Source organism: Thamnophis elegans, chromosome 5 (genome assembly GCF_009769535.1).
Source record: "Thamnophis elegans isolate rThaEle1 chromosome 5, rThaEle1.pri, whole genome shotgun sequence".
Lineage (NCBI taxonomy): Eukaryota > Metazoa > Chordata > Lepidosauria > Squamata > Colubridae > Thamnophis > Thamnophis elegans.
This window is the reverse complement of record NC_045545.1, coordinates 89691811-89835989: the sequence shown is the minus strand read 5'-3', so window position 1 is coordinate 89835989 and position 144179 is coordinate 89691811. Positions and strand designations below refer to the sequence as shown.

The window sequence follows — 144179 nt, the reverse complement described above, 5'->3', positions numbered from 1 at the left end:
TCAATAAACCATGGAGCTGTTAACCATGAATCAATGTGTTATTCAAACACAAGCTGGAGTATTTTCAAAACATTAGTTTGGTTATCTAATGCAAATGTGTTGACTATGTTATTCCTTCACACATTTGATTCCTTAACCATAATAAAGTAGCTATTCCGTGATTAAGCACAGAAGGCTGGTAAGTACAGTAATTTGCAATCCTGACTTTCTACTTCATTCTAAGTAAAAATGGTGGCCACCAAGTTCAGATAACACAGCCATGGAAAAACCACTTATCCTGGTTCAACATCCATGTAGGGTAGTAAGAGCAGAGTGATTCAATGTCATTCTCAGGATGCGAAAGAATCTCAGAATAGTGGTTATTCTCCTTTTCTCTCAGATGATCAGTTTGTTCATCCTTGACTGCTATCTATAGTAGTAGAAAGTTTGCCATTTCATATCCCAAATTTTGGAAAAGACAAGCCAATTTTGGAAAAGACAAGCCAAGAGATTTTACTGCCTGATAACAAGAAATCAAAACAACTCCCATGTGGTAGCAAATTACCATGCAAACAAATTTATTTGTTCTTTAATTACACTTCCAAATACAGTATGCTATGATACTATGAGTGGTAGAACAAGCTCTGTGTTCTGATCCTTTACTATTATAGGTAACAGTAGTGGAATGGCTTAAGTTGATGATGTGCAATTGGAAATGGATGATTAAAGTTATAATCTAATTATTTGATTAGTCCTTTCTAGGATCTAAGGCTTTATTGGGTTCAACATGGAAATGGAAACATATTTGCTTTTCAAATATATTCAAAATCTAAGGAAAAACATTGTTATAGAGAAGCAGATCCCAACACCTATCCCCTTTATGTTTATAATTGCTATAACTGATACAAAAGGCTGATTCCCTGCTATCAAATTGGTAGCAATTGTTAGCAACCACATGGATGAAAATTCTCCAGCACAATTTATCTCCAACCTGGTCCTTCATATGTTCCACCAGTGCATCCTGCACTGCTGCAATGAAGCCCATTCAATTTGTTGTTCATCATTTACTTATAGTTTTCTCTGCTCGAGCAAGGGGTTGCAGTAGAAGACCTCCAAAGCCCAACTCATTTTGTTACATAGGTCTGCAAAAAAAAAAAAAAAAAATGAGAGCTGTTTTGGTTATTCCATGTAATCTTTATGTTTTTTGGTGTGCTGAATCCGAAAATGACCTCCATTTTGTCGTAGGACATCACGTTTCCTGACAATTTAGGTAACTATGCTAAATAAGGCAATACCTCAAAATAAATGGAAATAGAGTTTTATTACAATATTTGCATGGAAATCCTTTTTTGAACTGAAATGAGCTCACCTACACACACTAAACTCGATTCTTCCTTGTGAGGCTCCTCTTGGTGCATTTACGCTTGTGAGTAGCATCTGGAATGTCTCTCTGAAGCATCCAACAGTAGTTTGCCATCATTGCAATGCTCCATCATTTTCCCTGGTATCTCCTTTCCATCTCTTTAATGTCTTGGTGGAATCGTTCACCTTGTTCCTCACTCACAGCTCCCAAATTTTCAGGAAAGTAGTCAAGGTGGGACTGGAAGAAATGCACTTTCAAACTCATCAGGCAACCTAAAACTTGAAATGCTTTCAGCATTCTTCCAACGATCTTTTTGTAGTGAGGATCTTTGTTATTGCCTAAAAATTTCTGTACGACTTCTTTAAATGCAATCCACCCTTCTTTTTGAAGATCCATCATGGTGACAAACTCTTGATCAACTATAAGCCTTCTAATGTCTGTCTGACAAACACACCTTCCTTCAATTTTGTCTCCGACAGGCATGGAAACTTGATGACCAAGTATTTGAAGCATTCTCCATCTCTTGGAAGTGATTTTACGAATTGCTTCATCAATCCCAATTTTATGTGGAGAGGTGGTAGAAGAACTTTATGGGAAGGTACCAAAAAGGACATTTTTTTCACCTTGGCTGCCAACTCTTCTTGGTCCAGTGATTTTGTCAGTCTCGACTGTCCCATAGACACAGAAAACAAGGGTATTTGGTATACCCAGCTTGTTGCCCGAGCAGCATGCACAAGACCTTCAAGTCCCCACACACTTGCCAACCATGGTCTTCATATTTAAGTTTACGAAGAACCAATTCCAAGTTCTCGTAGGTTTCCTTTAAGTGTACAGAATGACCAACAGGTATAGAAGCGTAAAAAATGTTGTGGAGTAAAATTGCTTTGAGACTTCTTTTTGAAGAATCTATAAGAAGATGCCATTGCTCTGAATCATATTGGATTTTAAATTGACCCATTAGACCTTCGACATCAATGCAATAAACCAACTTGTCTTCCTGGGCGAAGTAAGGAACGAACTCCTTTTCACGATGTCTGAACCATGAAGATGACACTCCTGGCAACAATAAATTCCTGCTTTTCAGCCTTGATCCGAGTAACTCAGCGGCATCTTTGGGAAGATTCAAGTCTCTTACCAAATCATTCATCTCTTCCTGAGAAAACAATTTTGGTCTTGTATCATCTTCAAAGTCAGAACTTGATTCATCATCTGGTTCAGGTATGACTTCACCTTCATCGGAACTAGATATCTCTTCCAAGGTAGCAGGGGGCTTGGGTACTGGTATATCTGTGCCATGGGGGATGGGACGAATTGCTGAGTGAAGATTGGGGTATGAAATGGAATGCTTCCATTTGGAATTATACCCTTTCACATCGCATGAACAAAAGTAACAGTCATCACTATGGTTCTTTTGCTCTCGCCATACCATAGGAATCCCATAACAGAAATATTTTTTTTACCCTTGAACCAGTTTCGGAGGTCCTCAACACACCGTTTGCACACTTTATGAGGCACCCAAACTTTATCTTGATCTCCAATTTTTAGTCCAAAGTATGCAAAGTATACTTTTTTCACAAAGTAATATTCTGCTGTTGCTTCAACACTGTATATTCACCACAGATGAAACAAACTGTCTGGTGAATTAATACACTTTCGCGGAGCCATAACATAACGGTTGAAGAATGACGAGCTAACATGAATTGCGTTGAAAAAGTGAACAGCCTAGAACCAAGAACCTGATGATGATTCGTGCACAAGTCTGGCATGCAGGAGAGAGCAGCTCTGTGTCTGTACACGAGACGTCACAGTGCTGGCCACGTCCCCTGCACTGACTGGAGATGCTGCTATCTGCCCTGTGTCTCCCTCCCATTGGATTCTTCAGAAAAGATTAACCCCTTCTACCATTAGAAGCACAGACTTAAAACTTGCTTAGCTTATGTATATATTGCTGACCATCAGATTTACAGTGCTATATTTTTTTTACATAACTCGGACAAACCCTTTAAGGTTTTTTTGGCATTTTATATCTTAAATGCACTTATGTGAATTAAATAATAGTAATTTGGACTTTAAATTTGGTTAAAAACCCATAATATAAAAAAATACCAAAAAATAAAAAAAATTGATAAATTTGAAGACAATTTTGTATGTTGTGGCAAATCATAACGTCTAGGAGTTTTTTTTCAATATTTTATTTGTTTTCAGCACACCAAAATACATGGAAATTAGATGAAAATAATCAAACAGCTTTTTAGTCGCAGACCTGTGTTATGCTTCCTTTCTTTAATTCCACTTTCCCCAGCATTTTAAACTCATCAGATATGGGCAGACGTCTCAACTTTTCCCATCACAGATTTCCTGGGAAAGTCTTTGCATAAAGTGTTCATGATATAATAATTTGCACATTTTGGCCCATATTGAGACCTCTCAATTAATTTATTCTATAAATCATTTATTCGTTTTCTTGGTTATCTATGGTGTCCTCAGGAAAATACAATACAAATATTCCAAACATCAATTATTTTTCTATTCTGCTTTTTCAAAGTCAACTTTTATTTCCATAGGACACCAGAGGGAAAGCCATTATCACTTGGAAGCTGTTGTATCTTCCAATGGTCACTAAACGAACTGTTGTAAGTCGAGGACTGCCTATAATGTCTAAAGTGGTGGTCTAACTTTGTCTTCTAGTGTAGAAGAAATTAGAAATATTCTTTCACACATTGTTTCTTAACCCCAGCAACTTTTAAGATGCGTGGACTTCAACTCCCAGGATTCCCCAGGAAGCCATCATGAGAAATATGGCAGCTGGTTTATATTTATTCTGACTGCCTGGGGAATTCTGGGAGTAAAAATCCACCCATCTTAAAGTTGCTCAGGTTGAAAAACGCTGCTCTAAGATATCTTCGGTGACAAATTTCAGCATACTCCTTCCATCTTTGGATAAAATACTTAGAACTTAGAATAACATTTGCAAGGGACATTGGAAGTCTTCTAGTCCATGGGTCTCCAACCCTGGAAATTTTAAGACTTGTGGACTTCAACTCCCAAAATTCCTCAGCCAGCTTTGCTGGGGAATTCTTGGAGTTAAAGTCCACAAGTCTTAAAGTTGCCAAGGTTGGAGATCCCTGTTCTAGTCCAACCCCCTGCTTAGGCAGGAAACCCTACACTGCTTCAGACAAATAGTTGTCCAATCTCTTCTTAAAAACTTCTAGTATTGAAACATTTACAACTTCTGGAGATAAGTTGTTCCACTGATTGTTTAAGGAAATTTATCCTCAGTTATAGGTTGCTTCTCTTCTTGATTAATTTCCACCCATCGCTTCTTGTCTTGCCCTCAGGTGCTTTGGAGAATAGTTTGACCCCTCTCTTCTTTGTGGCAGCCCCTGAGATATTGGAACACTACTATCATGTCACCCCCACTCCGTCTTTTGTCAGCTGTGACCAGGGGGGCATTTGCCCAGGTTCGCCTGGTGCACCAGTTGCGCCCCTACCTGAGCCGGGAGGCTCTCACAACAGTCACTCGAGCCCTTGTGACGTCTAGGCTGGAGTACTGCAATGTGCTCTACATGGGGCTGCCCTTGAAGAGCATTCGGCGACTTCAGCTAGTCCAGAATGCAGCCGCGCGAGCGATTGTGGGTGCACCTCGCTTCACCCACGTAACACCTATCCTCCGCGAGCTGCGCTGGCTATCTGTCGATCTCCGGATACGCTTCAAGGTGCTACTTGCCACCTATAAAGCCCTTCATGGTAGTGGATCTGGGTACTTGAGAGACCGCCTACTGCCGATCACCTCCACATGACCCATTAGATCTCATCGTTTAGGCCTCCTCCGAGTTCCATCCGCTGGCCAATGCCGACTGGCCACCACGCGGAGGAGAGCCTTCTCGGTGGTAGCCCCGACCCAATGGAACGATCTCCCCGTGGAGCTTCGTACCCTCACCACCCTCCAGACCTTCCGCACAGCCCTTAGAATCTGGCTATCCCGTCAGGCCTGGGGCTAAAGATTGTAACCCGCCCGAATGGTATGAATGTTGCGTTTTAATCATGTACTGTCTTATATGTAAAAGTCTGTCCTCCCCTTCCTTTTGATTGTGAGCCGCCCTGAGTCCCCCCAGGGAAAAGGGCGGCATATAAATAAACAATAAACAATCCAATCCAATCAAACTAGACACACCCAATTCCAGCAGCACTTCCTTATATATTTTAACCTCCAGTCACCTAATCATTTCTGTTGCTTTTCTCTGCACTCTTTCTAGAGTCTCAACATCTTTTTTTTACATCGTGGCGACCAAAACTGAATGCAATATTCCATGTGTGGCCTTACCAAGGCATAATAAAGTGGTATTAACATCTCATGTGATCTTGATGCCTGTGTCCTTTCATATTCTTCCATTTTCCCCACCTATGCTTTGCTGTCGAAGTGCATGTTCACTTTTCATAGGTTGCTTTGAGGGATGGAAGGGTAGGAAAGTTGCTATGGAGACATAGGTCTATGTCACCCTGTGTCATCATTGCTATTGGGTCATTTCCCTTCATTTCCCAGAGGATGTTATTGGGTACCTTTTCGTAGACACTCCTGGTAGATCTGTGGAAACCAGAGAGGGAGCTTCCCTTCCAATTTAATTAATAAGAACCGAAGAGACAGCTTAATATCTATCCTGTTGCTTCTCATACATGGGATTTTTCCTTCCCCACCCTACTGTGTGATTTGAATATGCCAATAAAAAGAACGTTGTATCCACTGACAGCTCTGTGCATTTTGCTACTCCTAATAAAATGTTAGGAACATTATTAATCATTAATCAAATATTAAGACTTTTAAAAAAAAAAAACAGTGTATTTTGGGGGGGGGTTATCTTTACAATTATTTGTAGTAATGAAAAAAAAATCAACCTGCTTAATTCATAAGGGTTGTTTTTGTTTATCCCACATTCATTCAACTTTTAGGCATTATATTATTAAAATTGCAGTTATTAACAAATGGTACAAGAAATAAACACAGATCATGTTATTTATGCTATATATTACCCATAGCAGCCTATATCACTACATTGTTCTCCCTTTCTGCCCATTATTAAAAAAAAAATTAAATCTCCCTTATACAGAGCTTCAACTGTAATTGCTGACCATTGGAAGTATTGGGATAAATAACAGAATTGAAAAAGAACCAAGAAAAGAGAATATTTGTATCTCAGGGTTGAAATCAAGGATGGGATTAATCCGGTTTGGGTGAACTGGGTATTAACTTTAATTTGGTTCGCCAAACCGATAGTTGGAAGGACTGGCTGACCCCAGCCACTCCTCCCCTCCCAGGAATCTCCATGCGGCCTGTTTTGGATAAGGCCACATGGAGGCTCTGGGAGGGCGGAAAAAGGCCTCCCAGAAGTTCAGAAATGGGCCCTTTTCTGGTCTCTGGAGCCCAGGGGAGGCCGTTTTTGCCCTCCCGGAGACTCAAAGAAAACCTCCGAAGCCTGGAGTTCATTTCCAGCCTCCGGAACCCTGGGGGAGGTCGTTTTCGCCCTCCCGGAGGCTCAAAGAAAGCCTCCAGGGCCTGGCGAAGGCAAAAATGCCCTCCCACCATGGTGCAGGAAGCCAACTAGGCCATGCCCCCATGGCCACGCACACCCAGCAACTGGGCAGAGAACCGGTTGCTAAAATTTTTCAATCCCACCCCTGGTTGAAATGAAAGATCCTTGGTGCTGAATTTGTTTGTTTTCTTGCAGACTTTCATTACCTAAACCAGGTAACATCATCAACGCTGACTGTCTCACTGAAAAAGAACATAAAAGAGATTTAAGTTAGGCCACCCATGTTAGAAGCGAGATCTGTTAGTGCTAGTAAGTATAACAAGGTACCATAAAATAAATACATTTGTATTTCAATGTCAGCTTATTTTGGTGAGCTATGACATAACAGTTCGATCAGTTTCTCATCTTTGCAATTGTTGGCTTGATTGGTGAAAGTAATAGTATATAATTTACATTTTAATATTTTGCTTTTAGATTTTTACGTGGATTGAAATAATATAAAAATTTACATGGATAATAATTTCAATAATTTACATGGATTAATCAAGCCATTTTTAAAAGGCAAGGAAGGTATAAAAAGTAAAGTACCAATCATACTTAACAAAATCTTAGGCTTACCTATTGTACAAGAGATGTCACAGTGTTGGAAGAAATGTCCTTCTGGGTTCAGTTCCAAAGACACGGGAAACATGGTGGCTGTTTGGAAAGATGGTTTTAATGGTGGACAGGATCACATGCCTTGAAGATGTTGGGTGAAGATAAAAAAGGGAAGAGAAGCTGAGAGTGCCTGAATTTTATACCTTCTCTGGGCTTTTGAATTTGAGCTTGTATTCTGATTGGTTGTCAGACTCCCATGGGGCCATGTGGGGGCGACTCTATAGGCTGTCCTGTGTCCCAGGCTTGGTTGAGCTTTGCTGGGTGATGTAATCTTCCCAAGTGCCATGTAGTGAGATGCGTAGAGGGCTAATCCTACCTTTGTTGGATCTTGCCTATGAATAGACCTAGATATCTCTTTATCTCTTAAGTGCTGACATCTGCTGTGGGCTATTGAGGGTGGTGGGAATCTGTTTCCTGCCTAAAAACACGTTTCTCCATTTCTCATCCAGGGAAATATAATATTCTTCCCTTTTTCCTAGAATATTTCATTTTTCCAGGAGAGGGGTAGGTGCTAACTTCCTCCAATAGCCACCGACCTTTGCAAGGGGATAAGGAGTAAACCTCCATTATTTTGCCTTAATAAAAAACAGCTCAGGAATAGCTTTGTCATATTTGACTCCACAACTAGATTATTGAAAACTGGTGTCTGATTGCCAGTGTAAATGATCATTAAAGGAGAAGGGCCAAACTGGAAGATTGAAATTGCTTATCTCTGGGAGCAGGTATATCCTCATTGTCCTTGCTTCGAGAAAATAGGAAGCAGCAGGGGATTTTATCCCCCCCGCTTGGGAAAATTGCTTGTAGATGTTCCAAAGTTGAAATATCTCCCGATAAGGTCTGGGAAGTTCCATCGAGAGTTAAGATCCAGAATGAGTTCACATATCCCACCAAACCAGCAGTCACCAAGAAAATTTTCGTGGTCCGCAGAAAAAGTATTTTTATTTTTTATATTGCACTAAATCGGGGGTCTGCAAACTACGGCCCCTGGGCCGGATACGTGCAATGAACATTTGCATTGCTACAGAGAGCCTCCTCCTTCGGGGTCTTTTTGTGCAGGTTGAAGGGGCCAGAAATTCCAACTTGGGATCTCCTTTGTCCTCCTGGTGTGGGGCTTTGGGCAAAGGCTGGAGGGAAGTGACGCTGGGGACGAAGAGCCGGAGGGCCTTGTTCCAGGGGGACTGCATCATGGTCTGGAATTGTCTGACCATCTCAGCCCGCCGAGCCTCCAGGCGCCGGTACCTGGCCTTGCACTCCTGCAGGTCTTCCCTCTACTTTGAACCAGTAGTAAAAAAAATTGAATCTCACCCATGGAATGTGTGGCTTTCCTCAGTACCAACATGGTGTGTCCCATAAAGTTTTACTTTGGCTAATTCAATTCTCCTGAATGTGTTTCCTTGTTTTGGGTTCACTACAGGGATGGGCTGCTGGGGGTTCGGGAGAACCGAGCCGAGGTGGCGCAGTGGTTAGGGTGCAGTACTGCAGGCCACTTCAGCTGACTGTTAACTGCAGTTCAGCAGTTCTAATCTCACCGGCTCAAGGTTGACTCAGCCTTCCATCCTTCTGAGGTGGGTAAAATGAGGACCCAGACTGTGGGGGCGATATGCTGACTCTGTAAACCGCTTAGAGAGGGCTGAAAGCCCTATGAAGCGGTATATAAGTCTAACTGCTATTGCTATGGTGTGGCTTGGTGGGAGTGGCTTGGTGGGCATGGCAGGGGAAAGATAATATAAAATCTCCATTCCCTCCCCACTCTAGGGGAAAGTTACTGTAAAATCCCCATTTCCTCCCGATCAGCTGGGACTCGGGAGGCAGAGAATAGATGGGGGTGTGGCCAGCCAGAGGTGGTATTTACTGGTTCTCCAAACTACTCAAAATTTCCGCTACGGGTTCTCCTGAACTGGTCAGAACCTGCTGAATACCACCTCTGCTATGCTCATAGTTTTCAGTGAGGTGCTTGTGCTGAGCTTCCTTCTCAGTCAGATCCACTTTTAAATGAGCCAGCTGTTTTGCCAACTTTCTTGTGCTGGCTTCTTAGCTCCAACAGGAGCCCGGGCAGGCAGGCAGGCAAGTAGTGGCGAGTAGAGGCTGGCAAGGCGCCCCTCGATGAGAGTAACATCGAGTTGGCCACACCCGCCCAGTCACATGACCACCTTGCCACGCCCGCCCACCCAGCCAGTTATTAAGCAGCTCATATTAGTGGTCCACGGGATTTAAAATTATGAATTTAGTGGTCCCTGAGATCTGAAAGGTTGGTGACCCCTGGACTAAACCAATATTATTTCATTAGTTGGTTTTGCAGGCTGTGTTAGCTGATTCCATTATATTTTGTAAATGATCGTTTATGACCTACAGTATTGTATAACAACCAGCTGTGACTTGTTCCATAATTCATGCAGAAAACTTAGTGGGATGAGAGCATAAATTATTTTATTTTTGTCACCTTGTCTTAGGACATGTAGCTTGATTGTTTGACCAGGGAAGTCACCAAAATCCTCACAAGGGTGGAATGAGGGACTTGTGACCATTATTCTGCTAGGAAATACAGGTAGTCCTCAACCATTTCTAATTGGTCCAATTTCGACTGTCGTAGCATCTGTTAAGACACATGATCACAATTTGTGTGGTTGGCAACCAGCATCCTGGTGTCATGTGATCACAGTTGCAACCGTCCCATCCAGCTTCTGACAAGCAAAATCCATGTGAGAAGCTGGATTTGTTTAATGATGGCATGATTCACTTAATGACCTCAACAAAAAAGTTGTAAAGTTGGGCACAAATCATTTATCTTTGACTTACGACCACAATTGAGCCCAAAATTTATGTTGCTGTGAGAAATGTGTTAAGTGAGTTTTGCCCCAGTTGTTAAGTGGATCACTACAGTGACAAGTGCTAAGTGAATCTGGCTTCCCCATTGACTGTGTGTTAGAAAGTCTTAAAAGAGGATCACGGGAGCTCAGGACACTGCAATCGTCATAAATATGAGTGAGTTGCAAGAGTTTTCTTGCCACAGTTGTTAAATGAATCATTGTGGTTGTTAAATTAGAATCCCAGTTGTTAAGTGAATCTGGCTTCCCCAATGACTCTGCTTGTCAGAAGGTTGCAAAAGTGGATCACATAACCCTAGAACTCCACAACGGTCATAAGTATGAAACAATTACCAAACATCTGAATTTTGATCACATGATCACGGGGATGCTGCAAAGATTGTAAACTCTGAAAAACAGTCGTAAGTCACTTTTTTCAGTGCTGTTGTAACTTGGAACATTAAATGAATTGTTATAAGTCGAGGACTACCTGTACTTAGCGATGGACGTTCCAGTCTCAACTGTGATTGTTTGGTTGTTGATTACCTGTAGGAGATGGTTACCTGCCTGGTGTAATTGTGAGAACATGCCATCCTATTCGTCTTTTCTACACGTTTCATGGTTCTACCCTGTTTTCCCCAAAATAAGACCTCCCCAAATAATAAGCCCAATTGGGCTTTTGAGTGCATGCGCTAAATTAAGCCCTCCCCAAAAATATTGCAACACAGCAGCAACCATGAGGTGTCCATGCTCACCGCCTGCTGAACCTCAAAAATAATAAGACCTCCCCAAAAATAAGGCCAAGTGCTTATTTTGGGGGGCAAAAGAAAATAATACCCTGTCTTATTTTGGGGAAAACATGGATATGTACACATTTAGATTATGCACAAATAAAAGGGATGCTATAGGCATAAGTAGTGTTTTGCAGCTGTAACAAGCAGTGGCTAAGGAAGTGAGAGAGACTTCGTACAATTCCACTTGAAAGAAATAAAAGAATCACTGGCTTAGTAAGCACTAATATTTGCTCTTGACTTTACAGGTTGACTTAATGCTTTAAATAGGAAAAGATTTTAAACTTAGCCGATTGTGACCTATTCCTCAATGTTTTAACTGTGCAGGTAGTCCTTGATTTACAATCTACATGCAACACGCTCTACACAGGGGTGGGTTCCGGCTTCTACTGCTGGTTCGCTCAGGTATGCGCACATGCACAGTAGGTAAAAAAAGAAAAAACCCAAGTGGCGGTGCTTTAGGTGCCACCGATAGAACCGATTTGGAGAACCAATTTGGGGCGTGGCCAGCCAAGTTACTACCTACTCGGTTGAACCGATCTGAATTGGCAGGAACCCACCTCTGGCTCTACATGAGACCCCCCTTGAAGAGCATCCGGAAGTTCTAGTGGGTGCAAAATGCAGCAGCCCGCATGGTTCTGTGCAAACCCCTGTGTGCACATATATCATCTCTCCTGCGGGAACTGCATTGGCTGCTGATTTGCTTTTGGGTCTAATTGAAGGTGCTGGTTCTCACCTTTAAAGACCTTCATGTTTTGGGACCAGGTTATCTGAGAGACTGTCTCTTACTGGTCACATCTACCTGACCCATCAGAGTGGGAAAGCAGGGAATAATGCGGATCCCACCCCCTAGGATCGTGATAGCAAACCTATGGCATGCGGGCACGTGAACCGTCACCCCAGGTCAGCTCCACCACGCATACGTGTGTGCCTTAAAGTTATAGGACATGAAATTAATTTTGAAGGAAACAGGTTAATCTCCAAAACTGAACACTTCAAGAGAATAATTATGGAAGCTATCGAAATAGAGAAACACCCCCACAACATGAATAAACGTGACGATACCTCCCGCCTACCAGACATCTGGAAACCAGCCCTGGTAAACAAACGAGCGCCACCCACCACCCAGGCCATTACAACACAAAACAACAACGGACCCACAGCCAGCACCAATCGTTTCTTGCCATGGTCGTGAAGCGAATCACTGCAGTTGTTAAGTTGGTAACACTGTCGTTAAGGGAACCTGGCTTCCCCATTGCTTTTGCTTGTCAAAGGTGATCAAGTGATTCCCCCAGGACACTGCAACCATCATAAATATGAGTCTGTTGCCAAGCATTTGAATTTTGATCACATGACCACTGGGTTGCTCCCACGGCCGTAAGGGTGAATAACTTGTGTTAGTGCTGTTATAACTTTGAACGGTCACTAAATAAACTATTGCGCAGAAAGATGATTATACACACACAAAAATGGAAGGACACTTTGATTCCTACCATGGACAAATGGCTGCAGAAGCTGATGGAGTTGGTTGAAATGGCAAAATAGACCACTTTTGATTAAAGAAAAAAAAATATGAGTGCTTTTGTTTCCACATGGAGACCTTCAGAACTTTGCTCTTGAAGTGGAAAAGAATAAAACTTTGATTTTGGGTTTTACCGATTAGATTTATAGATCCTTGTAGAAATGGCTAGGTTATATTATTATGAATAAGGAAAAAGTTGTGGTTTGATGTTAATGCCTTACTTTACTGCAACAGAGAGAATTGGAAGTTAAACAGTAACAGAGTTGGAAGGGACCTTGGCGGTCATCTGGTCCAACCCCCTGCTCACACAGGAGACCTGTACCAGGGATTCAAACCACCAAACTTTTTGTTTGACAAGCTCAGTGTCTTAGCTACTGAGCCACCTAGTCAGTGGTTCCACCACAAATCCACGAAGCCCTTATCCACGGAGACATAAGCGCGAAGACTAATTCGCGCCGTTCGAAGCGCTAAGGAAAAACGCGACCCTACCGCGATGACATAATCGCGGAGGGCAAATCCGCGCATTCCCAAGCACTCAGTACCCTAAACCTAAACCTAATCCTAACCCTAACCCTAACCCTAAACCTAACCCTAAAACAAACCCCTAAACCCAATCCTAACCCTTACCTTAATTGAAATCGGCTTTCTGCCGCGGCGCCGTTTTAAAGCGCCCTTCTGTTGCTGCGCTGTTGTCGCGGCGGTGATGACGCACGGTGATGACATCGTGGCTTTAGCGACGCGATTTTATCACTGCTATTTTGACGAGCGCGGTTTTGTCGTGCCACGCTAGTCAGTCAATGCTTCTTTTTCCTAACCCTTCTTTTCTCCCCCTCCCTTCTTCCCTACTGCTTTCCTATTCACTTTCGTATTTTGTATCTTATTTTATCTTATAACTCAATAAAAATGTTAAATTGAAAACTAAATGAACTGCTGTAAGCCAAAGACTTACTTATTGTACTGACTGAATGTAGGACAGGGTTTTCAAACTCAAGGCCTGCGGGCCGGATCCAGCCTAAGCGGAGTGCTTAGATTTGGCCTAGAGGGCCACCCTGAAAACAGTGAAGGACCGGCCCGTGGTCCCTCTGCCAGTGAAACAGAAGCCGGAGAGCTGTGTGCAGCCCTCCCGAGCTCCATTTTAGCTGGCGGAGGGTTGCAGGAGGCTGTCGCAGCCAAAAGCGGAGTTCGGGAGCCCGTTTTCATTGGCAGAGCACTCAGGCCACCAGAGGCACCCCTGACCCGAGTGACATTGAGCTGGCCATGCCCACCCCAGCCATGCCTACCCTAGCTCCTCCGAGGTCAAAGCCAACCCTGATGCAGCCCTCAATGACACCCTTGATCTATGCCAGTGATGGCTAACCTTTTTGCCAGCATGTGCCAAAAGCAAGGGGAGTGCGGGTGGTGGTGGTCGTGTGCGTGCATGCCCTTTCCCCCGCACATGCGCACACGACCCCCTACCCTCCCCCCGCTTTTGGCATGTGATGCACATGCCCTCCCCAGGCTCCAGAGGCTTTCTAGGAGCCTGGGGAGGGCGAAAACGGCATTCCCCGACCCCCTGCAGGCCCTCCAGAGGCCGGAATCAGCCCGTTTTCAGAATTCTGGGTTTCCTGTAGGGAAGCCTCCGGAGGGTGAAAAACAGCCCAACGCGCAAACCGGAAGTTTGGGAACTGACTTCCAGGTTGCCAGTAAGGCTGTTTTTCGCCCTCTGGAGGCTTCAGGAAAAAATGGCCAAAAATGAAGGCTGAAATTAGCGGAGCTGACAGGGAAACGCTTTGCGTGCCCTAAAAAATGGCTCTGTGTGCCCACTGTGGCACATGTGCCATAGTTTCACCATCACGGATCTAGGCTCCTCATACCTGAGGCAGATGACCATTCGGAAGTACAAAAAAAGGTGGCCTTTGCTGTCTCCTAGTGGTCATCTGGAGTTTTGCAAGCCAAATAATTTGTTGTCTTAGGAACTTGGTTGTTGGCTGCCTTACTTTTCATCGGCTGGTACATAAGTTGCTTATAAGCTGAATTCACACTAGACTAGTAGCTAGCTGGCTAGTTTGTATGTCCATGATACGTCCAGGTAGTCCTCAACTTACAACAGTTCATTTAGTGACAGTCCAAAGTTACAAAGGCACTGAAAAAAGTGACTTACACCCGTATTCCACACCTACAACCATTGCAGTGTCTCCATGCTAACGTGATCAAAATTCAGACACTTGGCAACTGATTCATATTTATGACCGTTGCAGTGCCCTGGGGTCGTGTGATCCCCTTTTGCGACCTTCTGACAAGAAAAGACAATGGGAAAGCCTGATTTACTTAACAATTTTAACAATTGCAGTGATTCACTTAACAACTGAGACAAGAAAGGTCACAAAATGGATCAAAATTCACTTAACAAATGTTTCACTTAACATCAGAAATTTTGGGCTCAGTTGTGGTCTTAAGTTGAGGACTGCCTGTATGCTTTGTAAACCCATGCAATTGCATCAATTAATAAACTCGTTTAGTTTTTATTTATTTATTTTCTTCCTTTATCATTTTAATAAATAAGGTAGTTTAAGGCGGCGGTGGTGAAGCCCCTCCTGAAGAAACCGTCTTGGATCCAGCAGTTCTTAATAACTACCGTCCAGTCTCCAACCTCCCCTTTGTGGGGAAGGTTGTTGAGAAGGTGGTGGCCTTCCAGCTTCAGCGTACCTTGGAGGAAGCTAACTATCTTGACCCCTTCCAGTCCGGCTTCAGGCCCGGTTACAGCACAGAAACCGCTTTGGTCGCATTGACCGATGATCTCTGGAGAGCCAGAGATGGAGGCCGTGCGTCCATCCTGGTTCTCCTTGACCTCTCAGCGGCTTTCGATACCATCGACCATGGTATCCTTCTGCGACGACTGCGGGAGGTGGGGGTGGGCGGCACTGTTTTGCAGTGGTTCTCCTCCTACCTCTCGGACAGGTCGCAGTCGGTGTTGGTTGGGGGGCAGAGATAGTCCCCGAGGCCCCTATCTTATGGGGTGCCGCAGGGCTCGGTCTTATCCCCCCTACTATTTAACATATACATGAAACCGCTGGGCGAGATCATTCGGAGGCACGGGATAAAATACCATCAATACGCGGACGATACACAGTTGTATCTGTCCGCCCCGTGCCAACTCAATGAAGCGGTGGACATGATGAACCGGGGCCTTGAGGCTGTTAAAGACTGGATGAGAGCTAACAAACTGGTACTCAACCCGGAAAAGACCGAGTGGCTGTTGTGTTTTCCTCCCAACAATTTGGCTAATGTTCCATCAATCAGGCTGGGGGGGCAAAATTTATACCCCTCAGACAGGGTCCGCAACTTGGGAGTCCTCCTGGACCCACAGCTGAATTTTGACCATCAGTTGTCAGCTGTGACCAGGGGGGCATTTGCCCAGGTTCGCCTGGTGCGCCAGTTGCGGCCCTACCTGAACCGGGAGGCCCTCACAACAGTCACTCAAGCCCTTGTGCTCTCTAGGCTGGAATACTGCAATGTGCTCTACATGGGGCTGCCCTTGAAGAGCATCCGGCGACTTCAGCTAGTCCAGAATGCAGCCGCGCGAGTGATCGTGGGCGCACCGCGGTTCGCCAACATAACACCGATCCTCCGTGAGCTGCGCTGGCTACCTGTTGATCTCCGGGTGCACTTCAAGGTCCTACTTACCATCCACAAAGCGCTCCATGGTAGTGGGTCTGACTATTTGAGAGACCGCCTTCTGCCAATTACCTCCCTGCATCCCATCAGGTCGCACAGGGTAGGCCTCCTCCGAATTCCATCCGCCAGTCAGTGCCGACTGGCGACTACGCGGAGGAGAGCCTTCTCAGTTGCAGCTCCGACGCTATGGAACAATCTCCCCGTGGAGATCCGCACCCTCACCACCGTCCAGGCCTTCCGCACGGCCCTTAAGATCTGGCTATCCCGTCAGGCCTGGGGATAGGACTTTACTCTCTCCCTGCCCGAATGCCGAGTGAATGTTGTGCTTTTATTGTTAATTATTTTTATTCACATTTTCTTTTGTGTCTTGTCTTGCACTCCCCTCCCTCATTATTGTAAGCCGCCCTGAGTCCCCTCAGGGAAAAGGGCGGCCTATAAGTGTTTAATAAAACCTAAAACCAAAAACCAAACATATCCAACGCATCACCCTCCTTTGATTTTCCCCACAACAACAACAATCCTGTGAGGTGGGTTAAGCTGAGAGAGAGAGAGAGAGTGACTGGCTCAAGATCATCCAGCAACTTTCATGGCTAAGGTGGGACTTGAACTCACAGTCTCTTGCTTTCTAGTCTGGTGCCTTAACCATTAAGCCAAACTGCTTTTACCCTCGTTACCCTGGGTGGTAAGTTGTGGAATTACAGCTCTGATCTTAATCATGGGATTGCATTGCATGGTAAATATGTATAATTAGACCTGTATGTTTATATAACTGTGCTCATTTTCTTGAATGAATTCCATGTGTCCATTATTTTCGTTCTTCCTGATTAAAACACAGTGACAAGGATTATTGCAGTTAGTTTTTTTTAACATGTTTTCTGTGCAATGTTGCCTTTAGTTGAGATTTAAGAAAATACATATATGAGGTGTCTAAGTGTAGATGGCTATCCTTCATCCCAGAGGTGCTTTCAGCCAGTTTGGACTGGTTCGGGCGAACCGGTAGCAGAAATTTTGAGTAATTCGGGGAACCGGCAAATACCACCTCTGTCCTACCCCTGTCCTATATTTCCTTGTTTTTTTAGCTCAGCTGATTTGCGCAGCAGAGCAGATTGCTTCGCCTCAGCTGAGCTAAAAAACAGCTCAGCTCCCCAGTGCTGACACTGAGGGCGGTCTTTAAAGTGCTGCACACCTGCGTGAAGCGCGCTCTCATAGAATCGGTGCGAAAATATTTGGAATCCCACCACTGCTTCACCCTCACCCTATACCCGAGCTATAGATATTCACCACTATTGTAAACATTTTGTGACTGGGGATTGTGAGTTTGTGTACAATGACTGCATCCAGGGTTTATGGGTGTAATGTCCTCGACTTGCGACTGGGTGTTAAGTACTCGACTTATGACCGGCCGCAAGTCCTCAACATACGACTGGCAGGCCTCCTGAAGGTGCCTGAAGGCTCCGGAGGACTAAAAACGGCCCTATGAGCAAACCAAAAGTGACTTCCGGTTTGTTCCTTGGGTCGTTTTTCATCCTCAGGAGCCTTCAGGGAAGCCTCCTGAAGGTCCCTGAAGGCTCTGGAGGGCTTAAACTGGCCCAATGAGCAAAACAGAAGTCTGTTCTCAAACTTCTGGTTTCCTGTAGGGCCTGTTTTTTGTGCTCCGGAGGCTTCAGGGAAGCTCCTGAAGCCTCCGGAGGGCCTCCGGAGGGTCGGGAAAGACGGTTTTTGCCCTCCCCAGGCTCCTATAAAGCCTCTGGAGCCTGGAGAGGGTGAAAAAAACATGCAAAAAATAGGGGGAGTGCCTGTCATGCGTGCATGCGCACTGGGGAGGGTCGCACATTGCATTATGGGTGCGGCACACCCACGCATGACCCCCTGCGCTCCCCCCCTCTTATGGCATGTGAGCCAAAAAAGATTCGCCATCACTGCAGTATTCAGTTCCTGTAGTGGAGCACTTGCTCCACTCTTTGGGGCTAGGCTGCAATTTCACGAAACTGGATATGACTCAGGCCCATCAGCAGCTACCCATGGATGACGAGGCCACCGCTGCCCAGACCGTCGTCACCCATCGAGGGGCTTTCCGCTGCTGCTACTTTCAATTTGGTGTTTCCATGGCCCCGGGGATCTTCAGCAAATGTTTTTATTTTTTTTGTTTGCTGTGTCACAGGTGGAATTCTTGGGCTTCCTTGTGGATGCCCAGGGAATCTACCCCACCCCTTCAAAACTTGAGGCGGTCAGGAACGCTCCAACTCCGACCTCCAAGGCAGAGTTGCAGGCGTTCCTAGGCCTCCTTAACTTCTATGCCCCTTTCATTGCACACAAGGTATCACTTGCCAAGCCTCTCCATCAGTTGCTCGACCTATTGGCGGCCTGGCCCTGGGGCAGCCACAAAGTACATGCGCTCGCGGCTGTCAAAGCCATGCTTACGTCAGCGGCTGTCCTAGTGCAATATAATGACAGGCTGGCGCTGATGTTGGCTTGTGATGCCTCCCCTTTTGGAGTGGGGACGGTCCTGAGCCATGTCCTCCCAAATGGCTCAGAAGCCCCCATCGCCTTTTACTCCCGGACTCTTTCCTCTGCAGAGAGAAACTACAGCCAGGTCAACAGGGAGGCTCTGGCTGCAGTGTCCGGGATTAAAAGGTTCCATGAGTAACTTTACGGACGGCATTTTACCCTGCTCACCAACCACAAGCCTCTCCTTGGGCTTCTGGCTGGTGACCGTCTTACCCCTCCCATCCTGCCCCCTTGCATGTCCAGAAGGACAGAATTCCTCGCAGTGTATCAATATATGCTGCAATACCGTCCTGGGAAGTAGCTGGGGCACGCTGATACCCTCAGCTGCAGTCCCCTTGCCTCCATTCAATCTGACCCCTCCCCGGTCTCAACGGTGTTGTCCATTGAGGCCCTCAACCTCCCCACGTCTACCTCTGATGTGGCTCACCACTCCCTCGCTGACCCCATCCTCTCCCAGGTCCTCCACTGGGTGCGCAGGGGATGGTTCTTGGGTAGGGTGGCCGAGGATTTTAGGCCCTACGATATCCATCAGCTGGAGTTGTCCCTCAAGGAGGGTGTTTGCTCTGGTGAGACAGGGTAGTAATTCCCCCTCCTTGAGGACCCAGGTGCTTGACTGCCTCCATTTGGGCCACCCAGGCATAGCGCGCATGAAGGCCTTAACCCGCAGGTATGGTGGCCCAGAATGGATGAGGCCATTGCCACCTGGGTGGCCAGTTGTCTCCCATGCCAAAAATCCTGGCCAGCACCCTCAGCCACACCGGTCAGGGAGTGGGACTTATCCCGGGGACCCTGATCCAGGGTCCACATAGGCTATGCAGGCCCTTTCCATGGCCAGAACTTCGTAGTGGAGGTGGACCCTTACTCTAAGCTCCTATTAATGGCGTCCACCACTACTGAGGCCACCATCAGAGGTTGCGGCGCCTTTTTGCCACCCACAGCCTACCGGACACTGTGGTCCCTGACAACGGGGCCCAGTTCACAGCTGTAACCTTCCAGAAATTCCTTGCTAGCCTAGGGATCCACCACGCCCTCACCGCACCGTACACCCTTCTTGCAATGGACAAGTGGAATGGGCTGTCTGCTCGGCCAAAGAAGCATTGGGACAGATGGACCGAGGAGGGTGGCCAGAGAAAATAGAAGCCTACCTCACTTAACAAATATATGAATACAATAGAGTAACAGAGTTGGAAGGGAACTTGCAGGTCTTCTAGTCCAACCCCCTGCTTAGGCAAGAAACCCTACACCACTTCAGACAAATGATTATCCAACATCTTCTTAAAAACGTCCAGTGTTGGAGCATTCAAAACTTCTGGAGGCACGTTTTTCCACTGATTAATTGTTCACACTGATTAATTGTCAGGAAACTTCTTAGTTCTAAGTTGCTTTGCCCCTTGATTAGTTTCCACCCATTGCTTCTTGTCCTACCCTCAGGTGCTTTGTAGAATAGTTGACTCCCTTTTTTGTGGCAGCCCCTGAGATATTGGAACATTGCTACCATGTCACCCCTCGTTCTTCTTTTCATCCAGCTAGACATAGCCAGTTCCCGCAGGTGTTCTTTATATGTTTTAGCCTCCAGTCCCCTAATCATTTTTCTTGCTCTTCTCTGCACTCTTTTCTAGTGTCTCAACACCTTTTTTACATCATGGCGACCAAAGGCATTATAAAGTGGTATTAATCCTTCACGTGATCTTGATTCTATCCCTCTTTTATGCAGCCCAGAACTATGTTGGCTTTTTTGGCAGCTGCTGCACACGGCTGGCTCATATTTAAATGGTTGTCCACTAGGATTCCAAGATCCCTCTCACAGTTACTCCTATTGAGCAAGGTACCACCTATACTGTACCTGTGCATTTTGTTTTTGTTGCCTAAATGTAGAATCTTACTCTTTTCACCATTGAATTTCATTTTATTAGATAGTGCCCAATGTTCAAGTTTGTCAAGATCCTTCTGTATCTTTAGCCTATCTTCTGGAGTGTTGGCTATTCCTGCCAGCTTGGTATCATCTGCAAATTTGATGAGTTCCCCATCTATGCCCTTGTCCAAATCATTGATGAAGATGTTGAAGAGCACTGGGCTCAATTGGGCTCAATTGTGGTCATAAGCCGAAGACTACCTGTGATGGTCATGTGACCATGGCCATAAATGTGCCCAAAATGCAGTCATGTGACAACAAGGGTGGGGAGGACTGGATGTCGAAACTTTGAATCTGAGTTTTAAGTCGTTTTTGAGGGATCTATTGTGACATCATATGGTTGCTAAGTGATTCATCGTAAGTCAAGAATTTACCTGTATTCAAAAAATTAGGGTGCCTCTCAAGCTACTGATATTGTTCAACCCATCTAAGTTAGAGGTGCCATGCATTAGAAGATGGATCAATTGCTCAAATAGTGTAAAACACTTAAAGAGGAAATACTGTCTTGAAATTGTTCTTTCCTGCCACCCAGCTGTCCAGACTATCTTGTTAGCAATAGCAATAGCAGTTCGACTTATATACCGCTTCATAGGGCTTTGAGCCCTCTCTAAGCGGTTTACAGAGTCAGCATATCGCCCCCACAGTCTGGGTCCTCATTTCACCCACCTCGGAAGGATGGAAGGCTGAGTCAACCTTGAGCCGGTGAGATTAGAACCGCTGAACTGCAGATAACAGTCAGCTGAAGTGGCCTGCAGTACTGCACCCTAACCACTGCGCCACCTCCGCTGTTCATGGGGTTTAAATGTGTGGCTCTACTCAGAATGGAGCAGATAGCAAATCTGTTAAAGCAAGAGGCCATATATCACATGCTTTGAAAGAAAAATGCCAATGGTCATCAATTTTGCCACTGTCTATCACTGCAGGTTGAAGGCCTCTTCCGCATATTCCCAACCAATGCGGTCTTGTCCTTTCCTTTGCCAATTGGGTAGCACCTTCTGCCTTCAGGCTGGTCTTCCTGCTGCCATGGGTAGTTGCCCTTGTGTCATGGTTCTGATGGATGCCCTAATTAAATCATGAGCCTCGAGCCAAGCTTCAAAAGAAGTCCAGTTATTAATTAGGAGCTTCATGTCGACAGGTTCCTAAGTGAAGCCAGCTCTGACCCCATGTAATTTATGGCCCCAATCATGACCTTGTTTCCTGCCTCCCCCCAGGGGGTGTCATCAATCATATTCGCCAACATGGCAATTTCATGGGTTGTAGAGATCACTCTCCTCTGACAGCTGCAAGTAACCTTGGGATACAGCCTTGAGAAAGATAAGTCTGGAATGTGCATCAGCCTTTTGCTGCCATGCCGTTTCCCATCCCCACCTTTCCTATGGCAACTTGAGAGCAGGCCAGGGATGCTTTGTGAGTTGACATCTTGGGCCACTGGAGAATGGGGGCTGTTCTTGAGGTTGTATTGACATGTTGAAGGAATAGATCTGCCACGCTGGTCCAATGCGGGTTGGCAGATGTGATCAATGTTAGTCTGGGGAATCCATCATGGCCTGGGTGACCTTTCTGGACATATACATGTCTGAGGGTGAAGGTTCATTCTCTGAGCTTGTGGGTTGGTTTCCGAACATTTTGTTATCAAGCTAGGTAACATCTTCAGCGGATGTGTCTGTGTTCTTCTGTTTATAAAGGCTTCAGGTGTGGGTGTTTCAAGTGAAGGTGATGAGTCATCAGTGAGTCTTGTGATGGGTCTTATTGTGATGAGATTAATGAGGTCAGGGTCCTTGGGAGGTCCTTGCTGGTGGTGGTGGTGAATTGCATGGATTGGTTGAGGGTCGGTGCTGTCTCTGGTTGGCTGTTTGGTTGATTTGGATTTTGAGGGATCCATGGGCTGGTTGTAGGGCGATGTGTCTGTTGATGGAATTGCTTGTTCAGAAACAACCCACAAGTTCAGAGAATGAACCTTTATCCTCACCCTACACCCAAGCTACAGATATTCGCCACTAGTGCAAATATACATGTCCGACAACATAGGCCACAATTTCATTTACCTGCACAAGTTCCTTTGCCTCACCCAGGCCCAAATCATACTGTAGAAGTGGGGAAATAGTCATTCTGGATTTGATTGAAGGCTAGCTAATGTCAATATTCCGAGTAACGAAGCCAAGCAAATCAGAACTCTGTGGCTAGAGACTTCCTCAAAGAACTTCTTTATTGGATACATCATATTGGCACGATCAAATGCAAAACCAACTCTAAATGTTTCCCGCGGTTTCAGTATAATTAAAATAAGAAATAACTTCCTTCCCAACAGTCTCAGGTCACGTTGGCCAATTAGGTTAATTGGCGGGCTCTCCAAGCACTCCTTCCCGGCTCTATCCATCGCCTGCAAAGATGACCTTGGTTCCTACAAGAAAGATCTGTGTTGCGTCTAGCAAAGCATTCCATCCTCCTTTCCTCCTCCCCACTCTGTGTCGTAACTAAGGAATAGAAAAATGGCTTCTGCCAGGTTCGATTTGAAGTTGACAACTAAATTTTAGAGCTACTTGTACTGTGGTGTAGTGGTTACAGTTTGGATTGCTACTGAGAATGAATTTCCTCTGCAGAAGCTCATGTCTGACTTGAGATTTTGATCCAATGGCTTCTTTTGCAGTTCTAGTCTACCCTACAGGATTGTTTAAACCTCAGGCTGAAATCATCACTATGAACAGCCATGTTGGCATTTTGAAAGTTGTCTGAATTTGCTACGCCAGATGAAAAAAGAAGCTTATGTTTCTTCTCTCCTTTCAAGCAACTAAAATTGTCTATAAATAGTTCTTGACATACAACCTTAATAGGGACTGGAAAATTTGTCATTAAGTGAGACAGCACATAGCTACTCCCAATTTTATTACCTTTTTTTGCCACAGTTATTAAGTGTGATGTAACTTGCAACCTTTCCTGCTGGCTTCCCCACTGCCTTTGTCAGAAGCTGGCTGGAAAAAAAATCACAAATGGCAATCAAGTGATTGCAGGTTGCTGTGACCGTTGTACCTGTGTGATGGTGGCCAAGCCCTGAATCATGATCACTTGACTGTGGGAATGCTGTGATGGTTTTAAGTTAGACCAGTTATAAGTCCTGTTTTTAAATGTAGATGTAACTTCAAGCGGTTGTTAAAGGTATGGTTGTAAGTGGAGGACTATCTGCGTTAATACATTGCAAATTTCTATGATATGTTATAGGCCAGTAAAGTACATCTATATGTGTAAACAGCTCATCACAATATATATTTATCCAAGTGATACATTATATACAGAAGCGTCACTTTATTTTTATTTTTTGCAGTTTTTTTTTACTATTTTTTCCCTTCTACAACACCTTACAGTCATTATATCAACGTTGTTATGTCATCATACCTGTACATGTATACAGTATAATATTTCGCTTCTATATTTACACACCTTTATACACGGTTCTATATATATTTATATATATTGTTTCTTGGCTTAATTAATTTTATTCTTGTTTTGCAGCCATTTGTACCAATTGTTCCAAATTTCATAATATTCCGACTCTTCTTTATCTTTTAATTTCAGTGTTAATGTGTCCATCTCTGCACAATCCAAAGGTTTTTTTTATCACTAATTCGTGCTAGGGGGTATCATTTTGTTTCCAGCATTGGGCTAATGCCATTCTAGCTGTAGTTAGCAGATGTGTTAATATGTACTTAATTTTCTTTGTATATTTCCCTTTGATTATTCCCAGCAGAAAGATTTCGGGTTTCTATTTTACAGAAGCGTCACTTTAGATTAGGGGTCTCCAATCCCTGGGCCATGGCCAGGGGTGGGTTGCTGGTTCAGTGTCAAAAGTTTTCACTTCATGTGCATGCGCATTTGCACCTAAAATGTCTGCGCATGTGCAGAATTGAAAATCAAGATGGCGCCACTGGCGATAGAACTGGTTTGGGGGCATGGCAGGCTGAGTTACTACCTACTCGGCCGAACCAGGCCAAACCAGTAGCAACCCACCTCTGGCTAAGGCCTACTACTGGGCCACAGCCTGTTAAAAATTAGGCAGCGGGAGAGATAGGCAAATGCACACACGTGAAGCTTCAGTCGCAAGAGTGGCAGAAAAGCACGGGCAAGAGCACGTGAACCTCCACTCATGCAGAGGGTGCTCATGTGCAAAATGCCACTTGTGCAAGCAGTCACTTGCACTCGTGTGCGAAGCTCCGCTCGCGTGAGCAGATGGTACGTGTGCTAGTGCGAGTAAAACGTCACTCGTGACCACAAGTGCCCTCTGTTTGGGCAAGTGGAGCTTCACCCATGAGTCCAAACACCCTCCGCTTGTGTGTACAAAGCTCCATCTGTGCGAGTGCAGGGTGCGTACACCCACCACTCGAACAAATGGAGCTGTGTGTGTGTGCAGGTGCACCTGTCATTTACTCTAGAAAGAGTGCAGAGAAGGGAAACAAAGATGATTAGAGGACTGGAGGCTAAAACATGAAGAACAGTTGCAGGAACTGGGTATGTCTAGTTTAATAGAAAGAAGGACTAGGGGAGACATGATAGCAGTCTTCCAATATCTCAGGGGCTGCCACAAAGAAGAGGGAGTCAAACTATTCTCCAAAGCACCTGAGGGCAGAACAAGAAGCAATGGGTGGAAATTAACCATGGAGAGAAGCTACTTAGAACTGAGGAGAAATTTCCTGACAGTTAGAACAATTAATCAGTGGAACAACTTGCCTCCAGAAGTCGTGGATAGCAATAGCAGTAGACTTATATACCGCTTCATAGGGCTTTCAGCCCTCTCTAAGCGGTTTACAGAGAGTCAGCATATTGCCCCCAACAATCTGGGTCCTCATTTTACCCACCTCGGAAGGATGGAAGGCTGAGTCAACCCTGAGCCGGTGAGATTTGAACCGCTGAACTGCTGATCTAGCAGTAGCCTGCAGTGCTGCATTTAACCACTGCGCCACCTTGGCTCTTACACTGCTCCAACACTGGAAGTTTTTAAGAAGATGTTGGATATCCATTTGTCTGAAGTGGTTTAGGGTTTCCTATCTAAGTAGGGGGTTGGACTAGAAGACCTCCAATGTCCCTCCCAACTCTGTTATTTTAATTACTTTTCTTCTAAAAACCTATGGATTCCAATTTGGGTGGTATATTTCAAACTGAAATTTCACTACACAAAATGTTAGTTTAGGATCTTCTTATGGGTGTTACGTTGTATTTCTGAATCTCTGGGATTTTGCCCATGAAAACAGAGGTCACTCATTGGATCCAATTGCTTCTCAATTAGGGAGAATTTCTTTATTCTACCAGAATGGCGCCTAGAAAAATTAATACCTGATCGAGTTTCAGATTTGTAAAGGAAGGACAAAACCGAGCATTGACGAATAGGAAGATGAATTGTAGTGCTAAGAAAACCTACGATAGGGATCTTGACTAGCAATTCAATTTTTTTAATACAATGGAATTACAAAAATAGATCAAAACATTTCAGAATATTTTTATGGCTTAAGTCTGTAAATTAAGTTAGGCAGATACTGATGACTGCATTAAAATCCACCAGACCTTGAGCTGGCAGAAAAGAATGTCAACAGAAAATTTGTTTGCCAATGGCTGAGCATAATAAATAGATGGAAACTGGTGCAATCCTTATTGTTTTAATGCGAGAGAAATTTTAAAAAGCAATTAAGCAGGTCTCCCATCCTTTGCTTCCTTTCCCATCAATCGTTGCCTGTCAAACAGAAAACCACCACCGATCACTCTCCCTAGCAGGGGTGGGGCAGATTTGGGTGAGTGTTTGGGCAAGAAATGACACACTTGGCCACCTGTCAAATAACTGGATTAACAGATTTTACGGATCAAGTACTCATCAGGTGTTTTGTTTCTGAAGGTGGGTTTAGTGCTCTTTTGAAAGTGCATTGACCCATGTCCTAATATCATTGGGCTGGCAGTCACAGGTGTAGAAGAGGAATAGTGAGAGGAAGCTACGAGTCCTTGGGTAGAGTTGAAAGGAATAGCAATGCTAGCAGGGAGTTTAATTGTTTTCCTCTTGGTAACCCCCTGTAAATGAGCTTGTGGGCATCACGGAGAAAGAATGGAATACAGGTAGCTCTTGACTTACATGTTACATTTGAAATTATCACAGACCACTTTCATGGCTATTTATGACTTGGATTTGAAGTTACAAACTTATGTTCATAAAACTCATACAAACTCCTAACTATAGCAGACCTACTTAAATCTAGAGTTTTTAATTCTGTTACCCTGCAGGTGGGTACTTCCTAGCACTGTGATGGCGAACCTATGGCATGCATGCCAGAGGTGGCATGCAGAGCCTTCTCTGTGGGGGTTCCACCACAAACCCGCGTTCGATGAAACCGCGTAGCTGACGTCATCAACAGGGCGACAACAGCGCGGAGACAGAAGCACGCTGTAAACGCTAAGCCTAAAATTAACACCTAAACCTAACCCCCCCAAACCTAATCCTAAACCTAACTCTTAACCTAACCCTTAACCTAACCCTTAACCTAACCCTAAACCTAATCCTAACCCTTAACCTAACCCTAAACCTAACCCTTAACCTAACCCTAACCCTTAACCTAACCCTAAACCTAACCCTTACCTTAAGTTGAATCGGCTTGCTTTCAAAGCGCTATTTAAAGCGGCCTTCTTTCTCCGCGCTGGCTGTTGTCGCCCTGTTGATGACGTCAGCGACGCGGTTTAATCGGGCGCGGCTTAGTCGAGCGCGGTTTTGACGGGTCACGCTCTGTGGGCACAGGCACCATCGCCAGCTGCTCTTCGCAGGTGCCGGAGTGCCTGAAAACGGCCTGAAAACCAGCCAAAAAGAATGCCATATTCCGGCCATTTTGGGGGCTGTTTTCAGGCCATGTGTGCAATAGGATCACTGAGAACCAGTTCTAAAAGTGATTCATTACTGTAATTACTAATGAGCCCAAGTTAAGATGCTGACATTGACATACTGCTTTAAAGCATATGGGGTCCCGGTACTTATAAGATTACCTCTCCCAATGCCATCCAGTAAGACCAAACGAAGAGGACCTTATGAATGTAAATATGTGTGTCCCAGGATACTGGAATAAGGACATATATTTAATTTCACAGCTACTATGATTGTTGGCCGAGCAGGGTCAAAAATGGCCAGAGAATCTCTTGGTGATTGGATCAAAGTCACCCAGCCAGCTTTCATTATTAAGATGGGACTAGAATTCAGTCTCCTGGTAATTGGTTCAAAGTAATCCAGTTGGCTTCCATACCGAAAGCAGGACTAGAACTCTGTCTCCTGGTTTCTAACCTGGTGTCTTAACCAGTAACCCCAAATGGGTCCCTTGTTCACAACTATAATTGTATGAGCATATTATACTATTGTACTTACACAAACTGCTCTAATGAAAGAAGACATAAAAACAAATAATAAAAAATGACTCCGCCAACCAGAAGCAAGCAGTTTATTTTATTAAACTCCATAGCAACACTATTCAATTTAATAAGACTGAACATGTTTAACTCTGGCTAAGTTCACACAACATGCTAAAATGTATTTGCTAATTTGTGGTTCACCAAGCTAGATGAACCTAACCATCATCTTAGTATGTTGATTGAACCAGTCTGTTGTGTTAAGTCAGGCAGTTCATTTGAACATAGTGCTGGCGAGACTTTGGCCAGTTCTGTTTCTGGAATTGCTTCCTTCATCTTCTCAATAACTTGCACTTTAGGCTTGATTTACAGAATGAAATAGCAGAAATCTTCTTCCTAGTGTTTAATACTGAATTTTATTATTTCAAATGGAGCACCAGTTTTTTTTTTAACCCCCTACCGGAAGTTTCAAATATACAATCTAAAATCTCCTCATCTTGCATCCAGTGTACGTCTTCATGTATGGATCATCTGTCCAGGCTCATTATGTTAAGAACAAGGGATTTACTTCTCTGTCTGGCTTCTCTCTGTAAAACTGAATGATGTTAGAAGTCTTCATGAGTAAGGAATTAGTATTATCACTTCTTCACCCTGGCAATATTGCCATGCTCAGACATGGAGTGAGACAGGGATGTGCAGGCAGGGGAGGCAGAGCCTCACCACTGTCATCATGAAAAGAAAAGAAAAAAGGTAAAAGGAAAAAGGCAAGAGCTGAGGTCAGGTTGAGCTAGTTGCTGCCAGAATCACCATGGATGACTCTGCTTAGTGCTTAACTGTTTAAAAAAGCCTCTAAAAAAGTGCCTTCTACAGGAGGCGGCAGGAGAACGACGTGCTTTATTTAGTCTGGCATTTTATGATCACTCGAACAGAGTTAAGCAAGGGAGAAGAAAAAGAAAGAAGGAAACTTATTTAGCAAAGGAGAAAAACAAATGCTGTCGCTTTAAATTGGAACTGAGCATGCCTGGCTGTGGAATTCTGGGAGTTGAAGTCCACAAGTCTAAAAAAAATTGCTGCCTCACCAGTCATAAATCTCACCGCACGTTACTGGAGTGAGATGGCCAAACTTTTCCTAGGTACTCCATATTATCTTACTGTGGGAATAAACTATACTATATATTCATATAGCTTTGTATGTTCAGCGTAAGGAGTGCCAGAGGCCATGTTGTCCATAACCAACCAAACAATAAAAATGGTTTCATGTTACTACATGATCATTGAGTAAGTACAAAATATTATTAAATTGATTCATTTTAATAGAAGATAATGATCTTATATAATAGAGGCATTTTTTCCATGAAAACTTTTTATTTTCCATTTTCATAACATATAATCACATGTATACTATTACATAGCCAATATCGTGTTGTATTGTTAAATATTTACATCAGTTCATCTTACCATCAGCTCCCCCCCCCCAAAAAAAAAAATTATAGGCTCTTCTGCTCTCCATACACCATATTTGTGCCTTATCCAACACTTTCTTCTCCATTTTAATGTTTACAGCTTCAGGAGAGTATAGTGAAATAAGAGAAAGAATTGAGACACAGAATGTGACTTTAGGACAGGTTTGTCCAACCTGGGGCCCATGGGCTGCATGCGGCACTGGACAGCTAGTAATGTGGCCCCACAAGATTGTAGAACTTGTAACATTGTGTGATATGTATTACATATTTTATATGCAGCCAAGACAATTCCTCTTCACTCAGTGCAACCCAAGCAATCCAAAAGGTTGGACACCCGTGATTTAGAACATGCTTCCTAATCATTCAGGATATTTAGGTGGGATAAATATTCCATCTATTTTTATTCTAAACAATATTTAACAAAGCTAGATTTTGTAGTGTTTTATCTTCTACATCAAATATGCTTTCAATTAAGTATAAGCCACACATTTTTGTGAATATATACATACTAATCAAAACTATAAATAAAACTTCTGTGGCTATTTCATTATGGACTGTTTTTAAACTATGAGGTTAAAATAATTTAAATAATCTATGCTTAGACTGGGAGTAGCCTGAATGCAGTTATCTGGAAGATGTTCTTTTAAGTATAAGTACAATCTTTATTGTCATGGTACTTAAATACAATGAAATTGGTTAAAAAATAAGATTTTCTTTTAAAGTTACAAAGTAAAAATATACATTCAGGAAAACTTTCTTGAAGCAAATCAAATAATCCACTATTCATTACAACTATCCCAATGAGTAGAAAGCCTGATTTTTAAAAAAATGTGTTCTAAATTCCTTTCTCAATTTGCATGATGCAAAGCTGCAACCCAGAACTGAATAATTTTCTTGAAAGCTTCCAAATTCAGACTCCAGAGCCACACAAATAAAATAAAAATGGTGGACAGCTGCAACCTAGTGTTGATTGGCAATGTGCACACTTGCCCACACGAAGGACAAACTACAGATGTTGTGGTCACAGAAAACAAGCAACAGGAAGCAACCTGACCTGTTTGCTTTATAGAAAATAGGTGTTTTATGACTAGCTGTGACTACCATACCGAGCCAGTTTGGTGTAATAGTTAAGGCTTCAGGCTAGGAACTGGTAGCTATTAGTTTGAGTTCCGCTTTGAAGGCAGCTGACTGACTTTGGGCCAATCACTTTCCCTCAGCCCTAGGAAGCAGGCAAGGGTTTTGCATCTTGGAGCGAAGGGAGTGGACGCGACAAGAGGTGTAGCGAAGCAGTAACCTTTATTCAAAGCATAGTAACTACGATTCGACATGGCGTGGTTCGCGCCAAACATTTATACCCCCTAGTTTGAACAATGAGCCAATAGGGCGTCGAGTAGCTCAACCAATCGAAGAGAGGATTAAACCGGCTCCGCCCAAGAACCAATCAGAAAGGGAGACCTTACTTCCCGCGCTAGTATTCAACACCCCTCCCCCCCTAGTCAAGGTACCCTTAAGAAGGGCAAACATAGTCTTGTAGATAGGTGGGGCGGTGGCGCTCTCGTCCCGACCTTCGTAATTCCCCAGTGATTTTCGTCGGGGGGGTAACCGCCGGCGGAGGCATGTCCGTAGCGGGGCGATGCGTCTGCGGTGCGGCCCCAAGAGATGGTGCTGGCCCGGGGCCCCGTGCCCAGTGTCCATTTGTCCTAGGTGGCGTCTCCATGGCAACAAAAGTGTCCGACAGTGGCCCCCTGCAATCTGGTTGGAATGTAGATTCAGAGTCTCGATGAGGGCTTCGCGGGAAGGAATAACCGGATGAGGCACGTCTGTCCGAGAAGTCGGCTTGTCCCCCGTTCCCCGAATGGAGACTGTCCGTTGGGGAAAAGGTCATCAAGGGTAGCTCACGCTGAGAACGAGTGTCCGAGGAGCTCGGGCCGTCTGCTTCCGCGGGGAGGCGTCGCCTTAACTGGTCCAGGTGGCGCCTCCATTGTGTTCCGTCGGCCAGACCGGCCCTAAAGGAGCAGGGGCCAGTCAGAGCTGTGATGGTCGCGGGAACCCACCGTGGATCCCCAGAAAAGGAACGGGCCCATACGGGATCCCCTAACTTAAACGTATGGGAAGGGAGGGCCCCTAGGTTGCTCGGCAGATCCCCTGCATAAAGTGGATGTAGCCTATCTAGGGGGGTTCGCAATCTCCTTCCCATCAAGAGCTCCGCAGGAGTTTTATTAGTCGTTGGGCAGGGCGTAGAGTGCTGACTCAGGAGATACGCCGCCACTCTTTCCTGCCAGTCGCCCTGGTCCATGCGGCCCAAGGCTTCTTTGGCTGAGCGAACTGCACGCTCCGCCCGGCCGTTACTAGCTGGATGATAAGGGGCTGTGGCTGCGTGTCTGATTCCTTGTTCGGCCAGGAATTCTTGGAACGTGGTGGAGGTAAACTGGGGCCCATTATCTGAGACTATCACATCCGGTAGCCCATGTGTGGCGAACATCTTACGAAGGGCCCTCACTGTACTCTCTGCTGTAGTGGAGGTCATGGTTACCAGCTCCACCCACTTTGAGTAAGCATCAACGACTATCATAAAAGTTCGGCCATGGAAAGGGCCAGCGAAGTCAATGTGTAAACGGGACCATGGGCCTCTAGGAATTTCCCACTCCCGGGGGGCGGCTGTGGGAGGATTCGGCCTAGAGTTTTGACATATCCTGCATCGACCTACATAATCTGCAATTTCCGAATCTAGCAAGGGCCACCACACATAGCTGCGGGCTAAAGCTTTCATTCGCGCTATGCCGGGATGGTTTTTATGAAGTGCAGGCAGGATTCGTGCCCGCAGGGCTGTGGGGATCACTACCCTATCCCCCCAGACAAGACAACCCCCATGAAGGGCAAGTTCGGCTTGTCGTGCTTTAAACGGTCGAAATCCTTCCGCTACCTTTTCCGCGGGCCAACCCCTCAAAACCCATGAAGCTACTTGGGATAAGACCGGGTCAGCCTTTGTACAAGCTGCGACATCCGCAGCAGAGACGGGGAGGTCAGATTCAGCAATGGACAAAATAGAGAGAGAAGGCACGTGGGCTGTGTCCGTCTGTGGCAAGGGGCAACGGCTCAGGGCGTCTGCGTGCCCTAGCTGCTTACCCGGACGGTATAACAGCGTATACGAATATGCCGTTAAAAACTCAGTCCAGCGTGTCATGCGGGGAGACAAAATGGGGGGAGTTGGCTTGTCGCCTGCTAGTAGCCCCAGGAGCGGCTTGTGATCCGTGACAAGGGTGAAATTCCTACCATAAAGGTAGTCATGGAATCGCTTAATGCCGGACACTGCAGCCAAGGCTTCTTTATCGATTTGGCTGTAGTTCCGCTCCGTTGAAGAAAGTGTCCGGGAGTAGAACGCTATGGGGGCCTCTGAGCCATTCGGGAGAGCATGGCTCAGAACCGCCCCTATACCATAGGGAGAGGCGTCGCATGTCAAGACTAGGGACATCTTATCGCTGTATTGAATCAGGACTGCCGACGAAGTTAAAATGTCTTTTATAGCCGCGAATGCGTGCGCTTCACGGCTACCCCATTGCCAGGCCGCTGACCGGTCAAGCAGTCGATGTAACGGTTCAGCTAACGAGGCCTTGTGGGGAATAAAAGGGGCATAAAAATTTAACAGCCCCAGGAACGCCTGCAATTCCGACCTAGAGGTGGGTGCAGGTGCGTTTTTAATGGCAGCAACTTTGGAGGGAGTGGGGTGAATGCCTTGTGCATCGATGAGAAATCCCAAAAATTCTACTTGGGGAACAGCAATTTCACATTTGCTGCGCTTTAGTTTCAGTCCTGCCTCCCTAAAACGTGTAAGAACCTCCCGCAGTATTTTCAGGAGTTCCGAGTGGCTGGGGGCTGCGACCAGGACGTCGTCAAAGTAGGGAACGACGCCGGGGAGCCCGTGGAGCAGCCGCTCCATAAGGCTCTGAAAAATCCCTGGGGCAACCGAAACGCCGAATTGGAGACGGCGGCAACGGAAGGCCCCGCGGTGGGTGACGATGGTCTGGGCTGTAGCCGCGTCATCGTCTACGGGGAGCTGCTGGTAGGCCTGTGCCATATCTAGCTTGGCGAAAATACGGCCTTGCCCTAAGGAGTGGAGTAGATGTTGCACTACGGGAACGGGATATGGATTTGCCTGCAGGGCCAAATTGATGGTCGACTTATAGTCGGCACATATCCTCACCGATCCATCAGGTTTGACCGGAAGTACTATGGGAGTTTCCCAACGGGCATGATCTACGGGCTCGATTACCCCCTGCTCTATAAGCTTATCAAGTTCAGCATCTACCTTTGCTCTCAATGCGAGGGGGACCCTGCGTGCCTTCAGCCTAATGGGCGCGACCTGGGGATCGAGGCAAAGGGAAATGGGGGTGCCCTTATAACAGCCCAATCTCCCATCGAACACATCTGCAAACTCGTCTAACACACTATCTACGGTGCGGGGAACTACCCTGTGCACCCCTTCTATAGTGAGACCCAAAGCGGGGAACCAATCCAACCCAAGGAGAGCGGGCAGGTCATTCCTAACAATTAAAACTGGAAGTTTTCCTTTAAAATCTCCGTATTCCACCCGGATGTGGAATATTCCTGCCGTGGGAATCCCATTTCCCTGGTAATCTAGAAGGGAAACCCCAGCGGGGCGCAATTTACTCTGGGGAACCCTGGGGCAAAGGCGGGAAAACAAAGCCCAAGATAGAAGGGAACGGGAAGACCCAGAGTCCACCTCCATTCGGCAAGGCTGACCTTCGAGACGGACGACGGTACTAATTTTACGATGGCCGGCGGGAACGTTAGAAGCCTGATAGACCACGCAGTCGGCGCTAGAGGGCTGATAGGTTGAATGGCAGTCCTCAGCTCGCCTCGCAGAACGTGGTTGTTGGCGGCCTTTCGGTGGCTGGCGCTGGTCGCTGGGCTGCATAAACGAGGGAGCTGGCACAAGAGCCCGGCAGACCCTGGCGAGGTGTCCTTCTCCTCGGCAACGGCGGCAGACGGCAGAACGAAACGGGCAGGATGCGCGGCTATGGCGACCGCCGCATCCGCGGCAAGGAGCGTTTGATGCTGGCTGAGCGGGCGTCGGTGGTTGCTGGTGTGGCCTCCGCTTTAGTTGAGTCCTCATTTGTCCGACGGTTTCCTCCTCCTCATCTTCCGAAGGAGAGGGGTCGTCGACGAGGTTCGTCTGGGTGGAAGGCGCTGCAGCAGTTTGCGCGGGGGTTTTCAGCTGGAGACGTTCGATGTCGGCCGTGGATTGTTCGGAGAGCTCTGCTGCTCGTGCGGTCTCCACGGCTTGCAGCAAGGTAATTTTGTGGTTCCGGAGCATACGGCTGCGCAATTGCACGTCGCGGACCCCGCACACAAACTGCTCCACGAGGTTCTCCTCCAGGTCTGCAAAATCGCACTGAGCGGCCACTGTGCGCAAAGCCTCTAGAAACTGGCTGATGGATTCGTTGGGCTTCTGCACTCGGCGGCGAAAGGTAAAACGACGTGCGATCAGAGAAGGTGAGGGGGCGTAATGATCCCTCAGCCTGGACATCAGCTCGTCCCACCCAAGTTTGTAGGCTGGCCTCGGGGCGGCCAGAGCTCTCGCAGAGGCAAACATGGAAGGCTCACAGCAGGACAAGAAAAAGCTGCATTTCTCCTCGTCAGTCTGTGCCTGGTTCTTCGATGCAATTAGATAACATTCAAACCGCTCCATGAAACCGTCCCATGATTCTCCGGCAGATCCAAAAGGCGCAAAAGGAGGAAGCGATGATGCCATTGTGGTATGAAGCCAGAGAGGGAAAAGACGGCAAGAAAAAAAAAACCCTTACGTTCGCTGCCGGAGTTCTCCACCTAAGGAGCGAATTCGTGTTGCTTCAAACGCGGTGGCAAGCTGGCTTGTTCTCCTCCATGGTCGCGGGGATCTCATCCCACCTTCGTCGCCAGTTTTGCATCTTGGAGCGAAGGGAGTGGACGCGACAAGAGGTGTAGCGAAGCAGTAACCTTTATTCAAAGCATAGTAACTACGATTCGACATGGCGTGGTTCGCGCCAAACATTTATACCCCCTAGTTTGAACAATGAGCCAATAGGGCGTCGAGTAGCTCAACCAATCGAAGAGAGGATTAAACCGGCTCCGCCCAAGAACCAATCAGAAAGGGAGACCTTACTTCCCGCGCTAGTATTCAACAAAGGGCAAATCACTTCTGCCAAGATTACTTGCCAAAAAAACTGCAGGGACTTGTTCGAAAATTCTGCCTGACAATCAGATATGAACAGAAGGGGGAAAAAGTGACTATCACAGTAGTGACACTATAACTGTGATAGTCAAGCTCTCCCTAGCAGCCATATGGCAAGAATGCCACTACATGGTCTTAATATTCCAAATGTATTTTCAGGCTCCAAGCTATTCCTTTTCCTTCATATATGTAATGGACAATGGACCACATGTAGTCATAACTAACTTTCTTCAACAGTGGACTGGACTTCGAGCAGCAATCTTAAGTATGCCTTTGTTGATGCGTAAGCTACAGTTAAGACTACTTCAGAAGTATTTTGTATCATGTAAACGTTCTTTTGGCTTTCCTGTTCTGAGGAACGATTACAAATGTTACTGCTAATTATTCTGCACGCGCAGCAGGTGACAGAAGAGGCAAAATGATTTAGCTTGGAAGCTTAGTAGTAGCTTTGCACCAGATAGGACAAAGGTAAAGGAAAGCATAAATAAGGAAGTACGTGATTATGTAGGAAAGAATGAATGACAACTTGTAACTTGTTCCTAGCCAACCTGGACTTTGGTAATTTGCATACAGTACTACCTATTTACCAGTACTACAGCATTTCTACCATAGATATTTTTATTCAGTTTAAATTAATGGTTCTGAATCAAGACTTCAATTAATGTAAGACCTTAGCAGTTACTGAGCAAAATATGTAATTATCCAAGTGGAAAAATGAGGGCAAATGTAGAATAGTTTGCAAAATAGTCAATTATTATATTTCTGGGACCGCAATGTCTTTCTTTTTTGTTGGAATCTACATGTATCTCTGATGGAGGCTATGAAACACTCTCTATTAGAATATATTTAAGTTTGCAAATAGGTATGCAATATACAGATATTCCTCAACTTACAACCAATTATTTAGTGACTGTTCGAAGTTACAACAGTACTGAAAAAAGTGACTGATTTTTTCCCACTTATGACCACTGCAGCACTCCCACAGACACGTGATCAAAATCCAGATGCTTGTGAATTGGCTCATATTTATGACGGTTGCAGTGTCCTGAGTTCATGTGATCCTTTTGCAACCTTCTGACAAGTAAAACCAGTGGGGAAGCCAGATTCACTTAGACATGTTACTAACTTAACAACTGCAGTGATCCACTTAGCAATTGTAGCAAGAAAGCAGAGTTAGTATTCTGTCAGTTTGGACCACTTCACCAGAACTTGGTAGCGGAAATAGCGGGTGGCCCTGTCCATCCACCCCAGCTCTATGGCGTCCCATTTAGGCACTTTTTAAAGCCAAAGTGCATGTGTGGAAGGCTGAGTGCGCACGCACATCTGTGAACTGGCAGGGAAGGTAAGTGAATACCATGCCTGCAAGAAAGGTAACAAAATGGGGCAAAACTCACTCACTGTCTTGCTTAGAAACAGAAATGTTAGTCTCAATTGTGATCATATGTCGAGGACTACAAGCATATCATTTTCAGCTTTGATATCCCAGTTAGATTATATATACAGTGTAGGCATTACTTTGTATTTTGGTGGTTAAAACTGAGGACCTGGTAATTTTTCTTTCCCTCTGGCTGTTAAAGCAGATTTTGCATTTTTTAAAATTTTATGTGAAGACTTAATTATCCTTGCTGGGAAGGGTTAATATTGTTCATATAAAGAACATTTGCTGGAACTGGGTATGTCTAGTCTGATGAAAAGAAGGACTAGGGATGACATGATAGCAGTGTTCCAATATCTCAGGGGCTGCCACAAACAAGAGATAGTGAAGCTATTCTCCAAAACACCTGAGAAGCAATGGGTGGAAACTAATCAAGGAGAGAAGCAACCTATAACTAAGGAGAAATTTCCTGACAATGAGGACAATTAATCAGTGGAATGACTTGCCTCCAAATGTTGTAAATGGAAGTTTTTAAAAAGAGGTTAGATAACCATTTGTCTGAAGTGGTGTAGGGTTTCCTGCCCAAGCAGGGGTTTGGACTAAAAGACCTCCACGGTCCCTTCCAACTCTGTTATTCTATGTTGTCTATGATTGATTGCGGCTTCAGGAAGTCCAAGCATCTAGCCCATCTTGGCTGTTCTAGGAAGCTAAGCTGAACTAGCCCTGATACTATTTGCATGAGAGACCACCTGAAAATCTTGGCATTGACTAGAATACAAAATTAGATCTTTAAAGATATCAATGGCACTCTCCTCCACTTCATGATGTTCTAAGAAATTACGTTGACACACCTTATAAACTCAAAGGAATCAAGCTTGATTCAGTTTGAGGGTTCTCCTGGAGTTGCAGCTTTGACTCGTGGAACAAATTGCAACTGTGGCTAGAAATGCTTTTGGCCACAGATTCATCTTGTAGGTCAATATTGTCATTTCCTGGATCAGGAGGACCTTCTTATGGCCATTCATACCTTTAGTCATTTGTGTGTAATTAATTACTATAATGTGCTCTGCATGAGTTTCCCTTCAAGAAAACTCAAAAGTTACAGCAAGTCCATAATGCAGCAATGTACAGGTGAAACTCGAAAAATTAGAATATCGTGCAAAAGTTTATCTCAGTAATGCAACTTAAAAGGTGAAACTAATATATGAGATAGACTCATTACATGCAAAGCAAGATAGTTCAAGCCATGATGTGTCATAATTGTGATGATTATGGCTTACAGCTCATGAAAACCCCAAATCCACAATCTCGGAAAATTAGAATATTACATGCAACCAATAAAACAAGGATTGTACATAGAACAATATCGGACCTCTGAAAAGTATAAGCATGCATATGTACTCAGTACTTGGTTTGGGCCCCTTTTACAGCAATTACTGCCTCAATGCGGTGTGGTATGGAAGCTTATCAGCCTGTGGCACTGCTGAGGTGTTATGGAAGACCAGGATGCTTCAATAGCGGCCTTCAACTCTTCTGCATTGTTCGGTCTCATGTCTTTCATCTTTCTCTTGGCAATGCCCTATAGATTCTCTATGGGGTTCAGGTCAGGTGAGTTTGCTGGCCAATCAAGCACAGTAATCCCGCGGTCATTGAACCAGGTTTTGGTGCTTTTGGCAGTGTGGGCAGGTGCCAAGTCCTGCTGGAAAATGAAGTCAGCATCCCCATAAAGCTTGTCTGCGGAAGGAAGCATGAAGTGCTCCAAAACCTCCTGGTAGACGGCTGCGTTGACCCTGGACTTAATGAAGCACAGTGGACCAACACCAGCAGATAACATGGCTCCCCAAAACAAAGACTGGAAACTTCACACTGGACTTGAAGCATCTTGCAGTGTGTGCCTCTCCATTCTTCCTCCATACTCTGGGTCCTTGGTTTCCAAATGAGATGCAAAAGTTGTTCTCATCAGAAAAGAGGACTTTGGACCACTGAGCAACAAACCAGGTCTGTTTTTCTTTAGCCCAGGTAAGACTCTGACATTGTTTGTTGTTCAAGAGCGGCTTGACAAGAGGAATACGACATTTGAAGCCCATGTCCAGGATCCGTCTGTGTGTGGTGGCTCTTGATGCACTGACTCCAGCCTCAGTCCACTCCTTGTGAAAGTCCCTAACACTTTTGAATGGCCTTTTCCTGACAATCCTCTCCAGGCTGCGGTCATCCCTGCTGCTTGGGCACCTTTTTCTTCCACACTTTTCCCTTCCACATAACTTTCTATTAATGTGCTTTGATACAGCACTTTGGGAACATCCAACTTCTTTTGCAATTACCTTTTGAGGCTTCCCCCCCTTATGGAGGGTGTCAATGATGGTTTTCTGCACAACTGTCAGGTCAGCAATCTTTCCCATGATTGTGATTCCTACTGAACTAGACTGAGAGACCATTTACAGGCTCAGAAAACCTTTGCAGGTGTTATGGCTTAATTAGCTGATTAGAGTGGGACACTTTGAGTCTAGAATATTGCACCTTTTCACAATATTCTAATTTTCTGAGATTGTGGATTTGGGGTTTTCATGAGCTGTAAGCCATAATCATCACAATTATGACACATCACGGCTTGAGCTATCTTGCTTTGCATGTAATTAGTCTATCTCATATATTAGATTCACCTTTTAAGTTGCATTACTCAAATAAATGAACTTTTGCACGATATTCTAATTTTTCAAGTTTCACCTGTATGCATTACAGGTAGTCCTTTGACTTACTACAGTTTGTTTAATGACTATTTGAAGTTACAGCAACATTGAAAAAGTGACATGACTGTGTTTCACACTTCTGACGGTTGTAGCAGTCCCATGTTCACATGATCAAAATTCAGATGCTTGGCAACTGACTCATGACAGTTGCAGTGTCCTGGGGTTGTGTGATCACCTTTTGTGATCTTCTGACAAGCAAACTCAATGGGGAAGCCAGATTCATTTAACAACCCTTTTACTAACTGCAGTGATTTACTTAACAACTGTAGCAACAAAGGTCGTAAAATGGGGCAAAACTCACTTAACGAATGTCTCACTTAGCAACAGAAAGTTTGGGCTCAATTGTGGTCATAAATCAAGGATCATCTGTAATTGAGCCTTGATACACTAATTATTAACCCCTCTGTTACTTAAGTCGCACAGATTACTAGTGGGCGTGCAATTCAAGTTGCAGGTAAGTATTTGTAAAGCAGGGGACATTTACAGCACTGTCTTCCTCCAGGGCAGTTTCTGCTGTTCCATTACTTCTGATAGGGTTGGCGTACTTTGCATCCCATATAGTCAACAATGTCATTTCACAACAAGGATGAACAATTTTATAAGATTTGGGACTTGTTTTATCAATGAATACAATTACCATAATCTTGAACTGTAATAATAGAATGTGGCAGGAGATTTTATAAAGACGTATTACTTTTATATAGATTTTATAGATTTATAACAATGTAATGGAATATTGGTGTATATATATGAATTGAATATATACATTCTATAGATTTATAACAAAGTAATGGAACATTGGTATATATATGAATTGAATATTTAGAACATCTTGTTTAAAATGAAGAAATAATAATTGTAGTTGATTATATGAGATACAAGATGTATTTATATACATTTGATAGATATTTTATGATTTTACATATAACTGAAAGTAATGATATACAAATATATGTTGGTGAATCCTTTCTTTATATATATTGCAAGAAATATTAAAATAAGATACATGATACCATTAAGATTTGTTACTATTTAATAGGTTTACAATGATGTGACAGATAATTAGCATATATTTGAATTTAATCCTTAGAATACATGTTCAAAAGGAAGAAATTATAAATTGAATATATGATCTACAATGATAATGTATTAATGTATATTGGGCTGATAATTACTAATTCTATATGTAATTGAAAGCAGTGATGCACAAATATTTGTGACTAAACGACATGCTAAATAGATATGTAACTGATACTTTTTAACGTATATTTTTGTTCATTTTAAAATAAAATAAAAAACTTTTAAAAAACCAATGTCATTTCATGATACCTGGGAGATATATTTTCTCTGTTGCTGTTCTTGCTCTCTGGCTGAAGAATTCTGGGAGTTGAAGTCACACACTTTAAAGTCCCCAAGATAAGAAACATTGTCTGAAATGTATTGTATACCATTGTTAGCTCCCAATATCTGCAAAATTGACAAAAGACAATACAACAATGAGCAGCTCCCTTATATATAATAATGTGCTCATTATTCTTAGCCACTTTTTAATAAAAAAATCAGTTAATGTATCTCCTGCAGAGCACTAACCTCTCCAGTTAGAGACCTTTCATAAACAACAAATCTTAAATCTTATTACTACTTTTTAGAATAAGAAAACTCCCTCCTTTTGTCTTAGCAATGGCTCATTTGAATTCAAGAGCTTAATATTCCCTACATTTTGATCCCCCCTCCCCAGATTTGCACTGATTTTTAAAATAAACTATCAATTTAAATAGATGTTAACTTCCCTTCTAATTTGCACCATTTTAAAAGCCTGACTAGAAGCATAAATTATAAAGTATTGCACCCAATATGACTCCTCAGGATGAGGTGGGTTAAAAGACAGAAATAATTAATAAAGGGCAAAAGAAACATAAGGCATCTCTGCAAGGGAGACGGCGCTCATAAAACCCAAAATGTTTTTCAATTTCATTCTTATAAAACAGAAAAGGAGGGATGGAATACAAAGGGTGTGCTGAACGATGTATTATTCAATTGATCTGACATTGTGAAGTATTGATTTGCATTCTCGCTTGTCTGGAGAAGGGAGGGAGGAGACAGCAAGGACCAGAATAAACAATTTTAGAACGTAACCTAACCTTTTTTTAAAATAAAAATACGCTTTTGCAGATGGTTTTTGTTCCTGAATATATATATATATATATATATATATATATATAAAGAGGCTCCCTCCCTTCCTTGGGCTGATACTTCTCAGGACGTCTATTCTGGCTTCTCCCTAAAATAAAACCTAAAAGCAGCTGTATCTTATCTTTTGCACAACGGAGTCTATTTTTGACTGCCCGTGACAGAGAAGGTAGGAAGACATGGCTGCGTTACGCATTTTCAGCTGCTCGCAACTAGTCCCTAAAGTGTGCAAGTGTGTATTATGCCATAAATAAAAAAAAAAGGCGGTTGGACGCGTCAAGCGGTGGTTGACGGAAAAGAAGGAAGTAGTAGCTGAGCGCTTGAAAAGGAAAGGCGGGAGAGGACGCTGTTTTAACACCCGCAGCTCCCTCGAAACGCCAGCAGCTTTTCTTTTGTGGGAGGGGGGATAGAAAAAGGGGGTTATTTTGTGTGTGGGGTGCGTGTGTGAGGGGCCACATAGCCAAAGTGAAAAGAGGTGGGGGAAACAAGGGGGTTTCGGGGTACGCGGGCCGCTGTCCGGCAGAACCGGCCACCCAAACTTTGGCACAAAGTGTAAATGCGAGGAGGAAAGCCTCGCTTAGTCAAGCCAAGCCGGAGGCGCGCTCAGGCCGGGCTTAAGGGCGCGGCAAGAGCCTTGACCTCCTTCCCGGCCCGCGTCCCGAGGCCGGTCAACGAGGACGTCGCGGTTTTTTTCCGGCCAGGCCCGGCTGGACCACGGACGGGCGGCAGGGAACGCCCGCTAGGACGAGGCGGCGGGACGCGGCTGGCCTGCCCGTGCACCAGGCCCCGAGCTCTGCGCCAGCCTCCCTGGTTCAAGTGACGGGTGGTTTTCATAAGCTGGCACAGGTGCGGGGAGTCCTTCAGACTCGAGCCGGCCGGGGAGCCCCAGGCGCGCTGGCGAGAGGCGACCCAGCCGCCGCCGCGGAGCATGCAGCCATTTTGGGCTTCGTCAGACAAAGGACGACAGCGACCGCCGCGGCCAGCCCCGAGGCGTCGGCGGCCGCGACCCTTAGCACCGCCTCCACTTCCCCTCATCGACCCCTCGGCCGGCAGCCGGCGCGTGCGGCCAGCCCGGCTTTCGGCGGCCGGCCCTCTCTCACTACTACTAGGCCGCAGCCGGGCCCTCGCCGCCCGTTCGCTGTCTGAGCGCTCGCAGCCATTTGCCTCAGTATTTATAGCCGGGCGCCGACCAATCAGGAACCGACGGAATCCCTCTCCGGCCGCTGAGGTGACGCCTCGACGCCCCCTCCCCCCCCCCCCGAAGCTTTCCCAGCCCGCTCGCGCGGTGTTTTTCGCCGCGCATGCTCCGTGGGGGAGGCCGAGGCGGGAGGGGAAGCGCAGCGTATGTGTAAAATGAGTGAGTGAGGTGGGGAGGGGGGGAAGAGAGCAGGAGGGAGGGCGGAGGAGGAGGAGGGCAGGGGGAGGAGTGAAGAGAGGAGGGAGGGGGGGCGGCGGGCGGGAGGGAGCCGCTCGCCAGGAACCCTCCGAAAAAAGATGGCGGCTGGGTCGGATCTGCTGGATGAGGTTTTCCTAAACGCTGAGGTGGATGAGAAGGTGGTGAGCGACCTGGTGGGCTCCCTGGAGTCTCAGCTGGCGGCCTCGGGCCACCACCACCCGCACCACAAGGCGCAGGAGCCCCTCAGGGTGGCCGGGGGGCTGCTGGGGAACCATGTTGTGAGCAGCGGCAGCAGCAGCAGCAACAGCCCTAGCCCTAGCCCGGGAGGAGGAGGAGGAGGAGGAGGAGTAGGAGGCAATGCTAATGTCCAAACAGAGAGCCCCGGCAGCCGCAGCACCACCGGCAGCAGCACCACCACCAGCAGCAGCACCACCGTCGCCGCCAAGATGGGACTCAGTGGCCCCGAGATCACCAAGCCAGGTAACCTGGCGAGGAAAGCCGGGGAGGAGTGGGGGGGGGGAGGGTTGCCTCCTCTTCCTCCTCTTCTTGTCCTTCTCCCTCAGGAATGGAGGGGGGTCTCCCCCCCACCTCTGGCCTCCCTTTCTTTCTCCCCTGCCCCCCCTCTTTCCCTGGTGGGGGGCAGCAACTGGAGGGTGCCAGGGGGTGGGTGGGTGGCATGGAGTTGGGGAGGGGGAGGCGGCGAAGAGAGAGAGAGAGAGAGAGAGGCCTTCCTCACATGCCAACCCCCCCTCCCTGACACCCTATTTTTGGCCAGGACGATCTCCCTCCTGCCTCGGCTTCACCTAGAGCCAGGAGCAGATGTGTGTGTGTGTGTGTGTGTATGGGGGCTGGTGGGGGTGAGTGTTATGGTCAGGGAGTAGTGCCTCTGTGTTTGTGTGTGTGGGGGGGTCCTTTAGGGAAACCAGCTTCCTTTGCTAGGGTGGTCCCCGTCTCCCCCAACCTCCTCACCTTGGTTTTTTTTTAATCTTCGTTCTGTCATCTCTCTCTCTCTCTTGTCTTGCCGAGAGGCTGGAGTGTTTTGGGGGGCTCCTGAGGACGAGGAAGGAAGAGACGTTACCTTTGGACTTCTGTGCCACCTTGCGCCCGCGTTGCTGGAGTCTGGGATCAGAGGAATGGTGCTCCCTTGCCCTTCTTCTTATCCATTTCGATATTCCCTGGCTGTCTTGAATTCTTTGCCCCCTCCCCCCTGCCTGAAGTGCATTGGGGAGGGGGGGGAGAGAAAGAGAAAAAAAAAAGAGAAAGAAGAAATGTTATTAATCAAAGCAGCAGCAGCAGCAGCTTCCCCTGGCAAGAGGAAGTGATGGGGGAACCTGAGGATCAGGAACCCCTTTTAAATAGATCCCTTGGCAAATACGGCACCCTGCTCAACAACTGCTCCTCCTCTGGGGTGGGACCGGTAAGGGGTTATGCCCCCTGAACCTTTTTGCTTTTCTTGAAATAATATGCCCAGGCTGGGGCTAGGCAGAGAGTCACAGCACAACCTCTACCGCCTGTGGGACTGGAAGAATGACAGTCCATCTGTAAATGTTTTCCCCCTTGTAAAAAAGACGGTGCACTCTGAAGGAGTCTCCTAAACTCAGGGTCTTGCTTTAACCGTGCATGCAAAGACGGCCTTTTTTTTTAAGAAAAGGAAGGCAATGCTGGTCCATTTACCCCAGCACAATTCCCATTATATTCCTCCGTATATAATTCCCACCCTCTCCCTTTGCTTTCCAGTTGCTGGAATATTACAAGGACGCTGTTGCTTGTCATGACACCAGGTTAATGAAAGGGGGTGGGGTTTCAGAGAAATAACCTTCCCTTAGTCCTGATTTTGGTGACCCCGTGTTTCTGACTACAGTCCTTCTGTTTTGTTTACTAAATGCAAAGCCCGCGGAGACAGGACTGATTTAAGTGACACTGGCAGATTTTGGTAGGGATATTTGCTTTCTGGGGACAGCAAGGAAGGGGGAAAAAAATCCCTCCCTTTTTGCTTGTATTTGTTTTCCTTTGAAAGCACAGCAATCAAACAGCAGGATTTAATGATTTTAAGAGGGAGGATGACATCCCTTAAAGTACCTTTGCAATCTTTTCACTTATGTCGCTTCTCTACTACTTCAGCCCCACTTTTTTCTGTGTTGTTTCATTAGTCAAGAAATATAATAGCTTTTGAATTTTTTGTTCAAAAGATGATGAAATGAAACGGAATGGGTGAATGACCATGGGGTTTTCCCTTTTTAAAAAAAAACTTTTTCCTGTCCTCCCCACCTCCCATTTTTCACCAACCTGATATTGTTGCATGAGCAGACTTGCAGTCAAATGTCATTTAATGTGGAGTTATAAACCATCCAAAGAGGGGAAAGGGGCAAACTGAAAACTTTTATTTTTTGTAGCATGTCTATGCAATTTTCATTTGTTTGTGGGACTTCTTGGCTGTTAATGGAAGATTATTATATCAATGTAGAGGAAACAGTAGCAGAATATTGTTGTTAGTTGCAAAGTCGTGTCCCACCCATCGTGACCCCATGGACAACTTTCCTCCAGGTGTTCCTGCTGGAGTCCATTTAAGCAAAGTCTTTAACTGCTAAGATGCCCCCCCCTTTCAGATGTTGTTTCAATACTGGGGACATATTGACATATGGGCAATATAGTTTGTGCTGGACCTATCGAGCCCGTTTACTTTCCCACCTTTTATATTATAATTAAACTTTGTTTTATTTGCAGGAGCCGGTGGAGTGCAAGGGAGTGTTATCAATCATAATGCCAGGTCCCAGGGTTCTGCGTTGGATGGGACCACTACAACTAGCAGCACCACCACCACAAATGTCCAAGGTGGCTCTGAAGCTGCTATTACCCCAGGGACCCTTAATCAGGGCAAATCAGTGGTAATCAGTACCATGGCAACAGCTTTATCCACCAGGAATGGTAAAATCGGGACCACCGCAGTGCAGACTTTGAACGGAAGTAACGTGGTGATGAATTCCCACGCATCTTTTTCGGCCACTCCTGTGACAGCGAATCCTACTGTGGTCCCTGCAGTTGCCCCTCTTGTGAACAATGGACCTGGAAATATTGGAAAAGTCAACACCGTGAACGCTGTCTTGCCATCTGCTTCAAATACTGTCATCCAGACTTCTTTCCTTGGCCCTGGAGTGTCCTCTGCCTCTTCACCTTCACCTACAGTGATCTCTTCACAACAGCCCCCCAATATCGGGACCGGGGGCCCAACGGTAGCATTGGTAAGGCCGCCCATCCACGCGGCAGGACCCTTGGCTGCCGCCACGCAAAATGGGAGCAGTACTGTGATCAATTCGACCATCAACGTGGGAGGTTTTCCGACTGCGGCTGTTGCTGCCGCCACGGTTGGTTCAGGGGTGTCTCTCCAGACTTCTCTTGTGAACAGCCAGCCAGGATCTGGGGTATCCGCTGCTGCACCCACTACCCAGATCATCAAAGCGGAGTCTCCTAAAACTATTGTGCAAACAGTCACCCAGCAGCAAACTCTGGCTGCAGCTGGCCAGCCTAGTACTACAGGGGGTAATATGATCATTGGGCAAACTATGCAAGCTGGCCTACCCAACGTAGCTCCTAATCCTGGCGGAGTACCTCCTGGACCTCCAGGTACTCCCACTGGTCTGGCTAAGGGTGCTGCCAATACAGTGGCGCAGAGCCTGCCCAGGACTGCAACCGCAACCACCAGTGGAATCCGAGCAACTTTGACTCCCACTGTTTTAGCACCTCGTCTGCCTCAGCCTTCTCAGAATCCAACGAATATTCAAAACTTTCAGTTGCCACCAGGTAAGAAAAGACCGGAGAGAAATTCCTCTTTTATTCCAGACTTGTGCGTTTGGAGTTTCTTGCTTAAATAAAAGCGTTTGGGATTCTGCTTCTAAGCATGGTTGGATAGCTTGTGTGGTGAGCTGCCTTTGGAACCTCATTTTGTTCTGCAGTGGTTTGTGAAATAAGGTAGTACAGGCAGCCCTCGACTTATGACCGCAATTGAGCCCAGAATTTATGCCACTGAGTGAGAAATTTGTTAAGTGAGCTTTGTCCCCTTTTTACGGCTTTTCTTGCCACATTTGTTAAGTGAATCACTGCAGTTGTTAAATTAGCAATACGCTTGTTAAGTGAATCTGGCTTCCCCATTGAGTCTGCTGGTCAGGGTGTCGCAAAAGAGGATCACATGACCTCAGGACACCCTGCACCCTCATATTCATAAATATGAACCCGTTGTCAAGCATCTAAATGTAAATCACATGGCCATAGAGATGATGCAATGGGCATAAGTGTGAAAAATTGTCTTGCCACTTTTTCGGTGCTGTAGTAACTTTGAACAGTTACTATATAAACTGTTGTAAGTCGAGGACTGCCTGTAGTACAAGAATTAAGGAGAGATCTTGTGTTGACTTCATAGCATTTTTATTGGACGCTGTTCTTAGATTATTTTTGAAGAAAGAGATTAGATTTTGAGCTTTTCTCCAGTACTTTTAGCCTGTTAATTTTCCCTTTAGATGTGTAAGCATGCATGAGGACTAGAAGCACAACTTTGTTAAGAAGTGAAAGCTGAGATTATCCAGGTTCTAACAGTACCTATGAGCCACACAACTGTAAATCATATTGATATTTTTTTTTCAGAGTAGCATGTGACATCTACAGTATTTAGGGTTTCAAGTGCACATTGACTTAAATCTTTCAAGTTAAAGCATGGCATGATAGATTTTTCCATGGGTGATCAAAGTAGCAAACCCTACTATAAAATGAAATGTTATGCTAATATATTCAGGGAGGATGAGCTTGTCCTAGGATATGTCTAGGTCTTCATACTTCTCTGTTTTAGCTTGCCACAGAAGCAGCAAAGAGCAAGTGCAATTTGCTACTCTTGAAAAAATTCTGTCAGTTGAAAATCATCAGAGACTATGTGACATGTCTACAGTAACATTCCAATTACATTCTGTCCTCACCTCACCTCACCTCATTTTGTGTCATGCTGTAGAACATGCAGTCATTAAGATCATGTTTGAGGACCAGGATAACATTAGGTGGGGAGTTTCTGAGTGGAAACCTAATTGGATTGCATGAATTTCATTGCTTCCATGTGATCACAAAGGAAAGATGTCCAAACTTCAGATTTACTAACTAGTTTGAGATTTTTTTAAAAAAAATTAATGGTAAACATGAATTTCTAGGCACATGTTCTTACTGAGTGTTACGTAAGAAACTTTCTCACATTTTGAGAAGTATCTTTTGAATTCCAGAAAGAGGATGGCAAGGATCTGAATGCTTTCCCAGATCCTTAAACCAGCTAGTTTTAATTGGGTTTGAGTGTCTGTGGAGTAGTTGAAAGTAAGTTGTTTTATTTGCAAGGTGAAGTGATCAGTGGAGGGAGGGGGGGGGGCGATGACACATGTTTTAATGTGCTTCTTTGAAGGGTCTTTAAATATCAAAAATAGTATTTGGCTTGATCTATATCCCTGAAAAATGCTTAAACTGATAGGCATATATCATATTAAAAATAAGGATTTTACATTGCTTTTGCTATAGTCTTCTAAAGCAGCAGCATTTTGTTTGCAGTGTCTGTGATAATCTTTACCTTGCAGATTGTAGCAAGTTACCTATCTAGCTTTTTTACACATTCAGAAAGCTTCGGACACTTCCATTGTTAACATCTTCCTACACAGCATGTTGCCTACTGAAACACAAAAATGATGCTCCAGTGAGTTTAGTCTTCTTGAAGAAACACAGGACCAGTAGTACCCTTTTTGTAAAATGAAGGATTTTTTTTTCTTTTAAAAAGTTCCTAGCTTTCCTAGTATTTAAGTTCCTGCCTTAAATACATCCCAGTGGGTGGTTTACTGTCCAGAACAGAGGTCCCCAATCCATGTTAGGAGCTGGACTGCACAGCTGGAGGTGAGGGGCGAGTGAGTAAAACTGCACATGTGTGAGATCTAGGTTGCATGCTCCCTCCCCCCCTCGGGTCCGTGGAAAAATTGTTTCCACAAAACCGGTCCCTGGTGCCAAAAAGATTGGGACCGCTGGTATAGAATTTTTGGACTTGTGATCATGGCAAAATACCAAAAAAGCCTTAAGAAGAAAATTAAGGTCCATACTTTATCGGAAGCTCTGTTGTACTCACATTCGGTAAAGCAGAGAATTGGGTTTTGCATCTCTTGTACCGCCTGCAAAAGGCATAATTTTATACCAGGAATATTTTTGTGCACTTTTTTTGCACATGTAGGCCATCGGCTTCATTGCTTAAATATTATATTTAATCGACACTTTGTGAAAAATGTCCAATGTGACACATAACGTCTTTTAAACACAAGGTTTAAGTTTGTAAAAGAATAATACAAAAAGTGCAAAAGTAGTAGAAAATTGCAATATCAGAGATAAATATCAATGTACCAGTGCTTTTTAATAACTCGCTGGATCAGGATAACCCTCAACTCCTAACAAGAGCCCCCCCCCCCCCCCCACACACACACTCCCAGTTTGGGGAGTGCAATATTAGAGCTCCTGATTCTGTCTTATAGTTGAAAAAACTAGGAATGGTAAAGATGTCAAATTGAGGGTTATTTGGGGTATAATACAGAGGAATATATTTTCGTGTTTTGTCACCTGAAAAGAAATGATATCATTTAAGAAAAATTGAAAAAAATATTTATAGATGTTTCAGCATCAAGAGTCTGTTCTAAATTACACCTGCACCAAAAACTTTTGGTGATGGAGGGTGTATAGCAGTTTAGCAAGCCTAAATTCTTAACGGAGATATTTCTTGTAGGCCTCCTCGCTGAGCTAATATGCATATTATAGTGAAGACATTAATTGCTATCAAGTTTTATAAGGTGGAGTGCCTCCACTATGGAATTAGAAAATCCAGATGAGAAGAGGAGCATGAGCAGATTGGAGAAGGCTCTTCAGCTCTTTTGCGTACAGGTAGTCCTTGACGTATGACCACAATGAAGCCCAACATTTCTGTTGCTAAGCGAGGGATTTGTTAAGTGAGTTTTGCCCCATTTTATGACCTTTCTTGTCACAGGTGTTAAATGAATCACTGCAGTTATTCAGTTAGTAACATGATTGTTAAGCGAATTTGGCTTCCCCATTGACTTTGCTTGTCAGAAGATCACAAAAGGTAATCACATAACCCTGGGACACATCATAAATACGAGTCAGTTGCCAAGCCTCTGAATTTTGATCACATGGCCACAGGGATGCTGCAACAGTCGTAAGTGTGAAAAATGATCCTGTCACTTTTTTTTCAGTGCCATTGTAACTTTGAACGGTCACTAAATGAACTGTTGTAAGTCGAGGACTACCTGTAGTCTCATAGATGGGCTGTACAACTAATCTTACCAAGACAAACTGCATCCTCACTCGTTGAAGGAAAAGCTTGCACGTCCTTGCACCCAAATGGTGCAAGAACTTAAAAACGAAGAGATTAGGAAGGATGTTACTGAGAATTGCCAGTTTTCAAAATAAGATTCAAGATTTACTCAAACCTGGACATTTATTAGGATTTAAGAAAATGTGTGGCTGTGATTGGAGCTTTGTATCTCCCTCCTTCCCAAACTACTGCTATCTAACTACGGTATCTGTAATTAGTGCAGAATGGTGCAGTTAAGTTGCTCGGTAGGGCTCCTTACCATATGTATGATGGGTCTATAGCCAAGCTTTTACCCCAGTGCCATTTTCCCATGTTATTATTGGTTTATAAGACCCTAAACAGTTTATGGCTTGGTTATCTGGACTGTGTGCACTCACTTCATTCAGTCTAATTTTAAATATGTTGTGTGCGTGCAGTCTTGGTGGTTTAATCACCATGGTTTACGTCTGTGGTAAATTGCAGCTTGTTGAACCATAGCTAAACAAACTAGTGTGTGGACTAGGTTACTCTCTAGTTAGAGTTTTAACAATCTGTGCAGATGTTTTGCATATTATGCAGTGATTTACTTGAGTTCATTTATGTGGAGGGAGACAATCTTTTTTGCGATGGATCCGGAATTATCCTTCTTCAGAGAATGAGTAGGTTTCCAGAATAAAACCCCATTGAAAATAAAATAGGTATTTTTCTAAGCCTGAGATATTTGACTATGTCATACCAGATTCCCCCAAGTAATTTATTTAATTCAATTTACAGTAGATGCCACCCAATTTCAAACTGATTTGGGTCTAATCATATGATTTAGTTCTTCATATGATGCAATTATTTTATTGCATTTTAATGTAATGTAACATAGTTATTACGTAACTATCTTGATTTTAATTTATTTATTTATTGAATTTGTTTGTCGCCCATCTTGAAATGATTCTATTGTAATCTAAGATAAAGGATAAATCTAAAAGGCAAATAAAATGCCATTGAAAGTACTTTTAAATTAAAAGTCAGTTTCTGTCTATCCATCAATCCATCCATCCATCCATCCATCCATCCATCCATCCATCCATCCATCCATCCATCCATCCATCTATCTATCTATCTATCTATCTATCCTATCTCTATCTTCTATCTATCTACATAGATAGCTATCTCTTTAATAAAAACAATTTCATTAAAAAGTTCTGGCCACCTTGTCCTACTTTGTCCATGGTTCATCCTCAAATATTTTTGACATGAATATCCTTCACCTTAAAACAAAAACGGTGAAAGAGAATGTGCTGATGGAAGTGGCTGATAATATCTTGGAAATGATTAATGGTGAATTTTGTCTTTGGTGGGATGCAGCTGAATAGACTGCCTGTCTCTGTCTTTTGATATCTTTTTTCATAGCATGTGGGTTAAGTGAGTTGTTTCAGTCAGTTTGCATTTCATTTGTCAGATTTTGGCATTGGTCTGTTTTCCTCTCTTCCTATAGCATCCTTTATTTTGGAGGATGGGAACGAATGTGTTTGGGGGCTGCTGCGTTGCCTTGTGTAAGGCTTATATAATTCTGCTGTTTGTAGGAAATAAGTTGGTGACTCTTTAAGTTTTGGTAAATGCAAAGCTGCAGGATATTTTGAGGGCAGCAAATGAAACCGTAAATCTCAGGATTTGTTGTCTTAATTCCTCAGTTGCAGAGAGCACGTTTGCACATAGCACCATTCCTGTTCCTTTCCCAGAAAAATGCCTTATCCCATTACTTTTGGATATGTGATTAAGTATCCTTGAATAATATTTTCATTCTGTTTTGAGAGTACAATAAGGTTTGGGAACTTAGCTCATTAATTGAACTACAGAAAGTTAGTGTGCTCTTCTCCAAAGGAAAAGCATTTCTTCTTAGACATCCTTAGGGTAAAAATCCTGAAGGATTGGGCTCTGAAGCATTAAAATACAGGTAGTCCTCGATTTACGACTACAGTTGAGCCCAACATTTCTGTTGCTTACTGAGACAGTTACTGTATATACTCGAGTATAAGCCTAGTTTTTCAGCCCACTTTTTGGGCTGAAAAAAGCCGCCTCGGCTTATACTCGAGTCAGTGAAAAATTTGCCCGAAATGGAGGAGAAAAAGGGGCGGGGCCATGCCGCTGGGTGACACTCGTGAATGGCCCAGTGCCCCTGTGAGTTTCCCCTCCCTCTGTGTCAGTTTGCCGCGCAGCGCGCACCGCACCATCCCCCCTCCTCACATTCTAATGTAATGCAGGGCTGTCTTACGATTCCCCTTCCTCCCCCTCCTGCCGCTCTGCAACGATGTCCCACCTCCTCCTTGTTATGGCAAGCAGCCACATAGCGATGTCCCACCTCCTCTGGTACAGTGATCCAATGATAGGAATCACTGTGCCGTGTGTCATAGGAGGCGGGACATCGCTCCCGCGGCTGCACGGGACATCATCATCACAGCGGGACATCAGCATCATGAGGTGAGTGAAGTATTTCATTGAATACACCGCTAGTTTACTGTTTTTCTTTGAAATAAATATTCAAAAACATTATTGGTATCTATTTTTATTTTTGAAATTTACCGGTAGCTGCTGCATTTCCCACCCTAGGCTTATACTCGAGTCAATAACTTTTCCAGTTTTTTGTGGTAAAATTAGGTGCCTCGGCTTATATTCGGGTCGGCCTATACTCGAGTATATACAGTAAGTGATTTTTGCCCCATTTTATGACCTTTCTTGCCCCAGTTGTTAAAGTGAATCACTGCAGTTGTTCAGTTAGTAACATAGTTGTTAAGTAAATCCATCTTCCCCTTTGTTGCTGGTCAGAAGGTCGCAAAAAGTGATCCCATGACCCCCGGGACACCGCAGCTGTTAGAAATACATGCCAGTTGCCAAGCGGCTGGATTTTGTTCACATGACCATAAGGATGCTGCAATGGTCATAAGTGTGAAAAATTGTCATAAGTCACTTTTTGCAATACCATTGTAATTTCAAATGGTCACTAAACAAACTGTTGTTAAGTCGCGATAACCTATACTTTATTCAGGAACAATTATGTTAATGGAATGCTGCATTTCCCTGCTTCACTTTTTGGTTCACCAATGATCTTAGGTAATTTATTCCATTTATTAATATTTTCATGAAAGTAGGGGTTAAAACATTTAATCATTTAGCCTTTATTCCTTAGTCTTCCCTCCTATTTTCCAATGCTGCCATTCTCTGGCCTAATTTATATGTAATGATGCACCTGAAGGAAAAACAGGTGACTGACTTCATATTTATATTAGGTCTTCAGGTGCCTATGCAGTGTTCACCCGTAGGTGGAATTATTAATTCTTATTTGGGCCATAGATTTCTCTTGTATTAAAACTATATGGATGGAAGAAGATCGGCTTAAATGACATGTTGGTGTGGGATGCTGGAGAACATCGGGAGAACATGGCTGTCTAATGTCATTTGTTCAAAAACACATACCTTCCCAAATACTTGAAAGTGGTTTAGTTGGTTGAGGTTTAGTTTGTTATATAAACCTTTATATAACACTTTATAATGTCTTGGTAAGACCACATTTGGATTATTGCATCCAGTTTTGGTCGCCACGATGTAAAAAAGACTCTAGAAAGAGTGTAGAGAAGAACAACAAAGATGATTTGGGGACTGGAGGCTAAAACAGATGAAGAACAGTTGCAGAAATTGGGTATGTCTAGCTTTATGAAAAGAAGGACTAGGGGTATCATGATACCTGCTTTCCTGAAAATAAGACCTTCCCGGATAATAAGCCCAATCGGGCTTTTGAGCATATGTGCTAAAATAAGCCCACCACGAAAATATTGCAACATATCAGCAGCCATGAGGTGACCAGGCTCACCGCCTCCTGCACCTCCAAATTAATAAGACTTCTCCGAAAATAAGGCCAAGTGCTTATTTCGGGGGTCAAAAGAAAATGCTCTACATGGGGCTGCCCTTGAAGAGCATCCGGCGACTTCAGCTAGTCCAGAATGCGGCCGCGCAAGTGATTGTGGGCGCACCGCGGTTCGCCCACATAACACCTATCCTCCGCGAGCTGCGCTGGCTACCTGTTGATCTCCGGGTGCGCTTCAAGGTGCTACTTACCACCCATAAAGCCCTCCATGGTAGTGGATCTGAGTACTTGAGAGACCGCCTCCTGCCAATTACCTCCCTAAGACCTATCAGATCACACAGATTAGGCCTCCTCCGAGTTCCATCCGCCAGTCAGTGTCGACTGGCAACTACGCGGAGGAGAGCCTTTTCAGTAGTAGCTCCGACCCTTTGGAACGATCTCCCTGTGGAGATTCGTACCCTCACCACCGTCCAGACCTTCCGTACAGCCCTCAAGACCTGGCTATCCCGTCAGGCCTGGGGATAAAGATTGTACTCCGTCCCCACCCGAATGATGAATGAATGTTTTGTACTATTTTTACTTATGTATTGTTTTATGTCTTACTGTCTTGTACTCCCCTCCCTATATATTGTAAGCCGCCCTGAGTCCCCTCAGGGAAAAGGGCGGCCTATAAATAATAAATAAATAATAAATAATAAAATAAAACCCTGTCTTATTTTGGGGAAAAAACGGTAGCAGTGTTCTAATATTTGAGTGGCTACCACAAAGAATAGAGCAGCGGTTCTCAACCTGTGGGTTGGGACCCCTTTGGAGGTCGAACGACCCTTTCACAGGGGTTGCCTAAGACCACTGGAAAACACATATTTTTGAAAAAATATGGAAAACATAAAATAATTTTATGAACTGTATTGAAGGGTCGCAGCATTAGGAAGGTTGAGACCCACTGGAATAGAGGGTCAATCTATTTTCCAAACCATCCAAAGGCAGGACAAGAAGCACTAGATGGAAACTATTCAAAGAGAGAAGCAATCTAGAACTAAGGAGAAATTTCCTGAGAGAATAATTAATCAGTGGAACGACTTGCCTCCAGAAGTTGTGGGTGCTGTATCACTGGAGGTTTTTAAGAAGAGATCGGACAGCCATTTGTCTGAAATGGTGTACGATTTACTGCTTGAACAGGAAGTTGGACTAGAAGACCTTCAAGGTCTCTTTCTATTCTGTTAACCCCAACCATTGTGGTTGGCATAGGGGAATTCAACTATATGTGGCTTAATAAAAAATAATGAGTAAGTGATTCCTGTCTTGGTGGAAAGTTTTTTCATTTTTTGACCTTTTCTTCCTTTTGTTCTTTGCTCTTTTTGTTGCTAACATTTCATTCAGGAGCTGCTTGTACAACTGTATTTTTTTTCTTAAAATATTTTTGTAAATCAGGACATTACTTAAATGATCCTAACTATTAGTGCATTTTTAACATACAAGTGAAAAAGTTTCAAATGTTTCCTCTAAACAGAAAAGTTTGTTACTAAACACACACACACACATCCCGATCTTGTTACCTTTTTATTTTTATTTGTTTTTTTGCTATCAAGTAAAGCTCTCCCAATAGGGATGCAGTGGTTCAATGACTAAGATGCTGTCAAATCCCTAGCATCGCGTAACGGAGTGAGTTCCCGTTACTTGTCCCAGCTTCTGCCAACCTAGCAGTTCGAAAGCATGTAAAAAATCCAAGTAGAAAAATAGGGACCACCTTTGGTGGGAAGGTAACAGCGTTCTGTGAGCCTTCGGCATTTAGTCATGTTGGCCACATGACCACGGAGACATCTTCGGACAGTGCTGGCTCTTTGGCTTTGATACTGCGATGTGCAGCACCCTCTAGAGTAGGGAATGACCATCACATACTGTATTTTTGGAGTATAAGATGCACCCTTTTTTCTTTAAAAAGAGGCTGAAAATCTGGCTGCGTCTTATACACTGAATACAGCATTTTTTGCCTCCTGAAGCCCCACCCCTTCACCAAAATTACCATGCATAGCCTTATGGAGGCTTTCAGACAGCTCCTGGGGGCTGGGGAGGGCAGAAATGAGCAAAAAATGGGCCATTTTTTGCCCCTCCCAGCCCCCAGCAGCACTCTATAAGCCTCCATAAGGCTATGCATGCATTTTTTTGATGGAAAAATGGGCCGTTTTTTGCTCTTTTTTGCCCCCACCACTCTCCCAGGAGCACTCTGCAAGCCCCCCCCCCCAAGGCTATTCATATCTTTTATTTGAAAAAAAAAACAAAACGAAAAACGGGCCATTTTGGAGAGGTTTGCAGAGTGCAAAACCTTTTTTTCCCCCTTTCGGAAAGCTGTTTAATTAGCCTGGTTGATGAGTTTTAGGTGCTGCAGATTGTCAGCGATTTCCTTCTCAGCACATGGATAAATACATCTGGAAACATCTACCTACCTACTCCCTCTCTCCCTCCCTACTGTATTTATCTCTCTGTCCCTCTCCCTCTCTCTCTCTCTCCCTCTATCTACTTATATGCCTACCTACCTACTCCCTCTCCCCCCACCTATCTACTGTATTTCTCTCTATTTTTCTCTCTCTATCCCTCTACCTACCAACCTACCTACTCTCTCTCTCCCTACCTATCTACTGTATTTCTCTCTCTATTTCTCTCTCTCTCTCTCTCCCTTTATCTACCTACCAACCTACCTACTCTCTCTCTCCCTACCTATCTAATGTATTTCTCTCTATCTCTCTCTATTTCTCTCTCTATCTCTATGCCTACCTACTTATCTACACTCTATCTCCCTCCCTACCTACCGTATTTCTCTCTCTCTCTCTTTTTCTCTCTCTATCCCTTTATCTACCTACCTAACTACTCTCTCTCTCTCCCTACCTACCTACTATATTTCTCTTTCTCTCCCTCTCTACCTACCTACTTTTTTTAAAAAAATTGCCTCTTCAAAACCTGGGTGCATCTTATACTCCGGTGCATCTAATACTCTGAAAAATACAGTATGTGCGAGGGGAACCTTTACCTTTTACAAGCTCTCCAAAGAGATTAGATGCCTGGTCTCATAAGCTTCTAGAAGTCTAGTGGTTAAATAAGAAAAAGTTTGGTTTCTAAAAACATGAATGAGTCCTACCGGTAGATATTGCAAATATCTCTCAGTTCTAAAGAAAGGATAATTGTGAATCTTCCATCTTTGGAGGAAAACTAAAAGAACTATCCATTATTGTAACTATTTTTAATTTAATTTAATTTCAAAATTTATATGCCACCCAATCCCGAAGGACTCCGGGCGGCTTACAAAAAAGAAGAAAAAAAAGAGAAAGAAAAAAACAAGAAAAAAAAAGGCAGTTTAAAATCACAAAACCACATGCATTCATTCTAATCGGGGCTGGACCTCAACAATGAGGTCAACAGCCCCAGGCCTGCTGGAACAGCCATGTTTTTACAGCTTTCCTGAAGGCCATGAGAGTGGGTATGGTCCGGATCTCTGGGGGTAGCTGATTCCAGAGAGTCGGAGCAGCCACAGAGAAGGCTCTCCTCCGGGGGCCCGCCAGCTGACACTGTCTGGCTGATGGCATCTGAAGGAGGCCCAATCTGTGGGATCTTACTGGCCGCTGGAAGGTATGTGGCAGTAGGCGGTCTCGAAGGTACGCTGGCCCTAAGCCATGTAGGGCTTTAAAGGTAATAATCAACACCTTGAATTGCGTTCGGAGACCAATTGGTAGCCAGTGCAGCTCGCGGAGGACAGGTGTAACAAAGGTACACCCAATATCGTTTGCGCGGCCGCATTCTGGACTAGCTGTAGTCTCCGAACGCTTTTCAAGGGTAGCCCCATGTAGAGCGCGTTGCAATAATCCAGCCTTGAGGTGACAAGGGTGTGAGTAACCGTTTGGAGTGCCTCCTGATCCAAATAGGGCCGCAATTGGTGCACCAGGCGAACCTGGGCAAAGCCCCCCCCCCCCCCGGTCACAGCTGACAGATGATGTTCCAGTGTCAGCTGTGAATCCAGGAGGACCCCCAAATTGCGGGCCCTCTCTGAGGGGTGTAAATTTTCACCCCCCAGGGTTAAGGATGGACTGTCTAGGCTGCCCTTCGGGGGCAGCATCCAAAGCCACTCAGTCTTATCAGGATTGAGCACAAGTTTGTTCACCCCCATCCAGATCCTAACAGCTTCCAGGCATCGACACATCACGTCCGCCACTACACTGAGCTGGCACGGGGCAGAAAGATACAGCTGTGTATCATCTGCATATTGGTGGTACTTTACTCCGTGCTGTTGCATGATCTCACCCAGCGGCTTCATGTAGATGTTAAATAGGAGGGGGGACAAGACCAAACCCTGTGGCACACCACATTTGAAGGGCCTAGGGGCCGACCTTTGCCCCCCTGACCAACACCGACTGCGACCTGTCGGAGAGGTAAGAGGAGAACCACCGCAAAACGGTGCCTCTCATTCCCATCTCCTCCAGGCGTCGCAGAAGGATACCATGGTCGATGGTATCGAAGGTCGCTGAAAGGTCAAGAAGCACCAGGATAGAGGAATGTCCTCTATCCCTGGCCCACCAGAGATCATCGGTCAGGGCGACCAAAGCGGTTTCCGTGCTGTACCCAGGCCTGAAACCGGACTGAAAGGAGTCTAGACATGAGACATGTTATCAAGGTGCAGACTTTTCATTAGATTATGCAGAGATTTCGACAGCATCGCCTTTCTGTCCGTCATTACTAACACAGTTAAATTATCAAATCAGGATGCCAAGATTAAAAAAAGAATTGGCAGATTTTAGAGATGGCAAGGAAAGCGATATCTGAGACAGAGGAACTTGGGTAGATATTCTGTGTTTTGTTACAATCAAGAACTTTTGATAGTTTTATGTAGGTGGTGTTGTGTCATGAACAAGGTTTTAAAGGTCAATCCGTTTTGTGTTTGTGTGTGTTTTTTTTATTTTGCAGTGTAGTTATTTCTACATACTGCAGTTCTGGTATTTTCCTGAGAAATTGAATAAACACTTTCCTATGTTATTGATGACTTATATTGTACTCTCCTTTTTGTCTTAAGCAAAGAAGGCCTAAGAATGTTCAAAAACTGATAGGCAGTTAGACAGTAGATGTATGAAAGCTTGATATTTAAGTCTAGAGAGAATTTAGTGTTACCTATTATTTCTTATTATTCCTTTCTACAAGTCAACACCATCATGTTAATTATTGTCTCACATAACCTCATTTTCTTTTATCATTTTTATTTAAGGTGTTTCAAAAAGATTAAAAACTAATATAAACTAATATAAAGTAAGAAAAAGAAAAGTATCAAAATCAAAGAGGAAAGCTAAAGGTGCAAGATGAGTTAGACTAATTAATCAGTGTGACGACTTCCCTCCAGAGGTTGTGGCTGCTCCATTGCTGGAGGTTTTTAAGAGACTGGACAGTCATTTGTCTTAAATGGTATAGGGTTTCCTGCTTGAGCAGGGGGTTGGACTAGAAGACCTCTAAGTTCCCTTCTGTTATTCCGTTATTCTGATAAATGGGAGGGGGGGGGAGGAAAAATAGAAAAGAAAGAAAAAATATACACATAAATTGCTTCTTACCTTCTTTTCAGCAGTTATATAATTATAAATTTAATTCTTACTCTATGGTTACAACCTAAGCCTCTTTCTATAATCTATCCAGTTTAATCGTTAAATCCATAAATCATAAGTTTATTTTGTCTGTCTCATGGAAAAAGTCTGATAGGGGTTTCCTCTCAGCAGTAACTGTAAATATTTTCTCTGATCAAAGAAGACAATTTGGCTATCTCAGAAAGCTGGATCATCTTCACCAATTGTGTCTCCATTGTGGGTAGGGCTGAATCTTTCCATCTTTGTGCCTATCTCTCTGCAGTTACCATGTAGAAAAGCAAAGTTCCGTAACTTTTTCCATCAACTGTTCATCCATCAATCCAAAAGGAAAACTGCTTGTTGGTTTCAACATTATGTTAATCTTTTAAAATCGTCTGAATCTGTGTTTGTATTTGAATCCTGAATTTTCTTGATTTTTATACACTACCAAACATGATAAAATATCCCTTCTTGTTATTCACATTTGGAACGTAAATTTGAAGTGCCTTTATACATTCTGTATAATTCTCTGATAACACATGCAAATGGTACTTCATTTTATAAATATTCTCATTAAGATTATAAGATAGTGTTAATGTCAATCCTTTCACCCACATATTTTCCCATTGCTCAATTTGTACATTATAACCAAAATGTTTAGCTCACTATCATAATTCTTTCACTTGTTCTTCTATTTCAAATTTCAATAGAAGTTTATAATTTTAGCAATTACACATTCATATTCACAATTCTATTTCAGAGTCAGTCTTACACTGCATAAAACCATAAATTATTTTGCCTACTTTAAATCCTAATAATTGTAAATAAGAGAACTGTTGACAACTACATCCTTGTGCCACTAGTTTTTCCTCTTGTTTTTATTTTACGTTCCCTTGACAAAATTTTAGTATCTCACGATAAGTTAGCCATAAAGGTGTTTTCGGGCACAAGCTGGGTTTATATTATTCCATATTCTCAATAATGGCATGTCTAACATAATGATTATTAAAAATGCACATTAACTTTGATTGTGCCACCCAAATTTCAAGTCATGTCTTTCTAACTCCCAAAGCTTTCTATTTCTCACTAACACCCATTCTTTCATTCAAACTAAAACAGCAAGTTGTGAAATAGAATTTCAAATCAGGGAAACCCAATCCTCCTTTTTTTCCTTTGCATCTTGCAACACCTTATATTTAACTTAAAATACACGTTTCCCCCCTGCCGCACAAATTTAGATATATCCTTCTGCCACTGTTGAAATGGTGCATCAGTTGTCAAAACAGGTATTGTCTGAAAGAAAAACACCGTTCTAGGCAAGTTACTGACATTTTCCCCAGCAACGACACTGGTATTCTCCATAGTGAGGGGAGGAGTATCCAGGATGGGTTGACCTTATCCTCTCGTTGATTGGACTGAGTCTGATAAGCTCTTGGTATATGTCCCTGGTCGACCAAGCTCCGCCCAGTTATCGACTGGACGGATTGCCCTGCTGGATCTCCGATAATTTGGAAAGCATTTTAAAGAAAGAAATAGGATTAATTCATCTCCCTAGGCAGTAGCCGCAAGTGAGCTAGACAGATCCCTGAGCTGCAAGAAAGCCTGCCAAAAGCCCCCTTGGGGGCAGCACGCTGCCCAGGCATCTGAGTGAGACAAGTAAGTATCACTCAGAAAAGGAAATCTGCTGGGCAAGCAGGAAACAAAGGGCACAAACCTTCCAAAGGCAAGCCCTGCTGCGGAGGCTACAGCGGCACCGGAGCGCTCCGCCACTCCCCACAGGGTCGAGTGGCGAGCCGCGGCTTCCTCAAGTGCCACGGGTTGCAAATCGGGCCACTGGCAACCAAGGGCTGCACTGGATCCCCGCCCAGAAGGTGAGCCTCGGTGCAGGAACTCTGCCGGACGCCGGAGCGCTCCGCTGCTCCCCGCTGGGTTGAGCAGCGAACTGCATCTTCCCAAATGCCGCGGAGCACCCGCGCCATTATCCTCATGGCCCACCTCGCTGGAGGGGGTCCACAGGCAGAGCAAAGCCCCCAGCGGTGCCAGAAGGAGGCAGAAGAAGCAAAAACCAGTGGCAGAGGTGCATGGCAGCTCCTCAGAGCACAAGCAGCCAGAACAGGAAATTTAAAAGGGGTGCCCTTTGTCTCCTGGCATGTTGAAGCCATGTATTCCAAGATGGCGGTGCCCAGCGGCAACAAGGAGATCGGCAGGACTCAAGTACCTGCAACAACAGCCAGTAGCCCCACCAGAGGGGCAGAGGATCAACCAAGGTTAGTGACTACCCCAGAGGCTGTCCAGAAGAGCGGGGGAGCAAAGGCTAGAGATAAGAAGAAGCACCTTTCCCCCAGGGCGGAGCTGGAGACAGAGGGTGGTCACAAGCCTTCCAAGCCATCTAAGAATGAAAGGCGAAGGCACAAGAAGCTGGAGCAGCTCTACAAAAAGACAAGTGGCCTTAAGTCCATCCCAGGCCTGGGACAGAAGGGGAAGGCCCCGGGAGTCCCTGCAACAGGCGGGGCTACAGGGGAGGCACCCACATTGCAAGCAAGGATCCCTATTGACACATCAGTTCTTTGGTGTCTTCCTCAAGGGTGGCATTCTCCCCCACATACGGCTTCCCTGGGATCAGCCCTGCCCACAGGGCTGCCACCTCTGGTTCCAACCCCCACCACAGGTAGGCATGGGTTCCAACCAGCAAGCCCGAACAGGGATCCCGATTTTTCAAGACCCTAATGATGCGGGCCTTCCAGCAATGCATGACAGCGGCATTTCAGCAGCCACAAATGCAACCTCAGGTGGCATCCTCTCCTAGGATACCAGAGGGGCTGGAAACCCAGGGGGAAGACAGCTCTAGCTCCCCAGCTTCATCACAAGAGGACAGCGACCTGGATTGTGAGGAGGGGGAAGTTAGGGAGGATAAACTATCTGAAGACTAAGGTATGCCCCCTCCTAAGCCGGCCTTCACCGGGTTGTTCCAGCCTTCATTGTAGAAGTGACTCCTGTTCAAGGCAAAAGCAGTGGCCAAGCTCGGAAACAGAGCAGCAGAAGCACCACCTCAGGACCAGGGGTTTTCTGCAGAAACCATCTTTGATGAGCAGGCCATTGAGACCGACATGGTGCCAACTCCCAAGGCCTTTCTTGAGTTGGTCAAATGCCAATGGGCTGCCCCCACAGCGGGGCTCACGCCAACATCCACAGACAAGACTTTCTTCTGAAGTTGGAGGACAGGAAGGTGGACCTCACCCTCCAAAGGGGGCATCAAGCAGCAGCCTAAGCGGTGAAGGCAGCCACTACCGCCTCCTTCTTCAACAGGTCTTCCCTACTCTGGCCCTTATGCGGGAGGCCAAAAGGCTGGGTCAATGGGCTGAAAGGAATGTTCTGTCCTTAAAGGCGGAACATATAGCGGGGGTGGACAACATCAGAGCCTATTGGCTCAGCCGGGCAGAAGTGGACAACTCGGAGTGGAGACTGCATCCAGCCATTTTCAGAGAGGTGATGGACCACTTCAGTCGCCTGGAAGTTGACCTATTTGCCATCCCCCACAACACTCAGCTCCCAAGGTTCTATTCCAGGTACCAAACCCAAGGGGCAGAGGGGGCGGATGCTCTCTGATGCCCATGGCCCCGCAATGAGCCATTGCAAACAGTGTCACTAAAGTTTTTAACCCTTAAGGTGGTGTTTCTAGTGGCCATCACATCCACCAGATGGATATCAGAGCTGCAGGCCCTGTCTGCTAAGGAGGACCTCTGCATATTTCACCAGGACAGAGTGGTGTTGCGGTTGGATCCCTCCTTCATACCTAAGGTGTGCTCATGCTTCCACAGGTCGCAAGAGCTGATTTTGCCCAATTTTTGTCCAGACCCTTCTCGCCCATTAGAGAGAAAGTGGCACACTCTAGACATAAGGAGGGCTCTGAGGATTTACCTCAGAAGAACCCGGCCGAATAGAAAGTCTGAGGCCCTGTTTGTCTCATTCCAACCGGGGTCTCTGGGCAAGAAGGTGACCTTCACCACCATAGGCAGGTGGTTGAGAACCTGCATTGCTACGGCCTACCAGTCCCAGGGCATACAGTCACTGAGTCCCATCACAGCACACTCCACACGAAGTGCGGCCACCACTGCGGCCTGGGCAACGCAGGCCTCATTGACAGAGATATGTAGGGCAACCACGTGGTCTTCCCCCTCACCCTTCATGAGGAACTACAAGTTGGATACCTTTGCCTTGGCGGAGGCTTCGTTTGGTCGCAGGGTATTACAGGCGGTTCATAGGGTGGGGGACACACCCCACTGGGCGCAGTTTGCCAATGGGCCCTCAGTATGTTACCCTCCCTAGGGACGTGTTAGCTTTGGTACGTCCCATCCTGGATACTCCTCCCCTCACTATGGAGAAAGGGCGTTGGTATTTACTTGATACGCCTCTTCTCATAGTGGTGGAGGAGTATCCAGACCCTCCCTGTCTTGGTAATGTAACGTATTATAATGGATGTTGCACTAATATGTTCAAGTTATAATTCAATAAAAAGTTTGAAACCTTAACAAAGGTCTGGAGTCGGATAGAGTTCTTCGCCGATAACTGGGCGGTGCCTGGTGGACCAGCTTATCTGACAGTCCAATCAACGAGATGATAAGGTCAACCCATCCTGGATACTCCTCCCCCACTATAACAAGAGGCGTAGCAGGTAAGTACCAACGCCCTGTTTCTCCTACCTTAACATATCTTTTTAAACATCATTTTATGTCTTAACATGGTTATTTTGAAGTTCATATTTGTTACAGTGATAGCTAGATACTGCAACCCAATTTAATGAGAAAATCTCTCTGTCTCTGTCTCCATCTCTCTCCCTGAATGGCTGATTACCAAGAAGCAACCTACTTTAATATATTAGGATCTGCTTGGAAAAAAACACCATAATCCATAAAAGGTGCCTAAAAGCCTTCCTGTTCCTGTGTCTTGATTGCAGGAACCCTGTTTCGTATTAGCGACAGAGGGAAATGAGAATTTATAGGTTAAGAGCAGCCTGCTTCTAATTTAATTAGGGTTAGGCAGAAAATATTCTGAGGTCAGATTAATATCAACCAGGTATTGTAGTTAATGCTGGACAAATGATTTTTATATGGAGTCTTTCTGCAGGTAACTCTCTGATAGATTTCCTTTAACGCCAAGGCACGAATAAAATAATAGTAATATGGATAGCAGCAAGATTTGTTTTGGAATACAATTCATTGATATCCAGAATAATTGGATATAGTTCATTTTTAAAGTGTATCATATTGCGTTTCAGATTATTCCTGCAATGCATATTATTGTCTTGGAAGGAGGGCGCAATGAACTGTCAGATCCAATAGAACACTTCCATTCAGATACACAGTGATTTCTTACTGCTGAACACTAAAAAAATACCATGGTCAAGTGATAAGAAGTTAGTAGAACATCGTTGAATCTAACACTAATCTAACATTTAGAGCAGTTTAGCAATGGGATCATTGACTCTAAGGGGGTAGTTCCTTTTTGGTGGATATGGTCAAGTGGAGGCTTCACAGATGTTCATCTGGTGTGCTTTACTTTGCATTCATGTACTAAATGAGAGATTCAATCCCATCGCTGACTTGGTCCCTTCCAACTCTATGATTCTGTGTGACCTTTTTGTAAAAAAATATTCCAACAATGACTGTGCTAATTTGTTTAAGTTAGCTGTAGTTTTTAAACCCAGGTGTTGTGTTTACTGCATAAGTTATGGTTTATTTTATTTATGTGTATCCCGCCTTTGTTATTTTTTTTTTTACAAATAATTCAAGGTGACAAATATATCCAACATACCTTCCTTCTTCTATTTTCTTCACAACAGGAACAGAGGTGGTATTCAGCAGGTTCTGACCAATTCTCAAGAACTGGTTGTGGAACTTTTTGAGTAGTTCGTAGAACTGGTAAATACCACCTCTGAGTGGCCCCACACCCATCTATTCTCTGCTTCCCGAGTCCCAGCTGATCGGGAGGGAATGGGGATTTTGCAGTAACCTTCCCCTGGAGTGGGGAGGAAATGGAGATTTTACAGTATCCTTCCCCTGCCACGCCCACCAAGCCACACCCACAGACCCGGTAGTAAAAGTTTTTTAATCCCACCACTGAACAGCAAACCTGTGAGGTGGGTTGGGCTGAGAGAGAGTGACGGGCCCATAGTCACCCATATGGCTTTCAGGGCTAAGGTGGGCCTTGAACTCACAGTCTCCTGATTTCTAGCCTAGTCCTTTAACCAATAGGTCAGTAGCTGCTGCCTTTATGTGTCACACATAGAACAAGACACTAGGGTTTTCTTAGCAAATTATGATTAGAATAAACTATTAGAATGAACTATGATTAGAATAAACTAGGGTGAGATGACTCAGCCAGTACTGATTCTGCAGTATATGCCTAGGTGCATAGCAGTTAGTATGTCCCATTAATAATAATAAAAATGCATTTCATGTAACATGCACAGATACGGTAACCAGACCAATGGAGTGCTTTTGTAAATGACTTGAGCTTTACTTTCAGAAATATTAGACATAGTTAATCTTAAGATGTTCCATACTACAGATATGTTTGGGCTTCTGCATACTCCAAAGCACCTTTTGGAAATCAAATATGAAGTGTTGTGTAGCAGTGGCCCCCAACCTTTTGGGCATCAGGGACCTGTTCCATGGAGAGAGGTTTTCCCGCAGACCGGAGGGGTGTTTTTCACATGCTACCTGTTCCCATGGATGAGGCTTTACTTTTTTGCGCAGCCCAGTTTCTGCCATGCCACGGCCTGGTGTCAGTCTACAGACTGGGGGTTGGAGATCAGTGCGGTATAGTCTTAATATGAAGTACGGAGCAGACAATCAGTATAATACAGTGTTAAGGTGTTGCACCAGCACCCCAGAGGCTCAGAATCGAGTTTACTTCTGCGATGGTAGCTGACTGAATTAAACAACCATTGCTGACAAAACTGGACAAAACAACACTATATGAATCACTGTGAGCTCTAGGACAAAAAGGCAGGATAAACATTGAAGAAATAAAATAAACTATAACAATAGCCTGAATTGTTTGTTGACATGCATTATTAAAGCTAGCTTTTGCAAAGTTGTATGCATGCACTTAACTGCACGAATCATAAATGATATTCTTTGGAAAACCTTATAAAAAGAAAACTGAGGCCTTAAATTACTGTTTGCAGAGACCAGGACATGTTTAAAGTTATACATCTATTAGCCTACATTACCATGAATAAACAGTTGAAAATTCAGAGAATGTCCTTCATACCCTTTGTACATTAACTATTCCTGTGTTTCTCAACCTTGGCAGTTTGAAGATGTGTGGACTTCAATTCCCAGAATTCTCCAGCCAGTTATCTCTCCCAGTCAGCAAGGCTGACTGGGAAATTCTGGGAATTGAAGTCCACACATTTTCAAACTGCCTAGGTTGAGGAATACTGAACTATTTTATTAAACTTCTAAGACAAGTTTCAATTGTGTTTCCAGAGGAATTGAATTTGGAACGAGTGACCAAATTATTGGTATATCTGTATTGTCATTGTACTTAAATACAACAAAATTGGTATGAGAAGAGCAGAATTGTTTGTCTTGTGCACTTGACCCTTTAGATAATAAATGCAGCAAAGGGATACCAGAACCTTGTTCATTTGCAGTGTGCAATAAAATTTTCCACCACAACTGGCCATGCTTCATAGAATAATTCTCCATGATTTTTACAAACATTTTTTTTAAAGCACTGTGCTTTGAAACATTCTGGAGCTGTGATGGCGAACCTATGGCACACGTGCCACGGATGGCACGTGGAGCCCTCTCTGTGGGCACGCGAGCCGTCGCCCAGCTCAGCTTCACTATGCATGTGCGTGCGCCTCTTGCCGGCAAGCTGATTTTCAGGTCTCTGCTGCACTTGCGGGAGACACACGTGCATGCTCGGGGGGGTGTCACGCACACATGCATGGGAGGGGTCGTGTGCGCATGTGCGGGGGTGAGGGGAGCGTGGGGGCATGTGGCACCCCCCCTACACCCCATTTTTGATTTCAGGAGACTTCAGGGAGGCCTGCTAGGCCCAAAGCTGGGCGTGGGTGTGTGTATCGTGCACATGCGCGTGAGCTGCGCAGTGGGCGTCATGCACAGGGAGCGCAGGGGGGGTCATGCGCACATTGCATTATGTGTGTGGATTTCGGTGCGCGAGGAGAAAAACGTCAGCCATCACTGTGCTGGAGAAATGCATCATTTGGAATAGACCAGAGGAAAAAATAACCCTGGTATATCCCCAAGACATGCTCATGTTGTGAGTGCTTAAATGGAGTGTCTAAACGGAGGGCAGGGAAAAGCCAACAACGTCCCTGAGTTGATATCGTTGGGTTCACTCATTGCCCTTCACTTACATTTTGGGGCACTTGGATGTGGATTAAAGTGTTGGACTGTTGAATGAACCTGGCTGTTTTGAGTTGCTAGCTGTTGTTAGCTTGTTATGCAGACTTAGCCAATTGTAGTTCGTTCAATTAAAATACTTAAATGCAGACAGTGCTTGATTTCTGATCACAATTGTGACCAGAATTTATGTTGCTAAACAAGGTGGTTGTTCAATGAGTCAGGCCTGATTTTATGTCCTTTTTTTTTGATGGTCAGTAAGTGAATCCATTTCCCTCCCTATTGACTTGTTGGAAGTTGGCTGGAAAGGTTACAAATGATGACCAGGATGCTGCAGTTAGTGTAAATACATGCCGGTTGCCAAGTGCCTCCATTTTGATCATGTGACCGTGGGGAGGCTATAATGGCCATAAGTCCGAGGATTATTTGTAAGTCACTTTTTCAGTCCTGTTGTAACTTTGAACGGTCACTAAAAGACTACTGATACAATAAGTTAAACCTGAACCCCTGAGCCACCTTGGAGACTTCCAAAACAATGAAACCAAGTGATAGAAGAAAATTGTTAAATACATGACTACAATGTAATCATAGTATTTCAACTTAATTGTAAATGAAATTATTTAAATTTTTGTCCTGTTCTTCTTATTAAGTCCATTCAGAAGTGTTAAAATGAGGTGTGGCTTAAAAATGAAGTGTGGGCCTAGATCCCTGATGGCAAACCTATGGCATGCGTGCCAGGGGTGGCACACAGAGCCCTCTCTGGGCACGTGCACCATTGCCAGCTGCTCTTCCGCGTTCCGTCGCACACATGAGCGCTGGCCAGCTGCTTTCTTCTGGATTCTGGCGTATGCAGCTGGTCTTCAAAGAAGACCATTTTATGACCTTTCTTGCCAGAGGCTTTAAGTGGATCACTACAGTTGTTAAGTTAGTAACATGGTTGTGAATCGAATCTGTTGTTCCCATTGACTTTGCTTGTCAGAAGATTGCAAAAGCGAGTCAGATGATCCCAGAACACTGCAACCATCATAAATATCAACCAGCTGGCAAGCATCTAAATTTTGATCAGGTGACCATGGGATGCAGCAATGTTCATAAGTGTGAAAAACAGCCTTTGGTCACTCTTTCCAGTGCCGTTATAACTTCGAACGGCCACTAAACCAACTGTTGTAAGTTGTAAAGGTAAAGGTTCCCCTCGCACATATGTGCTAGTCGTTCCTAACTCTAGGGGGGCGGTGCTCATCTCCGTTTCAAAGCCGAAGAGCCAGCGCTGTCCAAAGATGTCTCCGTGGTCATGTGGCCGGCATGACTAAACACCAAAGGCGCACAAAATGCTGTTACCTTCCCACCAAAGGTGGTCCCTATTTTTTTACTTGCATTTTTACATGCTTTCGAACTTTTAGGTTGGCAGAAGCTGGGACAAGTAATGGGAGCTCACTCTGTTATTTGGCGCTAGGGATTCGAACCACCGAACTGCCGATCTTTCCTTGTCTTTCATGGTTGACAAAGCATAATGATACCTGATGGGGGAACTTAGCCACTGAGCCACCCGAGGACTTCCTATATTGTGTGAAGACAGTGGGTTAATCCAGGTTATGTATATTATGTGAGCAAGGCTATGCAATATATATTTTTACTTCTGATCCATAGCTACCCCCATTTCCCCACAGAAGCAAAGCAGATTTAGGCTCCCATCTGGCCTTGAGGGATCAGTGTGGGAGATACAAATTTTGTCATAGTTGAAGCAATGCAGTTGATGCATACAGGGAAGCATTCCATATGTTCCAAGAATGTTAGGATTTGGAGAAACACAACTTATTTTTTGAAAACTATTCCAGGAAGGCAGAAAAATCTGATTATACTCCAGTGACCCTGCAACACTGACCGACATGAGAAATGTGGGAATTGAGTGGGTTGTCCTAGAAGGCCTGGTTAGGTATGTGTCAGAATAGAAGCATTTCTGTACGGCAGAAATTTGTTGTGGTTCCCAGTTGTTCTATCCTTAAATACAAAGATTCAAAAAATACTTTATAGGTTGCACCAAGCTTTTTTGGGGGGGCGGGGTATTTATGCCTTATGGGAGTTGTTGTGGCTCAGTGGCTAAGACGCTGAGCTTGTCAATCAGAAAGGTCGGCATGTTGGTTGTTTGAATCCCTAGCGCCGTGTAACGGAGTGAGCTCCCCTTACTTGTCCCAGCTTCTGCCAACCTAGCAATTTGAAAGCATGTAAAAATGCAAGTAGAAAAATAGGGACCACCTTTGGTGGGAAGGTAACAGCTTTCTGTGCGCCTTCGACGTTCAGTCATGCCGGCCACATGACCACAGAGACGTCTTCGGACAGCGTTGGCTCTTTGGCTTTGAAATGGAGATGATCACTGCCCCTTAGAGTCGGGAACAATTAGCACATATGTGTGAGGGGAACCTTTACCTTAGATAAGGGGTCTCCAAGCTGAGGGAGATCAATATTGGTATATTTACCTTATGGCTTGTTGAATAAAGAATTGGTTGGATTAGTATAAGCAACACCAAACCAGAATTGATGGTTAACCAATCAGAATAGTTGGGATCATATAACACTTTAAAGCAAAATCAAGCAAACCTCTGGTGTGGTTTGTGTGATTTGTGACCCGAGTCACAGAATCAGAGCTGGCCCTCTACTGTTGACTCCGAATTATCTGCTCTCCAAGGTTTCCAGAATGTTGTTTTTTAAGCATTGCCTGGGAGTTTTTGCAAGGAGACTGGTGTGTGTGTGTGTGTGTGTGTGTGTGTGTGTTTACTATTGAGGTACCTCAATTCTTTCCTTCTGCAGATTATTACTACCTTATTTTTCCCTCTTTTAAACCATGGATTAAAATTAATTCAAACACCATGGTCCCAACACTCAGCAATTTGCATGTGGGAGGGTTTTTTTCAGTCAGTGTTCTTTTTCTGTCAAAGAAGCAGCAATTTCTATGATATGATAGGAGATGGTAATATCTGCTTTGTCTGCCAGTCTATAAAGGCCATTGCAGAATGAGGGAAAATATAAGAGAATATTTTTGACTGCAAAGGGGCATCTCTGTTTCCATAAAAGGACCGGCCATAAGTCTTCTTGTTGAGCACTGTTGTAACTTCGAATGGTTCCTGAACAAGAAGTCACTAAGTGAGGACTACCTGTATTGTCAAAAAAGCCCTTCCTTGTCTTTCATGGTTGACAAAGCATAATGATACCTGATGGGGGAAGAAAAAAAAATGGAGTTTTTTCTTGGTCTCTGGTGTCCAAATTTAAGGTTTTCTACAAAATTTCTAGACAGATAAAGAGAGGAATATAGAACTCTGCTAAATTTATTTCTGATTTTTAGAATTGCATTAATATTTACCTGCAGGAATTTTCTCAGCCTAGGTTTCTCTCCACTTTCCCTCTATCAAAATAAACGGTTTTCCTTAGAAATTTTCTTTTTGAGTGCTGTGTATATATAGTGGGTGCCTTTGAGAGGTTAGCCATTGGCCCTAAGTATCTACAAATGTGTCCTTTTGAGATGGAAATAGAATGCAAACACATAAGTGGAAAGCTATATTTGAAAATGCACTAGACTGTACTATTGATGCATTTTGTAAGTTGGTATGTTCATTTCTCTTGAGTGTTTTTTCTCTCCCTTTTCTTCGGCTCTTGCTTCCTGCTACTTGTGCTTCTGATAAATTCAGTTGTACCGGAGGGGTTTTTCTTTTTTAGTTCTGATTAAAAGCAGTTCATTTTCATACCTTTTACTTGACTAGTGTGAAACCAAATTTCATTGTCCCTTCTAACAAGGTGGTGTGTTTAAAAAATAAAATTTGTGAGGTGAATTGAGCTTGAGACAGGATGACTGGCCTGAAGTCACCCAGTCATCTTTAATGTCTAAGGTGGGACTACAACTCATGCTCACTATCTTCTGCTGTCTAGCCTGGTGCCTTACTCGCAAGTTAAGCAAAGCCATAACATGACGTGTAACAGTGACTAAATCCCTGCATTAGATTTATTTATGTATCTATGATCTCTAATGGTACACAGCGAAGTAGAAATAAAGTAGATAGACTGCAATTAGAACCACTTCTACATAATAAATTGTACAAATGCTTAATTACATAAATATACCGATGCAATTCATCAGTTGCCACAGCCACTCAAAAGGAGCTGATGAAATAGCAACATTTTAACAAATTTGCAAAACAGAAGAACTTCTTTGGGTTTCTGGGGGAAGACAACAACCCCCCCCCCCCCTCAAATAATACAAGGCCAGCTAGACAAAATGCTTGCCATTTTATCTTAGAGCCAGGAGCCTAACTAGAGGAAACTCTTGGGTCTTGGATGGGTGAAATTGACTTTGGTAAGGCAATAGTTAATACATCCCAGGACTGTTAGCTTTGAGCTGGCTTAAGTGGTGTGTACATGCTGCTTGTTAATTGCTGTCTTAAATGGAGTTGAAATACACATACTTATTAAGAAAATTTATATGGCCGCCCAACGCACAGTGACTCTGGGGAACTTACAAAAATAAAACCCCAATACAAAACACAATAAACCCTCACCCCGACTACAACAATCGGACCAACCACTTGGTGGGCTCCGTAGTACCCTGGGGTCTCTGGCCTGCTGGCAAAACCAGGTCTTCATGCTTTTTGAAAGAATGTCAAGGGGCGGGGGGGGGGGCAACCTTATTATTTCTACAGGGATGATGTTCCCCATATATCTTCAGTTCCTCCTGTAGAAGTGAAAAAGATAAAATGTTTTAATAATACGAAGACTAAGCAAATAAAAGTAGCAAGTGTCTTGCAAAAATAAGTTTCTTTGCTATGAAATCCACAGACATATATGTTACTTTGGTCATGAAAGAAGAAAACCTGTTAATGCCATACAGGCAGTCCTTGATTTTACCATCACAATTGTGTCTAAAATTTCTCTTGCTAAGTGAGACATCATTTGTTAAATGAGTTTCGATCCATTTTATGACTATTTTTGCTACAGTCGTTAAGTGAATCATTGCGGATGTTAAGTTAGTAACCCAGTTGTTAAATGAATCTGGCTTCCCCATTGACTTTGTTTGTCAGGATCATGTGATTCCAGGATGCTGCAACCATCATAAATATGAGGCCACTTGCCAAGCGTCTAAATTTTGATCACGTGACCATGGGGATGCTGCAATGGTCATAACTGTGAAAAAAGGTCATAAGACACTTTTTTCAGTGCTGTTGTAATTTTGAACGATCACTAAATGAATGGTTGTAAATTGAGGACTACCTGTAAAGGGAAAGTCCCGTACAAGCAAACGATGATTTAAATGGATCTAGTATCTCTACCGTATCTGTTTAAGAGGAAATACAGAATAGATGAGGGTGGCTCAGTGGCTAAGATGCTGAGCTTGTCAATCAGAAAGGTTAGCAGTTCAGCAGTTCAAATCCCTAGTGCCGCATAACTGAGTGAGCTCCCGTTATTTGTCCCAGCTTCTGCCAACCTAGCAGTTCGAAAGCATGTAAAAATGCAAGTAGAAAAATAGGAACCACCTTTGGTAGGAAGGTAACAGCATTCCGTGCGCCTTTGGCGTTTAGTCATGCCGGCCACATGACCACGTAGATGTCTTCGGACAGCGCTGGCTCTTCGGCTTTGAAACAGAGATGAGCACCACCCCCTAGAGTCAGGAACGACTAGCATATATGTGCAAGGAGAATCTTTACCTTTTACAGAATAGATATTTTCTCTTCATGCAGAATAAACATGCTTTTATCTGGTAGCAAGAGAAACATAATATTGGCTCTATACAAACCGTATGCCTCCAGAGAAACTGTTACGTCATAGAAAAAAATCTGTAATTGTTGTCTGCCTACCATTAGAAACCAGGGGTATCTGGACCAGAAATAATCTTAAACAATGAGTTTAAGATTTCATACGGGTGACCCAGTCAAAGTACAAGTCTGAAATGATGGGGCTTAAAGTCCTTATTTCATAAGGTTTTAATTAGATAACTCAGTGCTAAGCATTATGGGAGAAAGGCATTGGGATTACAATTGCTGGACTAATAGCTTGAATATAGATGTGATGCAATTCAGTTGGACAGAGGAAAGGACAAGAAAAAACAGCAACAATTATTCCAAATAACCGAGATTGCTTCATCTTAAACAGATTGTAATAATCTTGAAAAGAGAAACTAAAATGATGAGGTTGTATTGTATGCCTTTTAGCCATGCAAAATAAGGTAAATACAGTACAGTTGAAATTTTTGGGGTGGAGATAGCAGTGAGGCAATCAAGGAATCATGTAGGTTATTAACTATGAAGCGTACAGAAAAGAGACCTGACAAGAAAACGTGCGTAATATTTGCCCAATGAATCACAAGTCAAAGATAGGGAAAAAAGTATATGAATTTCTGTAGAATTTGATTTGCATGACTTCAATAGGCTGTCTATAAAAACCATATTGCTAATGTCAACATCTTTGGGACAGAATTTGTGGGACATACCATAGGAGCCGTTGTGCCCTGTTTATGAGTTTTCTGAAAACTATGTCTGATGTTGGTTTTTAGCAGAATGGATTAAAAAAAAACCAATGATTTTAAAAACGAAAACAAAAAAAAATTGGATTTTTAAATTTTAAATTGGTTTTTTTTTTATTTTTATCCAATTTATTTTAATAAAATGCTTTTTGAGTAAAAATCTATTTAAATATAGTTTTCTATTTAAGATACACTAATAATTTAGTTTATTCAGCATGAAATGGAGCTTAGTTATGTAGCATGAGGCTGTATATTTTGCAATATTGGGACTGTCGGTGAGTCAACAGCAGGTCAGAGGAGGAGCCACTGCGGGACAGAGATGACAGTTGCTCCTTAAAAATTATAATTTGAATTGAGATGATTTAAATCAAACCTTTTTACTAGTAATTTAAATCGACTTGATTTAAGGAGTTTAAGGAGTCTGAAATTGGCCTGACCTAGTTTAGCATTATAGGGACTCCTCAATGTACAACCATTAGTTCAGTTCAAAGTTACAATGGAAAAAGTGAATTATGACTATTTTTCACACTTACAAACATTGCAGCATCAGCTGGGTCATGTGATCAAAATTTAGACACTTGGCAAGCAGCTCATATTTATGACAGTTGTGATCAGCTTTCGTGACCTTCTGACAAGCAAAGTGCAAGATTTTGAATTAATGTGATCCAGGGGAAAATTCGGTTGACATAAGTGGTTAGGTGGGAATGAAGTAAGGTGTGCTGAAAAAGTGACTGTGTAAGAGATGACTATGCTGAGCCTGAGGGAGGAGAATGGAATGGAATGACAGAACAGAACAAAGTTTATTGTCACTTTAAATATACACTAATCAGCATACATTAAAACAAGATTTTGTGGGATTGAGCTTTCAAAAGATAACAATTATGCATAAACCTTGCTTGCTTTCTAGCTACACTTGCTACACAGGGTCATTTTATCTTCAGATCAGAAGCAAAGCATGTATCTAGTGTAAACTAGATTTAGTTTCCTTATCTCATACTCTTAATTTCTTTCGTTTACCATTTTCTAACTCTTCAATTTTGTATTAAATTGTTTATCACTGAAGAGAGAATAGTATGATGGATCTGAATGTTTATGGGCAAAGGAACCAATAACAATGACTTGCATGTTGTTGCAAAGTTGATAATATGGATGTATCTGTATAGCTATAGTTCAAGGTTTCACTCTAGTGTGCTTTTATTTTTATAATAGCCTCAATTGGGATAGAAATAAAATAATAGCAATAGCAATTAGACTTATATACTGCTTCATAGTGCTTTACAGTCTTCTCTAAGTGTTTTACAGAGTCAGCCTATTGCCCCCAACACTCTGGGTCCTCATTTTCACTGACTTTGGAAGAGGGGTGGGTTCCTACTGGCTGGTTCATTTCACGGGTGAAGTTTAGCAAAAATTGAGCTTTCACATTGCAAACAAGGAAAGGAGCAAGGAAAACAGCTGAGGGGCGGCAATTCAATGTGCCGCAACTGATCAGTTGGGCTTCGGAAGCAGAAATAAAGGTCAATATAACCCGGGAGCGGGCGGGTGGGCAGGCCCACTTTCACGGAAACAGGGAACCGGTTCACTCTCAGCTTGCAGTCAGAGCTAACAGTTCAGTTGAACCAGTTCAAACCGGTAGAAACCCACCACTGCCTTGGAAGCATGGAAGGCTGAATCAAGCTTGAGCCTGGTGAGATTTGAACTGCCAAATTACAGTCAGCAGAAATCGCCTGCAGTACTGCACTCTACCCACTGCGCCACCATGGTTCATAAATAAAGAGCAAAATCTGCCACTTCTTATTAATGAAGTTAGTCAATGTGAATGTTACGAGCCCTGATTTCGAGTGTCTCTCAAAAGGATATTTAATCACACATGTACTACGCTGTTATATAGAATAAAAAGAAGCCTAAATCATTATTTGATATCTCATACAGGCTTTTTTCAAGTTAGGCATTAAACCAATTTATATGTCATTAGATCTAAGACCATATTTAAAAAAAGGTTTATGCGTGATTAAAAAAAAAGAAAAAAATGACTTTGATTTTTGGGGTTTTTCTCTGAAAAACCGTTCGGTGCCTATGTTCCTTCCTGCCCAATACTGTTTACTTTTGGTGTGAAGCATTCTGTGCTAGGTATATAGAGCTTCACCTACTCCATATCTCGTGTAACTGTAGACCAGACTGTTGATGGCTAACTTTTTTGTCACAGCGTGCCGAAATCAATAATGCAATGCACCCCCCCTTCCCCCTCACTTATGCACACGCATCACCCGCACCCCATTTTGGGTTTGGAAGGCCTGTACCAACCTGGAAGCCAAAACGGGGTGCGGGGCCCCCGCCCGAGCCCCCAAAATGCAATGCGGGGGCCCCCCATACATGCATGGTAAAGACCCGAAGACCAGCTGGCTGGTGGGGGCGTGCATGTATGCGCAGTGGAGCTGGGCTGGGTCAATGGCTGGCGTGCTCGCAGAGAGGGCTCTGCGTGCCACTCTGTGTGCCACCACAGCTGTAGACTGTCAATGGAGCAGTCCATTTCTTCTTCATCGGATTGCTGCATTTCTGTGCTAAACACATAGAAAACTGCTCCTATATAGAAAATGTAGTTAACTGTCAGCAACTGACGACTTCAGTTATGAATGGAGCAAAAATTCCTTCTTTAGATTCGAAGAAATGCAACAGACTGTCAGCAGATGGTTCAAAAGAATTATGCTGCTTCTGGAAAGCTTAGGCGCTCAAATGAAATTCCAAATGACTTATGGTGACCAGGTGAAAGCCCCAAAAACCTCTGATATAATTGCTTTATTTAGAAAATGAAAACATTTTCTTTACGTTCTTTCAAAAAGAGTGACAAGTATGTAAGTCATCTCATCCTTCTTACAAATTGCCCGCCATCTCTTAATTCTATTTGTTTTCTTCTTCGCGACCATTATATGAACCGGTAAAATACTGACATTGGTATCACTAATAAACAGAGGTTTTAAGCAAGGACCCTGGGTAGTCCAGCTGCACTGAAGTGTAATCATACCAAATGCGTTCAATTCATTATTTTGCCCCACTATAAAACTGAAAGAGACACTCGGTTTTAGGTTATAAATAGTGGAGGAAAAAACAAGAATCTTTGCTACTGTAAACATATGGAACAGAAGAGAAACAACTGCTAAGTCAAAAAGTGAAGGGCTTAAAGTTGAGTCATTTTTCTTTTTCTTTTTTCTCCATGAACCATAACTGGTATGTTTAATTGCTTTTAAAAAATTTGATGGCACAGGAGGAAACGGAGGATTGATCTTGGTATGAAAGCCATAAATTTTGCACAGAGTGTGTACTGAAAACCTGGGGATAACTTGGAACATAGACGCTCACTTGGAGCACAGAAACATATGCATAAGTGTGGTGCATTAGGCAATTTTGCACTAAGGTGGTCGCCTTAACTGGGCCATAATCAGTCAACTGTTCAAATCCTGTTGAGCTATAGAATATTAGGAGTGTTCTACAGACTGTCAGATTGTTGGGTACAATGATTTCTCTGCGATCATTCTCATTTAAAACCATTGCCCTGGATTTTGGTGTTAGAAAGTAGTTGGTTTTAAGTAAAGGCTGGTAAGATGAGAAATTGGTGACAGTTTTCCAGAAAGCATGGAAGCTGAGTTATCATATTGTATGCGCTTATAAGGTTGTTCTGCGTGGATTTTATTGGAATTTTTTGCAGCTAATGATGATCTCGATAAGGCCTGCCTGTGTGATCATTAAAAAATACTGACTTGATGGCAGAAAGTCATAGCTCACATTAATTTAAATGTTATTTATGTTGCTTTTTATGAAAGTTCTAGTCCCACACTGCCTACAATGCATGTTTTATTACATTCTTATCACAGATGTTTTAATTATCTGTGTTAAGTATGCATTATTCCATGGATATTTTTATTGTTTTATAAGGCGAAATGGATTGGCATGTACACATTTGATAGGTAAAGGTTCCCCTCGCACATATGTGCTAGTCGTTCCGACTCTAGGGAACGTTTCAAAGCCGAAGAGCCAGTGCTGTCCGAAGACGTCTCTGTGGTCATGTGGCCGGTATGACTAAACGCCGAAGGCGCATGGAACGTTGTAACCTTCCCACCAAAGGTGGTTACTATTTTTCTACTTTCATTTTTACATGCTTTCAAACTGCTAGGTTGTCAGAAGATAAATTTGATAAATAATAATAAATGGTTTTGAAGGCATCTAGTTGAGACCAGGATTATAGAATACCAGATTTGAATTGAAAAGACTAGTACTGAAATTTGGCTATAAAGAATGTGATAAACCTGAGCCATATGAGGGTAAGAAGAAGAAAATCTGTATTCTAAAACATCGGAGGATGGTGTGATAAACATGTGATTGAGGTTTGAGCCGTGCAGCACTTCAGATTGACTTAAAAACCAAACGAAACAACCACACCACTTTGGAGCACTCAACCTCAGCCACCTTAAGATATGTGGACTTCAATTGTCTCGGGGATTCTGGGAGTTGAAGTCCACGCATGAGGTTGAGAAACCTTGCTTTAAAGCATGAGCACATCACATGTGTGCACCTATTTAAAGCAGCCCTGCAATCCCAAGAAAAAAATGCAGTTTATGAACAGAATAACAGAGTTGGAAGGGACCTTGGAGGTCTTCTAGTCCAACCCCCTGCTTAGGCAGGAAACCCTATATCACTTCAGACAAATGGTTACCTAACCTCCTCTTTAAAACTTCCAGTGTTGGGGCATTCACAACTTCTGGAGGCAAGTTCTTCCACTGGTTAATTGTTCTAACTGTCAGGAAATTTCTCCTCGGTTCTAAGTTGCTTCTCTCCTTGATTAGTTTCCACCCATTATTCTGCCCTCAGGTGCTTTGGAGAAAAGCTTGACTCCCTCTTTTTTCTGGCAACCCCTGAGATATTGGAACACTGCTATTTTTAGTTTAATATTGGAGCACAGCTGGTTTATGGGGTTGTACATAGGGTCTGTGATCACCATCCTGTGCAATACAGCAACTTTTGACCACACTTGAGCCTGAAATTTCTGTTGCCAAGTGAGAAATGTGTTGAGTTTTGCCCCATTTTATGACTTTTCTTGCCACATTGGTTAACTGAATTACTGTAGTTCTTAAATTAGTAACACAGTTGTGAAGTGAATCTAGTTTCCCCATTCATTTTGCCCATCAGAAGGTTGGTCGCAAAAGGGGATCACAGGACTCTGGGACACTGCAAACTGTCATAAACGTGAGCCGGTTGTTAAGTTTCTGAATGTAAATCACATGACCCTGGAGATTCTGCAATGCTCATGAGTATGAAAAATGGCTATAGGTCACTATTTTTCAGTGCTGTTGTAACTTCAAATGGTCACTAAGTGAACCATTGTAAGTCGTGGACCACCTGTTACACTGTTTTGAAATGAACTCCAGAACTCTGCATAATCAGAACAGGTGTACTGAAAAACAACAAAATGCTTCCTCTGAAGCTTTCTCATTTGTCTTCAGATATTTCTGTGGGACTCCATTCAGGGAGGCAGAACATTGATGACTCAAAATATGGAGAGATATAAAGCAAATACGTTTTACATGAGTAAAATGATCAGGATAAAACGATCAGGATACAAAATCAATGGTGTGTGCATTACTGGAGTTATAAAACAGTTTAAAAAAAGAAACCATATTTAGTGTTCGCATATGCTGTCATGCAATATTTCTGCATTAAATGTTTGGATCTTTAGTTTCCTAACAGCTCATTTCTCTCATCATATGAACTATACATTTCAACTGTACGTAATTTAAGTATTTTATCCTGAAGGGATGGTAGAGGACAGGAAGGCCTGGAGGAATGTCCATCGGTCACGATGGGTTGGGCACGACTTCGCAACTAACACCAACAAGGGGTGTAGGTGGTCTTCCTCACATGACTTGCTTGTTCAAGTCTTTCCATAACATTTATGGGACACACAGACACTGAAGTGGAAAGGAAGTGGAAGAATTTATACTCGCACTTATATAACTATAAACCTGTATTCTTTTTTTTTTTTGATATGTCCAAAATCACCCCTTTCCCCAATTACCCACCAGATCACACTATAGTATAATGTCAATTTAATTGACCATTTGAAAGGGGTCTCCATTAAATTTATATTTAATTGCCAATTATGTAAATGGATGCAGTTGACATAAAAACGTCAATTATACAGTGATGCAAATGATGTTAAGTTACACCAGTTTTCCAGACTGCTTCAGCAGGTTCTGTCCCACTTCTTTCAGAGTGAAGTCCCATGTAAAATGTTGTCGATTATCACTGGCCTCTGTTAAATGGATGTTTGACAAATTAATATTTTACTTTAATTCTGAGTGTCGAAGAAGGTTTGGAGCTTGCATTTCCTGACCAGCAGGTGTTTTTCTTCATTTTTCATACCTTGTAAGGGTGGCTCAGTGGCTAAGATACTGAGCTTGTCGATCAGAAGGTTGGCAGTTCAGTGATTCGAATCACTAGCACCGCGAAATGGAGTGAGCTCCCGTTACTTGTCCCAGCTTCTGCCAATCTAGCAGTTCGAAAGCACGTAAAAAAATGCAAGTAGAAAAATAGGAACCACTTTGGTGGGAAGGTAACAGCATTCCGTGCGCCTTTAGCATTTAGTCATGCCCGCCACATGACCACAGAAATGTCTTGGAACAGGGGGGAGGGTGGGAGGGAGTGGAGTTTACTGTTGGAGGAGGAATGTTGGATGATTGTACATGTATACTGTTATTTTTTTCTTTTTTATGTATGTTGAAATGGAATTATAAATACCATTATAATGTACCATTACACAAACGGGATTTTGCTCAGATGCCGAAACACATCAAGTGAATCAGAGGAAGAGGGGGAAGTAGAGGAGAGAAGAAAGATAGGAAGAGAAGGATAGGAGGGAGGGTGAAGGGGGAAGATGAGGTATATAAGGAGGAGTGGTAAAGGGAGAGAGGAGAAGGAGAAAGGAAGGGGAAGTAGAGTAGAAAATGATGGAGGGAAGTCAGGATATAGAAGAGTTGGAAGTAGAGGAGAGAAGAAGATAGGAAGAGAGGGATAGGAGAGAGGGTAAAGGGGGAAGATGAGGTGTATAAGGAGGAGTGGTAAGGGGAGAGAGTAGAAGGAGAAAGGAAGAGGAAATAGAGTACTATGGAAGCGGAAATACACCAACGAAAGGAAGAGTGGGAAGCAGAAGAGAGAAGAAAGGTGGGAAGGGAGGGATAGGAGAGAGGGTAAGGGGGAAGATGAGGATGATGATGATAAGGAGGAGTGGAATGTGTAGAGAGGAGAAGGAGAAAGGAAGGGGAAATAGAGTAGGAAAGGAAGAGGGAGGGAAGATAGGAAATAAGAGAGAGGTAAAAGAAAGAGGTGTATGGAGAGTAGAAGAGCTAATAATGGGTGTCAATCTTTTTGGGGCGTTGAGGACAAGAGGAACTGACGTAATCATTATTTAATACTATATGATATTGGCTATGTGTAGTATACATGTGATTGTATGTTATGAAATGGAAATGAAAATTAAAAAAGAAAAAGAAAAAAGAAATGTCTTGGAACAGCACTGGCTCTTTGGCTTAAAAATGGAGATGAGCACCGCCCCCTAGAGGTGCGAATGACTAGTATGCATGTGCAGGGGAGCCTTTACCTTTAATATTCCAGGTTTGAGGCTGAGAAGAACAAATGTTTATTTACAATAGGTCCCTCAGAGACTCTGCCATTACAGTCTCTGCAATTATGTGGGGTTCATGATTTTGACATTGCAGTGAGTTGTATTCACATGATTACAATTTATGATATTCCCTGTTGCTTTCCATAAGCAAAGTTAGTGGGGAGGTTGTAGTCATATGAGGTCCTCGCTTAACAACCCGTTCACTCCCCAACCACATTATGTTTTATGATTTATGTTGCTTAGCGATGGCAATTCCGGTTCCAATTTTTGTCATTAGTCAGGGATTCCCTATATCACATATAGAAATAATTATCCAGGTTATACATGTGGCTATAGAGTGCGTTGGCTGCCTCTAGTAAGTTTTCTTTCTCAGCTCAATATAATTTTAAATGATTGTTGTGAAAGTAAAATGAGAAAGAAGCTACAATGCAGGTGTGACAAATTTCACAAATGAAATTTTGAACACTGAACCAGACTAGTCTTTGAACAGTTTTTTTCAGGCTTTTAAAATTTATTTATGAAATTTACCATATTTCCCTGAAAATAAAACAGGGTCTTATTTTCTTTTGACCCCCAAAATAAGCACTTGGCCTTATTTTCAGGGAGGTCTTATTATTTTCGAGGTGGAGGAGGCCCCTTAACCTTGGCCCATGGATCAGCTGATCCAGAGAAGGCCGGAGGTTTTGTCTCTGTTTCTGGCACACTCTTGCCAGTCCTACCGTCGCTGGGCCTGCCGTTCTTTTTGTGGCCACCACGAAGAGAAGGAGCACCATAGCTAGGGTTTGTGGTAGCGGCCTCCGTCAGGTCGTTCTGCGTGGATGGCAGGTGCATGTGCAGTGCATGGGGCATGTTCCCCCCTTCTCCCTGAAAATGGCAGGGACTGACTGCGCATGCGTTTAAATATTTTAGGGAAGGGCTTATTTTTGGGGGGAGGGCTTATTTTAGCACATGCGCTCAAAAGCCAGATTGGCATATTATCTGGGGAGGTCTTATTTTCGGGAAAACAGGGTGTATAGTTGTCTAACACACACACACACACACACACATTATATATATATATATATATATATATATATATATATATATATATATATATATATATATATATATATATATATATATATATATATATATATATATATATATAAACAAATCTAAAAACAACAGAAAAGAGCAATACGATTAAAAAAAAACCTGTCTTTAAAATATCCTTAAAAATTCATAGCCGAGGTAGAAACATATAATAATAACTCTCAGTGCAACCAGTATGCCAGTTCTACCATATTCCCTTGTCCTTGTGTCCATTGGCCAAATCATGTTTTTATTCTTTTGAAAGTTGAGCAGAGTCAGTGCTATTGTTTTGCTATTGGACACAAATTCTGCCTTTAATTGGTGAGTGAAAAAAATCAGTACGTTCAGTGCTACGTATTTATTTCACGAAAATATGTATGTATTTCTGCAAGTATTACGTTTTCAGTTTCCAGTGTGCTATGCTGCCTGTAAGACACCAATATGCCTTGAGAGGTCTCTTCTGCTGCCCTGCTTATTTCTGTCCCTTCCATTCTTTGATTAAGATTTGAAATTACGATATTAAAAAAAAAGCAATAAAAATATGAGAGGCTGGTATGCAGTAAATTCCAGGCTCTAGCAGCATCTTTCCTCTGCTAAGAGTACCTTTTTATAGATGGAGATAAATTACAGTGATAGCTTACCCCAGCTCAGCGCTTTGTTCTGAAGTGTGCCCAACCAGCAAACCTCAGAAACAAACAAAACCCAAAACGTAGGCTGGTTGACGCTGGCAGTGTTTTGGTGTGGCGACATGTGTTTTAACTGTTTTGCTTTTTTTTTAAGCTACTTGTTCTGACCTGGGCGTCCTTAAAAAGCCTGAAGCAGAGTCTTGGTCCTGGCAAAACCTCTTTTATTTACACAACTGTGAATTCCTTTCATTCACAGTCAGCAAGGCTTGGCAAACAGTCCTCCAGAGGAATATTTATCAACACGAACCTTATCTCGCTTGGGGAGCTGCCAGATAACTAGTTTCCAAACGCAGGGCAAGGCAACACGTGACACAGAGTCTCTTATAGTCACAAACAGAACTTTCCACTCTTGAAATGACCAAAGGAACAAATTGTTTCCTGCAAAAGCCTCCTCCACATTCGTTCCTCTTTTGTGGGAGGGGACAATCACCTCCAAGGTGTGGCTTTACTCCCAAGTTGATCCTGCTTTCTTAGTTGTTGTCTTCTGGCAGCTCTGTACATGCGCACACTGGGAACAGTCTCCAGCTGTTCCTCTGCCTCACTGCTGTCTAGCTCCCTCTCTGCCTCTGATGCAGAGCCCTCGTCTGAGATTTCCTCAGCCTCCAGGACTGGCCCATGTTACTCCCCAACCTCCTCATTGTCCTGCCAGCTCTGCTGGCTGCTTGTGGGCCACAAGTACCATATTTTTCAGAGTATAAGACGCACCTTTTTTTCTCAAAAGGAGGCTGAAAATCTGTGTGCATCTTATACATTGAATACCGTATTGTTTGCCTCCTGAAGCCCCACCCCTTGACCAAAATGGCTGTTCATAGTCTTATGGAGGTTTCAGAGAGCTTCTGGGGGCAGAGGAAGGCAGAAATGAGCAAAAAATGGGCCGTTATTTGCCGCCCCCAGGAGCACTCTATAAGTCTCCATAAGGTTGTGCATGCAATTTTTTTGACAAAAAGGGCCAGTTTTCGTGAAAAATAGGCCGCTTTTTCCTTATTTTTGCCCCCCTCCCAGAAGCACCCTGCAAGAGCCCCCCCTGGCTATTCATGGCTTTTTTTGGGGGGGAAAAACAGGCCCGTTTTTCTGAAAAACTGGTTGTTTTGGGGAGGTTTGCAGAGTGCAAAAACTTTTTTTCCCTTTTGGAAAGCTCTTTAACTGATTGATGAGAATTAGATTGATCAAGTGCTGGGCCAGCAGAAACAAAGTCTTAGGTGCTGCAGATTGTCAGCGATTTCTTTGTCCAGCACATGGATAAATACACCTGGAAACACCTACTCTCTCTCCCTCCCTACCTATTGTATTCCCCCCTCTCTCTATCCCTCTACCTACCTACCTACCTACCTTCTCTCTCTCTCTCCCTACCTATGTACTATTTTTTTCTCTCCTTACCTATCTACTGTATTTCTCTATCTCTATCCCTCTACCTACCTACCCCCCTCTCCCTGCCTACCTACTATATTTCTCTATTTCTCTCTCTATTTCTCTTTCTATCCCTTTACCTACCTACCTACCTACCTACCTACCTACCTACCTACCTACCTACCTAAGTATTTCTCTATTTCTTTCTCTCTCTTTCTTTCCCTTTCTATCCCTCTATCTACCTACCTACTTTTTTAAAAAAATTGCCTCTTCAAAACCTTGGTGCGTCTTATACTCCAAAAAATACGGTACTTTATTGAGCATCAACAGGTTTCGGGTGATGATATCTTGTTATGCTATGTTGGACACTTACAGCAATAGCATTTTGATGTACAGGTAGTCCTCAACTTACAACAGTTCGCTTAGTGACCGTTCGAAGTTACAACGGCACTGGAAAAAAGTTAGTTATGACCATTTTTCACAGTTATGCCCGTTGCAGCATCCCCGTTGTCACATGATTTACATTTGGATGCTTGACAACTGATTCTCATTTATGACTGTTGCAGTGTCTTGTGTTCGTGTGATCCCCTTTGAAGACCTTCTGACAAGCAAAGTCAACGGGAAAACCAGATTCACTTAACATCCATGTTACTAATTTAACAACAGAAGTGATTCACTTAACAAACATGACACAAAAAGTCGTAAAAGGAGGCAAGACTCAGTTAACAAATTTCTCACTTACCAACATAAATTTTGGGCTGAGTTGTGGTCATAAACTGAGGCTTACCTGTTTATACCGCCTCATAGTGTTATACAGCACTCTCTGGACAGTTTGCAATGTCAGCAGAGGTGGATTCCTACTGGTTCGGACTGGTTCAGCCGAGTAGGTAGTAACCTGGCCGGTCACGTCCCTGATCCGGTTCTATTGGTGGTGCCATAGGTGCTCCATCTTGTTTTTTGCTTCTGTGCATGCTCAGAAGCATTTTTTTTTACTACTGCGCATGCGCACGAAACGCGTCCCTGAAAGAACCAGCAGTAACAGAAGCCGGAACCCAACCCTGAATGTCAGCATATGGTCCCCAGCAATCTGGATCCGCATTTTACTGGCCTTGAAAGGATGGAAGGCTGTCACTTATGTGTGGCTGATACTTGGTACTCGGACTTGACAGCTGCGTGCATTTGGTTTTGATCAAGATATTTGTTTTCCTAAAGTTGGCTCATTGTGAAATGGGTGCTAGAGTTAAAAGATTGTGGGATCAAATGAGTGATTTGGGTTTGTTTTTTTTAGGATTATAGAACATCAGATTTGAACTAAAAAGACTCATATTGAAATTTGGCTATAAAAGAATAAGTGATAAGTTTGGAAGGAAGGGACCTTGGAGGTCAACTAGATCAACCCCCTGATTGAGCAGGAGACTCTCATTTCAGTCAAACGGCTGCTTGGTCTTTCCTTTCCAAACCATCCCACTGTTAATTGCTCTCATTTCCACTTCCTTCTTAATTGTTTCTCTCCTTAATTAGTTTCCATCCATAATTTCTTATCTTGTCTTCTGGTGTTTTGGAATACACATACACACACACACACACACACACAAACACGGCTGATCAAATCCTGGTAGTCCTCAACGCACAATACTTCATTTAGTGACCATTTGAAGTTACAATGGCACTGAAAAAAGTGACTTATGACCATTTTTCACACTTACGACTGTTGCAGCATCCATATGGTCACATGATTTACAGTCAGATGCTTGACAAATGGTTCATATTTATGAAGGTCCCGGGAGCACGTGGTCATATTTTGTGACGTTCTAACAAGGAAAGTCAATGGGGAAGTCAGGTTGACATAACAACTGTGTTACTAGTTTAACAACTGCAGTGATTCACTTAACAAATGTGGTAAGGAAAAGTCATACAGTGAGGCAAATTTCACTTAGCTGATTTCTCACTTAGCAACATAAATTGTGGCCTCAATTGTGGTTGTAAGTTGAGGGACTATCTGTACTTCACAACTAAAAGCATTCACCCAATGAATAATAGTTGATTTTGGAGCAGTAGAGGAATGTTTACAGAATAACAGAGTTGGAAGGGACCTTGGAGGTCTTCTAGTCCAACCCCCTGACTAGGCAGGAAACCCTACACCGCTTCAGACAAATGGTTATCCAGCATCTTCTTAAAGACTTCCAATGTTGGAGCATTCACAACTTCTGGAGGGAAGTTCTACTTTATCAAATGCCTTACTGAAGTTCAAGTAAACTATATCGACGGCATTCCTCTGGTCCACTAATTTTGTCACATTGTCAAAGAATGCAATAAGATTAGTCTGGCATGATCTGTTTTTGACAAACCCATGTTGGCTTTTGGCTATTACTTTGTTTGCTTCTAGGTGTTCGCTGATTCGTTGCTTGGTTATCTTTTCCAGAATCTTCCCTGGTATTGAGGTCAGGCTGATAAGTCTATAGATCCTGGATCTATTCCCCTCCCCCTCCTTTTTTTTGAAGATGGGAACCACATCAGCTCTTTTTCCATCCTCTGCCAGTTCCCCGGTGCTCCAGGATCTCTGAAAGATATAGTTCAGTGGTTCTGAGACCTTGTCTGCCAATTCCTTCAGAATCTTGGGGTGTAATCCATCCGATCCTGGGGATTTGAACTCGTCTAGGGTAGACAGGTGCTCACTTAACAATTTTCTTCCCGATTTTAACTTGTGTTCCTAATCTGTTTTTTGTGGTGCTGTTTTTGATAGGATGGTCTAGTGCCGTGATGGCAAACCTATGGCATGCGTGCCACTGGTGGCACGCAGCACCCTCTTTGTGGATACACAAACTGTCGCCCCAGTTCAGCTTCGCCGTGCATGTGCGCGCGCCTCCCACCCGCGCCTCCCGCTGGTCATTGGGTCTCTGCTATGCATGTGGGGACATGGGGGACGCATGTGCATGCAGATGAGGCACATGTAGGGAGAGCATGGGCATTCAGGGGTGCGGGGGCATGCATGGGGTTGCATGCATGTGCGGGGGGGGGCGCATGCGGAGGCCGCACTTGGGCACTTGGTCCAGAAAAGGTTAGCTATCACTGTACTAGTGTGTAACTGCACACTGTATAAAGCTTCTAGGATAGAAGAAGAGGCAAAACATTGGGGGAGAAGGAGGATTGCATTGAATTGCCTGAGAGGCCAGACAACCTGTATTGTATCTCACGGGAGACATTTATGCCTTCCTTTGGAAAAAATCCTCCTTTCTCTCTCAACCCTCTGCATTGGTGACCAATATTTAAAAGTGGCACTTGATATATTGTTCTTAAGTGCAGGTTTCCCCTTTCTGAGTGTGGTGAATCACTGTTTCACAAAAGAGATGCAACATAAAAAACAGGCAGATAGTACCTTGCAATCTTATATGTATGCTAGAATAAAGACACCAGGTTTTGAAATGAGAAGCTCTTAAATGTTTATAGCAGTGGAAATCAACCTGGTCCCTACCGCCCACTAGTGGGCGTTCCAGCTTTCATGGTGGGCTGTAGGGGTTTGCTGTAACTCTGCTTTATAAATTTTATAAAGTAAAGTTATTTCCCTACTTTATAAATCATTATTACTGTGGAATCGGTGGGCGGTTAGAAAATTTTACTACTAACAGAGATACAAAAGTGGGCGGTAGATATAAAAAGGTTGACTACCCCTGGTTTATAGCAACATTTCACAACCTTAGGAATTCTTCAAGATGTGTGGATTTCAACTCTCAGAATTCCTGTTAACCAAGTTGTCACGGTCAAGAAACATTGGTTTATAGTAACTCTCAACTAGGTTGTGTGTGATAAGTGCAATCTAGCAAAGGGAAGTTACTTCTGCATCAAAATCTGGGATGGGAACATTTAGCCATGAGTGTTTTGCTTCCAGTGCTATTGGTGAGACAGCAAAATCTCAGTTTGCCACACTCTGATGCAATGGAATTGGCACAAAAGCAGGCCAGTTTTCCCTCAGACCTATTAATATCCATTTGTGTAATAATGTTATTTCACGGACGATGGCTTTTGCATAACGTGTGCAGTGATGATGTGACACAGATTGTCCAGCTTGCATCATGCTTGAAATTGTTATTTGTTGTTGTTTATACCGTTACTGAAAGTTGTGATATAGATCAACATCTAATTTAAAAATATGATTCCAAGCTGATTATTTTTTTATCTTTGGTTTTTACTTTTTTTTTTTTAGGTTTTCCAGTAGGCTAATCATAGTGCATAATATTCTGTCAGCCATCGGAAAAAAAAGACAGATAATCCTTAATTTACAGCTACTAATTTAGTGAGTGTTCGAAGTTACAATGGTGCTGAAAAAGGGGACTTGCAACCATTTTTCACACAACCTTTGCAGCATTCCCAGGTGATCAAAATTCAAATGCTTGGCAAGTGGTTTGTACTTATGACGGTTGCAGTGTCCCTGGGTCATGTGATCAGCTTTTGCAGTCTTCAGACAAACAAAGTCAAAAGGGAAGCCAACTCACTTAATAACCATGTTACTAACTTAACAAACGCAACAATTCACTTAACTGTGGCAAGAAAAGTTGTAAAATGGGGCAAAACTCAACATATGTTTCACTTAGCAATATAAAATTTGGGCTCAATTGTGGTCGTAGGTCAAGGACTACCTGTAATCACTGTAGTGAATTTCTCCAGGAAAATTAGCAATTTTTTTCTGGTGGATCGGAACAAACAAATAATCCTTTTAGGGGAGATTACATTTTGTGTGTGTGTGTGTGTGTGTGTGTAAACATTATATCAACTATCACTGAATTCTTTCAGTGGTTTGTATAAAACTAATAGTATAAGCTTTCATATACTGCCAAATGTGTGACCTTTTATCAAGTGTGCATGTATATACATACATATATTTATGAATGGGTAATTGTGGCGGTGACAGTAATTTGTGAAGTCAGAGGAAAATTGGATGTTAGAAGGTACAGATGTTTCTGGAATAAAGCCATATTTTATACGAGATTCGTGCTCCTCTATTCTTTCATGCATAGATTAACCAGTTTGGCTTCTATATAAAAAAAGCAGTGGAATATTGCTATCTTCTTAGAAAGAGAATGGATGTACAAATTACAGGAGGTCCTCATTTAATGGCTGCCTTGTTTGGTGACTGTTCAAAATTATGACAGTGATGAAAGATGATGTTTACGAACTCTTCAGGTCTGTAAAGCTAAGGAAACCTCAATCATAACTTCATAAACACAGTTTCAGGTTTACTTAAGAACAGGTTTGCTTAACAAGTTGCCTGTCCCAATTATGGTTGCTAGAGGAGGACTACCTGTATTGCTGCTATGATGTTTAAATGATGCTGGTGTAATGTTCTGCTGGAGTAAAAGGGCAGGCATCTGCTATCGTGTTTGTTCCACTTTTCTGAATCGCCGGCGTGTTCTTGCTGTTTTAATCTCTGTTTTAAGAAATAATGAGCTGCGGTTTTGAAATGTGGCAAAATAGAAAATTCTGAACGCGGTATGTTTGGATCTTTATATCTTCAGGATATCTTCAGTTTTAAGAGTAGAAGATTTAGATACATATTTTTAAGTATTGGCAAATTATACCTGAGCTTTTTTGTGAGGCAAAATTTAGTTCCAATGGCCAACAAAAGTGCAGACTATATTAAAAGGGCTTTCCATGCCTGCGAGATGCTTTTCCTTTACACTTGAGGGGCGTCAGCTTATTCTGTAATGGAATTAAGGAGCCTGGTTCACTGTATAGACAATATTTCTGGCCCTATGCAGTCCCTTCGTGCAAATTAAATTTTGCCCTGCTGCTGTGGCAGGTCTTAGCTTAGAAAGCAACTGTTTTCAAAACCTAAAATGATAAACATGGTATTTTCCCTTTCCCATAAACAAATCTTCTCTTCTCTTCTCTTCTCTTCTCTTCTCTTCTCTTCTCTTCTCTTCTCTTCTCTTCTCTTCTCTTCTCTCCTCTCCTCTCCTCTCCTCCCCATCCCTCCTCTCTCTTCCCTTTCCTTCCCTCTCCACATCCTCCTTCCTCTCCCCCTCCCTCTCTCCATCAAGCTCCCTTTCACAATTTAGTCTTTTTTAGCTGGCACAGTTTTCAGTTCTGAAATGTGTGGAAGAAAGTTTCTAAAAATGTGCCCACACGCCTATAAAGACAGGAACCTGCTGCATACGCAGGGCTGGTGAATATACACAAAATACAGAGGCAAACGATCAGAGGAATTAATCAGGTATATAAAAATGTTTGATTAAATCAGAGGTCTTCAAAGTTGGCAGCTTTCAACTCCTAGAATTCTCCAGCTGTGAGAATTTTATGCTGGGAGTTGAAGTCCACAAGTCTTAAAGTTGCCAAGTTTGGGGACCCCTGGATTAAATAGACGAGAGAATCGCAGTTAAGCAATTTACAAAGCAAACTTCCTATTCATTCATTACAAAAAAAAATCATTACATTATGTATGTGTATGTATGTGTGTGTGTGTGTGTGTGTATGTATGTGTATGTATATGTATGTGTATGTATGTGTGTATATATATATATATACATACATATACATAGATACATAGATACATAGATAGATAGATAGATAGATAGATAGATAGATAGATAGATAGATAGATACATACATACATACATACATACATACATACATACATACATACATACATACATATGTATCTTCAGGCTGGGTTTTGGGCTTAAAGTGTGATCGCAGCTGCCATCTTTCTATAAATCTTGGTGGGGGGTTGTGGAGTGCAGGCTTTGTTTCAGTAAGTGGAATGATTGGTTGTGTGGTTGCATCATGATTGGTAGATTGGTGCTGATTGGTGCTGGCTGTGTGTCCATTGTTGTTTCGTGTTGTAATGGCTTGGGTGGTGGGTGGGGCTCGTTCGTTGACTAGGACTGGTTTCCAGATGTCTGGTAGATGGGAGATATCGTCACCATTATTCATGTTGTGGGGGTGTTTCTCTATTTCGATAGCTTCCATAATTATTCTCTTGTTGAAGTGTTCTGTTTTAGAGATTAACCTGGTTCCTTCAAAATTACTTTCGTGTCCTGTAGCTTTAAGGTGCTGGAAAAGGGAGGAAGTTTTTTCTTTTTTTCTTACTGCGTTCTTGTATTCTGCGATGTGTGCATTTATTCTCCTGTTCGTTTGTCCTATGTATGTTGCAGGGTAGATTTTGCATGGTATTTCGTAGACTCCTTGGTTTTCTAGATGGATTTTGTCTTTGGGGTTTCTTAAGATGTTGGCTATTTTTTGGTCAGTGTTGAAGGCTGTCTTGATATTGGAGAATATAGGAGAATAAATGCACGCATAGCAGAACACAAGAATACAGTAAGAAAAAAAGAAAAAAACTTCCTCCCTTTTCCAGCACCTTAAAGCTACAGGACATGAAATTAATTTTGAAGGAACCAGGTTAATCTCCAAAACAGAACACAGAATGAACACACACACACACACACACACACACACACACACACACACACACACGAAGTGGCAGGAGTGCACTGTGGGAAAGACTAAACAACGAGTGTGTCCAGAGGAGGAAAAAAAGATGGCTACATGTGAAAAGCAGGTTTACATACGCAAAAATAAATACGGAAATGCAATATTAGGTAAGAATTTGAAAGGCGATTGTGACAGATTTTTTAGAGCTGTTTCAGAAAGCAGGGGAAGAAATAATAACCCATGTTCAACTAGTCAGCCAGAGAAATTGAACCTTATAAATAAATAAATAACTCTCAAGAGGAATTAAACAGTTCTGTGGGACACCAGAGAACAATTCCTAACAATAAAAGTTGTTTAACAATGAACAGCCGGTTAGTGGTGTGTAAATAGAAGAAGCTGGATGGCTGTGATAGTGAATCGAAGCATTAGAAGATCTCCAAAGTTCCTTCCAACCCTTATATTATAGCTAGTCCTTGGTTAACAATGGCAACTGGGACCAGTATTGTCATAAAGTGTGACGCCACATGACCATGCCTCTTAGTGACAGCAATTCCATTAGTCCTGGTTGTTGTGGTTAGGTGTGGACTGCACAGGTTATTAAGTGAAGACCTCATGAGTGCATGAGCTCTGACTTCCTCCTGGCCTTTCCATTGCCTTTGTTGGTGGAGAGCTGGCACATGACACATAATCATGTGAATGTGAGGTTCACATGACACAAAATCATGTGACTGTGGGGTTGCTGCAATGGCCAGAACTCTGAGGACCAGTCATAACCACCTCTTGTTCAGCAAGCATTGCAAGTTTGAATGAGGAATCGTTAAACAAGGAACACCTCTATATGACACTATAAAGCTTAAAACGGACTGTTGTGTTTTCAAACAAGTTGAGGTTTCAGGGAGGCTGTTTTGGTCTTGGAGCATTGTCAGACCAACCCAATTTCAATTCAGAAGACATAAACTCATCAGTTTCTCTAAGAAGTTCTATCAATAAGCACACTTTTAAAAGAAAATTAGCAAAACATTCAGCTATCTCTCTTATTAAACTTTTACATTGTAAAATATTTTGATTTTCCAAATGAAAGCAGGTATTCTTATGGTGCCAATTTTGTTGCCACTGTTATCTGCATGAAATGAATAGTTTCTCCATTGCTTGAAGATTCTAGAATGTTGTTTGTGCATACGCTGATGTACTTTAATTCATTATACGCCACTTATTTCTGTGTAGAACATGTGAAATATACTGTGCTTTGAAGGGATAAAATAATTCAGTCCGTAATAGCCGAATATGCAATTTTAAATTATTTCCATTTAAATGGATTAACTATATTAATTTTGTTGTATTACAGTTTTGCTCCTACGAGTTGGAGACACTGCATGGACTTTTTAAGTTTTTCAATCTTCTCCCTGCCCATAATTGTTGTAGTAAGTTAGCTAAGTCTGTAGATCTATGAAGCTTAGCAGAGAATGGAAGGCTTTAATTTTTCTTTGGGGATATAATTCAGTGCTGCACCGTCTGTTACAGATGCACTGGAGGGCAGTTATGGTTTTTATAACCACTTTTGTGACTAAAACTGTTATGGAAAATTAATTTAGAAGTTAGACCGTTTGTGTTTCTCTTTCTAAAACTTGCACTTAATTGGCTGGTGGCTTTTAAGGCTGGTTGAGTAAAACCATGCTCAGTGTGAGATTTTTCCTCCAGTTGCTCTTTTCAGAAGTGAGTAAAGCATTGGAAAAGTGGGACAGCAATCCAAGACAAACACTGTTACATTTGTGTGAAACCAGCAAAATATACCGAGCTGCATGGTAGATGGAAGATTGGAATTTAAATCTATTAACAAATAAGTTGTCCCCCATTAAGATGGGACGTGATGGCTCAGTGGCTAAGACGCTGAGCTTGTCGGTCAGAAAGGTTGGCAGTTTGACGGTTCGAATCCCTAGCGCCGCATAATGGAGTGAGCTCCCGTTACTTGTCTCAGCTTCTGCCAACCTAGCAGTTCGAAAACATGTAAAAATGCAAGTAGAAAAATAGGAACCACCTTTGGTGGGAAGGTAACAGCGTTCCGTGCGCCTTCAGCATTTGGTCATGCCGACCACATCATGACGGAGACATCTTCAGACAATACTGGTTCTTTGGCTTTGAAATGGAGATGAGCACTGCCCCCTAGAGTTGGGAACGACTAGCACATATGTGCAAGGGGAACCTTTACCTTTTACCCACATTAAGATTTTTCAACCATTCCTCAACTTAATGCTATCTTGTGTAGTCATTATGCAATTAATAGGGGTGATCCACATGTACATTAGGTTGGGCATTTTGAAGGAAGGATCTTATTTAGAGATGCATTTTTCCAAAAAGACCTCTCTAGTAACCATTTGGTTTGCAAAGTTTTATTATTTTTACCTTTTAAATGACTCTAGGACTTATTTTGCTGCAGATAGGAGAGAAGTGATCGAGAGAGTTGTGTCGACCAGTATTGCTGCTCACTGAAACTCAAGAATGCATCAACAGAAGCTTTGTTGAAGGAAATTTCTGTTTTTGTTCTAAGAGCTGTCCAGCAGCTTTTAATCTTTGTTGAAACTGGGTCAAAATAAATTTTGTATGCTGGCTTTCTACATAAATGCCATTTGCTTGCAAATTACGAGGTGAAGTATTACGTTTAAAGGGCAAGTAACCCCTTTTCGCCTCTCGATCAAAACGTTTCTCCGAGCGCCTTCAGTGATGTTTGTTGCATCTTCCTTCCTTCTCAGCTGGGGTTGATTTTCTTTTTCAGACCAACTCTGATGGGTGCTCTCTCTGTTTTCTGTTAGGCATGGTCATTGTACGTAGTGAGAGTGGCCAGCTGCTGATGATCCCTCAACATGCTTTGGCGCAAATGCAAGCCCAAGCCCATGCACAGTCCCAGTCTCAAACGACCATGACTCCTCGCCCTGCCACATCTACCAGTGCTTCTCCGGTCCAGCTCTCGACTGTGCAGGTCAGTTCCGTGAGAAATGTAAGTAAAGTTAACACCTTAAATTCTTTCTTACGTTGAAGGTATCTGTAATGGAATGCGAGAATGACCTTGGAAGATGGGGAGAAGAGGTGTTGCCTAAGGAACGCTCAGATAAAAGGGGGAGGAGCCCACAATTAAATAACGGGCGGAGAAAGAAACTTAGAAAGAGTCTGCCATAACTAATCAGGGGGTAAAAAGAGATGGAGGGAGATTTGTACTTTCAGACTTTATAGATTCTGTTAAGGTAGCCTCTATAATAAAATAGAATTTGCTCATCTTGTCATGTTTCCTATCTGGTCTACTTGGGAGATTGACATTATCAGAGTTGGCTGTTTTCACTCTTGCTCTGCTTAGGAGTCTCTGCCCTATACCCTATTTTCGTCCCCTTGAAAAGTACCATATTTATCTGCCCTCTAGAGTAGGGAATGACTAGCGCATACCACATTTTTTGGAGTTTAAGACGCACCCTTTTCCCTCAAAAAAGAGGCTGAAAATCTGGGTGCGTCTTATACACTAAATACAGCATTTTTTGCCTCCCAAAACTCTGCCTTCTTCACCAAAATGGCCATGCATAGCCTTTAGGAGGATTCCAGGGTACTCCTGGGGGCTGGGGAAGGCAGAAATGAGCCATTGTTTGCTCAATTTTGCTCCTCCCCCCAGCCCCAGGAGCACTCCATAAGACCCATTAGATCACACAGATTAGGCCTCCTCCGGGTTCCGTCTACTGGCCAACGTCATCTGGCCACTACTCGGGGGAGGGCCTTCTCTGTGGCAGCTCCGGCCCTTCGGAACGAGCTCCCCGCAGAGATTCGGACCCTCACCTCTCTCCAGCCCTTCCGAAAAGCGGTTAAAACCTGGCTGTGTCGGCAGGCCTGGGGTCGATGAGTACCCCTCCCCTCTCGAATTGTGTGGCTGTTGGTTGTTTTAAATTCCCTTGTATTTTTGTTGTAGTTCTTTGTGTTTCCCTTCCCTTCCCTTGGGTTTGTGCGCCGCCCTGAGTCCCGTTGGGAATATAAATAAAATGAACCTTGAACCTTGAGCCTCCTAAAAGCTATGCATGCCCTTTTTTTGACAAAAAGCGGGCCTGTTTTTGTGAAAAACGGGCCATTTTTGGGAGGTCTGCAAAGTGCAAAAACTTTTTTTTTCATTTGCCTCTTCAAAATCTTGGTGCGTCTTATACTCTGAAAAATACGGAATTTGCCATGCTAGCCAGATATAGCCCTGCCCTATAATATTCAAGCATTTGTCTTCTTGTCCTTCAGGAATCAAATCTTAGATTTCCAGTGTTTTCATCAATGTGGATTACAAAATGTTATCCTTGAAAGCAAGCAGCTTGATTGCTGGAATCCACCTAGGTTCCTTCTGCAAAATTCTGCCAAAAGTAATTCCCTTCGAAATCTAACCGCCCACACAGTATTAAGAAAGAGCAAAGCCTCCGTCTCAAACAGAAGTGCCCAAATGTGTGGCAAAATAGTGAAGGCAAATTTTGTGTGCGTGTGCAGTATTATTGTCAAACCGAATCTTCCATTTCTCTTATAAGCAAAGGACTACAAAATGTCTAAAAAACTTTTTATGTGTGAGAATAAATGCTGAGATTGATTGTAATTATATGACAAATCCCACCTTTTTAACCCTGTGAAATCTCCAGGAGATTATATTTCTGGCTAGCGCTCTCTATCTGTTTTGATTTTGACACAGGTCGCCCATCTGTTTTTCTTTCCTCCTGTTAGACTTGAGGTCTTTTAAAGTTTTTGTTACTCTAATGAATGCTGATAATTTTTAGAAGGAAATCAAACAAATTCCAAGATGACTATTCTTGTCATCAGTCCTTAAGGATACACTACTTTATATATTGTCAAGTAAAAATAATATATTGATAGTCCCTGGTTTTGATTGTTTTGCTTCTAATTTTAAATAAGTGGGAAGGAGCTCTGGGAAGTTAAAAGGAATAATAAAATACTGTAGTTCCCCTATTTTACTTCACTATCTCTTGCTTCAGAAATGCTCCCCTGATAGTTTCCTATCTCTACATCTCTCTCTACCTCTGTCTCTATGAAAGAGGGAGAGGGAGAGAGGGAGGGAGGGGGGGAAAGGTAGATAGATAGGCAAGTATGCAGGTGTGAAGGGAACTGTATATCTTCTGCTTCTAAACAGATGAAAAACTCAGTTTATGATATATGCATATAGTTCTGAATCAAAGAAATTGTGGCAGGAAAGAGTTACAAATTTCCGTGCTAGGGAAAAGAAAGTGCTATTTGTTTCTGTAGATTGAAGGTTTTATTTTCTAATAACTTTTTAAGATTATTTTGATTTTCTTTTGGTACCTGCTTAGGAAAAACCTGTGATCACTGAATATCAAAGCTTCAATCCCATTTATCTTGTTATTTGCTTTTCAGTGATAATGATAATATTGAATAATAATTGATAGTAATTAATAATAATCAGAAGAGTCCTATTTGTACTTAGTTGGTGCTGAGCATTTTCTAAACCTTGCAAAATTCCTGCAATCAGGAACTTTGAGTGTATATTCCCTGACTTTTTGTGGGTTTTTTTTGACTAATTTTTGATTTGTATGTTTGTCCTTTGCTTTTAACATTCCAAGTTTCTTTAAGTAAATACTATTTCTTTAAATGTCCGCAAAATATAAAAAACTTTGCGTACTTTGTTGAGGTTTTTAAAAATAAATAAATAAATAAATAAATCCATACATTTAAGGTTTTAAAGATACCGGGGTATGTGGCCCTATCATAGGGACACAAGCAGTTGAAAGGATTTGAGATGGGGATGGAAGCTGGGCAGATCACTTTAAGTACCTAGCTGAGAGTTTTGCCTTTAATAATTAATTATATTCTGTTTCCCAGTTGTGCCTGAGCTGGTTGCACTTTGAGTATATATAGCTTTTATATTATTCATATAAAATAATAGCATCCTTACTTAATATTAAGGCCATCACACTTCTTGCAGCCTGGAAAAGTGCTTTATGTCCATCAAACTCAAATTGACAGCTTTAGGGTCTCAGAATAAAGGCAGCATTTCTGAAATGAAATCAGCTTTGGCCTTGCATTTTAAGACAGAGGTTTTGTGATTTGATTTTGCAGAATATAATGTTGAAATATTCCAGCAATCGTTCACATTGCCTCATTCAAATTTTACTCCAATTACGTCTTGATTTTGATTTTACCTTCTTAGGGTCTCTTTGCAACTTGCCATTTCAATTTTGGTGTTAGAATTATTTTTATAAAAAGGCACTCCTCAACTTAAGAACTACTTGTTTAACGTCCGTTCAAAATTATGACAGAGGTTAAAAAAAAGTGACTTATGACCAATCCTTATACTTTTGACTATCACAGCCGTCCCTACAATCATGTGATCAAAATTTGGGCAACCCACATGCATTTACGACAGTTGCAGTATCCCAGGTCACTTGATTGTATTGTATTTGCAACCTTTCTACCAAGTAAACATGATGGGGGAAGCTTAATGACCATAGCAAAGAAGGACATAAAATCAGGTACAACTCACTTAAACGTTCCACTTCAAATTGTGGTTGTAAGTTGAGAACTACCTCTATTTGCTTGTTTGTTTAACATTTTTATAAAGCTGCCAAATGTGACTTCGGGCAGCATACAACTGTAATAGGAGAATTATACTACAGGTCTGCTTCTCTGTTTACTTTTTAATTTGTAGTTTTCCTAGTGGGCTGGAATTCTTCCTGATGGCTTTATTCTTCCAATCCTCTTTTTTTCTAGATCCTATCTAAGAGCCCATTTGTGACATCATCACAACTTAACAAAAACTGTCATAAGCCACTTTGTCCTCATCACCACAATAACACTCAATGCACCTTTGAATGTAGCGGCTCTCTGTTCTCAGTATGCTTATTATTATATTAATTGTATTTAACGAAAAATATTTATTCAGTGACCTCTGGAATCCCAGTAGGGGAAATAAATTAGCTTGCCAAATTGTAATGCTCTGTATGATTGTGGGTTCGCAGGGAGATTTTTATATGCAAGGGTTTGTTTTTAAACATCAGTGAAAAATGTCAAAAACCACGTTTTGGAAATGAGGAATACAAATCAGATAGCAGTTAGCAATGACTGAATCAGACTGTAGACATACTTTGAAGGAGAAGCAGCTGGAGAAAGCGCACAAGTTATTTCACAAAACACCCTTCTCCCCGCCCCTCCTTCTGCTAAATTACTTTGTGACTCCTCCTTTATTTAATTATATTTAACTGCTTTTTGGTGAATGTACCTTTTCCAGGCACCGGGAACTCCTATAATTGCTCGGCAGGTAGCACCAACCACTATAATCAAACAAGTGTCTCAGGCACAGACAACTGTACAACCCACAACAACGTTACAGAGGCCGCCTGTAGTCCAGGTAAGGGGTTTTATTTTTGTTTTTAAAGACAGCTGATATTCCTTCCGATACTATCATAATACTATTATAAATACTCCTACTCCTACTGGTTCCTTATGATTAATCCATTGTTGTTTGTAATTTATGATTAATGATGGTAACTGTGATTATGACCTATGACCTATTATTTGCTGTTTATATGACACTGAGAGCTTATGCACCTGGGACAAATTCCTTGTTTGGCTGATCACATTTGGTCAATAAAGAATCCTATTCTAAATTCTAATTCTAAATTCTATTTCTCATTCCACTCCACTCCACTCCACTCCACTCCACTCCTATTCCTATTCCTATTCCTATTCCTTTCTCTTCTCTTCTCTTCTCATTCCTATTCCTGCCTCTTGTCTTCTCTTCTCTTCTCATTCCTATTCCTATTCCTGCCTCTTGTCTTGTCTTGTCTTGTCTTCTCTTCTCATTCCTATCCCTATTCCTGCCTCTTCTCTTGTCTTCTCTTCTCTTCTCTTATCTTGTCTTCTCTTCTCTTCTCATTCCTATTCCTATTCCTGCCTCTTCTCTTCTCTTGCCTTCTCTTCTCATTCCTATTCCTATCTCTTCTCCCTTCTCTTCCCCTCTCCTCTCATTCCTATTCCTATTCTTATTCCTATTCCGATTGCTATCTCTTCTCTTCTTTTCTCTTCTCATTCCTATTCCTATTCCTGCCTCTTCTCTCGTCTTCTCTTGTCTTCTCATTCCTATCTCTCCTCTCCTCTCCTCTCCTCTCCTTTCCTCTCCCCTCCCCTCCCCTCCCCTCCCCTCCCCTCTCATTCCTATTCCTATTCCTGCTCTGCTCTACTGAAGGGAACAATTAGCCAAGTACTGTGATGCACTTAGGGTAGCGGTCATCTTTCTGAAAACAAAGGAAGATGAGAAAACCAACACATGCTCTTCACCACTTCATTATTATTCATTACTACCTACAAGCAATATGAGCTTCTATATCTCAAAGTTGCTTTTCCAAAAGGCAACTGGCCTATGTTTTCCTAGAGGAGGAGGAAGAAGAAGATGTTTTGCTTCTCATCCAAGAAGCTTCATCAGTTGATACTGGATGGGGGGTGGGGGATGGAAGGATAAGTCATCCCCACAACTGTTGAAGCTTCTTGGATGAGAAGCGAAACTACTACGTCTTCCTCAAGGAGAAAACAAAGTCCAGTTGCCTTTTGAAAAACACCCTTGAGACAATCGTGACCTGGATGACTAAGAATCTCTATAGACAGGATTCTATGTGCGCTGAAGCCTCGGTGAGATTAGGGGTCCTTCTCCCAAATAGGTTGATGAGTCATACTGTACAAAATGGGTTTGCTATTAAGCCATATACAAAGGATTGCAGTTGACTTCTTGAAATAGTAGTGAATCCCCGAACAAGTAGATTCATTGGAAACTTTGTAAGGTTTCTTGATCGATAAAAGTCCCAACCTTCTCTGAAGACATTGCGGACCCTGATCAGGATTGTTGGGCACTTTATTGGAATATAATCTCAGATTTGTAATATTTTCTTACAGCTGGAATTCCATACACATTGCAAGTAATATTCCAGAAACCCCTCTTAGATATTTGCTCTTAAATTACAGCAAATCACCAAATCTTGGGATTTAGCTAGCATAAGTTCGCACATTTGGATATTGTTCACAATAGATAAAGCTCAACAGAAAATATTGCCGATCGATTACAAGCTTGAAAACTTTGGGAGAAATAACAAACTTGGATTTGTCTGTCTGCACCTAGTTAATACAAGGATTATTGTGGATTATTCATGGCTATTGCCTACTTAATATTTATCCATCCTCTGTTGCCATATATCTAAGCAGATACCTCCCTTTTAAAATGTATTTAATGTATCTAATGTTGCAAATGGTTTAGATTAATGCTTGTAAATTAGTTATTTTGTGATATTTGGACTTTCAATAGTTGTCCGGCAGTAAGCCCATTGAAGAGGCAAAGGAAGCTGGAAATACGTTTCAGTTCTTCCCTTAATTAATATATTTTAAACTACCCAATACATTTTTGTGCCTCCCTTTGTAAATTGTGGTTAAAAGTTACCCTTTTAGGCTACTGTTGGGACGTGGCAGCAAACATTCCCACCTACCACCCACCTTCCCCGTCCATGATTAATGTGTCATACGTGCTTGCTTGCCCAGCAGACCCACAATTGGGGACACTTCTTAAGAAGCAAAAGCGAAACAAGTTTAGTGGCTCTAGCAGTGAGCTGTAATCAATGGCTTACACACTTCTATGTGCAAATTCTATCACCACCTCCTTTTTTTTTTAAGCAGCACTTTTTAAAATCCACTTCCAGGGTTTTCAGTTGAATGCATGGGATTTTGTGCCACCTGGCGGCCCTTCTTTTAAACAGCATTTAAACGGTGTCTAAAGAGCAGTATCTGTTTTGGGAGATCGACCACGGAAGACAATCTGATCGTAATGAATTCACTCTTATTTCTCTTCCTTCCTCTTCTCCCTCCCCACCTCCAATCTAATATCTTTGTGTTGCAGCCTCAGATTGTTCTGGGTAGTCCTGCACAAACAACAGCATTAGGAACAGCGACTGCTGTGCAGACTGGAACCCCTCAAAGGACGGTGCAAGGAGCCACAGCAACCTCCACTGCGGCTACAGTAAGACGCTGATTGCTATTTGCTGCAAGGCAAAAAGGCTGTTCTTGTTAGCTCACTAAGAACAGAATCTCCCCTCAAATAAATGGAATATGAGATTATTGGTAGAGTCCTATAGACTCCAAACCCCAGTTTATTGGACCCATACCAGCCTGTGGCATGCCAGAAACCGGGCCACGCAAACAAGCGAAGCCCCATCCGTGGGTTGCAGGCAGCATGTTGAAGCTACACCTCCTCCGGTCCACGGAAAAACCTCTCCACAGAAACCAGTCCCTGGTGCCCAAAGGGTTGTGGGCCACTGCTATAGATTATGACATACTTTCCAAGTATGAAAGTACAGTCTCTAAGTCAGGTAGTCCTTGATTTACAACCACAATTGGGAACCGGAGTTCCGTTACTAAGCAAGGGGCTGCTAAGTGAGTCGCACATGATTCTATGACCTTTATTCCCACAGTTGTTAAGTGAATCACTGCAGTTGTTAAGTGAATTATGTAGACATTAAGTGAATCCTGCTTCCACCATTGACTGTGCTTGTTGGAAATTGACTGGCAAATGACGATCACATGACACTGCCGTTATTGTAAATACATGCTGATTGCTAAGTGCCCAAATTTTGATCCCTGACCCTGGGGACGCTGCAATAATTGTAAGTGTGAGGACCAAGTTATAAATCATTATTCAGCCCCCCACTGCAACTTTGAAAGGACACTAAACGGAACAGTTGTTATTCGAGGACTACCTGAATGTTGTGAGGCTATAAATGCCAATGGGAGCGAATATAAAAGTTACTTGGGTGCTAAATTCTTCACTAAAATGACCTACTATGTGTTCTGACCCCCCCTCGTCCCACACCAACACACTCCAAGTCAAAGATAAGTTACGGCATTTAATTAACAGACAGACAGGTCCTCGGCAGCAAACCGGCACAGACAAGCTTGGGCAGCAATCCAGCACAGATAAACCGTGGCAGCAATCCAGCCTGCCAAGCTCACAATAATGTTCTCCAACATTAGTTCCTATGTTGACTTCTGCAAAAGGGGCATCCAAGCAGTCCTTTTATAGTCTGGAGAGGAGCCTAATTACCACCAGCTGAGTGCAATTACCTCCTGTACTTGCGCAACTGTTCCTGACGCCTATTAGCTCTTTGGTGCCGGGCATCCAGGAACAACTCACTGCTGACATCAGGATCACAGTCCCTTGTCTCCTCCCCACTGATCCAAGGCTCAGGCGCCTCCTGGTGGCCAACCAGCCTCTCTGCGCCCTGCTCGGAGTCGGAACCCTGTCCAGGGTCCTCCATATCCTCCAGAGCCGACTCATAGGCCCCTTGCTGTCGGAGTCTGGTGGCAGCTCCAACGGCTCCTGCTGGGCCACAACACTATGTGTATAAGCAAAATCTACAATTGGTAATTTTGTAAAAGAAATATATTGCCTATTTAAATGCTCGTGGAGGTGGGGTTTTTTTGTTTACTATTAAATTTACTCACTTCAAACCTTTGCAAATGGTTTGAGGATCAAAGAACTGCACACAGGTTTTCTCAATTGATTATTCAGTCACCCTTTTAGATCTCAGAGCCTGGTTTTTTTTCTTCTATCTTGCCTTTAAAAAAAAAAAAGCTGACCTGTTTTATCTTATTTGTTTTAATAGGAAACCATGGAAAATGTGAAGAAATGCAAGAATTTTCTCTCAACGCTAATAAAACTGGCCTCTTCTGGAAAGCAGTCGACGGAAACTGCAGCTAATGTGAAAGAGCTAGTCCAGAACTTGCTGGTAAGAGGATCTGTTCAAATAATTATTGCAACCCTGGTTTAGATCATGTGATTGCAAGCAATGTTGTGGATACAAGAATATTCTTTAAAAGTAAAATTAAATCACAATATTGATTAAAGAATACATTTTTTAAAACCCTAACCCTAAATCTAATCCTAAATCTTAAATAGTTTCTTGGAAGAGCCAAATCTTGAAAGTTTTATGGGTTACATTGTGAGATTTGCTTAGCTCAGTGATGGCTAACCTTTTCCGGACCGCTTGTCCAAAGTGTGCACGAATATGCACATGCTTGAACCCCCAAAATGCAATGCGCATGCACCTCCTGCACATGAGCACACTCCCTGCATGCCCCCTGCTCCCTCCACATGTCTACGCGCCCCCGTGCATGTGCCTCCCGCATTCGTGCACGACCCCCTGTATGCACCCCACCACCCTGCATGTACGGCAGAGACCTGACGACCAACTGGCAGGTGGGAGGTGTGCATGCAAGCGCGGCAGAGCTGAACTGGGGTGACAGCTCACATGCCCACAGAGAGGGTGCTGCGTGCCATCTGTGGCACGTATGCCATAGGTTCGCCATCACGGGTTTAGGTTATGGTACTGATCTGTGGATTAAAAAAGAACTCTGGCGGGTTTCTCCTCCTTCCCAACTTTTGACTTATCCAGCAGTCCCTTTGTCATTTTAGTAAAGTCCATAAGGTGTCACCCTTAAACAAACAGATATTTAAATGAATTAATAAAAAGACTGTTTAATTTAATTAATGAAAAAAGTTCTGTAATGTTGCTGTGAATTACCACATTAGAGTTTCTTTATTTGTGATCTTAAACATATGAAAATTTAGTATTGTGATTTATTCCCTAAATTTGACATGTGTTTCATAGGATGGAAAGATTGAAGCAGAAGACTTCACCAGTAGGTTGTACCGGGAACTTAATTCTTCACCTCAACCTTACCTTGTGCCTTTCTTGAAGGTAATTAATATCTTTTCATTACTTTTGTATTTCCTGCAACAATAAACTTGGACCTTCTTAGGAAAGATACTGCAAATAAAAGAATCGGAAAAGAGTAATAAAAATGGCTGAATGATGACTGGAAGAACAATTGTTCCTTTCTCCCATGACAAGATTATAGAGAACTCATAGGAAGATTTGGTGATACAGAAAATTAATTACTGTATTAATTAACCAATTTTGTTGTATTTAAGTGCAATGACGATAAAGATTATACTTATTACTGAGTTCAGAAATAGTAAGCAGAACATTAAACTAAGATCACATTCATATGCTGACTGTTAGGAAGTGTCGCATACCGGATAAAGTAACAAGCTTGTAATTTTACTGGCATAGTGCTTATTATATATATAATGTGTACATATACTTCATTTAAAAAAAAAATGGTGTGTAGGGCAGAGTATGTAGATGTATCTAAGAGCTAAAGTTCTAGAATTGTATAATGCAGGGATGTCTAACCTTGTCAACTTTATGACTTGTAGACTTCAGCTCCCAGAATTCCACAGCCAAACATGCTGGGAGTTGAAATCCACAAGTCTTAAAATTTCCAAGTTTGGATACCCCTGGTATAATGTATAGTATACAAGTTTGATATTGTAATAGCACTTAGACTTACATACCGCTTCATAGTGCTTTACAGCTCTCTCTAAGCAGTTTACAGTAGAGTCAGCATATCAGGGTCCTCATTTTACCCACCTTGGAAGGATGGAAGGATGTCAACTTTGACCCTGTCGGGATCGAACTGCTGGCAGTCATCAGAATTAGTCTGCAATACTGCATTCTAACCACTGTGCCACCATGGCTCTCTAACTTAGGGCAATATAAACTTAAGACATTGGTAGGACAATTATGTGAATTATTCCTAGGGCAGTGTGGTAAATTCTCAAATTACAATGCAATATAGGTTTCTATTTGAATCCCTCTAATGTAGTAATGAAATTCATAGTATTTCGAAGCTTTCTTTAAGAAGGCCACATTGGAGCACCAGTGCTTATGTCCAGAAGCCGTTCCCTGTGAGAAGTTGGAGAATCTTAACCATTTCTGTCTGTGTATATGATAGAATTCCTCCAATCCAGCTCACCTTTTCAAGGATGGCTTTTCTTTTAGCTTGTGTTTGATTTCCATACACCAGCTTTCACATTGGGAATGCTGAAAAACATGCAAAAAGTTTCAAACAAATTAAAAAAAAACAATTTAAAAACTGTGGACATACTAATTTTATTCTGGTATTTTATTTCTTTATTTTAAAAATTCCCCATAGCATAGACGACCCTAGTGGGTGGAAAATTATGAATATTTTAATAAGTTATGAACAACCTCTTTAATAATATCAATGTATGCTTTCATGGGACTATCGCATTTCCCCGAAAATAAGACAGGCTCTTATTTTCTTTTGATCCCCGAAATAAGCACTTGGCCTTATTTTCAGGGAGGTCTTATCATTTTTGGGGTGCAGGAGGTGGCGAGCATGGTCACCTCATGGCTGCTGCTGCGTTGCAATATTTTCAGGGAGGGCTTATTTTAGCGCATGCGCTCAAAAGCCTGATTGGGCTTATAATCCGGGGAGGTCTTATTTTCAGGGAAACAGATAGTAATTTGTGCAAACGTATAATAAAAAAAAAGAATAAAATATTTTATGGCAGTAAATGCTTTATTTTACAAATAAAAGTTTTCTAATAAGTCAGTGTGTTAATCTATTCTGGTACTTGTTTAAATGTTTGTGCCATTCTGGTTAAAGACTTTAGGAGCGTGGTTGTGATGAGGTTTCAGCTAGTCTAGAACACAGTGGTGTGGATAATCATGATTACTTTATTTCACCTACATAGCCACATTTATTCTGCAATTTTATTGGTTCTTCGTGGATTTCCAGTGCAATTCAGAATGTCTGCTTGTCCCAGGAAATCTGACAGGTTCTTCTCTTGGGCTTTGGGCCTGAGTATTGGGTGAGCTTCTTTAGTTTACTGACAGTTGTGTCTTGCTCCCTGTATGCAATGCTGCTTTTTTTTTTTACTGGTTGTTGTGATTGTTTTATTGATTGTTACTGAGTTTGAGCAGCCACATACAATCAATCTATTTAAATACCTAACTAACACCCGTAACAGGACATGAGAGAAGTGAGCAAGAGTGATTATGATTCTACTTTGTATCATTGAGTGAAAATAGCTGAGCTGTCTCTTAGTCTCGCTGTAGCAGGAGACTAGCAAAAGACTTACTTGTACTGACAATTTTGAACAAATGGATCTTTGAACAGCATAGTTGATGTGCTGGATTTCCGAGTTGCATTTATCCCTTAATTAATCTTTGTACAGTTTCCTGTCTTTGTCTGGATAATTAAGACTTTTGCACTCGGAAACCTATTCGTAATGAAATGCCTGTTGTGATGGTTACGGTGGAATGGGTGCAGGAACCAGTATGTGCTTTTAATTGGTAGGTGGGGGTTAATAAATGTGTGACTCTGCTCTGGATCTTGCCATAGAAGAAAACGTGTGTCTGGGTGCCTGAGATAGAACTCACATGATTGAATTTCTTCCCATTAAAAACAAAATATCACAATATCGGAGATTACTGATGAAATGAGCTTCCTTTTTATTTTGACTTAGTGCGATCTCTGAGTCCATTGTTTTTCAGAGACCATGGCTAAGTCAAAAGCAGAGGAAGCTCATTGTTGTTGTTAGTTGCGAAGTTGTGTCCGACGCATTGCGACCCCATGGACAACGTTCCTCCAAGCCTTCCTGTCCTCTACCATCTTCTCACTCCTACTGCTTCGGTGACTCCATCCAGCCACCTCATTTTCTGCCGTCCCCTTCTTCTTTTGCCCTCCATCATTCCCAGCATGAGGCTCTTCTCCAGTGAGTCCTTCCTTCTCATTAGGTGGCCAAAGTATTTGAGTTTCCTCTTCAGGATCTGGCCTTCTAAAGAGCAGTCAGGGTTGATCTCCTCCAGGACTGACCGCTTTGATCGCCTTGCTGTCCAAGGAGTCTTCTCCAGCACCATAGTTCAAAAGCCTCCATTCTTTTGCATTCAGCCTTTCTTATGGTCCAATTTATGGAGGAGAGGGTTTTTTAAATTGGTTGAATAGAAAAACTATTGAAAATAATTTAGCTGAGGACTGAAGGTGCTTCTGCTAAAAACATGGTTTGAGGGAGGACTTTGTCTGTTGAATGTTGGTAATATGCAGATAGGAAATCAATTACATGTTATGAATGGGATATCTTATTTTCCAGGCAGCTTATGTTAATTAGCAATTATCAGTTCAATCGATAATTGCCTGGTTTATTTTTTATTTTTTAGTACATGGCTTCTGACAGGTGGGTTTCATGACATTTCTTTATAGGGCACTATTGAGTATATGTGTGATTAAAACAAATTGAAAAATAACATGGGCACAAGCAAGGAACAAATTGTAGCCAGGTTGTGGATTCCATTTAAAAAGAGTTTATTTATTCACTCTCTTTATATATTCTCTAGAGAAAAAATTGTAGTCCTCCACTTATGACCTTTGTTAAATGATAGTTCAAAGTTACAATGGCTTTGGCAGTGACTTCCCATTTCTACTAATAATACTTATGGCCAATGTGCCACCCTCGCTGCCACGTCGTTGCAATTTGGGCATTGGCAAGCAGCTTATTTATGACTGATTGCAGCATCCTGCAGTCACGTGGCGATGATTTCAAACTTTTTTGCTGATTTCCAACAAAACAAAACAGCAACAAGAACTTTGTGCATTGGGAAAGTGGATTTGCTTAACGATCTCAGCTATTTGCTTAACACACCGTAAAAATTGTCATAAGAACTTGCTATCACAACGACTTTCGAAAGAAATCCTGGTCTCATTTGCAATCGATTGAGGATTGTCCACCCTGTGAATTACTCAGTTCAAGAAGGATTATGCTATTTGTTCTTTATATATAGCTTTTTTCCCTCTCTCTCCCTTTAAATTAGAGCCTAAAATTAGCTTCAGGTTCCTGATTAGAGATAAAGTTCTCAATTTATGACAATGCACTTAATTACTGGTCGAAGTTACACTGTATTTCAAAAAAGCTACTTACAATACATCCTCAAAGTTACGTCTGCCTCCCTCGCAGAGAGAGTATGAATTTTGATCATAAGAGCATGGGTTCGTTGCAATGGTTGTAAGTGTGAAAAACAGTCATAACTCACATTTTTAGGTGCCGTTGTAACGGTCACTAGATGAACTGTTGTAAGCCGAGGACTATCTGTACCACACTTTTAGGTACCTCGCCAGTCAGTTTGAATAAACAATGCAAAAAGGGGAATTTCTTTTGGGGTGGGTGGTGGTTTGAATGGTTCTCTTTAAGTTGCTAAGAGCTTTTGCATCTCTCTTGCAGCGGAGCTTACCTGCCTTGAGACACCTGACTCCTGACTCAGCCGCTTTCATTCAGCAAAGCCAGAATCAGCAGCCCTTGACGCAGCCCACGACCGCTCTGACCGCCGTGATGTTGAGCAGCTCGGTGCAGCGTACGGCGGGAAAGACCACTGCCACTGTCACGAGTACCTTGCAGCAGCCGGTCATCAGCCTCACGCAGCCAACCCAAGTGGGAGTTGGCAAGCAGGGGCAGCCCACGCAGGTGGTGTGTAAATCGAACTGGATTCCTATTTCTCTTGGCCCCCCAGCATACACCAGCCATTTCCTTCCTAAACCTAGCCAGTGACACCTATATAAGCAACAATGTATATACAACACGAAAGCAACACGTCCCTGTATTTTGCACGCTAAGTATCAAATTAGACATGATCGATGTTTCATTCTTTTGGCTGCGGTCCTGCTTAGCCACCCCCCACCCCCATAGATGCAAACAATTCACATTTAAATCTTTTCGCACCTGCCATATTTTGGCTTTTGTTGTAGACGCTTAACCAATAAGCGGAAAATTGTGGTCCATTCATTCATTTATACGAACCTATTACGCCGTTCCCTCCCAGCTCAACATTATTATGCTGAGCTGGGAGGGAACCGCATAATAGGACCCCCGCATCATTATGTGGAGCACAGAAAAGCCATAAGTGAAAGCAAGCCAAATGAATGAAACATGTCAGGAAAGAAAAGAAAAGAAAAAAAGGATGATTATAGCTGAACATCGCTCACTGTCTTTCTTAACAAGGGCGTGACTTTGCAGATTATTCTTGTTTCTGGATACCAGTTCATACATTGCCTCTCATTCTTTAAAATCTGTACCGCTTTCATTTTAAGAGACCTCATCAGCTCAATTGGCTGATCTTCCATTCACTCTATATTTCTTTTACGCTTTGCTCAATACGAACAAGGGTGGTGCAGTGGCTCAGCTGTTAAGACGCTGTGCTTGTTAGGAAGAAAATCCGCAGCCCAGGTTCGAGACCCGAGTGCCACGGTACTATATCGGTGGGAAGGTAACATCATTCTGTGATGTTGTGCTGGCCACATTACCACGGAAACATCTTCAGACAGGGCTGGCTCAATGTCCTTGAAACGGAGATGAGCACCACCCCCTAACGTCGGCAACAACTAACAGAGTAAAATCCCCAGGGACTCTACCATATGGCCAAATCACTTCAAAATCCTTTTAATACTTCATTCTCTAATATATACCCAATCATTCTCTAATATGTGTCCTAGACCCATATCAGGATTCTGCTAATTACATAAGGAATATCCATGCCACTTGTATATTTTCTTTGCCTTGATTTAAGCTGTGTTTCTCCAGTTATCTGCTTTTCCTTGAGCATCTAGCTTCTTGATAGAAAAGCAGGGGGGGAAATCCTGATACCCCGTTTTCCCGAAAATAAGCCCTCCCCGAAAATATTGCAACACAGCAGCAACCATAAGGTGACCACGCTCGCCTCCTGCACCTCAAAAATAATATCACCCAAAAAATAATGACAAGCGATTATTTCGGGGTTCAACGGTAAGTGCCAGGCTTAGTCAACAGCAGAAAGTTTAAAACATTCTTAAATCTCATCCTGGGCCCCTTTTTTTGACCTATTACCATCTGGCAAACGGTACAGGATAATAACAACAAATAGGCTGAAAAACAGCTTCTATCCCAGGGCAGTAACTATATTGAATTATATGGTATAGTTCAATATTAATGCAATATTGGGTTTCAATTATATAGCGTGTGAAGGATGTGTGTGTGTGTGTTTTGTTTTTTATAGTATAATGCAAACTGAAAATGGCATTTAATTTCATTGTACGATGTGCAATGACAATAAAGTGAGCTCAACTAACCTAAACTTTTTCTCAAAGAAGCTAGTAGAGGAACAGTGATTGTTGAATTGTTGAATCTTTTGAGAAGCAAACTTGTCCTCGTATAATGGAATAATACCGTCGTTGTTTCTCCAAAACTTTTTGCAGGTTATTCAGCAGTCTCAAAAACAAGGTACATTAATTAGGCCTCCGCAGGTGACGTTGACCCAGACGCCCATGGTGGCTTTGCGGCCACCGCACAACCGTATTATGCTGACCGCTCCTCAACAAATTCAGCTGAATGCACTTCAGACAGGTAAGAGCTAGGTGTTCTCGGTGTGACATCTGGTGTTCGCTGGTAAAACTGTGCCTGGAAATAGTGTTTGATTCATCTAATGTCAGGCGCAAGTAACCAGGAATGCGAGTTGAGTTCAGAGCACTAGAAGTTTATCACACCCCAACTTATACACGGGAATCTGATCTTCTATCGGTCAAGCCAAATTGGTGCAACATGAGGGTTAACGGAATTGATGGGAGGGTGAGGAGGCTGGATTCTCTTGTGGGAACATAATGACTCCAAACTTGATACGTTTAACCGTCTCCTTGGGCTTAGCCTGCTCATCTTCTATAATAAGGTCTTTGTAGGTTTGGGGGGGAGGGGGGAAACTGGAATAAATCAAAATATGCTGCTGAGAGAGATGGTCTGGGCTATCGATGAACAGTATGAATTATCTGCCATTTTACTGACCAGATCAAATTCTGAATTGTGTATTTTAATCCTCTCTCCTTTCCCTCTCCGCCCCTCTTTCCTTTTCTCCTCTTTCCTTTATTCCTCTTCTCCTTCTTCCCTTCCCTTCTCATCCCAGCCTCTCTCCTCTCCTCTTCTCTTTCTCCTCCTCCTTTTTCCTTTCCTTCTCTTTTCTTCTCTTCCCTTCCCCTCTCCTGTTCTCTTTCCTCTCCTCTTTCCTTTCCCTTCCTTTTTCTCTCTTCTCCCCTGTCCCCTCCCTTACCTTGAATAAACTTAGAATTACGATCATTGTCTTTGTAAGCTCTGATTATAGCTCTGGTTTCAGGTGCTTCATTTCTCTACAGAAATGATGATGGAACAAACACAAGGTATAATGAAATCAGAGCTATATTTTCCCATTTCTTCCCCAAAGCAAGCTTGGATTTGTGAGCTACCTGAAATCATGAGTAATAAGCAAGTTTACATCCCTCACTTTCAATTTGCATAGATTTTTTTCTGCAGTTTTTGGTGTGCTAATCTCGCCTCCGGAGCACCCATGCTGGTTTCCTTTTCTTACAGTCCCCGTGGTAAAGCAAACAGTATTACCAGGAACCAAAGCTCTTTCTACTCTTTCAACCCAAGCTGCAATTGCTCAGAAAAATAAACTCAAAGAACCTGGGGGAGGCTCATTTCGGTAAGCGATCTTATTTGCTCTTGAAGAAAAAAAATATATGACATGTATTCTGTTTTTCCTGATTTATTTTGCTTCCTCAGCAAAAGAGAGTTTGTAACGCTAGGGAATAAATTCTGGACTTTTTGAAGGCTTCTCATAAAAAGATAAAGGTTACTCTGCTTACGTTCAGCTCCATTTTTCAACATTTAATTTAACTTCTCTTCCTCTGATTGCGTGGAATTGGGGCTGTTGTCAACAAAGTAGAGCAACCTAGAACCGTGATGGGGAACTTATGGCATGCGTGCTACAGGTGGCACACACAGCCCTCTCTGTGGGCATGCATGCCATCGCCAGCTGCTCTTCTGGTTTCCAGTGCACGCATGCGCGCCAGCCAGCTGGTCTTCGCTGGCACCGAAGCACCAGAAAACAGCCTAAAAATGCCCTCTAAACAGCCTGTTTTCTGGCCATTTTCCAGGCCATTTTGGGGGCTGTTTCCAGGCTGTGTTTTGCCCCCCCCTCCAACGGCCCAAAAATCAGCCAAAAAACTGGCATGCACGATATATTGTATATTATATTATATTGTATGAAAATATAAAGTTGGGATTGCTGAAACGCCACCCCGAGAACCCATCAGAGAAAGTAAATAAGCAAGGGCAACAACGGAAAGGAGGGAGGACGAGGAGAGAAAGGAAGAAAGAGTAAAGCAGAGAAAGTAAAGGAGGGGAAGTAAGAGGAGGACAGAGGGTAAGAAGGAGGAGAAGAGAGGAGGAGTGGGGGAAAGGGAGGGGAAGAAGAAAGGTGGAAAGAGAGGAAGAATGAAGAAGGCAGAGAAGGGAGGTTGAGAAGAGAGAAGGAGCAAGGTTGTTGCAAAATAAGATGGAGGCATGGGGTGGCAAGGAAGCGACCCAAACTGTATTCTATATATGTGTAAGAAAATAACGATAAAGGTTAATGATGAATAGATAAATGTTAATAGCAATTATAAGAATGTGTATTTGTGAATGAATTTGAAAGGGAAAAATAAAATATAAAAAAATCCTGGCATGCATGCACCAGCCAGCTGGTCTTCTGGTTTCTAGTGCTCCGGCATGCGCCCATGGGCACACATGCGCATGTGTTCCAGTTTGAGAACCAGGTGTCGAAAAGGTTCGCCATCGTTGACCTAGAACCAAAGAGAAATTCCCTGACAGTTTGAGCAAATAATCAGTGGAACAGCATATCTCCAGAAGTTGTGGTTGCTCTATGAGGAGATTTTTAAAAATAGACCGGACAGCCATTTGTCTGAAATAGAACAGGATCTTCTACTTGAGCAGGGGGTTGGACTAGAAGACCTCCAGGGTCCCTTACATCTGTGCAGTTCTGTTTTCTGTTTTTTCCAAGATAAACGGGCTATATTGATTGGTAATTATGGAAGTTGTAGCCCAAGGTACTTGGAAAATGCCAGATCAGAGAAAGCGGGGTTAATTCATGCTATCTGTGATTATACATAAGGTCTGGGGATTAGAGCAACAGGATGCTAAGCCCTCTAGTCCCACTTCAGTGAGACACTTAAGGGATGCATTGTGGGGTTTGGAAGGAGAAGATCGATATAGGTGAGCATGGGTATGTTTACTAAAACAAAAGACAGGGTGGGGCTTTTGGTGACATTGCCTAAACCCTGTTTCTGATTTTAAAAATAATTTTAAACTTGGGAAGGAGAATAGGAAAAAGTCATTGATTAAGTGGTCTCTTTTTACATTCTTTTAGTAAGGGGTCTAAAGGGACGCAGTGGCTCAGTGGCTAAGACGCTGAGCCTGTCGATCAGAAAGGTTGGCAGTTTGGTGGTTCGAGTCCCTAGCGCCATGTAACGGAGTGAACTCCCAATCCTTGTCCCTGCTTCTGCCAACCTAGCAGTTCGAAAGCACGCAAGTAGAAAAATAGGGACAACTTTGGTTCAACAGTGCTTCGGCGTTTAGTCATGCCGTCCACATGACCACGGAGACATCTTTGGACAGCGCTGGCTCTTCAGCTTTGAAACAAAGATGAGCACCACCCTCCTAGAGCCATGGAACGACTAGCACACATGTGCGGGGGAACCTTTACCGTTATAGATTACTTGGGGACAGGAGCTGATTTGGCAGCCTTACCGGAGAGATATTCGTCCTAAAGCAGGGATGTCCAAGTTTGGCAACTTAAAAACTTGTGGACTTCAGCTCCGTGGCTGGCTGGGGAGTTCTGGAGTTAGTCCCTAGCGTCATGTAACGGAGTGAGCTTTTCATGTTAGGAAATAGCACCCCTTGCTGGCCATTGAATACTTCAGCAAGCTGAATCTCCTCACCCCCTCCCCTGCTCCCCATCTGCCTTGGAACACACTTCCCACACATCAGACACTTTTGACAAGTGTCATTCCAGCCAGAGGAGAGGTTCTGTGAATTCTATACCAGGAGTACTTGTCACTTCGTGTCCTTAGAAAAGTGTTTTTGTTTTAGTTTAGAGTCAGCAAACTGTTTGTAAATTCTCAGCCCATGGATAGCATTCTTTTTTCTTTTTTTTTTGCAAATGTTAACAAGATGTTTTTTTTTCTCTCTCTCTGAAGGGATGATGATGATATTAACGACGTTGCTTCGATGGCAGGAGTCAATCTATCGGAAGAGAGCGCACGTATATTGGCCACCAATTCTGAATTGGTGGGCACTTTAACAAGGTCGTGTAAAGACGAAACTTTTCTTCTCCCAACACCCTTGCAAAGAAGGATATTAGAAATAGGTGAGTTTTCACCAAAAGCGTGATTTAATGGGGTATAGCAGCCTGTGTTATTTTAATAGGAAATGTATTTAGCACTGTATAATTTATTGACTTGGAAGGCTGCTCCACATATTACCCCTAAATCAGTGGTTCCCAACCTTATTTTGGCCATGCCCTACCTAAGCATCTGTAAAATCCTGTCCCCTTCTCCCCCAATGACATATAATTCTTACTACTCAAAAAGTGAACTCCTACTCACTCGGAGGAAGCCATCAACTTGGTGTCAGTGTTCCAAATAGCATCCAAAATTAAATCAGAGTCCAAGGCAAAGTATTGCTCAAAGTTCCAATTTATTAAGAGAGCCATGTTGGCCACATCTGGGAAAACCCGAATCTGAAGGCTTCCCGGTTTTCCCCACCCAGTTGAAAGTCTAAGATCTTGCCCCCATACCCACAAGTCCATCACATGGTCCAATCTTCCACTGCCATGCTGGCAGCTTCCACCCATCCAGTTCCAGTCAGGTGCAGAAGTGCCAAGACAAAGGATGACCTTGGCATTCTAGAAAGGAATTTTATTTTGGCTACATAGCATTTTACTCCGTATTATGCCCCCCCTCCCAATTCCCCACTATAGAAACAGCATGGTAGAATAATATAAAGTGTGGCAGGCCAAAGATCCCAAAGAAACATGACTGCAGGCCTGACACTTGGTTTAAACAAGGTTCCAAAGAACACGGCATCCATGAAAGAGAAAAATAAAAGAATGAAAGACAGTAGAAGTACTGAAGAACTTAAAAAATAATAGTATGAATGGACATGAAAAAACAGTAAATAAAGTTTCGAAACATATAATAGGGAACCAAATGCATAAATATAAATAATTTTAATGAAAGCTTTTTCTGTAATACTTTGATCTATACATATTTAAATAAAGGTACCTAACAAATTTGAAATACAATTTGAGCTCGCCTCAAGATCATATTTACAATGGAATCCTATGCATGTCTGCTCAGACACTCTGCTGTTTTGGCTGGCAGAGTGGTGCAGGAGGCTGTCCAGGTCAAAAACGGGCTGCTTGGGCCTCGTCCGTGCCTCCCCCCCCCCGTGCCCCGTTTTGGCCAGCAGTGTGCTGCAGGAGGTGTCCGTCTCTTCCCCTGCCTCCCCCCACCCCACCCCTGGGCCAGCCTGCGGAGAACTATAATGCTGACTTAAATGTTTGGAAGCAGCCTTCTTTTCACTTGCCATTGCATTGGTGTACAATCTCAGCTACACCCTATTTTTTTGGAGTATAAGACGCACCAGAGTATAAGACGCATCAAGATTTTGAAGGGGCAAATTTTAAAAAAAGGTTTTTGCACTCTGCAGACCTCCCAAAAACGGCCCATTTTTCACGAAATAGGTCCATGGCATGAATAGCCTTTAGGAAGCTTGTAGGGAGCTGGTGGGGGTGCCCCCCCAAAAGAGCAAAACATGGCCCATTTTTCATGAAAACAGGCCAGTTTTTTGTCAAAAAAAGGGCATGCATAGCCTTTAGGAGGCTTATAAAGTACTCCTGGGGGGCTGGGGCAAAATTGAGAAAAAAATGGCCCATTTCCACTCATTTCTGCCCTCCCCAGCCTCCAGGAGCACTCTGAAAGCCTCCTAAACGCTATGCACGGCCATTTTGGTGAAGGATTCGGGAGGCTAAAAAATGCTGTAATCAATATATAAGACGCACCCAGATTTTCAGCCTCCTCTTTGAGGGAAAAAGGTGTGTCTTATACTCTGAAAAATACAGTAATTTTCTCCATAGTTGTTCTATCAATCATTCCAAATAGAATATTCACATTAAAGTTAGTGTATTTTGGGAGTAGCAGCACACCTGTTCACCTGCAACTCAATGAAAAAGAAAAAACAGTTCATGCAGCCTTTGGCAAAGAAGGTAGCTCTAATTCATAAATGTGGGCTTATGTACATTACCATTTTTTCCCCCCTTGGAAACTCAGGTAAAAAGCATGGAATAACGGAAATCCATCCTGACGTAGCTAGTTATGTATCACATGCAACGCAACAAAGGTTACAAAACCTTGTGGAGAAAGTATCAGAGACTGCCCAGCAAAGGAATATTTCTTACAAGGTAACTGGCGTGTTCTTTATTGTGAAGATATTGGCAATGCCTTAACAACAACAACAACGAAAACTCTCTGGCTTTAAATGCAATCTGGGCCCCAACCAATGAGAATTTATTGCTGATAAATGTCCTTAATATGTAATATATCTCAAAGAAATTGACTAGCAATTAAAAAAAAATTCTTGAATCACAGGAATGATTTTATTTTGATCAACATGTCAGAAATTTTCCTGTCTATAAAATGTGTGTATCGGTTTCACAAACAAACAGGGAATTGCTTCCTTGGATTGTTGAAATCTGTTAAATCTTTCACATAGCTCTGGCCGCTTGTGCATTGTTGTGTACTCTCCTCACTGGCTGCTCCCCCCTACACACCTTCCTGATCTGTACTGCACCTCTCTTAACTTTCCCATGCAAGAGGCCGTTACATTTTTGGGGATGGCTTCATCAAGGTATTAACTTCTAACTGTTCTGACCGAGGCTTCCCAAGAGCATGAAGCAAATTTCTTGTCTGAACAAAAATCTCTTTTATTACTTTACTGTGAATTCTGCTCATTCACATCCAGCAAAGTCTTTCATGGGAGGATTTACAGTCACAGACCTTATCTGGCTTGGAGAGCTGACAGGCTGATATTTGGAAAACTTGGCAAGGAGTCTCGGAGAGGCACGAACCAATTAAGCAAACTAATTGTCTCCTGCAAACTCTACTCCCCTTTCGCTCCTCTTTTATTTCCTCTGGGAGGGGCCATTCATCATCAATCTGTGGCCTTACTCCATAGTTGACCCTTGTTCTTTAGCTGTTCCTTTCGTCTGGCAACTCTGTGCATGCGCACACTGGGAACAGGCTCCAGCTGTTCATCTGCCTCACTGATGTCTGACTCTGAAAGCAGCTGATAACTGGCATACGGCCCTGGCCCCATCTCTTCCTCCAAAACAGAGCCCTCATCAGAGCCTTCCCCAGACTCCAGGACTGGCCCATGTTCCTCCCCAATCTTCTCACTGTCTGAGAATCTACTGCCAGCTCTGCTGGCTGCTGGCGGATCACAATACTAACAGAATTCTGTCTTTAAAGTGTTTTAAGTTAGGATTCCTATCCATGGAAAGAGTTGTTTGCTTTCAAGAACATGATAACCTTTAACCCAGATCTGCCCCTCATCCTGAGAGTAAACGCCAGATTCTGCAAGGTCCATGAACTAATAATAACTTCTATGTGCTCCACTTTCTCCTAGAGAGGAGGAGTGGCAGATGCGTGTTGGACCTTAAAATCCAAACCTGTAGAATGAGGCCATTCAGACAGGACTGTTCACTATTTGTATTCTTGAAAACCACCCACTAGGCAAGAAGGTGTCTACTGTCTCATCGGGTCAAAACTTTGGCATGTTTGTCCCATTCAACAGCTGCATTGGTTTCTCTGGGAAAAATTTGTAGAGCAAGAACTAGTTCTCTATTCATACGTTTATTTATCAATATAAAGTCAATGCTTTCTTTTAAACTGAGAGGCACTTCAAAAAGTGAATCCCACTAGAGCAATGATGGCGAACCTTTTCAGCGCTGAGTAGCCAAACGGGAATGCGCGTGCATGTGTGAGCGCCGGAGCGCCGGAAATCAAAAGACCAGCTGGCCTGTGCGCATGCACATGCACGCATGCTGGCCAACTAGTCTTTGTGCGTGTTGTAGTACCAGAAACCCGAAGACCAGCTGGCCAGCATGCATATACCTGTTTTTTGGCCATTTTTGAGCCCCCAAACCGGCTCGAAAATGGCCTCTTTTTTGGTGCCCTGGCCCCTGTGAAGATGCACGCTGGAAACCTGAAGAGCAGTTGGCGATGGCCCGCCTGCCCACAGAGAGGGTTCTGCGTGCCACCTCTGGCACGCATGCCATAAATTCGCCATCACGGTCCTAGAGGTTCCTAGCTCACTCTTGATAGTGAGCTCACTCAGCACCTACTGCTCTTGCACCTGTTTAGTTAGCTGGTCCCTTGCACACAGGTGAGGAGAAGACTGTATAGCTATTTTTTAATTACTGTAAATTTCTTACGTTTGGAGCTGTGGTGGTCAGGTAGGCTCACTGATTGATCAAAGCTGTTCCCTGGGGGAAGGATTCCTTTAAATATTCCACTGGGGGCACTTGAATTAGTTGTTAATCTATAATTATGAGTTCCAGCTGAGGAATCTGATAATCACACAATGATGGGGGATAGCTCTTTCAGCCACAGCAGGTCATCCTGGATAAGCATAATGGTTAATGGTTGCACTGGTGTCCCAAGGAGAAGACCTAGGGGCCTATTATCTTGATCTAAAGCAGGGGTGTCAAACTTGATTTCATTAAGGGCCGCATCAGGGTTGTGTTTGACCTCTGAGGGGCTGGGGGTGGGCATGGACAGCTTGCCATCACTTGTATTGCGGGCACCTGTAGTGGCCCAAATGTGCTGGCAACGAAAATGGGCTCCCAAGCTCCGTTTTCAGCTGCGATGGCCTCCTGCAACCCTCTGCCAGTGAAAACAGAGCTCACGAGAGCTGCCCACGGCCCTCCCGAGCTGCATTTTCACTGGCAGAGGCACAGTGGGCCAGTCTTTCGCTGTTTTCCGGGCAGCCCCATGGGTCAGATCTAAGCACCCCATGGGCCAAATCCGGCCCCTGGGCTTTCGGTTTGACACCACTGGTCATTTCCAGTTGGTTGGACTCAACTTTGGAGGAGAATGGGAATCCACAGTCAATGAGGAACTTCCATTATTTTCCAACTATGCAATTTGACATTGTGATTCCTCTGTTGCCCATCTTTCATTTTTATTTTTCTTTGCAAATCGCCTTGTTTTCAGGATGATGATAGATACGAACAGGCAAGCGACGTCCGGGCACAACTCAAGTTCTTTGAACAACTTGATCAAATAGAAAAACAACGGAAAGACGAACAAGAAAGGGAAATATTAATGCGCGCAGCAAAGGCAAGTGCTCCTGGGTGTTATCCTTTAATAGATGAAACAAATGTCACATTTGTCATTGGAAGAGTAGAAGTCCTTATTTTATACCGAATGTGAAAAAAGAGAAAGGAAGCTCTGTTTGTTTCAAACTTGGGTACCAGCACGTTGCTGTTGAGGTGCCAGCTGCAATTCCATGTCATAAAACAGCCCCATAAGGAGCACAAAAGTCCTCAATTTATGACTTATCACTTAGAATTAAAATTGAAAAATCAGGCGCAATAACATGGTGACTTGCTTAATGACCAGCAATGACAATTGTAATTCTTAGCTTATATACAGTCATACATTGGGGACTATGTGCTGTTGGATAGTCTGGAAATTATTTGGATGAGAGAGTGACTGTCTCAAAATCACCTAACCGACTTTTATGGTTAAGGCAGGACTAGAACTCACAGTCTCCTGGTGATTGGCCCAGTCACCAGCCTTAGGCTTTCATGCCTAAGGTGGGACTAGAACTGTTGGCTTCTTGGTGATTAGTCTAACGTAACCCAGCTGGCTTTCATGGTTAAGGCAAGATTGGAATTCACAGTCTTCCACTTTCTTGTTTATAAATGTACTGACTATTACTTTATTTTAAACGTAATTTTAAAAGACTCTCTTTCTTCTCTCTCCCCTCTTCTCTCCTCCATTTTTAACAAATCAACACAGTCTCGATCTAGACAAGAAGATCCGGAGCAGCTTAGATTGAAACAAAAGGCCAAGGAGGTATGTTTAAACTATATTTACTTCTAGCTGATAACCCAGCGCTCCTCGGGCATTTATTTATCCTAGCCCTCTTTTCTAATGTTGGATTTTCCCTCTTCCAGAGGGAGCCCCCTTGTGGAGTACTGTGAAGCCATCACCATGACTTCTCCATAGCACTGTACAGTAGATGCCATTTTAAGGCAGTACGGTAGAAGCCATTTTAAGGCACAACAGGCTGTATCTTAACAGCACACACACACACACACACACACACACACACACACACACACCGAGGGGCATTAGGGGTGTCTTACTCCCACAGTATTTGTTTCCAGAGAATAAGTAATCCGTGTATCAAGTTTGGTTGAAATTGCTCAAGGCGTTCCAGAATTATGCTGGAACACACACACACACACACACACACACACACACACACTCAACTATGCAAAAGTGATTGTATTAAAAAAAACCATAATAAAAACTGCAAGGAAATAACGATCATTTTGTTTTGCCAAACCCAGATGCAACAACAGGAACTAGCACAAATGCGACAGAGGGATGCTAACTTGACTGCGTTGGCTGCAATAGGACCCAGAAGGAAAAGGAAACTGGATTCTCCAGGGTCTGGATCAGGGACAGAGGTATGAGAGAAAAATTCTCTTTGCAAACACCTGCACTCTTCCAAACCTTACTTTTCAGGAGTTCAAGCCCATCTTTCCTACCTTCAACTCAACAGAAAACTCACTTTTTATTCCCAACAAAATTAATTATTGCAGGCTTTTTAAGGGCTGGTGGTTTTCTTTTCAGTAGCTGTGGGTTTAAGTTTTGATAGGCAGAAGCTTAGCTTTTAAAGGGCCTTTGACCCATAAGGTTGTCCAAAGAAGCTTGATAATTTCAAGGTGTAGCGGCATTGAAATGGCTTCTTTTGCATTCCTTCAGCAGTTTCCTGCTTTAAAAAAAAATGTAACAGGAAACGAAGTTTGGAGTTACATTTGCTAGATGTCACTTCTGCACTGCTTTTGTGCACATATGTGTGTGGGACTTGAATTAAAGAGGGAGCCAGTTCTCTTAACCCTTCAGTTTATCTTCCTGTTGTGGCCTGCCAGCAGAGCGGGCGGCAGACTCAGACAGTGAGGAGGTTGGGGAGGAGCATGGGCCAGTCCTGGAATCTGGAGAAGGCTCTGATGAGGGCTCTGTGTCGGAGGCAGAGTGGGGGCCAGGGCCGTCTGACAGTTATCAGCTGCCTCCAGAGTCAGACATCAGTGAGGCAGATGAACAGTTGGAGCCTGTTCCCAGTGTGCGCATGCGCAGAGTTGCCAGGAGAAGGGAACAGCTAAGGAACAAGGGCTGACTTGGGAGTAAGGCCACAGGTGGATGGTGAATGTCCCCTCCAATAGGGAATAAAGAGGAGCGAAAGGGGAGGGGAATTTGCAGGAGACAATTGGTTCAGTTAATTAGTGTGAAAATTTGTTCATGACTCTCAGAGACTCCTTGCCAAGTATTGTTTTATATAGTGTTACTTTTGGAAGATACTGGCCTGGCAGCTTTCCAAGCCTGATGAGGTCTGTGGTTGTAAATTCACCCTTGAAAGACTGTTTGCCGGGACTTTGCTGGATGTGAATGAGAAGAATTCACATTAGCTTAATAAAAAGGGGTTTTGTCAGGACAAGGAGTCTGCTTTGTGATTAGGTGAAGCCTAGGTCAGAACACTTCCCTTCAGCGCCATAGGCAAGAAGACCACCCACTACCCCTGTTTAATTCCCACCCCTCTATTTAATAAAATAGTTTCTGCCCCATTTTCATAGAGAGGATTTGTTTTCCTGTATTTCTGGAATTTGAGCCACCCATTGCTAGAAGGACAGCTGCTGAAGCAGAAGCTCAAAATACTTTGGCCACCTAATGAGACAAGAGAGTTCCTTGGAAAACACCCTGATGTTGGGAAAGATTGAAGGCAAAAGGAGAAGGGGACGGCAGAGGATGAATTGATTCGTGTCATTGATATAATTGACAGGGATTTGGGATAACTCCGGGAAATAGTGGTGGATAGGCGGGGCTGGCCTGCTGTGGTCCATGGGGGTTGCAAAGAGTCAGACGTGACTTAGCAACTGAACAACAAAAACAATTGTTAGATTTATTCGTCCCATTAAATCCACTGAAGTTTGCAGTTTGTATCCGAGTTGGAATACTCTTAGAAACAATATTCCTGTGCTCCCTGCTACCACCTGGAGCATGGCTGGAGAGAACTGTTTTGGTATATGGCTCACCTCCATATACACGGTTCCAGAGGTTTTGATCCTTGTTTCTCTCCAGAGGAAAAGTTTAACTTGCATTGTCCTGCCCTTGAGCCAGGCTTGAAGATAGCTGTCCTTTAAGCAGAGGATAAGTTCTTAATTCCTCTGGCTGATTTCAAATATTAGGGTTTGTTCAGAGTGCTGCTCAGTTTGGATGCAACTCTATGCAAGTGTGTGCATGGACCTATTTCGTTTAAAATCCCGTTTTTAAAAGCTCCGAATCTGGTTTTGATCCCCCCCTGGAAGTCTTGCTTGCATTTCAACAAACTGATTAATTGAGTTTCTTTAAATTAATCAGTTCCGGGATAGCCAAATGAAGTGCAGGCTGCCTGAATTGAAGCTTTTGTTTGCTTAATTAAGAACCAGCTGCTTTGGCTCTAATGAACTCACAGCTGTCTGGCTGCTGTTGAACACTGAGCTCTCCCTTGCCTATCTTAATGGGCTTGTGCATTTGTGTTTCTTGTTTTTTTGTTTGAAGAGAAAGCGTATTGCCAGTGGTTTGCTAATGTCCAAAGAATGTTAAGAATACACAAATCAACTTTAAGCAGGATCTATTTAGCTACGAAATGAATCCCAACCAATCAGCCATGAAAGAGGGAATCCATTTTATTAACACAATTAACAAATTGGCAAGACTTCAAAGACCAGAGGAAACATGAAATACAGATTTTCTTATCTTGGCAAAATAATTCCTTGTTCTTACTGTAGAAAGTTGGTTATCTGAACATTTCTGCAATATATATAATATTAATTTAGTAATTTAGTATATATATATAGTGTCACAACCCCTGGTATGCCCCAATTATGGGAGGAAGCTAACTGCTTCCATTCTCTGTCCATCGGCTCGTCAAAAGAGACCATCCAGACAGAAAGCCCAATATTTTACTGTTGCCTTTTTAGATTTGTGTTGTATTTGTGCTAATTTATCTCCCTTTATTTATTTATCAGCACAAATACAACATATATATATATATATATATGTATGTATGTATGTATGTATGTATGTATGTATGTATATGTATATGTATATGTATATGTATATGTATATGTACAAAAAAAATTCATTTCATTAAATTTATTTGCTGCCATCTTGCCATGAGGAGACTCTGGATGGCTTACAAAATTAAAACATTAAATTCTTCTTACTGTGTGTCTTGTTGTGTGTGTTTGTGGAGGGCCATGTGTCTTTTCTCTGCTCTGCCTAACATTCCCTTATCCCAAAAGACATGATTGGACTATATCCGTGATGGCAAACCTGTGACATGCCCTCTCTGCAGGCAAGCCAACCATCACCCCAGATATATGTGTGTGTGTGTGTGTGTGTGTGTGTGTGTGTGTATATATATATATATATATATATATATATATATATATGTATGTATGTATGTATGTATGTATGTATGTATGTACGTACGTACGTACGTGTACACACACACACACACACACACATATATGTATGTATGTATGTATGTATGTATATAGTGAAGCTGGGCTGGGGCGATGGTTGGCTTGCCTGAAGAGAGGGCATGTAACAGGTTTGCCATCACGGATATAGTCCAATCATGTCTTTTGGGATAAGGGAATGTTAGGCAGAGCAGAGAAAAGACACATGGCCCTCCACAAACACACACACACACAACAAGACACACAGTAAGAAGAATTTAATGTTTTAATTTTGTAAGCCATCCAGAGTCTCCTCATGGCAAGATGGCAGCAAATAAATTTAATGAAATGAATTTTTTTTTAAAAAAGAACAGAAGAAAATATAAAAGTAGTTTGTACTAACACACTTCAGTATTCCTTTTCATACCTTTCTATATTGCAGAAGAGATTTGCTCCATATATTCATTCCCTTTAATTTTTTTTAACTCATCACTTCGTAAGGATCTTACCACCATCCGAACCCAACTTTTTCAGTATTTCCCTTTTTTGGCCCATTCACTCTTCCGCATATACCGTATTTTTCGGAGTATAAGATGCACCTTTTTTCCTCAAAAAAGAGGCTGAAAATCTGGGTGAGTCTTATACACTGAATACAACATTTTTTGCCTTCCAAAGCCCCGCTCCCTTCACCAAAATGGCCATGCATACCCTTATGGAGGCTTTCATAGAGTTCCTGGGGGCTGTGGAGGGCAGAAATGAGCCTAAAATGGGCCGGTTTTTTGCCCCCACCCCCACCCCCAGCAGCACTCTATAAGCCTCTATAAGGCTATGCCTGCAATTTTTTTGACAAAGAAATGGGTCCGTTTTCATGGAAAATGAGCCATTTTTGCTCGTTTTTGCCCCCCCCCCCCGGAGCACTCTGTAAGCTCCCCCCCCAAAGCTATTCATGCCTTTTTTTGAACAAAAAACAAGGGACCCATTTTTGTGAAAAACAAGCCGTTTTGGGGAGGTTTGCAGAGTGCCTTTTCGGAAAGCTCTTTAACTGGTTGATGAGAATTACATAGATCAATTGCTGTGCCAGCAGAAACACCTACCTATCTACTGTATTTCTCTCTATCTCTATATCTATTTCTCTCTCTCTATCCCTCTACCTATCTACACACACACACACACACACACACACACTCCCTACCTATCTACTGTATGTCTCTTTCTCTGTATTTCTTTATCTACCTACCTAACTACTCTCTCCCCCACCTATCTACTGTATTTCTCTCTCTCTCTCTTTCTCTCTATCCCTCTACCTACCTACCTAACTACACACACTCTCTCTATTTCTCTCTCTCCCTCTCTATCCCTCTATCTACCTACCTACTTTTTTTTAAAAAATTGCCTCTTCAAACCTTGGTGCGTCTTATACTCCGGTGCGTCTTATACTCCGAAAAATACAGTATTTTATTCACTTCCTCACTTTCTGAAAAAAACACCACAATATACTCTTTTTCATATTGATCACTCACTTCTGCACTTCATCTTCATATATAGTACTGAATTGTTCTGAACCCTGTGTCTTCCATTGTCATTGTGTTTCTTTTGTCTCTTGGCATCTACTGTCCCAAAGGTAGTTTTTCAGGAGGCAACTGGACTTCCTTTTTTTTTCTTTGAAGACGTTTTGCTTCTCATCCCCACTGTCCTGCCAGAGCTGAAGATGAGAAGCGAAATGTCTTCAAAAGAAAAAACAAGAAAGTTCAGTTGCCTCCCGAGAAACCACCTTTGGGACAGCCATGACCTGGATGACTGAGAACATCTACAGACTTGGCATATATGGCTGTCACATGTACCAAAGTGGCAGAATCATTTCTTTCATGTAAAATACCCACTGACCTTATAACAGAGTAACAGTTGGCTAGGACCTTGGAGGTCTTCTAGTCCAACCCCTTGCTCAGGTAGAAAACCCTATATCGTTTCGGACAAATGGTTGTCCAGTCTCTTCTTAAAAATCTCAATTGTTGGAGCATTTACAGTTTCTGGAAGGAAGTCATTCCACTGGTTAATTGTCCTAACTGTCAGGAAATTTCTCCTTAGTTCTAAGTTGCTTCTCTCCTTGATTAATTTCCATTCATTGCCTTCAGGTGCTTTGCAAAATAGTTTATTCCCTTTTCTTCTCTTCTATGTGGCAGCCCCTCAAATATTGGAACACTGCTGTCATGTCAGCCCTGGTCCTCCTTTTCATGAAACTAGACATACTGTTAGGTAAGCTCCCCATTGGGAGAGCAAGTACATTCAGCGAAGCGTTGTGAGAGTTGTATTGGAGAACACACAAACCAGCCTACAGAGACACTGCAGTTTAAATAGACTTTTACTTTTGTGGAAATAGAGGTATCAGAGTCCATCAAACAGTCCAAGTCATACACAGATAAGACAGTCAGTCATCAATGTCTTTCAATTAAGGGATAATCGAAATAACATAGTCCGGTATCATATAATCAGTTCAGTACTCAAAGTTTGCTAACAGTTGCAAAACTTACAATAACTCACGGCACTTTCTAACAGCCAGCTTCCAAAAAACTCAGATCAGATCAGCCCAGCACCTAACAGAGAGCTAACAGTCATTCTAGCTCCCTCTTATGGCCAATTGAGGAAAACAGCAGCGAATCACATTTTACAGTATGACTTAAAGAAACAGGTACAACATTGTTACATGGTTTATATATTGCCAACCCAATTCCTGCAACCATTCTTCATATGTTTTAGTCTGCATATGGTCCCCCCCATATCATCTTTGTTGCTCTTCCCTGCACTCAACATTTTTTTCATATCATGGCAACCAAAAAATATGCTATCCACTGTCTCTCTGCCAGCATCTGCCAACATTTTAAAAAGTTATTTTTCCATCTTTTCCCATGGTTCACCACCATGATCTGTGGTTGCAAAGTGGTTAGAATGCAGAGCTGCAGCCTAATTCTTCTGACTGCCAGCTGCCAGCAGTTTGATTCTCACCAGCTCAAGGTTGACTCACCTTCCATTCTTCCGAGGTTGGTAAAATGAGAATCCAAATTGTTGGGGGCAATAGGCTGACTCTGTATACCGCTTAGAGAGGGCTGTAAAGCACTGTGAAACAGTATATGTCTAAGTACTAATGCTTATTGCTATTTTTAATAAATATTCTAAATAGGTACACAAATTCATGTATTTAATCTAACATTTTTGTATAACTTGCAGTGATTATTTCCTTGTTTCCTATCAAACAAAATTTCTTTGATTTTGATCTGTTGGTTTCAGTTTTTTTAGTTGAAGGCATGATTGATTAATATATTAAATTTTGATGCTGCCCATTATAGCCATTGGTATAGTTTCTTAAGAAATCCAGGATTCCAGCATTACACAATCACTCCCCCAGTGTTCTACTATTTCTACTTAGTCTACCTCTTCTCTGAAACACTCTTTTTCCCATTAGTGCAACTCTACACACTTTGGTTGCGTTTTGTAATGTGATCCTTTGATTCCAGCAACATGTTCGTGCTCGGTTCATTCTGTTGGCTGATTAGTTCATTTTCTTTCACGCTGGGTTTCTATTTTCTCTTCCTACACCCGTTCTACTTTTTACTTTAGTGTATTTAATTGATTGTACTAAACTAAAAAGCCAATCTCAGATTTTGGTCCTTTCCCCCCCACTCATTAGTTTAGTGATAATTACTCCTTTTGCATTCCAAATTGCAGGCTTCCATGCGGCATAATTCTCCCCTGATGAGCACATTGATATAGATCTCTGCCACCCATCATGGCTCTGGCCAATGAAAGCTTTCCCATAACATTTTTCAGGAGAGAAGATGTACAGGTAGTCCTCGACTTACAGTCGTTCATTTAGTGACTGTTCAAAGTTCATTTAAGGACCTCTGGCTGTTTTTCCACACTTGCGACCATTGCAGCATCCCCATAGTAATCAAAATTTGGATGCTTGATAACTGGCTCAGATTTACAGGTGAAACTCAAAAAATTAGAATATCGTGTAAAAGTTCATTTCTTTCCGTAATGCAACTTAAAAGGTGAAACTAATATATGAGATAAGACGCATTACATGCAAAGCAAGATAGTTCAAGCCGTGATTTGTCATAATTGTGATGATTATGGCGTACAGCTCATGAAAACCCCAAATCCACAATCTCAGAAAATTAGAATATTACATGCAATCAATAAAACAAGGATTGTACATAGAACCATATCGGACCTCTGAAAAGTATAAGCATGCATATGTACTCGGTACTTGGAGGCAATTACTGCCTCAATGCGGCGTGGCATGGAAGCATGGAAGCCAAGGTGGCGCAGTGGTTAAATGCAGCACTGCAGGCTACTGCTAGATCAGCAGTTCAGCGGTTCAAATCTCACCGGCTCAGGGTTGACTCAGCCTTCCATCCTTCCGAGGTGGGTAAAATGAGGACCCAGATTGTTGGGGGCAATATGCTGACTCTCTGTAAACCGCTTAGAGAGGCCTGAAAGGCCTATGAAGCGGTATATAAGTCTACTGCTATTGCTATTGCTATTGCTATCAGCCTGTGACACTGCTGAGGTGTTATGGAAGACCAGGATGCTTCAGTAGCGGCCTTCAGCTCTTCTGCATTGTTCGGTCTCATGTCTCTCATATTTCTCTTGGCAATGCCCCATAGATTCTCTATGGGGTTCAGGTCAGGTGAGTTTGCTGGCCAGTCAAGCACAGCAATCCCACGGTCATTGAACCAGGTTTTGGTGCTTTTGGCAGTGTGGGCAGCTGGAAAATGAAGACAGCATCCCCATAAATCTCTCTTCTGCAGAAGGAAGCATGAAGTGCTCCAAAATCTCCTGGTAGACGGCTGCGTTGACCCTGTCTTAAAGAAGCACAGTGGTCCAAAGTCCTGTTGCTCCTTGGTCCAAAGTCGTCTTTTCTGATGAGAGCAACTTTTGCCAAAAGCACCAAAAACTAGTTCAATGACCGTGGGATTACTGTGCTTGATTGGCCTCTCCACTCTTCCTCCATACTTTCCAAATGAGATGCAAAAGTTTGCATTACGGAAAGAAATGAACTTTTGCACGATATTCTAATTTTTCGAGCTTCACCCGTATGATTGTTCCCAGGGTCCTGTGATCCGATCCCCCTTTTGTGACTTTCTGACAAGCAAAGTCGATGGGGAAGCCGGATTCTCTTAACAACTGTGTTACTAACTTAACAACTGCAGTGATTCGCTTAGCAACCGTGGCAAGAAAAGTTATAAAATGGGGACAAAATTCATTTAACAAATGTTTCACTTAGCAACAGAAATGTTGGCCTCAGTTGTGATCGTACTTGAGGAATCTTTACATGAGGCTCATGTAAGAAACAAAAATAGAGATAAAAATTTTCTAAAAAAATCTGCCTGCCAAGCACTATGCTGGTGAAAATTAGCCGATAATTGAAGACAGGCTAAGAAAGATTTTTTTTTTTTTAAGGCAGTAAGGTGAGGTAATTTAAAGCACAAGGTTTTTTCCCCCAGAATCCTCCTGAAACAGGTTTAGAGCGAAGTAAGCCACATTCAGGTGTTCTCTGCTCCGTTCAGATGCTCCGGATAAAACTCAGTCCTGCTAACATCCCTCAGAGGCTACTAGGCAGATAGTGGCTTTCTCAGTGTGATTGTTGTCTGCAGGAGGTAAATCTTGGCATGAGGGAGATAACTTCAGGCAAAGGATGACTGAACAGGATTTTAAAGTTATTCCTTCCTCCTTGGAGTCAGTTCAAGGAAAAAAAGGAGCTGGAATTATATGAATTCTAATCCAGTGTTAGAAGCAAGGAAGCTAAGATGGCACCTCTAACATGGATCAAAGAAACGTTGATAGAAACATGGATTTAGAAGGGCAAAAGAATGGATGGCGAAGAATAATTACTAACTGCAAGAGTTATGTTCTCGGAGAAGACCAAGCTACAATAGAAGTGAATGCAGGTAGTCCCTTGACTTATCACCATAAATGAGCCCAAATGGTTGAAAGTACCTGTAGTTCTGTCTTTTCCTGATCATCCATCCTTTTGCCACGCTTACTGAGCAGTTGGTATAGTGATTTTTGATCTTCTGAACAAATCTAGCTCTTTTTTAAAAAAAGCAAAGGTTCTTAGCATCTTTTGCTAAAGTCATCTTGAATTATTAGCTTTTCTGTTAACACATCTCTGCACAAGAAATCCAGCCATATGCAATTCTCTCTTTGTTATCCATTTCTTCCTTACACATATTCTTTGCGATTGCCACTAAGGATATTGACTTCTTCTGTGTGTCTACCTTTTTCTTTATTAGAAAGGTTTGCAGTTTTGGAAATTCCCACCAATATTTAATTCATTCCATTAGTTTTCCCTGACATGGCATCCTACTAATTCTTACTCTGGGTTTATTAAAATCTTTTTTTTTTTTAAAGGCTTATTATATTTTCTTGTGAAATCCAGAATTCCAGCATGATGCAGTCACTTCCTTGGTATTCCTACTACTCCCACTTAGTGTCTGTGGAGATTCTCAGTCATCCAGGTCATGGTTGCCTCAAAGGTGGTTTTTCAAGAGGTGACTGGACTTTCTTTGTTTTTCCTTAAAGACGTTTCGCTTCTCATCCAAGAAGCTTCTTCTGTTTCAAACAGTCCAGTCGCCCCTTCAAAAAGCACCTTTGGCACATCCACTTAATCTAGTAAGGCCTCTTTGTGGTTAAAACTAAGTTAGGATAATTGATCCCCTTCTGTCTTCTACTTTAAGAAGGAAAAAGTGGTAATGAAGACAAGTTATGAATGTCATAGGAGGACATATTTGTTAGGGTTTGTGTTCTGACCCCCCTTGTCCTACACCAAAGCACACTGAGACAAAGATACTTCAAGGATTTATTAACACACAGACTAGACCTTGGCAGCAATCCAGCACAGAAGTGACCTTGGCAACAATCCAGCCTGCCAAGAGAGCCACGATAGCTTCTCCAGCTCTAGGAAATACGTTGACTCCTGCGACGAGCGTGTGGAAAGCCATTCCTTTTATAGTCTTGAGAGGAGCCTAATTACCACCAGCTGAGTTCAATTATGTCCTGTAGTTGCGTAACTGAACTTTATACCTATTAGCCCTCGGTTGCCGGGCATCCAGGACCAACTCCCTTGTCTTATCCCCACTGCTCCAATGCATGATGTCAGGATCACACTCCCTTGTCTCCTCCCCACTACTTCAAGGCTTGACTCCCTTTGGCTCTCACCATTGCTCCAAGCCTCAGGCGCCTCCTGTTGGCCCACCCAGCCTCTCTGCGCCCTGCTCGGAGTCGGAACCCTGTCCAGGGTCCTCCACATCTTCCTGAGCTGACTCATAGGGCCCCTCGCTGTCGGAGTCTGGTGGCAGCTCCAACGGCTCCTGCTGGGCCACAACAGGGACTGGACTTTCTTTGTTTTTCCTTAAAGACGTTTCGCTTCTCATCCAAGAAGCTTCTTCTGTTTCAAACAGTCCAGTCGCCCCTTCAAAAAGCACCTTTGGCACATCCACTTAATCTAGTAAGGCCTCTTTGTGGTTAAAACTAAGTTAGGATAATTGATCCCCTTCTGTCTTCTACTTTAAGAAGGAAAAAGTGGTAATGAAGACAAGTTATGAATGTCATAGGAGGACATATTTGTTAGGGTTTGTGTTCCACCAGCTGAGTTCAATTATGTCCTGTAGTTGCGTAACTGAACTTTATACCTATTAGCCCTCGGTTGCCGGGCATCCAGGACCAACTCCCTTGTCTTATCCCCACTGCTCCAATGCATGATGTCAGGATCACACTCCCTTGTCTCCTCCCCACTACTTCAAGGCTTGACTCCCTTTGGCTCTCACCATTGCTCCAAGCCTCAGGCGCCTCCTGTTGGCCCACCCAGCCTCTCTGCGCCCTGCTCGGAGTCGGAACCCTGTCCAGGGTCCTCCACATCTTCCTGAGCTGACTCATAGGGCCCCTCGCTGTCGGAGTCTGGTGGCAGCTCCAACGGCTCCTGCTGGGCCACAACAGGTTTGTATCCCAATATATGTTGGGTTAACTAGAGTTTCCCCTCATTCTAATAAAATAGAATATTGTAGCAGGGTTGAACTATGGAGTCCTTGATGCTCCCTGTGCTTGCAGATGTTTCATTACCCAACTAGGTAACATAATCAGTGCGAGCAAGTGTGGGGTTTGCTTTCTGTTTATATACAGCAGCTTGCATTGCTAGTTTTGGTAGGGATGTGGCTTTCTTCTTGGTAGCTCCTTAATTAGGGTACTGTTTTCTGCTTCATTGTAAATAGGTAAACGGAGAGTGAGTCCTAATACTGATATTACTTAGTTGAGCTAAACAACTAAGCTCAGAGAGCACCAAGGACTCCACAGTTTCCCATCTTTGTTGTTTCATACCATTTTGAAAGATATGTAGATTACTTTTAAGAAAGCCATCCTCCCCTCTTGGTTGGATGGTCGATGGCGAAAGCAATAGTGGTTTACAGACTGCTTTTCATTTCATCTTGCCCTTATTTTAAACAGATCGCCTCAATGGCATCACCCACTTCACTCTCACTTGGATTTCTGCAGAGATATGTTTAGTCTTAAAAAGGCAGTGTTATCCTGCCTCGATTTTTATTGCTTGTGTTCATTTTGAACATGCTGTAGCTTTCACTTCTATTCCAGATAAGAGAAATAGCCCACCAGTTCTCAGTTTCACTAATCTAGGGGCGGGGAACTATGATCCCTTTATGACTTTTGGACTTCAACTCTCAGAATTCCTGAGCCAGCATGGGAGTTGAAGTCCACAAGTCATACAGGGGCCATAGTTCCCCACCTCTGTATTAATCAGTCCTAGTTTTTCAAACTTGTCCCTCCTGATTTTAGAATAGAATAGAATAACAGAGTTGGAAGGGACCTTGAAGGTCTTCTAGTCGAACCCCCTGCTTAGGCAGGAAACCCTACACCATTTCAGACAAATGGTTGTCCAATCTTTTCTTTAAAACTTCCAATGTTGGAGCATTCACAACATCTGGAGGCAGGTTGTTCCATTGATTAATTGTTCTAAGTGTCAGGAAATTTCTCTTAGTTCTAAGTTGCTTCTCTCCTTGATTAATTTCCACCCATTGCTTCAGAGAGGAACCAGCCCCACTGTATATCAAGGGTGTGTGTGGAGAGGGTTTCCTCTTTTAAATTCTTGGGAGTGCTTATTAGTCAAGATCTCACCTGGAAAAACAACACGTCCCTGGTGATTGAAAAGGCCCAACTGAGACTTCATTTCCTTAGAGTCCTGCGGAAAAATCAGGTGGAACAACGGCTGATGACCTCTTTCTATCGGTCCACCATAGAAAGTGTCCACACATATTGCATTATAGTACGGTATGCTGGTTTAACAGCTGCAGACAGGAAGGCACTACAGAGAGTGATCAATTTGGCACAAGAAACCATTGGTTGCCCTCTTAACACCACTGGATGACATCGCCAGGTCTCGCTGCTTTAGCAGAGTAAGGAAGATACTCAGAGATGATTCACACCCTGATCAGTCTCTTTGCACTTCTACCATCAGGCAGAAGACATCAAAGTATAGCCAGCCGAACAAAAAGGTTTAAAAATAGTTTCCATCCTTGGGCTGTCAGACTTTTAAATACAACCACAATCACTCCATGCACACGTGGAAATGTATGATTGGTTTTTTCTTTTTCTTTCTTTTTTCATTTCCATTATAATTTTGCACCAGTGAGGCTAAAACCAATTTCTTTGTATTTATTTTGTACAATGACAATAAAGACTATACTATACTTGCCCTGCCCTCAGGTGCCTTGGAGAACAGTTTGACTCCCTCTTCTTTGTGGCAACCCCTGAGATATTGGAAGGCTGCTATTGTATCTCCCCTAGTCCTTCTTTTCATTCAACTAGACATACCCAGTTCCTGCAACTGTTCTTCATAATCCTCTTTGTTGCTCTTCTCTGCACTCTTTCTAGAGTCTCCACATCTTTTCTACATCATGGCGACCAAAACTGGATGCAGTATTCCAAGTGTGGCCTTACCATTTTTACTGGATATTTTAAGAGGAGTAATATTTGCACAATGTGTAAACTATCAAAAGTTTTTTACTTCTAAATATCTTTAACTCTGGCACTTTTTTAAAAGTCAAAATAGAAATTAATTTTCTGGTCTTTATCTGCCACCTGCTGGTTACAGTTATTTACTGTTGTCCATATATTTTCATAGGAATGAAGAAACTCTGTCATACTCTTGTTTATTTTATCTTAATAAGTCACTCCTATCCTTGAGGAATTTGTTGTTGTTGTTTCTTTTGCATTGATGCGGTGACAAAAGTTTAATTGGGCAATTTCTGAATTGTTGAAAATCTGGTTCAAGAAGAGCCAATGTCTCAGCAGAGTTAAATAAAAAAATGTAGTCTAAACTGACTTGATTAGGATTTAAAGTTAGGACTTCTATATCTATGACATTATTATACAAACCCCACTTTCCCTTAATCTGTGAGTTTAATTATACAGAAGGTTAATATACAAAGGCACTTTTAAGGTGTCTGTGATACAAACTTTAGGAACTGTATCACACTAGAATATGCAGAGTATTGTTCTTTCTATACTTTCTGTGTTTTAATAAAATACTATATGGAGATGTAATAAAATATATATGGAGATGTATGAATGCTCAGCAGAATCAGAACATGCCACAGTGACACATTGCATTTTAGTATTCGGAGATTAGTAAAGATGGAATGGAATGGAAAAATTTATTTATAGGCCGCCCTTTTTCCTGGGGGGACTCAGGGCGGCTTACAACTCATAGGGAAAGGGGATACAAACAATAACACATAAGCACAATACATAATTAAAAAGAACACAACATTCATACCATTCGGGTGGGGATGGATTACAATCTTTAGCCGCAGGCCTGACGGGATAGCCAGATTTTAAGGGCTGCGTGGAAGGTCTGGAGGGTGGTGAGGGTACGAATCTCCACGGGAGATCGTTCCAAAGGGTCGGAGCTACAATGATGTTTTTTAAAGTAATGTAATTTTAGAAGACTATACAGGTAATCCTTGACTTACAACCGTTTGTTTAGTGACTATTTGAAGTTACAACATCACTGAAAAAAAATGACCTATGACCGGTTTTCGTACTTACAACCATAGCAACATTCCCATGTGATCATGTGATCAAAATTCAGGCACTTGGCAACTTGTCAACGTTTACCATGGTTACAATGTCCTGAAGTCACCATTTCTAACGTCCCAGCTGACTTCCAGCAAGCAAAGACTACGTGGGAAGCCAAATTTGCTTGAGGACTGTATGATTCACTTAGCAACTGCAGCAGTTCACTTAATAACTGTGCCCAAAAGGTCATAAAATGAGGCACAACTCACTTGTCGGTGGAGATTCTCAGTCATCCAGGTCATGGTTGTCCCAAAGGTGTTTTTTTCAATGGACAACTGCCTCATGTACATGTGTTGTTTCTCTGTGTCATAATATGTGTGGGTATATGCATAATTTTGTACTTATTTGTTTATTTATTTATTTAGTCATGTTTATGTAGTATATATTGGAGGTGGTAAAATTTCATTTTAATGCATGCCAATTAGGATACATTTAAAGTGGCAATAAAATTTTTCTAAAGCTCTAAGAAGTTCTCACTTAGCAACCAAACCTTTTGGCTGAATTGTGGTCGTAAGTCAAGGACCACCTGTACTATGCAGATATTTTTTTTAAAAGAACACCATACCATGAAAATGAAATAGAAGTAGATTCAATCCAGATGGTCTAGAGCAGGGCTGTCAAACTCAGAGCCTGCGGGCTGGATGCGCCACGCGCTGGCCACGCCCATGCCTGGTTTAGCGAAGGGGGGGGAAGTCCCAATATGTCACGTGACGTCATCGTGACGATGCGAGTCCCCTAATCAAAGTAAACAGGCAGTAAAAAAAAATCACGGTGCTTAAAAACATCCCCTAGGAGGCAAATCCAGAATATTTGGGATACTTATAGGCTGAAAGGTAACAGAGGAATTACATAATCAAGGTGTTTTAAATCATAGATGGCTTGTCGTTCTGTGGGTGAGATGAGCTGTCTCTAAATTTGGTAAATAAATAAATAAGATGCACTGGGAAGATATTTTTCCTCTGTTAGAAGATCCAAGTTCAGGGGTTATTCAATATTAAAAGAAGGGAATTATTCATGCAGCACACAATTGTGCTGGCCTGCACAATTAGTGAGGACTTCCGACTTGTAGGGCAAAAAGGAGATGGGATAAACTCACAGTGTTCAACTCTACCAAGGGCTATTGATCCCAAAGATTCAGAGTGACTCTGGGTTGGGGGCAGAATGCCTTTAAATGCCCCTTGCAGGGCAACAAGAATAGAAAAAGGGCGGGTTTCCATCTTCATTTGGGACCTCAAGTAACCCTCAAATTACGACCACAATTGAGCCCAAAATTTCCATTGCTAAGCGAGACAGTTCTTAAGTTGGTTTTGTCCCATTTTATGAACTTCCTTGCCACAGTGGTTAAGTGAATCACCGCAGTTGATAGGTTCATAACACGGTTGTTAAGTGAATCTGGCTTTTCAGAAGGTCACCAAAAGGGATCCCATGACCCAGGGACACTCCCGTCAGGGTTCCAAGTAAGATACCTGTAGCAAACAAAACTCTGAGGCAAGTAGATTCCTAAAATAATAAGTTTATTGGACATGTCATATAGGCACAGGCTGGTGAAAACTGACTCTGATTATCCCTGAGGTTTTCACCTAATTAAAAGTAAAGGTTTTTCACTTTTCAAAACAGTCAGTCACATGGTCCAATCAGGATATTGTCTGGTTGCTAGGTGACTCCAGTCCCCTCCTTCCGAGCACCTGCAGGAATGTCCTTGGTTTCCAAGAGAAAGTATTATGTTTTGACTACAACATTCCACCTATCTCTGTTCCCCCTCCCTGTCCCTCTTCTCTAGTGTTAGCACTGAAGTCTCAAAATGGCCTCAGTCAGGCCAGTTTCAGGGTTGACAACTCCAACTATCACAAATATGAGTCAGATGTCATAAGTCTGAAACAAAATGGCCATCAGTCACTTTTTTCAGTGCCATTGTAACTTTGAACAGTCCGTAAGTGAACTGTTTCAAATCGAGGACTACCTGAAGTCAACTTTGAAAAGGGGATTCTGCTTGAAGGATTAAAAAAACAAACATCTTTTTTGTCAGAGTTTGTTGCAGAAAATCAAATCCAGGAAACACACACAGGTAACCGATTCAGCAGGATTCATTAATGTCTCTTTATATACAATATAATACACAAGTAAATATACAATACCGACAGGTGGTTCTTCCAACATGGTAGAGAGGAGAGATTGTAAGTAGTTTTAGTTCAGCAGAAAGACTAGTTTCTGTTTCCTTTTGCACAGACTTGAGAGCTACCAAGGTAAGCCACGCCCAGGCTCCGAGCCGTCTGGCATGGCTCTCAGTCACCAAATAGTTCTCATTGGCTTACCCAGTTGCCGTGCCTATACATTGGCTGACCCTGTTACCGTGTCCTATTCCAGCCAGTCCCCAATGGCTGGCCTGTTGTTATGTCCTATTCCAGTCCATGAATATTCTGACACTTTTCTCTCTCTCTTTCTTTCCCCCCCAGGGATCCAGTCCGAGTGTAGCAGTACCAGGATGCTCCGGAATCGGGACAACCAGACAGTTTACACGGCAAAGGATAACGCGGGTGAACCTCAGGGACCTAATATTTTGTTTAGAAAACGAGCGAGAGACGAGCCATTCACTATTGCTCTATAAAGCATTCCTTAAATAGAAGTGGAGAAGATCAAGGTATTTTTTGGCAAAAAAAAAAAAAAAGAAGAAGACCCTGGGGATACTTTTTATATATATTTGCAGATTACGCCTTTTTTGTAACAAGCCTATGGGATATTGTTCTAAATCCAAATCAGAACACCCCTCCCATCAACAGCCACCGCCCTGAGACAGCCAGCTCTTGGCAAGGAGCCGTTTTCTATTCCCATTGATCATTAATCCTTTGATGTGTATGTGAGAGACCCCTTTCTTTGACAGTCAGGAGACGTGGAAAGGCCTAAAGGAGACAATATGCGGACAGTTGAAAGTTTAACTCATCTCTTTGAGTGGCCTTCTTCTCAAACAAGCCATATTATAGAGACTGAGGGAACCATTAGCAAATAACCAGCTACTCTGTATCAGACGATCCTGTAGCAATTCAACATTCATTGTGCATTTTTATTTCAATTGTACTTTAACTCAAATCATCTAGGTATATAATATATACACATACACACACACACATTTATATATATGCCTACAGCAGGTGACCTCATTTTACGTTAGCTTTTTAAAAGAAGTCAGTTAGTGAAATAAATTGATTTTAATAAATATTTATCTTTTCCTTGCTGCCCAAAATGGTTCAGATTCTACACAGACATTTAATTTTTAAGCGTAACCTCCAATTCTTTTTTAATCTCGTTATTTTGTTTTTTGCTTATTAGAGGCACCCCCCCCACCCAAAACTCCGAAGACTCACAAGGAAGAGTTCCTTCTGAATGTTTTATCAGCATCTGTAAAAAAAAAAAAAAAAATTAAAAAAGGAAAAAAAGAAATGCATTTATTTGCTATAGTTTGTAAAGCTGTAAAGTTTAAAACAAAAAAAGAAAAAAGGAGAAAAAAAAAGAAAAATACCTTTTCAGCATAAATATATTTTACTTGCACTGTGTTTTTTAGCGAAAGTGAAAGCTTAGATTAAATAAATAAAAAATCAGAGTTGAGAGGAATCATCAAAAAAAAAAAAGGCAGTTTTTCTCAGTGTGAAATCAAGTGTTGAAAAAAATGGTTGGTGTATTTTGTCAGTAATTGTACATAATTTTTGGCACATAACATTAAAAAAAATGGCTATGTAAACTATAATTATTTTGCTAAAAGACTGTATGCAAAGCTTATGGGCTTACTTTAAAGATGTCCAGAGCAAAATTCCCCTGTTTCTACCTATTTTTTTATTACAAATATACTAATTGGTTCTTTATATTTTCAGAGGTTATTGTATTAAATTGTCTATTGATAGTACTTTTATGACTGTAAATATGTCGGTTTCCTTTGTGTGAACTCTCATGTTAGATTTTCAAGGGCAGAGGCGACTGGGAACTTTTCTTGTGCAAATCCTATTGGAATGAAGGTTTGCTGTGCACGAACTGGCATTGATTTGAACAGAGCCTTGTGCAAGGAGAGTTTCCAGTGCATTTGAACCTTTTATTCTTTTTTTTGTGTGCGTGCATGTGCGTGCGTGTGTGTGTGCGTGTGTGTGCGTGTGTGTAAAAACTGAATGCTGATCAGTATTTTTATCAACATCCAACAAACTGTTACACCTTTTTATTTGTCTTTTAGGGAAAAAAGAGAGAGAGAGAAATCCTGTCTTTCCATTTTTTTTATGTAAATTTTGCACAGTCCCTTGTTCATATGTAAATATTTTACTTTCGAAAATGAAGTTTTTAATTGCTATTGTTTTATATAGGATTGAAAGAAAATTAACTCCTTTATTAAAAACAAATTTATCTGTATCTGACTATGTATTTTTGATCTATAAACTATTTTTTTACGTCTCGGGGTTTATTTAAACCCTACCTTTTTATTTTGGTGGCATCACTGCACAATCGGACTTCTAGAACAGTGTTTCTCAACCTTGGCTACTTGAAGATGTCTGGACTTCAACTTCCAGAATTCCCCAGCCAGCGAATGCTGGCTGGGGAATTCTGGGAGTTGAAGTCCAGACATCTTCAAGTTGCCAAGGTTGAGAAACACTGTTCTAGAAGAACACTACTACTTTTTTTTTAAGCAATATATAACAACAACTTGAGAGCTCCGTGCCTAAATACAAACGCAAACTGCACTGAGGAAACACCTGCACAGGGGATAAATTTTACCAGTTGTGTAAACCTTTCAGCATGTACTTCACCCAGTTCTTTTTGCATCTGTGCTTCAGTCAGCATGACTTAGTGGTTAGAATGTGGTTGACGCACCAAGTGATTGCTGTTAAGTTTTCAAAGCCCTTGGACATTGCCAATATTCCATAATATGTTGACAGTCTGTAGAAATTTGGACAGAATCAAAGTGTGGGAGAATGGGGTACCCAAGAAATACGTAGGTTAGAGCCAGGGGTGGGATTCTACCGGTTTGGACGAACCGGTAGCTCTGGCGATCAGCTGGGAGCGAACCAGTTCACTCCGACGATCAGCTGCCCCCCCCCCCCCACGCCCCTGCATTTTATTGACCTATATCCTCTCAGCTGAATTGCGCGGCAGAGCGGATTGCTGCGCCTCAGCTGTTTTCCTCTCCAGCAGTAATGCAGAAGGTAAGTTTTCTCAAAAGTATGTACACATGCGTGCAAAGCACACAAACACCGAACCAGTTGTTAAACAAGTAGGATCCCACCACTGGTTACAGCGCTAGGCTTATTTCACAGAGATCTGTGATGAGATTCATTCATTCATTCATTCATTCATTCATTCATTCATTCATTCATTCATTCATTCATTCATTCATTCATTCTCTATCTTCTTGTGCCATATCTGTTATCGGACGTTGGCGATCATGTTGGCAATCCTATTTTTGTCAATAGCCGCATGAAAAAGTGCTGCTGAGTTTTGTCCAAACCAATCCCTTAAGTTTTGAAGTCATGATGTTCTTCTTCTGCCTGGACCTCATTTGCCTTCAATCTTTCCTTGGAGGATTAAGTGAAGGATGCTGTATTTTTCTGGGTGTCGCATCAGATGTCCGAAATATTCTAACTTTTGCTTTTTATATGGTTTTGATGATTTTCCTTGGCTTTCCCAGGCGGCTTATCACCACCTCATTTCTGATTTTGTCAGCCCAATTTATACCTAACAGCCGCCGGTAAATCCACATTTCTAGTCTCTTCAAGTGTCTTTCTGTCAGAGACCAACTCTCCACTCCGTAGAGCAGGATAGAAAAGATGTAGCATTCTTTATAGCCCGTTGCAATTAGTGAATTTGGTTGGCTTGGAGTTCTAATTCATTCTTGAATGAATGAATTGCTATCACCAATCATTGCTCCTCACTCAAACTCATCAGAGAAGGAGAGGACAGACAAGTACCATGCCAACCTCCATAAACTTGTAGAACAGGAAAAATACCTAATAATTTGCTATTATACAGAGCCAGTCAATAGGTCTAGTGGTTAATACAGCAAGCTAAAACCTGGGACACCGTGAGTTCTAGTCCCACCTTAGTGACGAAAGCCAATTGGGTGACCTTGTGCCACTCATTCTCTCAATCAACCCATCTCTTAGGGTGGTTGTGAAGAAAATAGGAGGAGGAAGGCATCCTTGCCATCTTAGTTGCTTTACAAAAACAATAAAGGCAGGATATAAATATTTTAAAAACCCACAAATTCAGGTTTTAGTAGTTTAGCCTTTTATTTATTTCAGTAAGATTGTTTTTAAAAATGGGAATAGAGTTTGATTTTTATAGGCTCTTCATTAGAAAAAAAAAACCTCGGCAATAACATGCCTAGATTTTAACATCTTGAACTTACTGTCCTATATTTGAATATCTAACAAAATGAAATTCAGTGTAGAGAAAAGTAAGGCTTTATATTTAAGCAAGCAAAAAAAAAAATATAGTTATGGAATAGGCGGTACTTGGTTCAATAGTAGTAACTGAGAGGAATCTTGGAGTCCTAGTGGACAACCATTTAAATATGAGCTAAGAGTGAACAGCAGCTGCTCCCCCCCAAAAAACCAGCACATTCCTAAGCTGCATTAATAGAGGGATGGAGATCATGTGAAGTGTTTTTTTTTTGTATGTAAATGTGTTTTTATTTCCATTTTCATTTTGTACAGTCACATATATACTGTGCATAACCGGGGCCATATAACATTAAACAATAAACACAGCCATTCCTCTTGTCAACAATACCCCCCAAAATAGAAACCCAATTTACCTCTTCCACCCTCCATACACCCTTTCTTTCGCCCCCCTCCAACTTTCCATCTTCCCTCCATCATTCCCCTTTACCCTATTTCCCCTCCCCCTCTACCACTCCTCTCTCCTAGTACACTCCCTCCCTTCCTTCTCGCCCTCCCTTCCTTCCTCTCTCCCACCCTCTCTACCCCTCTTTCTTCTATCCCTCTACTCCTCCCTTCAGTGTATTTCTACTATCTATTAATATATTCAGCTTGTCCTATTTTTACAGTGAAATTAAAGAGCAACAGTATACAAGTGCAGTCACGTTACTTTAAAATCTGACACATACTATATATCCCCC

At 42.7% G+C, this 144179-nt stretch overlaps 1 protein-coding gene and 1 long non-coding RNA gene across 4 annotated transcripts; one reads left to right on the top strand and one right to left on the bottom strand.

The window, feature by feature from the left end:
- Positions 1-28630: 28630 nt before the first annotated feature.
- Positions 28631-45203, bottom strand: LOC116509130. Its single transcript, XR_004255467.1, has 3 exons — positions 44559-45203; positions 41224-41361; positions 28631-28672 (listed from the first exon to the last, which is right to left on the bottom strand). It is a non-coding gene; the product is annotated as an uncharacterized LOC116509130 (long non-coding RNA).
- On the top strand, positions 43546-140963 carry TAF4 (TATA-box binding protein associated factor 4). Of its 3 annotated transcripts, none has more exons than XM_032218108.1 (16): positions 43546-43960; positions 46205-47278; positions 96173-96339; positions 100624-100743; positions 103273-103392; positions 105035-105157; positions 106040-106129; positions 110518-110760; positions 112521-112668; positions 113659-113773; positions 116328-116497; positions 118461-118591; positions 121404-121529; positions 122214-122270; positions 122771-122890; positions 139522-140963. In XM_032218108.1, exons 1-16 carry the CDS (start codon positions 43579-43581, stop codon positions 139687-139689), a joined length of 3354 nt encoding a protein of 1117 aa, XP_032073999.1. In that variant the 5' UTR covers positions 43546-43578; the 3' UTR covers positions 139690-140963. The 3 variants fall into 3 exon arrangements, with proteins under 3 accessions (XP_032073999.1, XP_032073998.1, XP_032073996.1); XM_032218107.1 differs by having other exon boundaries at positions 96173-96357; positions 110518-110757; XM_032218105.1 differs by having other exon boundaries at positions 96173-96357.
- Positions 140964-144179: the final 3216 nt, after the last annotated feature.

Bases quoted from the DNA above. Each gene is read 5' to 3' on its own strand.
- TAF4 (XM_032218105.1), top strand. From the start codon at position 43,579: ATGGCGGCTGGGTCGGATCTGCTGGATGAGGTTTTCCTAAACGCTGAG. The intron at 112,669-113,658 runs GTAAGAGCTAGG...CTTTTCTTACAG, and splicing joins GCTGAATGCACTTCAGACAG to TCCCCGTGGTAAAGCAAACA. The intron at 113,774-116,327 runs GTAAGCGATCTT...CTCTCTCTGAAG, and splicing joins CCTGGGGGAGGCTCATTTCG to GGATGATGATGATATTAACG.